This window comes from Sciurus carolinensis, chromosome 4, assembly GCF_902686445.1.
Source record: "Sciurus carolinensis chromosome 4, mSciCar1.2, whole genome shotgun sequence".
Classification (NCBI taxonomy): domain Eukaryota; kingdom Metazoa; phylum Chordata; class Mammalia; order Rodentia; family Sciuridae; genus Sciurus; species Sciurus carolinensis.
Genome location: NC_062216.1, coordinates 145,739,927 through 145,884,105, shown reverse-complemented (window position 1 = coordinate 145,884,105; position 144,179 = coordinate 145,739,927). Strand labels below are relative to the sequence as shown.

Here is a 144,179-nt window from a genome sequence, read left to right as displayed (position 1 = left end):
GAGTCTTTCTATATATTTAGAACATATAGCCACATTTGGAAGATTACTGGTACTTATAAAAGATTACTCACTTGGGAATTAGGGGGCCTGATTGTTAGTTTTGACACTTAGCATTTGAATTAGAATGAATTATATTCCATGTTTTTATAGTTATGTCAAAATGAATCCTATTGTCACGTATAACTAAAAAGAACCACTAAAAGGAGATAGGAAGTGGCATTTATTCTGAAAACAGAAAAATATAAAATAAAGTTCAAGCTCCTAAGTCTCACCCACCTAGAATTCAGTTTGTCAGGTCAAGAGTGGAATCTGGGAATCTGTATTGCTGCTGGGCTCCCACAGAGACTCAGATGCACTTGAACTACACTCGGAGAAATGCAAGTGTACCACACCATCTGGTTGCTAACAAGAACACCAAACTTTACTCACAGTATTTATATACATTTTCATTCTATCCTTTCTTAACTTCTCTCATTTCTCCCTTCATCAACAAGCTCACGATTAAGACTAACTTTTCTACAAGTAGAAAGCATGTTTGAATCCTCAGGTGCATTATAAATTCAATGCAGTATATTGTGGGGACAGAGACATGGATGGGCTGCCTGTCACAGGAGGTGATACTATATCTTTTCAAGTGCTGCTTAATATATGCCTGAATATATGCTCATTGAAAAATTTAAAAAGTGCAAAGAAGATGAATTAAAAATTGAAGATGAACCCTTATCCCTCCCCTAACTCACTCCTCCTTAGAGTTACTCACTGCTAACTGTTGGGTTCATAATCTTCAGATTTTCTGTAAAACAATATACATTGTGTGTGTGTGTGTGTGTGTGTGTGTGTGTGTTGCTGTGTGTGTGATTTTGTTCTTTGTTTTTGAAAAGTTCTGCTTACTAAAGGATTAAGGCATTTTTTTTCCCATCATACAATTGACAGAGGATGCTGTCACCAGCACAGAAGCAATCAAACTTAAATGGAGGACACCTCAGGATGTGTGGCCGCTACCAGTAAATTACAGCATCCTCTCCTGACCTTTTTAGAAATGCCACCTTCCTGGACCTCACTCACCTCCTCAAACACATTTTGGTCAGTAAGTGGTGTTCTTCAGTCACATTAAAAAAAAAGCATCGGTGAGGATGCTGCAGGAAGAGGAAAAGATTGGCAGTCACATCGTGCAAACTCGTGAACTGTTACAGGGTCCTTGCTCAAACACAAGATGCTTAATGAACTCACATCATTGTGAACTCAGCATGATGGAGAAGCTGATCCCATGAGAAAGTCTGGATGGGCTGGGCTGAGGGTACCATGGGGGATGCTGGGAAGCATTCATGTAAAACACACAGCACTCGGCACTCCCCCTGCTCTCTCACCTTGCAAGCCCTGCATTCCAGCTGTCAATCCAGCACCCCTCCAAAATGGCTCTTGTGACAGTCACTCAAGACTCCAATTGCTGAACCCCATTCTCTTGACCTTGGCGGCATTTACAAGTTGTCCATTTCTTCCTTCTACAAAGATTCCTCATCTTTTTCCTATTTTCTGTAGAGAGGGATTATTTATTTTGTTTTTGCCAATTTCTCTTTAATACTCATATCCTAAATGCTTTTGTGCTGGCTCCATATTCTCCATCGATCAGATGGAGCTGAAAAAATTCCAGTCTCAGAAATGACACCCTGCTTCTACAGCCCTATATGACATTGAGCCCAAGGCCCATCTTCTGAATAACCTCTAGCGACTCAAACGTGTTATGTCTAACACCACACCTGCTCTCTCCACCCCATGCATGCATCACCTATACCAGTTAAGTATCGATGTTAGTTCCCTGCGTTAGATATTGTGTTGTCATTCCTCATTCCTTTCTTCACCCTATTCTGTACATCAACCAATCATCAAATCCTATGGTGCCCACCCTGGAAATATTCACCTGTTCTATGGCCTCTTTTGTTCCCATTGCTATTACCCCGGCCTCATCCTCTCCACTTGGATCAGAGTAATGACCCTCTAGCAGTCATCCCTATAATAAATTCAATCCCAAACATTTTGCACCAAAAAGTGCTTGTTTCTCAAACATGCAATGCATTATATCACCTCCAATGAATAACTTCAAGTAAGTATCCATAACCTGTGGTAGAGAAACTTAAAATCATTGATATTTTCCAATTCTGTCCCACCCTACGTTTCCAACCTTAATTCTTGTCACAAATAAAAATTATCCAAGACACAGGGATCTTGCTCCCTTATGCTTTTGACTGTTCCATTTCCTCAGCCTTGGAGTTTCCTCTGCTGTTGATTCCTTCAGAGTCCAAGACAAATGTTTTCTCCTGTCAATCCATGCCTAGCCACAGCTCTCTACAGCCACCTCAAAGGCAGGAGCTTCTCCTTCTGTGTTCCACTGTGCTGCTACCTCTTTCAGAACACTTACCCTTTCATTCGCATATTCCTTAAGCCAATATGTTAGCAAGCACCCATGAATGTATTGTAATAACACACATCATTTCTAATCCCTGCTTACCTCTGTAGACCTACTAAGCTGAGAACTCTGCTAGGGCCTCCCTCATGTAGTGCATAGTGCCCGGTACACAAAAAGTTCTCAACAATTGTTTGCTATTAAATTAATGAAAGTTATAATTCCAATCGACAATAGACCACTGTGGAAATCATCTTTATCTCTTTTCTTATTAAATTCACTTCTACAAAGTCACGGTTTTGAAACCTATTACCAACTCTGAATTCTATATTACTGATTTTATTAATTCATTCTCATATTTATTCAAGTATTCAACAACTATTAAATACCTACTGTGTGCTAGGCATAGCTCTAGGAGTTAGGGACAAGAAAGTGAACAGGACAGACACAAAACTTAATCTCCTAGCTATTTATATTCCAGTGGTAAAAACAGATAATAGAAAAGTAGATAGGGTTAAGGACTCTGGAATGAGAAATAAAATGGACAGTAAGCTTGGTCAGAGTGTCTTAAAATTAATATTTTTATTAAAAGAAAACATATCCTTATATAAGGAAACTAAATCTTATTCCAGGCAGTAATGAGTGTTAGGCAGTAAAATAAAGCAGAAACAGGGATAAAAATATTGGGAGTGTGGTTAATGTTGGTAGTTTCAGTAGTTTCCACATAGAGCAGTCAAAGAATAGTTTAGGGCACCATAATTCTTGTTTTTACTAGGGGCAGATTCCTACAGAATCCAGGGGAAGTAGGGTACTCACTCTACCAAATCTCTTCTTAGGAAAAAAAATATAGGAAGAATAAATGGTTTGTACTAGTTTGGAATCCAGAGTGGTCTGCATCTCTCTACTACTGCTCTGTATTCTTAAAGCGTAAGGATGGAAAGAAATGTTATGGGCCAGGGGATATAGCTATTGATTCACATTTCTCTTGGAAGTGCCTCGGGACTTTATAAGAAAGAAAAACTATAAAGTTCTGGGTTCTTGTGGAAAACAGTTGAGAAGAGGCCCAAGTAAATCATCAGGGTCAGGGGGAGGTCTGAACACACCAGTCAGGCTGAGGAAGCTTGACAGCATGCAAAAGCAGTAGGCGGGACCAAGGTTCTGGAAATGGACAGTAAGTTTCGGCAGGGTGCCTGTAAATTAGTAATTTTATTTTTACTTATTTACCTCCTTTTACTCTTCACAGGAGACACAGGACCCAATTATAAACTGTTCTAATTCCATGAATTCCAATGTTTTACAAAATAAATTTTATAATACACACATTATTTTTAAATTGCACCAATAATTTTATAATGTTAAGATGGAATTGTATCTGTGGAAATCACTATTTCCAGAATTATAGACAAAATGAGATTTAGTTACAGCAAACAATAATCATTTCAGAGGAAAGAGGATATTTTAATAAAGAGCATTTTGTTTCATTCTCTAATAAAATTTGGAGATGTTAAATGTAAAATTTAATTATTTTATTGTCTTCTTGGAGGGCTTCCCTTGGCTTCCCTTACCTAGTAAATAATTGACAGAAATTATTAATAGAAGTACCATTTTTTAAATTACTGAAGCTGTATCCAAAGGCCAGAATTACAAAGGAGTTGGCATCATAAGAACAGCTATTTTGGAAGAATTTATTAACTGATGAAAACTATAATCATCTTGCCATTCTGAAATTCATTTCACTATTATTTAGGACACAAATTTCTTTTGGAAATAAAATGATATAAAATAAGAGACATATGATATATTCAGATTTAAACACTGACCTCCCATACTAGACTGTGAACTAAAGAATATTTTTGTAATAATTGTGAATGATGTCACTTGGAATTAAAGGTTTCTTCATGTAATGGAGGACGTTGATAAGAGAGAGAGAAAGAGATTGAGATTTGTGCAAATTATTCCATTCCCGAAGCCAATTAGAAGCAGGCAATTGACTACCATGCTGGAAGAAGTGCTTTCTATCAGTAACTACTTTTAGCAATACTTGTCAAGTTGTAGGTTTCAGAATACATGCTGATCAAAGAAAGGAGCCAAGCCCCTGCTAATGATCCAGAACCCCAAATTTATACAGGAGAAAGATGACATATAATGCCTCTTAGGCCCCTTGCCTACACTCTGGCTAATATTCCAACTTGCTTCTGCCTCTGATGTTTGTTCTTTCCTTTCCTTCCTTCCTTCCTTCCTTCCTTCCTTCCTTCCTTATTTGTTTTTGCACAGATGCCTCCTGCATGCTAGACAAGTGCTCTGCCACTGAGCTACAGTCTCAGCCTTGCTGACTTTTTCTTGCTGAGTTCTGCTGTTCCCCACGTACTTTGCCTGGACTCAGACAACTTCTCACCCGGTCTCTTTTCTAAATCTCTAATACCCAATTCATTGTCCCTGCCTGTGTGAAGTTCTGTGCCTATACTAATTGCAGGCTAGAGCTGGCTCATCCTGGCCTGCAAGAAGGGTTTCAAAATTTTTCTAAATCTCTAATACTCAATTAGGGTCTTTTGTTTTCAATTTGGTAACTTAAAACTGATCATAGTAGAATACCCACACCAGGGAAACTGACAACATCACAAATCAATTTTTTTTTCTTCTCTCATCCTGCTACTCCCCAAACTTCACCCCCTAAGAAAGTCAGTTAGTTGTTAAACTACAGCACATCAGTGCTCTCTAACCCACTGCCTGGCTCAACTTGGAGACTTTGCATGATGATGATTTATCCAGTTTCCACAGACATGTGCACATACCCCAGAACCCCTTATCTAGAAGGTTTTTGTCCTGTTCTTTTAACTTACCTTTTCCTGCAGACATCCACATCTTAGCATGGGAGTGTCCTTTGCCTAAAACATCTCCATGGGATTACACTTAACTTTCATGTCTAGAGTAGATCTGGGTTTAGAGTATTAATGCTGTCTGCAGAGTGGATGGTACATTCAGTAGCTCTTTAACCACCCCATTTCATTTTTAATAAATTCCTGCTCTTCCTTGGCATCCCTAATAAAGAAAACATGCCATCTGTTTAATGAAGTTTTCTTTTGGCAATGTAGATGACCATTTCAAGGAGGAAAATTCTTTGGAATATATATGTGTGTATATTTATATACACATATATAATTTTTTTGTTTTAAAAAATTAAAAGATACTCAAGTAAGGGACCCAGCTTTAGCCTGAGTTGTATCCCTTGCTAAGATTTAGTTCCATGTGTGCACATTTGCTAGTAGGGTGATACACTAGAAACCTCTTCACAAGAAATCCTACAGAGCCTCCTGGAAGACAACTGGTTTTCAGGGAATAGGGAACTAGGCACTATGGGTTTTCCTTGTACCAAACCTGCCTTACTTTAAAGGAAAGTTAATCCTGGGTTGAATTCAGACAAGAGATCAGACAGAGTCACCTTACTTTATAGGACTTGGACAAGAATGCCTGAGCCCACCCATTTTATAGATTTAACTCTTGCCCCTTTTCAAGCTTTCTGAAAAAAAAAAATAGAATCCATGTTTCTATGATTTCACATGAGATTTTGTGCTGTTGCTCTAATCAAAATAATTCAGATTGGAGGTAACTGTACATCATGTATGTAGTTGTTCTATCCTACATCAAGTTAACCCAATAACCAGTTTCAGTTTGTTTCCTTAACCCCACATTCTAGGAGGGGAATGAGAAGCAACAAAAACAAAACAGAGACAATTTTGTATGTGAGATGCTAGGATTTATGACAGAGGAATCTACTATGATCTGAACATTGTGTCTCCCAAAATTCATATGTTGAAAACCTAATGAGTGATATGTTAAAAACTGATGAGTGAGATGGAATCAGGAGGTAGAGCTCTTGGGAGATGATTAGGTCATGAAGACAGAGGATCAGTTGCCTTATGAAGTGAACCCCAGAGAGCTTCCTTGCCCCTTCCATTACATGAGGACATGGTTGGAAGGTCCACATATGAACCAGAAAGTGAGCCCCCTCCAGACTCCAAATCTGCCAGTACCTTGATCTGGTACGTCCCAACCTCCAGAACTGAGAAACAAACTTTTAATGTTTATAAGTTACCCAGTCTATGGCTGTTTTTAAATAACCCAAACAGGCAAAGACAGAACCTAAGACAATCAAAATTCTTTAAAAAAATTTAGGCATTATCAAAGTAGGACCAAGGTAGTAGAGCTTCCCTTTTATATTTGTTCTCTCCCCCCAACCCCATTTCCTTTCATCTAACAGTTGAAGGATTTGCAGCAGAACTCCACTCAGCCTTAGCACTGAGAGCACCATGCAGCAGGAGGCAGTTGAGTTTAGTGAGAGATCATGGTATCCACAAAGAGACTAAGTGCAGCAGCTCTTCATCACTATGACCAACATACTGGACAAGAAAAACTTAAGGAAAGTTCATTTTGGCTCATGGTTTTAGAGGTTTAGTTATGGTGGGAATAGTCCATTGTTCTGAGCTCAAGATAAGGCAGAACCTCATGGTGGAAAGGCATGGAAGAGTGTTACTCACCTCATGGTGATAGAGAAGGGGGAAGAGGTCACAGTGAAGATGAACCCTCAGGACATGCCCCCAGTGACCCAACTCCTCCAGCCATGCCCCACCTGCCTACAGTTACCACCCAGTCAGTCTAGTCAAAGTACAATGGAATCACAAAGTAGAATGCAGCTCTCAGAATTCAATCTTTTATCTCTGAGTATTCCTGCATTAATAGGAGCTTTTGGGAATTCTTCATGTCCCAATCATAACAGCAAGGTATCACGGTGATCTGGCAGCATCACCAGGAGAACTAGTTCTGTTTCCTGACTAATATTAAAGGAGAAGAAACTGACAGAAGTAGCAGTAGTGCCCAGCACAGGTGACAATACCTAGTAAACACCAGAGATGGTGGGAAGGGAACCTAGAACTAAAGAGCAAAGAAAAAGTAAATGCCCTCAAGAACCAATGAGTAAAGCTGGTACACATGTGAGATGACTTCTGAGTTTCCAGAGTATTCTAAAAAGAGGAATTTGCAGGTTTTTTGTTATTAGTCCATAGGAAGGCATGGAGGGAGAGAGGAACAAAATGTAGGATATGAGTGGAAAATAAACTAGAAAACATTAATCATTATTTTTAACTTCTCAGAGTTAAAATGTTCTAAGCCTGATTTTAACAAACAGTTAAAAATTAATGTTCTTTATGTATTTTAAAGATACTTTCACTAGCAGGACTCAGAATTTGTTAATATGGTACTGATCTTTCCTTTTGTAGATTTTTATATGCTGTATGAAATTTGAAGAAATGCCAAAAGTGAAAAGTAAAACTCTACTTATAAAAATTTTGAATATATAAGTAAAAAAAAATATGAAAATATTAAATTATTTGCAAAGAGCCTTAAGACAAAAAAAAAAAAATCCCCAAATTACCGAACAGGCAAGAACAATAATGTTGAGCCATAAAAATGTTATGTCTGATAATAAGAATGAGAAGAGGAAAGAGACAGCATCCAAGGTTACATTATAGTATCTGTTCTGGCAAGGGGTGAAACCCATATACTACTAAAAAAAGTTTAATGCATGACTGTATTTTATATTGGCCATAATTTTTAGTGACATCAAGTAGAGTTATTACTATAGAACCCCATACAAAGCCCAGTGAATTCCTTATAATCATGTGTTTTGGTGGTTAATTTTATATGTCATGGGACTAGCCATATGGTCCCGAGATTAAGCATGATCTCTAGTTATATCTCTGATGGTCCTGTAGGTGGGGTTAGTATTTGAATTAGTACTCTCAGTAAAACAGTCTGTCCTCTTCAGTGTGAGCAAATGTCATCCAATCCATAGGCAGTTTTGTATTAATCAGGGTTCTCTAGAGGAACAGAACCTACAGGAGGCATGATTATAAAAAGGGGATTTATTAGATTAGCTTACTGAATCAGAAGCTGATAGTCCACAATGACCATCTGAAGACTGGAGAGCTGGAGAAACCAGTAACCGTGCAGTCCAAGAGGCTGAAGCCTCAGAATAAGAGGCATCAACGATGCTATGCTGCAGGTCTGAGACCAAAGACTTCTGAAAACTCCCTGGAGAATCACCGGCAGAGTTGACTTTCAAAGAGTGAAGGAGTAAGAGTCTGATTGCCTCAGGCGATCAAGAACCTGTTCAAGAACAATCAAGCTTGCATCTGCTGCTGCTTCCTTGTTCTTCCAACTTTTATTCCATCCAGGTCTCCAACCTATTGGTCAGTGCTTCCAACACTTGGGGAGGGTCTCCACTTCAGTTCACTATCCCACATGCTGACACACCCAGAAACCTCTTAATCTTCTGCATCTCCTAATCCAATCAAGTTGACAATTCAAATCAACCATTATAAATTTGAAGAGAAGAAAAAGGAAGAGTCTTTCCTTTCTTTCTGCCTGCTTGAGCAGTGCTATCAATCTTCTGCTCTTGTACTGGAATTTATACCACCAGATCCCTTGTTCTCAGTCCTTTCATATTGGACTAGAATTACATCACAGGCTTTTATGAACCTCCAGCTTACAGATGAGAAATCACAGGACTTAGCCTCTACAATCACCTAAGCCAATTCCTCATAATATGTATTTACATATGTATGTATGTATGCATGTATGTATGCCTCTGTCATCTATCCATTTATCTTTCTTTTTAAAAAAATATTTTTCTTTAGTTATAGATGGACACAATACATTTTATTTATTTGTTTTTATGTGATGCTGAGAATCAAACCCAGTGCTTCACACATGCTAGGCAAGTTCTCTACCATTGAGCCACAACCCCAGCCCCCATTTATCAATCTGTCTTTCTATCTGTCTCCTGATGGTCCTTTTTCTCTGGGGAACCCTATCTAATAAATGAGTGCTCCCAAGCTAAGATATAGAGAATAGTTAAGTAAATTAACATACATAAGTAACTTAAACAGAAAAATATTAAGCATCAATTGAGCCAGAGAAGCAAGACTTTTGATCATTGGTCAAGGAGATATTTTAGAACATAGCAAATGACAATTTAATATGGATTCTTCATAACTCATCTATGATTTTGATTGTCTCTGATCCACTCCAAGTAGTTTCAAAATAAACCTAAACAACTACAGAAAATACCTCAATTTAAACTGCATTTAGATAAGGCAGAGAATGCTCCAAGTAATGATGCTCCATCCAATTCATGAAAAAGGAAAAGAATTGCATTGTTAAAAGTAAGTGATATTTTTAAATTTTTTTTATTGTTACAGACTGCATTTTGATTCATTGTACATGAATGGGGTACATATTCATTTCTATGGTTGTGCATGATGTAGATACCATTTGTGTAATCATACATGTACATAGGGTAATGATGTCTGTCTCATTCCACCATTTTTCATACCCCCCTGCCTCCCTCTCATTTCCCTCTATGTAATCTAAAGTTCCTCCATTCTTCTATCACCCCCCACCACCCCACTCCCATTATATATCATCATCCACTTATCAGGGAAAACATTCAGCCTTTGGTTTTGGGGGATTGGCTTATTTCACTTAGCATGATATTCTCCAATTCCATCCATTTCTCTGCAAATGCCAGAATATTATTATTCTTTATGGCTGAATAATATTCCATTGTGTATATGTACCACAGTTTCTTTATCCATTCATCTGTGGAAGGGCATCTAGGTTGGTTCCACAATCTAGCTATTGTGAATTGAGCTGCTATACACATTGATGTGACTTTGTCACTAATATGCTAATTTTAATTTCTTTGGGTATAAACTGAGGAGTGAAATAACCAGGTCAAAGGTGGGTCCATTCCAAGTTTTCTGAGGAATCTCCACACTGCTTTCCAGAGTGGCTGCACCAATTTGCAACTCCACCAGCAATGTGAAAGTGTGACTCTTTCCCCACATCCACACCAACATCTATTATTGTTTGTGTTCTTGATAATAGCCATTCTAATCGGAGTAAGATGAAATCTTATAGTGGTTTTAATTTGCATTTCTCTAATTACTAGAGATGTTGATCACTTTTCCATGTATTTATTAATTGCCTGTGTGTCTTCTTCTGTGAGCATCTTTGATCTTACATTCCATACTTAGTTTCCTAGTTTTGTGCATACTAACTTTAGTATTTTAAAATCATCCTCACTGTTTCAATGCTGCCAAGTCCAGGTCTTCATTATCTCTTATCTGAAACTAGAAGAAAATATTTCTACCTCCCAACTCTCTTTCCTTCAGTTTCTCCCATGCTCTGTTATCAGAATTACTTTCCTGAAATGCAGATCTTATCATGACATAAATATACTTAACACCTTTGATGGTTCCTTATAGTTTGCCAAGTCAGGTCTAACCTCATCAGAACAATGTTTGGATTCTAACCGAATTCCAATTTGCCTCTTTGACTCTGCTCCAGGTACTAGCTCTCACAAAGTAACACTCAAATAACACTAGTCAAATTGCTCTACAGACATCTGGAATTTTTATCCATCTCTGTTTTTGCATACACGATTCCCTTCGTCTGGAATGTTTTTTCTCCACATCATATCCTTCCACTCAAATCCTCCCTTCAAAGTTATCTCAGCCTTTTACCATCAAACTCAGTGGTCTTCCTTCAACACAAGTGATCTGTAGGACTGCAATACATATTCAAAGAAAGTGACAACTTTCTTCGGGCTTTTTAAGGTCATTCTCTGAAGGCATTTAATGATTTCTGTTATAACTACTTTCATTTTAATAACTTCACCTGACTTTAAACTTTCTGATTCTTAGTTATTACTGCACCACCCATAACCCACATCATGGGGTGGGTCAAATGTGAATCTGAATCTGAGCCAGGCAGAGTGTTCCATGCCCATAATCCTAGCAATTCAGGTGATTGAGGCAGGAGGATTACAAGTTTGAGGTCAGTCTTGACAACTTAGCAAGACTTTTTCTCAAGACAAAATGTAAAAAGGGTTGGGGATATAGTCCAGTGATAATGGTTCAATCCTCAGTACCACCAAAATAAAAATTTCTTTGAAAGTTTGAATCTGAGTGACTGGCAGGTTAGAAAAACCACAATTTTTTTTTTTTTTTTTTTTTTTTTGCGGTGCTGAGGATTGAACCCAGGGCCTTAGTGCTTGTGAAGCAGGCACTCTACCAACTGAGCTATATCCCCAGCCCAAAAAAACCACAATTTTTAGCAAGAGAGCAAACTGAATATTTCTGTAGTGGGTAAATTAATATTGGATATCTACCTGGAATTTAAAATTATGTATTATTATTGAATTGCACATTATTATATATTATGAGAATAGATTTATATTTGTTATCCAAATATTTTATCTTTAAACTAATGTGAAATCACTGTAAAAATTATTCAAATATATAATTATAAGTTTGGAAACTGAAATATGAATATGTGTGATTATAACATACAAGCATAAATATTCTGCTCAGAATTTAATAAAAAAGTCACACAGATTATCACATATATGTGTATATATATTTATAAATTTTAATATCCCCTAAATTGAACCCAGGGGTGCTTAACCACTGAGCCACATTCCCATTCCTTTATATTTATTTACTTTTAATTTTGAGACTGGATCTCACTAAGTTGCTAACACTGGCTTTGAACCTGCAATCCTCCTACCTCAGTCTCCTGAGCTGCTTGGAGTCAGATATATATTTTTTTTGAAGTCTTAACAATTTCTTTACAATAGCTTATGCATACTTTTCATTGTTCTTAAAAGTTTTTATGTGATTTTCAAAAAGGTTTTGAGGCAAGATAAGTATCAATACATGCATATACTCATAAACCCTCCAGCCTAATCAAGATGATGAACATTTAATGCACTGAAATTTTCCCATACACTTTTTTATTGTGAACTGTCAATGTTTAATTGTATACATTTATGCAGCACAAAGTGCTGTTGTGATTTGTAAATACAATGTGAATATTAAATCAAGCAAGTGAACATACCTATCACCTCAAATACTTTGCTTATTTTTTATTGTTGTTGTTGTTGTTTTGGTGAAAACATTTCAAATTGTACTCTTCCCAATTTTGAAATGTACAATACTCTATTATTAACTACACCCACTATGCATATACCTTTGTATCCCTTCCTTCCACTCCTCTGTTCCTAGACAACCAGTGATCTGGGTTTTTAACATTATAATTAATATATGCTACTATGAAATTATACAGTGCACACCATTTTTGTCTGACTCTTTTCACTTCATATAATTATTTTTAGATTGATCCATATTTTTGTATGGATCTGGTGTCTGTTGATTAAGTAGAATTACATTGCATGGATATATACAATGACTTATCTGTCTACCTGTTAATTTTGGATTGTTTTCATTATTTAGCTATGATAAATAAAAAGACTGGGGACATTTGAGTACATGCTTTGTATGAACATCTACCTTTATTTCTCTTGGATGAATACTGAGGAATGGAAAGATGGATTCATATAGAAGGTAGGTTTATCTTTCAAATTTTTTTGATGGAACTTTATACAATTGATAAAGATTTTACAATTGCATTTAATTATTGTATCTTCATGAAAAAGAATAATTAGGACTACACAACCATACACAAAGTAATGTAAAACTTATTTGAAATCCAAAAACGCAAAATCTGGAGATCATTCACTCTTTTGAATTATTAACATCTTGTTCTCATTGATGATGAATTATGAAGTAAGCATATTTCTACTTTGTTCAAAATCTTTCTGTATTAAAGAATTACATAATTAGAAATAACTCCAAAACTTCCTTAACCATAGAAATCATATCAGATTCTTGTTGAAAATGAATGAATGAAGTACCTCAGTTCCTCCTCAAACCTACAAATTTAAGATGTCTACAGGAAAGAATTTAATAACCTGTGACAAGTATCTGGGGAATTTTGTGGTCACACTGTTTGGAAAATATAATTTGGTATAACCACTGTTTTTTATTAATAAATGAGGAAATTGGTCTAGGAGTAAAATACAGATGGTTAATAAAACAGACTGAGATTATAAATAAGCTTTTCACTACACAGTATTGTGTTGGTATATGCCACAGTTTAAGACAATAGAACAATTTAAGACTTATAAATATCATCTCCACAATTAAAAAAGATGGCTACTCTTTACAGAATAACAAATAGATATATAAATATATTACATGAGAAATCAATGTTTCTTGCATAAGCCATTTTCAAGACATTAAAATTTTGAACTATGTACAGCAAAAAGATCAAACATGTTTATAGTACATACCTAAAAATAGTCAACTAAGCAAAATAAAAATAACCATAAAATACTTTTTATTTCTACAGGTACATCCTTAAAGTCATGCAATACAATACTGTGATAAGAGTATATGATAAAGTTAATTATTATAACCTTATTATGTTTTAATTCTCAAATAGTTATACTGATTACCTTGCCATTTATCTTGTATTCTACATTGAAAAGCTAAGAAATATACCATATAAAACATCTTTTATTTTCCTCAATTAGACTCCTGATTCAAATTATTTCTATCCACTAAAATCAGCTACCATTCTTAGATTTTAGCCCAACTTCATAACTCTGATTTAGTTGCATGATCTCTTCAGTCCTCTTTTTCAGAATAAATAAATCTACTTCTATCCTAAAATATTTAGAAGGAAAAAAAAACAGTAAGCCTCACCTAAATAGCTGCAGAACCTAATGGTAAACAATAGGTGAGAGAGCAGATTATTTAAGAGAAAGTTGCATTTGAAGATGAAGATCTATGGGAGGTCCCAAAGCAAAACTCAGAAGTGACATCATGGTCCCGCCTGCTTTTGATATTTAAAAGAAATAATGAAAGTAGATGAATTAAGAATTTAGCCTTAAAAGTAAAGATAATGTGAAATCAAGATAAATAAAAAAGAATATACTAAAAACAAAATAAATGTTTGATCATTTTAAATTAGTGACAAATTAAGATTATTTAATTGAGAAATAATTAAACAGACAAACTGTCAGAAAATAAAAGCACAAATAAAATTGAGAATGGGACAAAAAATCAGTAATTGGACATATATATATGAGGAACACTGAAATTTTATAAGCAGCAGGAGAGATGAAATTGGAGGACATTGTGTTAAATGGGATAAACCAGACACAGAAAGACAAATACTACAGTTATCTCTCATATGGAAAAGAGAAAAAGTAAATTTAAATGTAGACTAATGATTATCACAGGCTAGGGAAGATGTGGGGAAGAGGAAAAAGAGTGGTTGGATAACACAGAGAGAAGGAATAAGTCCTGATATTCTGCAGCACAATAGTATGAACTCTGTTCACAATAACCCATGACATCCTTTAAGAAGATTTAGAAGAAGGGAACTCAGAGTCCCCCAACATAAAATAGTGATAAAGAGAGGGAAATGTAAGCATCCTGATTTGATTGGTACATAGTGTTCACATATGTTGAAATACTAAACTATAACTCATTAATATGTATAATTAATAGATGGTAATAAAAACCTAAAAATAAATTATTTTTTAAATGGTTACATAAATAAAATATACAATGGAACACCAATAAACATGTAGATACATTTCAAGTAGTTGATTTTGGTGAAATTAAACTAGAAAAAGGTTTAAAAAAATTTTAGTAACCATTAATTAAGGAAGAAATAGAAAAAATATAAAGAGAATTAAAAAGGTATTTCAGAAAGCAAGCCCAAATAATTTTAATGGGTTAGCTCTTTTGAAGTATAGAAACATTTAAAAAGACACAAAATTTATTTTACAAAACTAGCAAAAACTTTATTGAGGAAACTTGTGAATATTGAACAAGACAAAAACTATAAGTAACCTTATTTCCAAGATGAACTTAAGTAGTTAGGAGCTTGGAATCTGGAATTGCTTGAGCATAATTTCATGCTTTGTTGTACTAGCTATTTGACCTTGGGCAAACCTTTTAACCTCTAAATCTTTTTCATCTACAAAATAGTGATACTAATAGGGGAAACAACATAGGGCTATTGTAAGAATAGAATGAGTTAACACATATGTTTTATATTCATTAAGGCATAATATCCTATAAAATTACCACAAATGCATCTTTTAAAATATAGTTTTAAAATGTGTGGAAACAACCCAAATGCTCATTGGCTTATGAATGAATGGATGAAGAAATTGTCATATATCCATATGATAGATACTACTGTCATAGTCGGTTTGGGCTGTTAATAATTACTTACCATCAACTAGGTGGCTTATAAACCATAGGAATTTATTTCTAATAGTTCCAGACACAAGAGTTTTAAAATCAGAATCATTCATCATGGTCAGATTTCCATGAGGAACCTCCCCCAGGTTGTAGACTGTCTTCTTGGTACATCCTCACATGGTGAAAAGAAAATTCATAAGTTTCCACTCTTATTTCCTTACAATGTTTTTACCTCCTAATACCATCATATTGGGGGTTAGGATTTTAATAAATGCATTTTGGAGAAGCACAAACACTCAATCCTTTGCAACTACTCTACAATAAAAAAAATTTGATTCATGAAACAAACCAATCTTAAAAACATGTGAAATGAAAGAAATGAGATGCAAAGACTATAGAATATAAATCAGTTTAACAAAAATTCTAGATAAGGTAAAGCTATCATGATAGAAAACTGATCTTTATTTGACACGGCCCATGGGTTAAGGGAAGGGATCGACTGCAAAGGGGCACAATGAAATTTTGGGGAGTAAGAAAAAGTTTTAGATAAGGATTGTGGTGGTGGCTAACTTACACATTTTTAAAAATTCATTAAATCATACACTTCAAATTCATAAATTTTTGTATTTAAATTATGCTTCAGTAAAATTGATTGTGTCTATGTGTGTAAGTATAAGGAAAACTGTTAGGAATAGTAGGAATATTGAGCAGTAACACAATTTGGGAGAAAGTTTTAGCATATTACTTTTATAGTCAATAGATTCACAAAATTATTTACTTATTGCATAGATCCTTATTGTACATCTACTATGTACCCCTCTGGGTACTAGAGGTATGGCCCTGGACAAACAAAATTTCTGGGCCTTACATGCTATCAACAGAAAAATAGTACAGTCACACATCACTTACTGACAAGGACACATTCTGAAAGATTCATCAAGAGGTAGTTTCATCATTATGAAAACATCACGGAGCATACTTAACTAAGAGGCATCATGAGGCAACAGAGGACTACCATTGTATATGTGGTCCATCATTGTCAGAAATATTGCTACATGGTATATTACTGTAAATCACTAATACAGTTAAATTAACAATAGTAAGATGTTGAAGAAAAGTGAGAAGGTACAGGAATATAAAAAGGAGTTTTCATTTCTTTAGGATAAACACACAAAAGTGAGATGATATAGTGTTTGCTCAAATAACTGGGTCCTATAGCACAGCCAACTTGATACACAAGGTTAACCATCAGGTTAGTCCCTTTGGAAATGTAACTAAAATGAAACTGGGATCCCATTTGTTATGGTTTGGGTCTTAAATGTTCCTCTAAAGGTCATGTTTTGAAGACTCGGTCCCCAGAAGATGGCTCCATTGGGAGGTGGTGGAAACTTTAGGACAGGGAGCCTCGTTGGAGGAAGTAAGTTATTTATTTCTTTTAATTTTTAATTTTTAATTTTTTTATTTTTATTTTTACAGACTGAATTTTGATTCATTGTACACAAATGGGGTACAAGTTTTCGTTTCTATGGTTGTACCCAATGTAGATTCACACCATTCATGTAATCATGTACATAGGGTAATGATGTCTGTCTCATTCCACCATCTTTTGCATTTTGATTCATTGTACACAAATGGGGTATAAACTTTCATTTCTATGGTTGTACACAATGTAGATTCACACCATGTGTGTAATCATACATGTACATAGGGTAATAATGTCTGTCTCAGTCCACTATCTTTCCTTCCCCCACTCCCTCCCTCCCCATTTCCCTCTACACAATCCAAAGTTCCTCCATTCTTCTCTTACCCACCCTGCCACCTTCCTCCCATTATGTGTCATCATCCACTTACCAGGGAAAACATTCGGTCTTTGTTTTTTGGGATTGGCTTATTTCACTTAGCATGATATTCTCCAACTCCATCCACTTACCTGCAAATGATGTAGTTTTATTCTGAGGTGTGACTTTGAAGGGTATATCTTGTCCTCAGCTCCTCCCTCTCTTTTTCCTCCCTCAGGGCTTTCTGAACACCACAAGGTGAGCATCTTTCATTCACCACACATTCCCTGCCATGATGTTCTGCCTCACTATAGGTCCAAAAGCCACCAGGTCAAGTGAACATGGACTTAAATCTCTAGAACTTTTAAGTTCTTCATCTTTCCTCCTTTAATTTGTTCATCTCAGGGTTTTTGAAACAGTAATGAAAAACTGACTAACACACTTTTTAGAATAGCTAAAAAAAAATATAATATCAACTCTAAGTAAAGATAACTCCCATAAATTACTGGTCAAAATGCATACCTCTTAATAACTCATGTAAGGGGTTGGGTTTGTAGCTCACTTTTACAGTGTTTGTCTAGCATGTGGGAGGCACTGGGTTCGATCCTCAGCACCACATAAAAAATAAATAAAATAAATAAAGGTATTATGTCAAACAGACACACATGTATACACACACACACACACACAAATAACTCATGTACAGAAAAGGAAGTCATAAAGGAAGATAGAAAAAATTTAATTAAATAAATATGGAAACATAGTATATTAAAATACATAGGATATAGTGAAAACATCACTTAGGAAAAATTTGCACCATTGAATGCTCACATTAAAAAAGAAGAACTATCTCAAATTAATTTCTTAAATTTCTACCTTAAGAAATAATTTTTAAAAACTTAAAACAAGCAGAAAGAAATAAATAATGAAGAGCAGAAACTGATGGAAATTACAAGAGAAAATAATAAAATCAATACAATCAAAATCTAGGTTGCTTGAAATGATTAATAAAATTGATTAACTATTAGCCAGAGTCACCAAGAAGAAAAGACACAAATTACAAACATCAGAAATGACAGCAGTGAGATCACTACAGATCCTGCTACTATGTATAGACTAATGAGAGACTATTTGGTGAAAAACTTATTCCATGAATTTTACAACTTAGATGAAGTGGGAAAATTCCTTAAAAAACACAAACTCTCAAGCCTTATTCATAAAGACAAGGATAACCTGAATTGTCCTGTATCTATCAAGAAGATGAATTTGGAGTTAAGAACTTTCCCAGAAGGAAAATTCTAGAAGCAGAGAGTAGACAGATTATATACTATATTTAAGGAAAACCACCATTTATCATGTATAGATGGTTTATGGTCAAGAGTTCAGGAGAAGCTCCATTGGCTGGTTCTGGTTGACCATGTCTCACATGGCTACAGTTGACTGAGGCTGGGTCACCTTATAGTCTTTTTTCATATATCTGGCCCTTGGCCTGAGAAGACAAACAACTAAAAGCTGGGTCAGTGGAGTTCCTTGAGCATCTCTCTCTGTATCACCTCCCTGTGTGGTCTCTATAGTATTGTGGCAACGTGCTAGACAGACTGCCTACATGGTTGCTCAGGGGTCCAGAATGAAGAGGGGATAATAGGGGCAAAATTCATAAGGCCTTCTATGACCTTTTCTTAGAAGTACCATAGGATTAGTTGTGCTACATTCTATTCATTCAGTCATTTACAAAGTCTCCTTAAGTTTTAAATTGATATGTGTGAGAGGAGAGAGATAAAGATTCCACCACCTGGCAGAGAAGTTCCGAGGGTCTGTGGGACTAGAAATATTCTTGTGGCCATTTTTGGAAAATACAATCCACAGCAGTAGGACTCTTGCTGAATATAACTGAGATGACAATTTAAACTCACGGTTCAGCTGCAAATAAGTTAATTTATTTAAATGAATCTAAAAATCATAGTGGAGGTATAAATGAAATCATAAGTTAATTTAGAAGGGAAACATAGTCACATACACTTTAAAAAGAAAATACTTAGCTTGACACAAGGGTGCACACCTGTCATTCTCAGCAATTTAGGAGATTGAGGCAAAAGGATCACAAGTTGCCAGCCTGGGCAACTGAGTGAGACACTGTCTCAAAATAAGTAAAAAGGGCTGAATAGGTAGCACAATGGTGTGCAGTGCCCTTGGGTTCAATCCCCAGTACAAAAACAAAAATAAACAACAACAAAAATATTACAGCTTTTTAACCTGATGGAAATGTTCATTTAGGATTATTTGGCCATATCTAATCAGTCAATAAATGGACATAAGTGAATAAAAGGTAATATGACCACAACTGTCTCATTATCACCCAAGTATATATGTATATGATATGTATGTATGTATATATAAACAAATGTGCATATGTGCATGTTTGTGTGAATATGATATGTATGCATGTGTATTGTCCTGCAAAGTTAATTAAGAAATGTCATTTTTAATAAATAAAGGAAAGCTTTATATTAGTGAATTAGATTGTGATCAATTTACAGAGAGTGAGAATTTTAAGAAGATGCATGACATTCTGGATCTGGAGGAACTCAGTTCATTGCAGGTCAAGTCAGTATTATGAATTGAACTGTGTCCCCCACCCCCAAATTAAAATTCATCTGTTCAAGTCCTAAACCTCAATAGTTCAGAATGTGACTGTTTTTGGAGATGGAACTCTTGTAGAGATAATTAAATTAAATTAGGCCATTGGAGAGATAGCTTTATCCAATCTTACTGGTGTTCTTATGAGGAAATATGCTATATAGAGTTACCAGGGGTTTGTATGGACAGTGTGAGAAGACAACAAGAGGGCAGGTGAAGAAGAGAGGGTTTATAAGAAACTGGCAGCTTTGATCTTGAATGTCATCCTCTAAAACTGTGAGAAAATTTATTTTCTTTAAGTCACCCAGTCTGTGGTATTTATTATGGCAGCCTTAGCAAACTAATGCAGTTACTCAGGCCACTATGTAAGTGGATGAATAGAAGTGTATATTTCTAATATCTTCCAAATATTGTATTAAGAATTTTCTATTCCAAAGGCTAAGTGAATTGATGTGAGGTCTATTCTTTTTAGAGTCTTATTTTTCTGAATCTTCTACCTACATTTGTTCCCCTCATAGTCTCATACCTAAAAGGTTTCTGGCCTTATGTGTATGAGATCCTTTTATGAAATACAGTTCTAAGTATATTCAAAATATTTCATATTACATAAGTGTCCTAAGAAAAGCACAAGTGTGATCTAAGAATAGAGGTTTTATTATGAAGTCTACCTGAAATTTAAATATCATTTTGGTTACAATGCCAAGACCAGCCTGGGCAACTTAAGGAGACCATGTCTCAAAACTGAAAAGCAAAACAAAACAAAAAGGACAGGCTCTGGTGTCAGTTTCAAATCATGTGAGGTTGAGGTAGTAGCCACGAAGATCTTTTGCACTCATGATTGTGAATGCATTGCCCTTTCTGCACAATGGCAATGCTACTGTAACATAATCAATATTTAGATATAAACTGGTAGAAGAAACATTAGCAAACACTTTATTTCAATTAAAGAAGGTAAAGTATATTTATACAATGTTTTTGTGAAAACTTGCAAATATTTGTGTTCAGATGTTGATTTTTGTTGGTATACCAGTTAAGAGAATAGATTAAACCATTTATGAACTGTGTGACCCTGAGTAAATTCCTTAATCTAAGCCACTGTTCCTTCATCTATAAACTGAGCTAATAAAATACTAACTTCAAAGGACTTGAAGGAGGTGATTAAATGAGAAAACATGTGTAAAACTGTTAGCAGAGTAGCAAGAGCTCAATAAAATTTAGCAACTGTAAGCACTTTTTACTATAAAGCTCAGACATTGGATCCTTCCTAGGTAGAGACTCTGGTTATCTCAGGGCCAGGTCACACTTGGCAAGTGTAAGCTCTGAGTGATTGCTCTGGGCTGAATCAAGTAAGACTGAACTAAATCGATTAATGGTATATTACACTTGCTCAGTGCTTTCTATCACTTTCTAAAAGTATTTTAATATTACCAAGAAATTATTTGTAAACAGATATTAAAATATTTAACCAGGAAAAAATAACTATATTAAGGAATCAAAGTCCATTCAAGCTTCCTCTTATATGGTAAATCCAATGCTTTTTAAACAATATGTCATCAATATCCATTTACTCTTCTAAATACACATCTTTCAAAGAAAATTTAATATTATTTTAATTACAACTTACTGTGCTGACCAAAATATTTATTTTTTTTCTTTGACTATTTAGAGTAGATTCATTTGATTGTGATCTTAAAAACTTCTTTTTTTTACTTCTGAGAGATAGCAAAACAATTTTCTAATTTTCAACTCTCAAAGATCTGAAATCATTTTGAAGCTCGAAGCTAATTTGTCATTCAATTTAGCACAACTGTGTTCTCTCTGTTCTTCTCTAAGTGTTGCAGAAAATTTTATCTTTTATGTTTTTACATTTAAAAACATGAAACAAGAAGCCAAGGATATCAGCCCATCATGAATCCATAATGAGAAAGCCCATTCTAATTGCTTATTTTTTGTTCTTATAGGTTCACCAAAAGGATCTCTAGAAAGAGTCACCACAATGATGGAAGAACAGGAATGTTGCACAATGGGGACAGAATTCAGGGATTCAGATTCCACCCTGTCTCCCCTGCTTAAAATCATACTCTCTGGTAAACATCCTAAATTTCTCTGGATCTCAACCTCTTTCTCTGGAAAAATGGAAAGTATGTGGTACATGATGTATGTGTGTCCTTCCTGATGAGAGTCTGATTATGCTTTGAAAAATGGAAAAATTTCAAATATGAGATGTTAGTGCTATATGTTGTGTATACTGTGGCATGTTTTTCTCTATGAAAATAACTGTTAGCAAGTGCTACCAATAAAGTGCTACAGGGATTTAATAATGTAGTTCTAATATTTACTGCATGCCTACTGTTCACCATTTATTGCCTAGCTACAAAGAAATAGAGATCTCAAATACATTACCACTTAATCTTTAAAATGCCGCTACTTACTGGGTGCAGTGGCACCTGCCTGTAATCTGAGTGACTCAGAAGCTGAGACAAGAGAATTACAATGACAAGGCCAGCCTGGGCAACTTAAGGAGACCATGTCTCAAAACTTAAAAGCAAACAAAAAACGTTTCTGAAAAGAGGACTGAAGATGTAGCTCAATGGTTGAGAGCCCCTGTGTTTAACCCCAGTACCACAAATAAAATAAAATAAAATGCTACTAATAGATAAAGATTATTAACCTCATTAAGAGAATAGAAATTACTAAGAGCATCAATCTTGTATGTTTTGTCCCTATGTGCAGTAAAATGTTTTCAGGCTAGAGTCAGGAAACTTTATTATTCCCAATTTACAGATGGTGCTTCTGAGGCTTAGACCTTGAGTTGCCCAAAGTCAAACAGAAGGCTAATAACAGACACAGGCAGATCACACCACCGCCCTGAGGAAGGTACTGGGAGTTCCCTTCAACCTTTGGAGAAACTGAGATTCACAAAGGTTAAAGATGCTGTTCTAAAGTTCCCAGGCAGGAGGTGGTAGAGCCAGGATTTAAACCCAATGTGCCCACTACAAAGCTGATGTTCTTTCTACTACAAGGGTTTAAAAGGATCTAGGTTAGATAAGTGAACCGACCGCACCTCCTCCTTTCATTTAATAAACAGTTGTAAAATAAATCATTTTGTGTTTTACAACTTCCTGGTTCACTTTCTCCTCCCTACCTAGCTAGAAAGCCCTTCCTCTGTTCTTCTATCTAATCCAATTGGTCTCCAAAAGTTAAACCTGTTCTATTTTGTTTCCACAGGGAAGGTGTGTATAGCATTACTTCTTTTTTCTTTTCTTTCCTTTTTTGCTTTTTACGAGCTCTCCTTATGCTGCTGAGTTCAAGGATTATCTTCCTTAACAATGCTAGATCTTTGATGTATTAGATTTAGGAGGACAGCTTTGGCATAAGGATGAACTGACAAAAACTCTTTAGTGTGAAGTTCAAATAGAAAAACTTTGTGCCACTGCAAATAATCAAGTTTTTAGCCAATACTCTTTGTTCGCAATGTCCTAGGGTGCAGGTTCTTCTATAGTGAACCTTCTCCCTAGGAATCCTTCCTTCTTCAAATACTGTCTTTAGGTTCACTGTAGGTGCTTTCATATCTTATTTCTGTTCAATGCAAACTTTTTACTTTCTCTTTTTCTAGTTAGCACCATTGGAAACCAGATGAAGGCAGTTTCTCACTTTGCACTGATAGTTGATCAAGATAAACGGACAAACACAAAGGTTACAGAGATGATATTGTACAACCCATACTAAGGTCAGGTAACCAGAAACCCAATAACAGGGATTAAGGGGAAAAGCAGCTCAGATAATCTTCCGCTTCCAATGTTTGCCCCCAAAAAGCTCAGTGCTAGCCTAACTATTTCCTTTGCTCTACATAAAAGAACCTTGTTCCGCTTTAGGAGCCCTTCATTGTCATGAAATCAGCCATTTGAATCAAAGTCCTTAAGGACATTTTCCACGCTGAGCATACTGCTTTGAAAGGTGTCTAATTATCCTGTAGCCCTGGTAGCTACCCAGCATGCCCTAGCACTTGACAAGTTGCTTTTTTACCATTCAACCACATAAGAAAAACCTGCAATGTAAATACTGTAGTATCAGAAATACTTTACTCGCTTCTTAATCCATGAATGTGTCTATATAAGCACAAAAAAATATTAAAGGATACAGTGAAACATCATGATTTAAAAGGATGGACTTTTAGAGTCACAGTCAAATGTGTCCCAGATCAGTCACACTTAGCTTTGTGACCTGAGTGATCATTAAACTACCCTTTGATTCAGTTTCCTTTTCTGTAAAACAAGGTAATTGCAATCACCTCACAGGTGGATTGGACCATCCTCCTTCTCTTTCTCTAAATAATGACCACATTACACACAAATGACTTGTTAAAAACAAAACAAAGAAAAGCAGGAGTTTTGTGAGTTTTATTGTATAGAACACAGCAAATATTAAATAATACATACTAAGCACTTGGTAAGTGAAACAATTATGAACTGACCTCAAGCTCATTTTATATGCACATTTCTTAGGCTCTGCATGGTTATGTGGCTCTGGATCACGTGGAAAATAAATCACAAATCAAGTTTTGCCACATAGATAGACATTATTAATAATACATTGACATGTACACCCAAATCAGACCATACAAAGTATTCTTTAAAGCTTAAGTTCTGCAATTGGTATGATTAAATGCTACCATTAACTTCTTACATGAAATATTCACTCACGACAAACACATCATTAGAAACCTTCCTGAATCAATATCTGGAACTTATCTACTGGGGTTAAATATTATTTCCACTGCTAAAACCTTTGGGTCTCCTTGAATTCTTATACACTTCTCATGCTTATGTTTCCAAAATAATTTTAACTAATCCATATATCCTGAAGAGATTTAATTTTACCAATGAGACCTCTCTTCTTATGTTGATGATCAATAAGCCACTATTTTTACCACCAACCCCCCATTTTCCCTTATAGTATGCTATTTATGAATAAGACTAACCATTTTATTTCTAATGTAGTTCCAACATTCATAGATAAACTAGATATGGATGATATAGATTTTGAGGATATGAGTGCTTGCATTAGTACCATCTAGAGCATGGGACTTCTAATTAGGATGCTTGCTGGTTACCTTTAGATTGAAATTCTTAAATGCTTACAACACCTGGGAAATAGCCTCATTCAAACAGCACAAGCAAAATACCACACTGCATATATTAAGGGAAACAAAAACTGTGATAATAGAAATAATCAATTCAAATGTGAGGATACATTCTTTATAATTTAAAAAAAACATATATTTAAAAAGCCAATGGTTATGACAACATTACTTTATGACAACTGTCTCACCTTGGGTGTTGTTCTTGGAGTAAGAAAATTGGTATCTGAGATGGCCATCCGAGCCTCCATAACACACAGCGACAGCCTAGGATGGAACCAGAATAAAGAAAAGGAAGATGAGTGAGGATGAGGGGTGTATGTGGCTAATGAGGACAATGTCAGAGGTTTACCAGCCCCTCAAAGTTTGGATCTCTAAATTCCAAAAGCCCTCAAGGCTTCTGGAGAATAGGTTGAAAACTGGTCAAGATCCCCATAACCTCTAAAGATGGGGTCATTGCAAACAGGCAGTTTCTAGCTGAGAGAAAACACAAACAATGAGGTACATTGTTAACAAATGTCTTTTATCCAAACTTGATAAGTGGTCTGATGACGTTGAAGGGAGACATGAAAATTCTGCTACTTGTACGAGCAAGTTGCACATCCACTACAAAAAAAAAAAAAAAAAAGTATCTGCAGTGAATATTTCAACTGCAGAACCCACAATAACAAAACTTATCTGTTTCCTAGCTGCTTTAATGTCAGACCTATTTCATACCCCCAGCATTCCTGTTTATAATTTTTGTAGGAAAAGATAACAAGGGGAGTTGCATTACATCTTGTGACAGAACTTTTCAAAATAGTTCATTTTTCTATACTCGTACACTCTTTATTAACTTTGCCATTTCAAAAGTCATACAGAACAAACGTGTCTAATGGGAAATAAGCCATGCTCTAGAAATTTCTCATTTAAATGATTCATTAGAGGACACACATTTCAAAAGCAGAATATAAAAAAGAACATTACCACAGTTGGAGCCACAAATCTCTTTTAAAAGCAAATAACTGAAAAGGATAACATCACCGCCAAAAACACTGACCTAAATTAATTTATCTAATATACATAAAATTTATGAGACATATATGAAAGTTGAAACCTAAAATTATGCAAAAATGTGCTCTTATATGATATATTTTAAATGGTTATGGAGAAAAGGGACATGTGGTAAAATATATAAAAGTTTTAGTACTATGAGGTATTTCAGCATCTAAAATACATGCATTCAAATCTCCTCCATTCTGAGAATACAGAATATAGAAAAGTAAATTCCCAGCATGTACATATCATTGAGAAAAATCAATTTCATCTTTTCCTCTTCTCTAGAATTTTTTCTCTGAATAATCTTAAAATCATTGTCTCATTAGGAATAAATCACTTGTAACTGAAGGTGATGGTGCACCTTTTTTGTCCCAGACTGATCACTGGAGCAGAGGAGGTTAAAGCCATCCTGGGCAATATAGGGGGACCCCACCTCAAACAAAACAAAATCACTCTTTACCTCCCTCAAGGCTAAAATATTCACTTTTTTGATCTTGCTTCTTTGGCAGTACTGCTTCTAGACTAGCTGGAATATGTTTCATAAGTCAAGTGTGCAAATAGGGATTCTATCCCTTACACTACCATCAACCTGGGACCTCAATATTTTAATCAGCAGAGTAGTTGTGTAACTACATTTTAACTCAAATTTGCTTTCAATTTTAAAAACCACGTTCATAATACTGTCACAATTTCTGGAATAGCTGAGGAATAGGAAAAGACAAAATATAAATTAAATAAAGCAATCACTTCTTTTATCCAAAAATAAATTTTAAGTAAAAAGTAGTTATGTTAATTAATTAATTAATTAATTAATTTTATTTTTGGAGTACTAAGAATTGAACCTGGGACTCACATTCTGAGCACTATCCCCAGCACTATTTTATTTTGAAACAGTGTTGATAGACTGCTTGGCCAGGTCCCAAGTTTGCTATATTCCTGCTTCAGCCTCCTGGGTAACTAGGATTACAGGCATGTACCCCTAGGCCCAGCTTATCCTAAACTTCAATAATAAGAAATAAAATGTAAGTGTAGCTAACTTTTATTAAGTCCTGTCTGCATATTCTTGTTCTTAGAATGTTCTCATCAGATTTCCAGGACACATTTTATTTTTAAACTCAGTGAATTTTGAGCAACATCCTTCTCCCCTTCACTGAAAGGAGGTGTGTGTATTACAAATTAATTTTCCCATTAACAGTAAACCTAATTAAGGTTGTAAGGAATGAGCAACTACTCTGCTTCAAAGAGGAAGTGATATTTGAACCCGGCTTTCAATAATGAAAAGGAGATTTCAGGCAGAAAATAGAAGAAAAGCTATTTCATGCTAAAGGAACAATGTGAGCACAGGAACAAAGGTATCAAAGAGGAAATGTTGAGATGTCCAATACAGCCATTTGGAAGAAGGTGGATAGTAAAATAGATGATCATGGGAGCTATAAATACTGTGCCACAATGATGAGGAGCTTTGATTTTATTCTGTAGGTACCAAGATTAAAAATATATTTATAAGCAGTGAAGTGGTATGACCCGATTTTTCTGTGTGCAACTGTAATTTTGGCAGCAAGGTTGAAGTGAACCAAGACAAGAAGACCACTGGGGAATAGTTTAGGTGAGATTTGTAAAACTGAAGCAGGACACTGGTAACAGGAATGAATGACATGTTTTGGAAGAAATTTTTGAACATGGTGTTAAAATATTGTTTTAGAGGAAATTAGTTATTAACCAATTATGAATAAAAGTTTTTAGAGGAAAAAAGTGTGTTTTAGAGAAAATATTATAATTTTAGAGAAAATCACTAGCACTATCTGGAGGTATTCAAATATTTGTCAAGCAAATGGATTAATGAATAAATAACAGGACTTATTTCTGCAAAGTCCAATTAGTGGTTTTGGAATGTGCCAGGACATTCTGTAAGATACATTGGATTGGCAGCTGACCAGGCTGAGTGGCCTGAGGTCCTACCACTGCTACCATCCACAGCTGTCCTTGTGCTTCTGCCTGTTGGATAGCCACAAGTTTCACCAGAACATATTCATGAACAACAGGAAACAACAGCAGGGGAGCCAGGCCCAGACCCCAGAGAGGTAGACAGGTGTCTGCTGCAAGGGGACATGCTTCCAGTGTTCCTTGCAGCCTGCAAGGGGACATGCAGCTTGAAGGAACGAGTAGTCAACACCAAAAATTAAGATATGAAGGAGTGAGGCCAGAGTTATGGTTCCAAAAGTGTTCACCTACTTTTAGAGGCTCTGTAGCCTGGATATAAATGACATCAACTTTTTAATGAAGGACATTTGTATAGGGTTTGAGAAAGTCCACAGAAAACAGCAGGGCAGTGTTACTTGGGTGGCATGAGAAGGTCTTAGCTGTAAGAGGTTCCATTATAAGAGTTCTTATAGCAAGAAAGACTGTTTAAAAAAACAAAAAATACAAGTCTTACATTACCTTGAGAAGAATTTTGGATGCCCAGGCAGGTGAAGGAGGGGATTGACAACGGACCATCTTCCTAGAAGCTCCCAACTAAGTATTTCAGCACACATATCCACTGAAATGTATTTTATTTTAGAGATAGAGCAAGAAATCGTTTGTTTCCTGAATCCTTTGCAGAATCTGTCTACAAACTAATGCAGAAGTGAACTTTGTCTACAAAGTGGCTGACCAGTGCTGGTCAGGTGTACTCCTGTGCTGCCTGTTTAAAATGGTGGAGGGATGATTTGAGCAGATGGGATCCAGTGGCTACAGTAGAAAGGTGAGCTCATTTTTTTGTTTTGTTTTGTTTTTTAAGTGCAAAAGCCAAGGAAGTTTGTACTGACATCCTGTCTTCCCAAAGAAGATGGCAAAGGCAGACTCTCTTGGGTTCATTACAAAGTGCCTGCTCTATCAGTAAAGCTCTTGGCTTATTAATATATACATTGAGGTGTATTTCCTGTACATGAAAAAGGGGTGAAGAGTGAGATGGTAATGAATCAGAGTTCGGCTGCTCTGGAAACTCGCTGTGGAAGGGGTGGACGTGCAACCTTCTCTAGCCATCCTTAGGGAGGAAGACTGACCTCTTGCCACAGCAGTACAGTGAGCCTTGGCTATCTTGCTGCTGCGTGCTCAGAAAGGCATTTTGGCGAGTAACTGTTTCCTATTCCTTTGATTTATATGCAATTAAATTATTAAATTTAAAGTAGTATAGAACATTTAATAATTAAAAAAAAAAAGATATATGGGGTTTATTTTCCCTCACATTTCTACTAGAATAGATAAGTTCCACAGTGAATTCTGATTGGCCCACCAGGAGTGATTGTCCCATCCTTTAACTAATCAGTAGATTGGATAAATCTGAGTCTAAACCTACCCCAATAGGAAGAGGAGAGGAGAACAGAAAATAGTGGGTGAATGACAGGCTCTCCTGAAAGAGAGAATACAGTGTGAATTCTCAAAATGAAAACAGGGGTGTTCATAATGGAAGAAGAGTGATAGGAAAGTCAGGCAGAGAAAAAATAATCTTAACTAATGCCCATATGTCTGGATTAGATGTTTTTTTTCCAATGAGTTGATTTTGAAGAGGTAGGGAGGGACCCAATCCTAGAGGCTCTAAAGCTTTACTAAGGTGCTTACTTCATCCCAAGAGCAAGAGCAAGCCACAGTGGAGTTATCAGCAAAGGAAGTGACATAATTAAACAGTGATTCTTATCTTTCTTTTCACCCTTCCTTATTCATCCAAAATCAGGAATGGATGCCATCCCTCTAATCTGTCTTGGTCAGACAATACCAGTTTCAGTTTAGGGTGACATTTTTTCAAAGGAAGAATAAGGAAAACAGTTTGTGCCTAAAAGAGGAGAGCCACAGGTAATGAATGAACACAAGATGTTTCACCTGCACAAGACCTAAGAAGATGTATTTACTAAATTAAACATGCTTCTTAACAACAACAAAAACAATAAAGCACAAAGAATGTTTTAAAGTTTTCCAACAATTAATCAAAAAATAAAAAAGCATGAGGGACTAACTAGCATTAAAAGTATGCAAATAAAGACTAGGTTATCACGGTAAGACTTTCTCCCCAAGGTTTTAAATGTTGAACTCCCTGAACTGTATAATAGGACTCTATCACTTTCAGGAAAAAACATCCCCATGCCTCCTGTCTCCTAGGGACATAACCCTGCCTCACATTAACTTTTTAAGTAGCTCCCTGGTATTTTTCTGCTAAGGAACTGAATGTTGGCTTGTGTCTCCTCTCAAAAGCAAGCTTTCAAGTCTGTTCTTTCTGACCCACTTTTAACCTCTGGATGAATTTATCTACAATCTTTGATTTGCATACCAACTCTTTCTAATCCCTTTGATATCTTCTTTAAATTCCTTTGACTTAATTTCAAGTAACCTGATTATGCAACAGAACAGTAAAGCAGCAGTATAAGGGAAACAAAATATCAGAGTTTTTATGGTGTGCGTATGTCCCCTGGAATTCATGTTTGGAAACTTGGTCTTCATTGCAACTATGCTAAAGTGGTACATTTAGGGGGTGATTGGGTCATGAGAGCTTTGCCCTCGAGACTGATGCATTCATTTGTGGATTAATGAGGTATCATGGGAGTGAGTTTATTATCAAAGTGAACTCTCTGTCATGCTTGCTAATGAACCATGTGATACCTTCCACCATGTTATAATGCAGCTAGAAGGCCCTCACTGGATGCCAAGCAGATGACAGGGCCATCCTCTTAACTCTTCTCAAACCTCAGAATGACAAATTAAATAAACCTCTATTCTTCATTAATTACTCAGTATCCATCATTTTGTATAGAAAAAGAAAAGGGACTGAGACAAGAGTTATGGGAGGGAAAGTTAGCAATGATGTTAATATGGCTACAGCCTCAGAGTGCTACAGGTGGAGGGAGAAACAGATAACACAGGTAAATGAAGGGAAGCAGAAAGAAGAGTGAGTGCATTGTATAAGATGAATGGAGCATGAAAGAAATTGAACTGAATTTCTGATAGATCCACTGTCTCTTTTTTTTACCTAGCCCAATTTATTAGGCCATTTCTTCCTATTAGTCTCATAAAATTAGTATGATTTATGCTTCCCAGGCTTCAATAAGTCTCATATCATCTTGATTTTTGTCATATTCATCTTTCTTTCTACTATTTATAATTTACTTAATGTTACACATTAAATTCAGTTTAAATTCACACCAAACCTTTTTTCTACTGGGGAATAGGGATATGTTGTTTAAATGGTACAAAGCTTCAGATGAATAAGTTCTGGAGATTTATGGAATGTATACTTGAAAACTTCTTTAAGAAGTAGATTTTAAGTGTTCTCATTCCCACAAATAAGTATGTCAGAGAATAGATATTATCATTATTTAAAATTTCCCAATGTATAATCAGATATCACACTGTGCATGGCAAAAATATGTATTTTTATTTGTCAAATATATCTTAATAAAACAGGGGAAAATAAAACACTTGATTTCAAAATCAGCTTAATAAAGAAACAGATATTTGCTAAACTTCAGTTATTCAAATTAAATAACCATTTTGAATTTGATATTTTATATATTTATACTAATTTTTTATACAGGCTATATATATAAACAAATTTAAGCTACTATCAACTTTGAATCATGTTTTGTATACTATCTAATACATTTTTAAATAGACATTTTAAAATGTATCCACTTTATAAACAAACAAGTTCATCTTTGTACCACCTAAAATCATCTCAGGAATATTTATATTTATAGATGTTTCACTGCTAAATTTTTGAGACAAGGTCTTACAGACTGTAACAGAATCTGAAATAGAACCAACCTTCCTCAAAACTATTTCCCTTGTCATGAGACATAATAGGGTAAGTTTCAGGAACACAGCTCCTTTGTGCCTGGTAGATAGGCAGATGTTTGTGGAAGACTCTTGTAAAGCAAAATGATACGGAAGGACTGGTTATGTTAAGATTAGTATTACCAGGAAAAAAAAAATCATTCGGTTAATATATTTGCTGTTGTTTTCCACCTTCTTTCCACTCTTGTTCAAAATGGTTTATAGCACCTTTCTGATTGAAAGTAAAAGCAATTACTTACTTTGAAAAAGGCTTTCAACTTTTGTAGTACTTTTCTCAAAAATTTGTTTTTGTAACTATGGAGGAGGAAAAGTCTTCCAGTTGGGTGCACTCACAGGGTGAAGCAATTGATGAGGGATGCACAGTGATGGACTGAACCCATATCCATTTCTGTTCTCCTTGAATTTGTTCCTCCTTGAGTGTAGTAGAGTAATAGTCCCCCCAAAGAGAGCCATGTCATTATTCCTAAAAGCTGTGAATATGTCACATTAAGTGGCAATTCCATGACAAGGGAGACCATGGGTAGAATTAAGTTTGCTAAACAATTGCCCTTAAAATGGGGAGATTATCCTGGATTACCCAAGTAGGCCCAGTGTAATCACAAGAGTCCTTAGAAGTGAAATAGGGAACAGAAAAGAAGGTGAGCGTGGTTCCAGGTAAGGACTCAATTCAGCATTGCTGGCTACGAAAACGAAGGCAGTTTTGAGCTAAGGAATGTGGACAGACTCTAGAAGCTGGGAAAGGCAGGGAAAATAAACTCTCCCATAGTCTTCAGAAAGGAATGCAATCTTGCCAGTAGCTTGGTTTTAGCCCAATGAGAGCCATTTTGGACTTTTGACCTATAACTCTATGGTAAATTTGTGAGCTTTAAGCCATTTCATTTATGGCGATTTTGTACAGCAGCAATAGAAAACTAACATCGTGAACTTCAAAATTTATATAGTTTTTCCTCTCGTGGCTAAAGGTCTGGCATATTTGTTTTTAACAAAGGCAGCTGAACTAATTAAGGCAAATTTAGAACCTTACTGTCTTATGAAAATAACTGATTCCTGAATTCATATGTAATGTTTGCTCCAAAAAATCACTGATGTCAATATTTAACATGTTCGTTATAAAGCTAACAAAATGCTTTTAAATGTTCTCCAGTTATAAGAATAAATATTGAAGCCTTGAATAATCAAGTAGATAATTGCTTTAAGTATTCTTAAAAGGCAGTATAGCCAAGGCTCTAGATTTATTTATTTTTATTGTTTGCTACTGGATTGAAAGGGCTCTAGATTTAAATTAGCACTTTGCCATTTACTAGGTTGTTTAGGAAAATCAACCTAAGGCTGTGTTTCACCATCTGTAAAATGGAAATTTAAAATAAAGGATCAATCTACACAATCGGTGTGTGGGAAAGATTTAATGAGATAATTGATGTAAAGTTCTTAGCCTGTAACACAGGAAATCTTAGCCTTTACTGTTACTGTTGCATTAGCTTTCTGAGTCCCAAAACTTCTCTAACAAAAAGTAGAGCTTTTAAAACCCTTGTTGTGTTGACGATCTGCACGTTTAATAATCTACCGTTCTTCTTTCAATTTTGGTTTCTAAAGACACTGCAGTAAATCATTCTGAAAATAGCATCTCCCTTAGCAATACTTAACCCTGCGTCAGTAACTCCTTTAATATTAAATATTCATTCACTAAAGTAATTGTTTTAAAAAAAAAAAAACCAAGGGGGTAAGACATTGGCCTAACTATGGATACTAATTAAACTTTTTTTTTTTTTATTTCCCTAAGGCGAGGCAGGGTGAAGCGAACTCCTCTCCCGCACTGCCTCGGCGTAAAAGACCTAGCTCCCGGCCCTCTCCATCGGCGAGGTATTTCGTCTGTCCTCCGGCGGTGCCAGGTGAGCACCGACGGAGCCCGGAGGCCAAGCTGGGACTCGCTGCGCCCTGCACGCCGCTGCGCGCAGCGGCCGCAGGTTGCTAAGCTTCTCTCAAAGCGCCCCCGCTCCCTCCCGGTCTCCCGCGGGTGCGCGCCCAGGCCCCCAGTCTGGGGACGCGCTGGGCCTAACCCGCCCAACTTCTGGGGCATTCACCGCACTCTGGCCGCCCTCCCGGGTCTCCGCCTCGCCCTTGCCCGCGTCTCGCCTCCCCGGGGCTCCGGAAGGGAAGGAGGCGTGTCCAGAGCAGGCGGGAGGGATCTATATAAAAGCGCTGGCAGCGCGGTGGCCCGGGCTTCACTCGCTGCCTCGCGCTGGGACCGGGAGCGCTGCGGGAAGCACGGGCCGTAGAGAGGGCGCTGCGCTCGGGCTGCCCAATGCTCGGACTATCTGCCGCCGCTGCTCGTGCAATATGCTGGAGCCCCAGAACAGCTAAACGGAATCGCCACACCGCTGCTTGGGCTGGATCGCAGCGCTGCCTTTCCTTATGAAGAAGACACAAGTGAGTAGGGCACGCCCGGGAGCTCACAGGCTTTCCAAGAAAATCGCGCCCCAAAGCCCCTAGGAGGCCGGCACTCCTTGGGACCAGCAAGCGGCACATGCTGGGTTGCGCCTGCCGGGTGAGCCGAGAGGGTGTGGGGGAGGCAGGCGTGGTGTGCGAGCCCGAGCCACCCAGCCTGGAGGCTCGGAGAAGAGTGGGAGTGATGAGAGGGAGTCGGTGTCAAGTTTGGAGCGGCGGTAGTTAAGTTTGGAGCTGTCAGTCGGAAACCGCATTTCCCCTCAGATGGAAGGGTCGGCTCTTTGGCCTGGGAGTTTCAGTTATCACGGGAAAGCTTGTCTTTGCACGGGAGGCGTTTTCCCGTGGATTCTGGGAGGTTATGAAACAGCTCCCCACGTGCCGTCCTCGCTTGCTAGCACCCAGATTTATTTGTGCAGCCCCAGATGGGCGCGGGCCGAGTCTCGGACGCGGTGCAGCGGCGGGAGTGAACCCAGCACGGAGCTCCAAAGCGGCAGCCCTAGCCGGAGCGGGGATCCTGCCCGGCCGCGTGGGGAAACTTGGCTTTTTGAGGCGTTTGCCTAGTTTGCAGCTCCGGGTGGGCCCTCCAGAGAACTAGAGATGAAGTAACACCTCCACAGTGCGTGCATCTTCTTCCATTACAAAAGAGGAAAAGTTCTCTTTTAAATGGGCACATGTAATGATAGTTATTGAGATAATACCCAGTGTTGCTAAATTGTGCTTTGTGCATAAAACTCTGTGGGTGAAGCACTGCCCCGAGGTACAGTTAGAGTCCTCCCCGCCCGCCTTGAAACAAATATCTGTCAGGACGTTTAGAAAGGGACGCTGCAGTACCCCCATCCACAGTTCTTTGAAACACTGACGGTTCCAACCTCTTCTGCTTCTTCCTTTCGGAATTGTTCTGGTATCTGCTGAGGGTTGGGTAAGGCTGCCCTTTCACCCCCCAGAGGTTCTATCGGAGATTGCATTTCTGAAATGTGTGAACGGATTGAAAGTGGTAGGGGGAAAGGGAAATAATGGGTTTATACAAATCGTTAGTTTAGACTGAAGGCAACAGTGTGCTGAAAATGCGTTATTAAATGACCCGCTTAGCATCATATTTAAATAGATGCCTAGTCTTGGAGATATACACATGAGGACAGAAGTAGGAAGAATAAAGTCCCTTTCACCTGTGTGGAAAAGGGAAGGCGGGAGAGACATTGCCTGGTGAAAAAAGAGGTAGTCACTAGAGCACTCTCCCGAGTCTCTAAAATGAGGAAGAGAAGTGGAGTGCTTGTCTCCTCTTTTGCAAGCCGTTTAGTTTTTAGGCTGTGCACTGGACACCACACCTGGAATACCATAGTGTGCTGTTGAAATGCAAATATTAAGGATTCTTGCAACAGAGAAAAGTTTTATTGTAATCTCTTGATGTGTTCATGTTTTCTGCTTCAGAGAATAAGAAGTAAGGGTGGGGAACCTATTGCTTTTATTGCTTTTTATAGTAACATCTGTTGGCATGAATGGTAGTGGTGAGATCTGGGTGGAGAAGCAGCTAGCTTCTAGTTCAGGAAGAGCCAAACCTTCCTATTTAAACAAGAAAACAGGAGACAGATCAGGTTAATGTCCAACACTCCAAAGCCAGGCGATGCACTATTAAGTCACTTTGAGAGTCCGAAGGATGGATGATCCTTGCACCCTTGCTTTGCAAAACAAATGTGAGCTCTGTAATCTCCTTTCTCGCTTTGATTAAATGGCTTTGTCAATAGGATTACATGGAATAATTCCATTGAAAACTAGAAAGAGGTCAGTCTAGCCTGAACACTATGGCTGTGGCCTTAGTGACTCAATGCTGCCGACCAGAGACATTTGAGACAGCTAAGTATTTTAGAAATGTGACCTGTTCAGACCAAGTTAAAGTGCAGGCCCTTTGGGGGGGCTTGCTGATGTTAAAGGACTTGTAGGCAAAAGAGGGCAGTGCTCTTGTTGAATGAAGGCATTCATTGCTTAGGATCTAATGACCTTCAAGGTTTCCTTTAAGGATACTTCTGGCAATCCTACATTCCTGTCACTGAAAAAGGGGTCAGTGGAGATAGCACAAAATCAATAAAATAATCCATGGCATTAAAGAGTGGATGAGATCCTGCTTCGTGTCAAATTTTCTAATCTGAAAGTTAGAGAGAAATTTTCTGTGTAGTTCTGCATGGATGAAGAGTAGCATAAGGAAACTAGACACTAACATTAATCTAATGTTTATCTTTGTATCTATTAGTATACAATTGTTTAAGTAGTCGCTTATAAACAGGGCAAAGTTCCATTACAGGCCAACTGGTTCTATACCAACAAACAAAAAGACAATTTAGCAATATTTTTTTTGATGTTAATTTGTATTACACAGTTCTCCAAAAATCATGGGGACACCAGGCATTTTGGCCTTTCAGTCAGGCTAAATAAGTGTGAAAATTCCATCAAGGACCACTTGGGGTTTGATGAATGATTCTTTCATTTGCTTAGCACCTGTGGTAGACTTCATATTTGGAAAATAATTACACAGTCAATAATCATGTGTAATAGTGACAATGAATTTAATTGTAAATCTGAAGAAATGTATGTGTTTTTCATTTTTCAGATTTTTGTTTGCTTGTATTTTATCAATACTGTGTGATTTTACAATTCCTAAAGGAAACTGTGGCTCTGGCTAAGAAAGAGCATTTTCTTAAACATTATAGTCTGATATATTAAATAACAATTGGGAAGCCATATTTCACAATGCCAGTGAAATCTAGTTAAAAGTGCTGTCAGTTTAATGTGCTCAGTGCCACATTTATTGATGTTATGCTTACATTTTAGTTTCTTTACAGGTTTTGAGAGTTGTCATGACTGCTGTCAGTTTCAGTAATACTGAGACAGGAAAAATTTATCTTGCAAATGGTGTAGAAAAAGCCATTTTAGGCACACTAAAGCTCACAGGGAAGAGGCAAATATAATGTTAGCTCTCACTAGAAAAAATATCCTTTTTTTCTTTTCTTTCTTTCTTTCTTTTTTATCTATATGAATTTGCCATGAGGGTGACAATGCAAGTTTATTTTACAGAAAAAAAATATGAAAAGAGCATTTTTACATCTTGTCCTTACGATCACTCAATTTGGAATGTGTGCTTTGAATAATCCTAATTTATGTAGTTTTTAATTGACACATTCTGCCAAGAGTTTAAAACTCAAGTGCTAAGTCTATTACATTTAACATAAAACAGGGAAAATAACCATATGGAAATCTGAAGTTTTGTGCCAAACCAATTAAAATTGCTAAATTTTATTTAACTGCTGATTTGACGATAGCAAATTGTGAGACACATTTGTTCTGTAATGATAGATGATAAAACTTGTACCATCACCTTTAATAACATTAAAAAATTCCCTGCCCAGCTATCTGGTCTGAGTTTTGGAGGTTTCTTGCATGGGTTGGGAATCCTACTGCATGAACCCCTTTGCCTTCCTCTGTCTCGGAGAACATAAAATATAGTCTGTGGGAGCATTCTAGCCTTCAGCCACTGAGAACTTGGATTCCAGTTTCTGTTTTACCACTTGTGAGACAGATGACCTTAGGCAAATGGTTAAGCTTCTTGGGATTTCCGTTTTGTAATCTGTGTGATTATAAAATAGTTATAAATATTTTTCTCAGATGGTAGCTGTACAGACTAAAAGAGATTTTTATATATGTCTCTATCAAAGCACAGTGGCTTAACTATAGTTCCAGTCTGAAATTGTGTTTTCTGATAAGAGAAGTTAACCTGCCTGCTAACTTTTACAGGCCAGAAGAAAATCTGGCCATTGCAAGTAGATGATGTTTAACCAACAAAGGAGAGACCAAGTTTTCCTAAGTAAGGATCCTTCAATTTAGTGCCTCCCATTGTAGGCTATTATCTGACTGTGGACTGTAATTAACACATGACAAACCAGGAATGTGTGAAAACGAAGGTGATATATGGGCATGAGTCATGTGAAGTTCTTTAAGGTTTTTCTTTAAAAGTAAATATGAATGAGAGAATCAGAATACAACATAGAAACAGAAATGGAAATATTGTCTCTGATTCAGTTCTCTGTTGTCACACTCTTGCTTTCTAAATTTTCCTTGTGTGATTCTGAGGGTTTATTTTATTTTAGACTAAAGAAACTTGGTCAGCTTCTTATCCCTGGTCTTGCACTTGATCATCTGAGTGAGGCCATGCATTCATTTCTGCAGGGTGTCTTTGTTGTCTTTACCAGGCAACATGCAGTGACATTTTTTTTTTTTCTCTTATTATCCAAGTTTGTGACTCCCCCCATTCTCTTTTCTCCATTACCTTAAAGTTCCCTTTTGTAAATTAGGGTAAGGCATTTGGATATAAATCTCTGAGTAGGGATCTTTTATCTTTCTTTTCTAGTACATGAATCATGAGCAGCTGCAGGAACTCTGTTTTTGGTCTTAGTCACCTGTGTAGTCAGAACAATTTATAAAACAAATTGAGAGAACACCAAGATACTTTTATAATATATGCTGCTTTCAGAGCTGTTTTGTATAGACTTTGTTTCATGGAAACCATTGACTGTAGCCTTACTGATTTATAGATGCAGCAAGATGTTTTTGCCTTTTCACTTAATTATGGGCACACTAAAAACTATTTACTGGACTGGGAGTTTGAGAGAATTATCATTATCCTATGCCTATCTATTTCTGTCTGTCCAGAAAAAAAAGAAGGGGTGGGGGTGATTTTCTTATAATTAGGCCTCATGGTTCTTTTTTTAAAATCATAATGTGTGTCATCTAAAGGAAAGCTGTTCTTTATGTAGCTCTCTTTGTCCTTAGCTACATTTTACTGTTTTTCTAGGCTGCCACATTGGCTTGGGTATTAGGAAGCTGTTCTTTTATTAACCTGGATAGTGAGTTGTGTGACTTTGAGAAATTATTTGAACCTCTCCAAATCTGTTCTCCCAATTGAAAAATGAGAAAGTAGGACTAGGTGATTTCGAAGTGCCTTCCAGTTCTAAAATTCTCTATTTCTAAAATGCTAGTAAAATAAAGGGTTGAACCAGATAGTGTTTAAAATTCCTTTAATTCTAAGGTTTATGTAGCCATTGCTTCAATATAAATACAAATGATTAACCATTGTTTTATGATTATGGATCAGCCCATAGGAAGAAATTAAGGAGATTTAAATTTAGACTGTTCTACTTTTAGCCATTTCACCTACTACTTGAAATTTCTCTATAACAAGAGCAGTATTTATACTTTCCTATTTTAGCGAACTCCATGGTTGAAGAGGACCTTTGCTTTCTCTCTTCTAGTCTTTTAAGTTCTGTGAGTGAGGAAGAATCCTAAGACAAAATCAGATAGTCAAAGAAGATAAGTTAAAAAGGCAATGCTTTTCTGTGTTTGCCTGTCTTTCCTCCCCTGAGGTCTCCAATGTCTGTGTGCATGGAATTGGAATGGAGAGAACAAACCAAAGAGGAATCTGATGATATAATAGAAAAACTTTAGTAGGGAGCATTAGAGGAAATGGCTCTGCACTTGGCTCTGCCTCCAGGTGTATGACCCTGGGCAAGTCGTTGAGTCTTAACATCTCTGAATTATGTCCAGAAGTTAATCCTGAGAAGATAGTGAAGCCGACACTGCAACTGGGGACACAGAGATGGAAAGAGGAGGGGGCCTTGGGAAAGGGGTTCCTGTGGATGATTCTTTGCCAGGTCCTCACTTGCCTTGGCTTTTGCTAGAGTCCATTACCACCCTGAAGCAGCCCAGCATCCACAGCAACTTTTTCTTAGAAGTCAGAAGCCATAGCTGTCCTTTTCTTTTTGTTGACCTGAGACTATTCAAAGACCAGCTGGACCTTCCTCCAGCCAGAAGATCACAGATTCCTTTGAAAATGGGGCTGTGGTGGTGATGATAAGGTTCTGCTTTGAGTGCTGGTGGAGTCCAGCTGGAGTCTAGTGACTTTGTTTTTAAAGTCAATTAAACAAACAAACAAACAACAATAGCAACAAAAGAAAAACAGGTTACCTGAATGCAGGAATTCAGCACTCGACTATTCACGTGTAGCTGTTAGCCATGGCCTTAGGGCATCTGAGGGCAGATTAGATGAGATTGAGCATGGTCATAATGAGAGGGGAGCAATTGGGTTGCCTTTTCTGTATTCCCAGTACACAGACAGCAGATCAAAAGTCCCCTAGTTGTCTTGCAAAGAATGCCTTTGCTCTTGAGGGTGACCAGACAAAAGGGTGTGAAAAGATGATAACAAACCCATCCACCCAATGCCCCTTGATCACCTCTGCAGAAAAGACAACTCCACTGCCTAATTTTTTCCCTGTGCAAACCTGGGAGGAAAGACAGCCTGGAGCGGGGGTGTTGCATTTTGCCTCCTGTACACATTACTGTTTCCTTCCTGGGAACAAAAGCCCCTGGGTGCTTAGAACTTCTGCTGCTTTTTCACCTTGGCATTAAATCCTTGAAGCAAATGACCTTGCCATATCTGGGTCTTCCTTAAACTTCAGGGATGAACTGCATCTCCTTATTGGCTTGTTTCCTCTAAATGTATGTGTTCCAGTGGTCGTAAACTGGGTTGCCTCTAATAATCACCACTGAATAGTGTTTGATTATTGTGAAGAAACCTCTTGGAACTCTACTGTGCTGAGCCAGCATACTGCTGTGTTCTGGGGGTCCTTTTCTCCAAGCCTTCCCAAACAACTGCCTTAGAGCTACAGACACAGTGTGCTTTGTTATAAAGGGCCTTGCCATGCTCCTGGGATGTGCTGTCCATGTGGATGTATGGCCTGTTAAAATTTATATGCAGTGCAGAACGTTAGATGAAAGAGTTGGGGGAAGTGAACATAGAGATGTTTTCATATAAAATAGTTTATAACACGATCTAGAAAACCCAAGGATTACAAAACAAACCACAGTCATCACACGTACAGCCATTATTTATGCTTCTTTCTAAATCCACAATTTAACACTTCCAAAATAGTAAACACATTAGGTCTTTCCATTTCCCATGATGACCAAGTAAGACCTCAGTGATTGCTTAGGCTTGGGTCTCGAGTGGTTTTAGAAAGCTTCTGTACTTTCTGGGCCTACCCAGAGATCTTTGGTGTGTTCTCTTAGACAGAGGAGTGACCCTAACACATAAGTCTTTCTGCTGTTTGTTAGAAAGATAAATTATCACCATACAGGGGAATGGCTGCTACTTTCCAGGTGGTCCACACTGGGAACTGAAATGCAGGGATGATAAAGGGGTTAGGGAACACTTGTGAATAATCAAAGAGGCGGTTAGCACAGTGTTTCAAATATCTGGATGAAATTAATCTTATGTAGAATAGGACAGAACTACAAAATAAGGTATATATACTTCTTCCCTTGTTTTTGTAACAAATTATGTCGTTGTTGTTTTAAAAGAATTTTAACTCCTGCTCAGGAAAAATGTTTTCCAAACTGTAGTACACTTTTGTTTATAACGAAATGCACCAAAGCCATCGTAGTCTATGCCTTAGCAACATTTGGAAAACAGTGGAACTCTTCTATTTGAATATTAGGTATTTCTTTCTTCTTTCTTTCTTTCTTTTACAGTTGAGCATTTATTAAGCTTGGTTGTTTTATTTCATGTATATTTATATTTCGCTGTAGACATAATAGCAATTTTTTTTTATCTAATGCTCACAATGAGGACGTGTTCTAAGACCTTTGCAGTTTTATATTTATTTACTTCTTAAATTTTAAATAGTTAGACTTTTTAAATCCAAAGCTAATTTGACCATTGGTTGTTTACATTTCTGTACAAATGTCACATGTAATTGATTCAGCTTGAAGGAATGAGTTTACTGTTATACATGTGAAGTGTTTGACATTTAAATGTGTAGTTATTTTAAATAATTTCAACCATTGTTTTATAAAATCAAACCATACTGACAGGAGATCATGCCAGAATGGTACTTGGTAGAAAATACTTCTAAGATTAATTTATTCATTGAACTTTTCTTCTGGGAGGCAGGTATTATTTTTTTAAATCCCATTTCACAGATAAGGAAACCAAGATAAGGGCTTGCCCCTCAGAACTCTAGGTATTTGTCACCAAAGTTGTCACCCAAGATATGGGACTGGTACAGCTGCAGTGCGTCAACCTGGCTTATTCAGTACTTCTAAGATACATACTCTGTTTGCAAGAACATTAAATAAAAACCAAATGCAATTCAGATAGTAATAACAGCTGCCTGTATTAGAATTTGCACAACAAAAATTTCCTGATTGCTATTGCCTAGTGGAGTAACTCATCCTAGATGCTCAGTAAATGTGCATGGAATGTTATGGAACAAATGCATACTTGATTCAGGTCTTTAGCCGCTGATACATTTTTTTTTTCCCACAAGCTTAATCTTCCCTTTTTTTGACAGCAAAATTTTAACAACAGTACTAGTATATTATCTAAACAAATGTGTTCAGTTGATTGGAGAGGCTACTTTTTTCACCATTTACATCTTTCATTTTCAGTGAACATGCAATTTATATTTATTACTAAGTGAAACTAGAGACATTGTAGGTAAAGAGAAAGTGTTAGAGTTACTGATGAAAGATAGTGTGGGTTATACCACTTACAAGCTCTCAGTCTCAGTAAGTTTTTCTCTCTGACTTTCATTTTCCCAATCTTTAAAATGGGCACAGAAGTACCTAGTGAGAGTGTTGGTGGTGATGAGATGAGATGTACTGTCTAATATCACAGCAACTGGCACTTGATAGATAATCATTTCCTTCACTGTCAGAATACAAACTCAGAGAACATTTTAATAGCACTTCTATGCTATAAGTAGTCAATTTACTGTTAGCAATTCCTGGCTTTGGCTATAAGGTTTACATGCATAAATGAATTAAATAATCCTAAATTTAATGGATTAAATAATCCTAAATAGTCTAACTCCTCAATTTGTACATCATCTACCTTCTTTAACTCTCCTAAACAATCTTAGTAAATTAAAAAATGTCACCCCCAAATTTATCTCCTTCATCTTTCTCCCCTTTCTGTGAAAGAGAACAATTATATGAAAGTGGCCAAAGAACAAGCTATTTAAAGAAGTAAAAGAGCAGGGGTTGGGGATATAGCTCAGTTGGTAGAGTGCTTGGCTTGCAAGCATAAGGTCCTGGGTTTAATACCCAGCACTGCAAAAAAAGAAAAGAAAGAAAGGCAGCTTATTGAATAAGGAAATAATAAGACTAGTTATTGAGTGTCCATTGATTATTTACCATGAATGGGGAACTATACCACAAACTGCACACCTTGACCTCATTTGATTCTAGCAAAAATGTTATGAAGTACATACTATGAAGACGTGATTTCTCCTTTTTCTTTCTTCCCTCTCTCTTTTAAACAAATAGGAAAACTGAATTTCAGAGATATTAGGAAAATTTGCCCACGATTAAAATGAAAAACATGCAAGCAAGTAGCAGAGCTTGGGTTTGAAGCCTGGCCTGTTTAATTCCAAAGTCTAGATTCCTCTTGATCACTGCAGTACAGTACATCCACATTTAGACACTTGCATACAGATACAACTTGTGCTATAATTGGAATCTGAAATGTCCCCTAAAGACCCAGGAGTTGAGGGCCTGGTCCCCAACCTTTGGTGCCATTGGGAGGTGGTGGAACCTTTAGGAAGTGGAGCTTAGTGGAAAGAAGGTCACTAGGAACATTCTCTCAAACGGAGATATTGGAACCCTGGCCTTTGTCCCTTTTTCCTTTTGCTTCCTGGCTTCTATGAGGTGCAAAAGTGTCACTATCACACTCTAGCCATGATGTACTGTGCACTGCAGGCCTAAAACAATGGACCAAATGACCATGGACTGCAACCTCAGAAACCATGTGCCAAAATAACCTTTTGCTCCTTAGCAGTTGATCATCCCAGGTATTTTGTCACAGTGGTGGAAAACTGAGTAAGACAACCTGTAAGGCTTGAACTCTTAGAACTTCTTCTTTTTTTTTTTTTTTTTTAATTTGTGTTTGGAGTTGATCATGGGTTTTACTCATATACCAGTAAACCTGAAAGCAAGCAAAGGTTAGGCTTCCAGTTGAGTGACAGGTAGCTTCAGATTCCAGCACTTCAGTGCTGCCTGGAAGCATAAGTGGTTGTGGAAGAGCATCACTCCTGCAAGTCAGGGAGCCTGACCTGCATCAGCAGCCCCGCCTAGTCCAGTCTCCTGAGCCTTCAAATAGAAGCTTCATCCCAGATTCATTTGACTCTTGTGAACTGTAAAAATGCCATTTTTCTTGATGGGATTAAGAATTACTGCCAAAACCTTGGTATCTTTCAAATAAAGTGGTACTTTGTTGGCAGAGGACTGATTTTAAATTTTGGGGTTTTTATTTTTTTGCAATTTCGGGGATTGGACCCTGAGTCTCTCACTTGCTTGGAAATTGCTCTGCCACTGAGCTACATTTCCAGCCCTAAATTATTTAAGAATTGTGTTTCAAAAAACTTCTTAGGAAAAGAAATAGGCATCAGAGATTATTTTTATCATTTTTTCTGACCCAGTTTATATGCTGTTTTTTAGAAAACTACTTAATAATGTCTTTGATTATATCTGGGATTTAAATCTACCAGTCATTTATGTCTCAGTCTTTGCTTTATAATTCCTTGTCAGTCCAATTGCATTCATAGTGCAAAATTATCTCCTACATTAAGATTTAGATTTTTTTAAACAAATGACTGCTGGAGCACCCTTAGCAAAAGCATTCCCTTGTAACTGACTCATCAGCAGTTTAGGGCAAGGTGAACAGAGGCTCAGTTAACCAGATACTGCAGTCTGATCTTCTTCTTTGGATGGCTAAGGAGGTAAACATCTGAGCCTCAATTTCCCCATCTGCCAAACAGGGAAGAATTGTACATTTCTCATAGTTGGTTTCCCATATGTGGTTGCTAAATGAAGCAATCCATAAAAAGCACTTAGTCCAGTGCCTGACACAAAGGAAGCACTAAATAAATATTTAAGGTTGTTACTAACATGACACAAATGGGAGTATAATGCTCATCAGTAGTGAGGACTGCTTTTTAAGGGAAATGACATTAAATGCAAAGTTGTCACTGCCAGAGTGAAAGGGAAAGTTGGAGCAATTTATCCAAATAACTCAAAGCTCTGATTAATTTTTGTCTGGAGTACTTTGTCTTATTTCTTTAGTAAAAACTGGAAAAAACCCTAAAGTGTTTAGCATTATAATCTCAAGAGAGTTTACTTAGAGCAAAGTTACTTCTTTCTGTCCTGTGTCCAAGGTCACAGAGTTAATCCATGGTGGTGCTGGCTCATGAACTAGGAAGTCTGCATCTGGAGACTGCATTCCTAAATTCCGTGCCGTGCCTGGAATTGGGGAGACAGGGCATAAGTCCTTCCCATTTTGATTCAGTTAGTGATTCCCTACATATTTCTATCTGGGAGAATCCAAAGAAATACAGCCAATTGTTGGGAAGAAGGGAAAGAACATTACTTTTTGTCAGATGCACCTAGGTTAGGACTGGGATTGGAGTTCAATGGTAGAAAACTTGCCTAGCATGTGTAAGGCCGGGGTTCAATCCCCAGTACTGGGGGTGGAGGGAACACCTAGGTTTTACCTCTGACTCCTGACTCCAGTTTACAGTGGGATCTTAGGCAATTTATTTAACTTTGCTTAACCTTTTCTTAACCTTCTATTAAATGGAGAAATAATACTTTGCAGCTTTTCCCTTTCCTTCCCTTGTTCTATTTAATCCCTTCTTTCCTTTTTTAACCCTAGAAATGATATGTTGTGTGCATAGTTTTTGATAGGCACTCACAGAATTGTGCAATCATAAGAAGTATTTTTCAGATTCAATCCATGTTTCCCTATTATACCATTAACTACTAAGTTATATCTGTGCAGAGTACTTGACTCATTGTCCTCATGTAGATTAGAAGGAACATGGGTGTTGGAATAAGATAAAATGAGGCTTAAATCCTAATGTTGTTGTTCACCAAGATCATAGTTATATTATGTACTTTCTTTTCTCTAGGCCTTAATATTCTCATTTTTGTCAGGGCAATAAGGGTAATAGTACCTAGTTTGGAGAACACAAAGATTAAATGAGATAATATAGTGAAATTGCCTGACCCAGAAGTGATGCTCAGTAAGTGGTATCTCTGATCTTTAGGGAAAGGTTTATGCCAGCAAATAGATCAGCATGCATTAGCCTGTCGATTCGGTGTCAGTTTATTCCACTTGTAGAATGCTATAAGAATTTAAAACATATTGTCACTAAGAAGCAAATCAAGATTATAGGCAGTTTTAGGAAATGGGATTGTATAACTGTGAACTGAGAATGGTGAGGAGTCTGAATGTGTGTAACTAAGGATGCTGACACAAATCTTGGCTAGCTCACAAGTCCTAAGAGTCAAGACAGGCAATAAGGAACAGTGTGACTCCACAGACTGTCCTATTCTGTTCAGAGGCCTAGGGTCATATCATTCTAAACCTATAGTGATGAGAAATTTAAATTTCCAAATGCCTGAAACCTTGATGTTTATTAATGTCTTCCAATATGAACCTCAAACTACTTTTTAATAGTATGATCATTAATAGCTATGAAAACTCAGATCTGGAGGCACATTTTTAAATTGTATGACTTTGAGTCACTTAATTCTTATCCTTGGATTTTCTCCTTTGTAAAAGAAGGCTTATAGTAGGGTCTAACTCCTAAGGTAGTTCTGAGGATTAAATGAGCTAATGCATGAGAATGGTTGGCACCAACAGAGATACCAGAAAACCTGGGTAAATGTTAGTTCCTTTCAGGTAAAATGCATTTTGCATTCAAAGGTTGTGGGTTTTTTTTATATTTTTAATGTTGATTTAATAGGTGCATAGGATTTAACAGTTTGGAAAAGTTTTCAATATGAATTTGTTTTTTTTTGTTGTTGTTGTTCTTGTTTTGTTTTTTTAGTTTTTGTTGCTTGGAATAGAACTGAGGACCTCTTGCACACTAAGCACATGCTCTACCATTGAAACCCCCCTTGTCAGTAATTTTGTTTAGAGTGTAAGAGGTTGATTGTCCAGGTTAATCTTCAAGTTAAGTTTTGTATCAGTCAAGACAGACGCAAGTTACTTTTATCAGTGCATTACTTCAGGTAAACAAGCATTCCATTCTTTGACAGAACATTAAACTGTTATGTTCCTTTGATGGAGTGCTGACTTGTTCAAAGCAGTTGTGAAAGAGAGAAAACAGCTCCTGTTTTCTAACTTCCTATAATCCAAAAGTTGTTTCTAAAGGATTCTTGTCTAAATCTTTGTATATCAATACCTCAGTGATTAATTTCCTAAACCAGAAACGTATGAAGTAAATTTGGGTTCAGTTCAGAGTAACACAAAAATTTCAACCAAGACAAAACAGATGTGAAATGTCTTTTAGACATGAAAAAAGAAAAAAACCTAAGTCCATTCTTTAAAGGTCCAAAGAAGGAGAATGGGGGAAGAAACATTGACATATATTATGTTTGCATATTGCTTAGGAGCAAAGTTAGATTTCAAAAGAGCTTAGTGTTGTAGCTTTCCCTAGAGATTTTTTTCATCCTAGTGTTTGAGGGATAAGGCAGGAAAATCAAAGGAAGAACTTGGTGACAGCACAGGAGATCCATGTCCTAAATTCAGGTATCTGGTGTTGGTCTGTGGTTTTGTACCTGTGAGGATGTCCATTTCATCATCCTACTCTATGACTTTAAAGATTTTTACTAGTGCGCACAATCCAGAGTGAAGCGAAGTCAGGCCTCACTCACATTCTCCACTGACTTTGCATTACCTGTAGGATAAAGTCCAAATTCTCAGCATACCATTCAAGGTACTCTGTGGCTTGGATGTTACTTATCTCCACCACTCCCTGAGTGGTAAATTTTATTTTAGTGTCATGTAACTATGTCCAGAGACATGCCCACCACTCTGCATTTAGTCTCTAAGTCCTTGACACCGGACAGACCCTTGATTTGCCTGGCGCATATGGTTCCTCCTCTAGGAAGCCCTCCCCATTTTCTGTTTGCCCTTCTTCCTCAGCCTCACTCCTGATCTCACCCTCATCTCCTATAACATTAAAAAAAAATTATATTATGTTATATTGGATCATCTTTGTTACTTACCTTGGTAAAGATACTGAGTTTAATGAAGCATACCAGATGTATCTTTGGGGAAAGCATCCACTTATCAACATTTTAGGCATGAATCTGGCATTTAATGGTTTTATGCCTGCTGATCTCAGTTAACACCAAAGAGGTGGGCACCAAGGAGGATGAAGAGGAACTTGAAAACATTACCAAAGTCAGTTGGAGCCACGACTGTGCACATGACGGCACTTTGCTTGAATGTACATACGTGGTTCAAACATAATTCTCTTTAGAGAAAAAATGATAAATGGGTCACTTGGCATGATTGCGGATAGTGGAGAAAGTGAATTAAAAAGAAGAGGGTGAGGCAGTTGCTTGTCATTTTTTAAGAAAATAATACAGTAGCTTACATGGTAAGTACCTATTGGAACTTGCTAATTCAAGATAGGTAGAGGGATCCTGAGCCAGAAAGCATTTTAGGACTGAAATATTCATTTCATGTACCAGATCCTGAACTATGAGCAAAACATATTACTTACTTTATCTCCCCTAACCCTCCCCATCTGTGAGGGTGATAGTGGGATTATTCCACTTTGTGGTAGACAAATGTGGGCTCAGAGAGGGCAAGCAAGTTTCTCAGCATTTCACAAGTGTCAGTCATCAAACCTGATCTGTTTTTAAGTAGATCATCTTCTCTTGCCTAAATAATACAATTTTTTTCTTGATAAGTAATTATTGTCAGTGTAATAAATGGATTCTTCATCCCCAATTTACCATGTTTAAGATGCTTCCTTTTAATATTTTCTTTCCATAGATCGTGCTGGTTAATAGGTAGCCAGTGCAGTAGACAAGCACAGGAGGTTGTGCAGTTTTGGATACAGATGTGTGTAACTTCTGTCTCGAAGGTGGTGAAGGACAGAATTATGACTATGTGATAAGTTTTAGATGGTTCCATTTGAATTACATTTATGGACTGAAGACAAGAAGTTTAGCAAAAATAATATTTCACTACTTAGCAATCAGACACTTATTTAAGTGTGGAGGAAGAAAGTTGGAGAAGGATTAACCAGATGTGATGTTTTCAGATTTCACATATAAGAAGAAGATCCACCTGAATGACTCGAGACAAAAATACCGCTATTTTCTAATATAGTGCTTTAAAGTAACATTGCCCATGTTTTGTGTACTTTAAAAGTTCATTTTGGGGGAATACTCGTTTATTGCCAAGTTTTCAAAATTCTAAAGTGTTAAAATTATGCAACCTTATAATATGGACTCTTTTCTTTTATTTTTTCTTTCTAGTCAGGTAAGCTTCTTTTCAGCAAAGAATTTGAAAGTTAACATTTCTAAAACCAATTAAACTTTTCAAGTTTCATATAATCGTATCACAAAGAACAAAGTGTACCTCCTGCATGAATTCACAAACAAAACCTCCAAAAAAGAACCATAAATGAGAAGAGAAGATAACGTACAAAAATTGAGCAATGAAGGAGATGTGTAAAAAGGTTTGTGCAGATCTGGCAATTTAAACATACAGCAGCTGAAGCATATCTTTCCAATCTCATTTAGTTGGATGCTCTGCTCATGAGCCTCTTCATTTCCTGAGGAAGTAGATCTCTATTCTCTTCCATATGGTGAGACAATCTCTTTGCTTTCCAAACAGTCCTGTTTACATTTATTTCTCCATCCTCTTTTGATTCCTCAGCAAAACAGCTGCTTTGAAAAGAAGACCAAAAGATTATCTTGAGATGGTTACCCATTTACTGTCTCTTCCGCCCAGAAGGCAAAGTTCATTTCTTTCTTCCCCCAGTATTATTTAGAATAGGATTTGAGGCCTTCGAGTACCTTGTCCATATTCCTCTTTTGTTTTTTTGCACTTGGAAGATTACTGGATAATTTTCCCAAAGTCATCATCAGAACAAAAATACATGTACTTAACAAGATTAACTCAAAACCTTTAGAAGAATAACTAATAATACTGGTGCTCCTATCCTGATACATTGTAAAAAATCATCTCCACTTTTTTATTTTTGATGTATATCTTCTTTTTACTAGTGAATTTAGAGTCTCTTAGAGAGTCTTATAGACCTAACTTCATAGATCTCATGTAAAATACAGAACAAAAATCTAGCCACTTAGTTGTGCTTCTTAGAGCATGAAAATGCAATAATGTAGTATGTATGTATATATTATTTGGTGTGGAGGGGTGAAATGTCATTGAGTCTGCACATGCATAATCCCCCCCACACCACACCCAGCTTTCTGTTTCTTGCAAACAAGTCACAGGAGAGGACAGCATCATCACTATGCCAGAGTCACTTTGAAGGAAGGGTAGTTGGTTTTGTTTAGTGGAAGTAGGAGTGGGTCTGTCAGGCTGACATAAAAAGGCTTCAGTTCTCTAAGCCCTTTTTTGCCGGCTTTAGTGGGGATGACAGACAGATAAGGGTCAACCAATGCTTTGGCAAGAGATAAGATTAGCATTTAAAAGCTTACCCTGTGTCATCACTTCTGGATGTGTCTGATCCTAAGTGAAATCTTACTCTACGTGTTCATTTCCAACATGGAATCACCGTGAATAATTTTTATGAATGGCTGATTTAGAAATGTTGATCAATTGCAGTTCCTTTGGGTGATTAGGGTGAAATTTATTATTGCACGGAATTGTAGACTTCTCAGAGATTTGCACACACAGTATCTACAATTCATCCCGGTGAGGTATTTTTAATCTTTTGATGTTTTTATTTTTCTTTCTGTCTTTTTAAATATGCCTCAGTAGGGCCAATAAAAGAAAATAACTCCATTTTATTATACTTATCTAATTCCTTCAGAAAGGGAGCTCTGGGGACTTTACTGCCAGGTCAGCACTTTAACTTATCACACTTTGGCACCATTTACCAGGAGAGGCATTTTCAAGTGGTTGCTTATTCATTAAAAATTATTTAGTATTTATTATAATCAAGGAGGCAGTGTGCTAGAGGCCAGAGATACAATGATAAGCAAAATAGTTACATTGTCCCTGATCTACATGGAGCGTATAGTCTACCCCAGGTTTTAGATCCTAATTTTCCATTTACTCAGACCCAGAGAAGTATTAAAGGTAGCAAGAAAATTAGAAATTCAAACAGAGAACCATTTAGCTAATTGATTAGCTGATGATTAGGATTTGGCTGTTACTGGACCCAAGAGTAAGAAGTTTAGCAATGGTTTATACCCAATTGTTTGAGCAAACCTTTCTGTTTAACTTTCTTCATTCATCCATTGTAAAAATGTTTACAAGGGGCTTCTCCATACCCAGCACTACTCTAACCACTAGGGATGAAACAGAGGAGAACTGAAAGTCTCTGCCTTTATGGTGCTTACACTTAAGTGCAGGAGACAGATAAGCAAAACTAGTTGGAGATGTTGTAATTCCATTGTGTAAATATGGACACCATCTGCTGAGGATTGAATGGTACATTATCCAGACTTCCCCTGTGCCCCATTTTATATACCTGAGTTCATTCTCAAGGCATGAAGAGATGATTAGTAAGTTAGTTGGGTTATCAAGATAGTTTTTGAGAATAAAAATTGCTTTGATGGAAATAAAACTGTGATATGAAAGATTCTTTTATTGTGCCCATGTTATAGATGAGGAAACTGAAGCACCAAAAGATTAAATAACTTCTGAAGGCCATGAGGCTAGTGGGCACAGAATAGAGACAAACTTCCGGCAGTCTAACTCAAGTGAATACTTTCCAGCCCCTTCCCTAGCCCACACTCTGTCTCCCTTCTCTGTGCATGAGCGCGTACACTTGGTTTTCTACAGCTGTCTTGGATGTATTACTGAAGCTCAAGTTGACTTTTGAAACTCTACTATTTAGGTTAACATTCACCTATTGCCCAAACAATTTGGCCTTGCTTTTGCACCAGGTAGAAATGAGCCTCCCTGCTTTGGAAGAGCTGATTTACATCTGAGCACAGGGGGCAATTTCACAACCTCTTTTATGACCTTCCTGTACTGATCTTTAGTCTATGGGAAAGGCAGAGCATAAAGGAAATTGTGACAGTTGTACTGTCAGTACAACTTATAAGATTCCACTACTTATAAGATTAATACTACTAGTAAAACAACAGTTAGCATTAACAATAACATAATGACCTCCTTTATCTGCCAGGCCACTTGTGGGTACTTTCCATAACATCACATTACCACAAGAAGATTGAGACACAGAGAAGTGACATCACTTGTTCAGGGTTAAAGAATGTAGGTGACAGAACCAAGATTTGAATCCAGGTCTTGCTTTGATGATGTTCTTTTGTTATAAGCATCAAATTCAATGAATCTGCAATTGAAGTGTATTAGAGAAATACCAGGCATGTCAGTGAACCTGCAGTTGAGGTGCATTGTTACCAGAAGGCATGTCCAAGGCATGTCAAACATAGTAAATGTTTTGCTCTGGTTTGGTAAAATTGTATTAAAACTTTTATGGATTATCAATCAAAAATTGCTTTTTTGAAAATTTGAAACAACCCTTATTTTTAAGGTTTTAATTGTAAAATGTAAAATTCCTGAGAGCAAACTTTATGAAAAATAAATGCTTAATAACATCGTCCTTTTCTTTCTGTTTTTGGCTCAAATGCAAACAGTACAATTCACACTAGTTAATTTAAAAAAGAAAGAGGTATGTTGGAATGTATTGGATGCCTTATGCAACCCTTGGAAGGATTGCAGGCATGAGCAGAAAGTTGAACTTGCTGAATGCTCCCAGCACTCAGAACCCAATTAAGTCCACTGGGTTGTTAGCCAGTGCAGGAAGCTGTTACTGCTGCTGATTTCAAGTCTTGATGCCCCACTACCACCCAGGCTAGCAAAAAACAGGCCCAGTATCCAGCCTCTCTTCTCGAGCATTTCCCTTGCCATTAGAAACCTTGCAAAGTTTTCCTGACTGGCAGAACTTCACTCACTTCTGCAATCCTAACAAACTAGGACTGAAATGAGAAATAGAGTTTTTAGCTTTTCATTCACTACAATATAGGAATATGTGCTGGAACAGAGATGGAATGGGATTTGAAACAGTAAATTCACAGTGTCCTCCACACCCACTCTACTTAGCTTAGCTTTTATCAAATTACTCAAAATCAGAAGCATCTAATAGATAGCCTTTGAACAAAATGCAACCTTGCATACCTTTTCATTTTTGTTTGTTTTTCTCCTAACCACATAGTTCCCTTGAGCTACTGAAAATAGTATGTCTCAGACTTTAGAGAGAGTACCTAAGAGCTGCATGGAGTGCTTATTAAAAATATGCAATTCTGAGATGCAACCTCAGAAATTTGAATTCCCTGTGGCACATAGGAATCTGCATTTTAAGTAAGCACCCCAAATGATTACACTTCCCTCTAAACACAAGATGGCAGCTTCCCTCATTTCCATTGGGGCACCTTCAGTGAAAGAGGTGAACATTTCAGCATTTATTCAGTTCAGCAAAAAGCAGTTGGTGTGTCCAGTACACATTGCATAATCTGGAAAACTAGCTCCATGACCTTTGCAAATCATGCTTGTCATCTGATGTGATGGAGAAAATGATCAAGATTGTGCATATTCTTTGAGCTCATGCCTTTAACCCCATTGGTTTTGATAGCATTTGTAAGCAGTTACAGCAGAATATGAAGATTTAGTTTATTTTAATCTAGTAAAAATCCAAACCTTGGGGTGGGGGAAACCCACAAATTTGTTGGAGACTGCCTTAGTTGCTTCCTCAGATTATATATATATATATTTTTTTTTAGAAATTGAAAGGCCCTGTGAGACCATACTTGTCAGACTTTCAGTCTGATCTGATAATACATCTGAGCACACTTAATTGCATCCATAGCAGGAAAAAAAAAAAAAAAAAGAGGTTCTAGGAAGTTCAGGCACTCATTTTCAGATTCTGCACTTGGGATCAGATGGCAGACAGGAGCCTGTACTCATTTTTTGTCACTGAATTGTTTGGAGTTCAAAAGATTTTACAGATTTTGAATAATTGCAGGCTTTTGATTTACATGAGATCACACTTTGGGAAATGAGTTGCATATTTGAAAGAGTATAAATTGCACTTTAGCTGTTTTTGGACAGCTACAGTCCTCGGATTTTTGCATATCATGATGCTTCAAATTTAAAACTAACTGGCATGAAAACAATGCCATCCAAAGAAAACCAGTGTCCATGAAGTGCTGGAGAGGGGTATGTAGATTTCAGAATTGTCACGAAGTTTTTACTTTATTTCCATACTCTGGCCACTGTTGGAGGACCTGTTCCTCTACTTCTTTGAAAATACCTATTTATAGCAAAAAGAGTCAACAACAGATATGTAATTCTGTGTTCAAAATTCAAGTTGCATCCATTGGTTTTCTCAACAGCTTCAGTTTGTTACTTATTATTATCATCATAAAATTGATTAGAATTGGCTATTAACTAGCTTCTTCCTAAAATGAAATGGTTTAACTGTGTAGGGGGTGTTCCCTGCTCTGCTTTGGTATATGTTTATGAATAGCTAATGGCCTATGTTTTTGTCATCATTATTAATGAAATAATCTGTACTGATGGCATGAGTGTTTCTTTTAAAAATAACAAGTCCTTTTGAGGGATTTTTCACACAGAGACCTGGTTTCTCATTAATCACAGGTGAGTGATCCCCTATGCCTAGACTGTTTAAGAAAGAGAAATGCTGAGTTTGCCACATTAGCTGGGGCTGCTGCTTCTCTTCCAAGGTGGAAGTGAACTTTCCTCCCTTTCCAGATATTACTCATTCTCTTTGTCCTGTAGGGGTGAGCTATTCTAGCAGCCCTTTGCAGGTCCCTCCCATTGGTTCCCTGCTGTGGTCTGTCCACTGGGGTCTGATTTCAGTTCCATCAATGCAGGCACTCTGTGGACACTGATGTCTTCAAGGCCAACTTCACGAGGTGCTCTGTAGGAACTATGGTGTTGACTTTCAGTACCTAGTGTATTCATCGTACTCTCCATTTAGATCTTTGTTCTCCATTGGCTGCAGTACCCCACAGTCAACTGATTTGCTCCTGATGCATTTGGCTTCCCATTCTCTTATTTCCTGTGGAGCTGGTTCAAGAGGGAAGACCCTTCTTATCTGGTGATAATTCCCTATCTTAAGTTGCATATCTGGCTCACTTTTTACCTACTCAACCTGATTATAACCTGGAAGTCATTTGTGTCTCCTTTCCATCCCACCCACTTTCTGTCAGTCAACAGGTCTTCCCATTCTTTTTCTCACACTTGAACTTGTCCATTTCTCTCCATTCTAACTGGCAGTGCACTAATAGTTGTCTAGCCAACTCTGAATGACATCAGTGACCTCCTAATTGGCTTCCTGCCTCCTGGTTTGTTCCCCACCCCATCGATTGCAGTTTTTTATTCTGATGTTTAATAAATCTTTTTAAAAGTGAATCAGGTCTTGACATTCCCAAGCTTAAATCCTGCAAGGGTACCTTAACCCCTCCAAGATAATCAAAGTCGATGAGCACAATTTGGGGAGCTTCTGCCCTGTCCCACTAGTGTCAACTATCATGGCATATTCCTTGAAACCTACTTTCTAGTGGTGTGATAAACATGGAATTCTTGTTCCTTCACTTTTGTGGACACCTGTTATTCTGCCAGCTCTTTTTGACCTGACTGAGAAGCTTCCTCTTTCAGAAGCTATCTTTGAGCCTCTCACTTGAAATAATTTGTTCACATATTGAACACCGGGTTTAATTGAAAGTCCATTCCCTGTACCTCCTGGGTCTTTCCTCTCTCAGAGTGTTCTCGAGTAGCCAGAGCTTCCTGAGGGTGATCGCCAGACTTCTCTGTCTTTATCTTATGTACTTATCAGGAACTCTACATATGCTTTTTGAGTAAGTGGCTTTAGGATAATGTTATTAGGCCTCCTTTTTATCAAAAGGAACAACTTATCACTTTAATTTGGGGGTTTCTCCCCTCCCTCTAGCTGTGTAATTCTTTTTAAAGCTATGGTTTAGTGTAATTTGATTTACTTCACTAGGTATTTATTTCAACCTTTATGACTTAATATTGTGGTTTCCATTAGAAACTGATTCAGTTTAATGGAACTATATGCCTTCCACAAAATAGACTTTTAAATAAAATTTAGTAATTCCTCAAATGTAAATGAAATCAATTTTAGTACCTTACTGGTTTAGCATTTTTCATTCCAGCATAAGGTAGGTCTTGGTTTAAACCTGACTCAGGGATTCACTAACAGTGGCTATAAGGAAATTACTTCATCTTTCAAAATCCTGTTCTATTCACCTGCAGAATGGGGTGATAATATCTACCTCGTTGATGGGAATGTTATATGAAGTAACACCTCTCAATCACTCATCCTATGGGACCCTTAGGAGTAAATATATGTTGAGTTATTTCCCCTTTAAATAGCATTTACATATATAACAAGAACTGACTACCACAGGGTGATTTTTCTCCCATAGTTCAAATATCTTATAATTTTTAAAATTCCTTATTACATTAAAGACATTTTTCTCCTTTTTTCATTATAAGGAGTACCTTTCTAGGGTGTGTTTTTTGTTATAAGACTTCACCACATATTTTAGTCATCACCCATACTTCAGCATAGTTTTTTTTGTTTTTGTATTTTGTTTGTTTTGTTTGTTTGTTTGTTTGTTTCTTTTGGTGCTGGGGGATTTGATTCCAGGGCTTCATGCATGCCAGGCAAGCACTTTACCTCTGAGCCACATACCCAGCTCAACATATTTTTATTTCACCTCTTTGCAAAAGGATAGAAAGAGGTAGAAGAACTATCTTTACAAGATTTTAGCACATCAATTTGGACTTTAAGCTACTTTGAGTTTCACTTGGTTATCCTGTTAACATCTGCTTTACTGATAGCAGTAAAGTTTAACAAACAAACAGATCGGCTAAATATTTCTTTTGTCCCTTTGAGATTACTAGTCAACAGTTACAGAAGAAATTTGAGTTTCTATAGAATGACTAGGTGCTTTCTTTATAATGCTAAATGTTTAATTTTTCAACAATAAAGTAATCTGAAAAAAGTCATAATTAAATATTCAGTATGCACCAAATTAGAATCCTGTTGCTGGTTTACTTCAAGAATATTTTTAAAGCACTGGGGGTTATGACTCAGTGGTGGAGTGCTTTCCTAGCATGTATGAGGTGCTGAATTCAATCCCTAGCACCACAAAGAATGTATTTATGGTTTTTTGGAGGATATGGTTCATATGACCTCAGAAGACCTGAACTTAAAATGAACAACCTTACCTGCATCTGGGTAACTTACTTTGCTGGCTCCAGGTAGCTAAGCCAGTTGGCTGTCTTCCAAAGCACATTTGGGATACAAGGGAACTGCCTGCTTCCATAGCTGGCATGTGAGATTAAAGAGAAGATGAATGTTGTTTTTGGCAGCAGCTGCTGTTTTGTTCTGAGCAGTTCTAATACCACTTTGTAGGTCTCTGCATAAATAAAATGAGCTGTACTCCACTGCCTTTTTGACTTCGTGTTCATGGACCTTGGTTATGTATATTTTAAAACTACTTCTCACATACATAGAAAAGTGTTTTTGTTTTGTTCTGTTTTTAAGTTTTGAAAATTGGAATGTTCTGGTTTCCTGGATAGCCTGCCTTCCCCTGGTGTTCGTGGACTCCATGGATGCCCATTTCTACTCCAGCAGTGGAGTCTAGAGTGTGACTTCTGTGTTATGAAACATGTTCAGATCAAGTAAATAATTTGCTTTAAGGGAACTTTGCAGCTCCTTCTCCTGTCGTGTGACTTTTCACTGTAAGGAAAGTGTGTGTTCAGGAGGGACTGGTGACTGGGACTATTCCACTGGAGGTTGCTGAGGTTGGTTCTCAACAAAAATGAGAATTAGGTAAGGTCTTTGTCTTCGGGGCCTTGAACCTCGTCTTCTGTAACTTTCCTCACTCTTTTAAGTGCTCTTTAGTACTATCTGCCACTGTTAAAACCTGCTCCTAGCAAAGGACCTTCTATCTGTCACTTTCAATGGAGTATGACTTTTAGACACTTTCACCTCCCTCTACCAGGGCTGTTTCTGTTGCATGATTCAGTCCTAACTAACAGTGCATACAGATTTCTCATCAGTGTTTTTCCTCTCATCATGCAAGTAATTTGAAATCAACTATTAGAAATGTAAGGATTATTGCAGTTTTCTGTTTTGTGGGGAGTATGTGGGGGGCACTTTTGATCCATGCCTCTAAATTAAAAAATGTGGAGAACTGCCATCAATAAGATTAGTTATGTGTCTGCAGTGAAAGGTTATCTTGAAATGAGAGGTTATCACACAACGAGTGTGACCTAGAGAGAACAGTTGTACGATGCTAAAACAAAGTAGCCAAAGAAAAATGTCATCTGTAGACACAGAGAATGTTACAGAAAAAACAGTGAGATGATTACCCTAACAGAAAAGATACAATTTAGAGCAGAAGTCACAAAGAAGGGACATTTTGCTTCAGCACTGTATCTCCACTGGGGTGTGTGCATGCGTCTGTGGGCACACCCACGCAGTTAGGCACCCGCATACCCTTGGTGGAGTTTACAGAAGTTGGAGAAAGAGGAAGAGAGAGAGAAAACAAAGATAAATATTTTGTTGATATATTAGCACACCTCACTTGATTGGCAGTCTATTGTCTATTAACTGCAGCTACACTAAACACAGTTAAAAACTAAGAAATAAATTGACAAAGGCCTCTGAACCCCAAATCAGTGTAAAATATTGATGTGTCTGAGGGTCATGTTTTCCTTCCACAAAGTACATATACTTTAAAACAATATGTTGTACATGGTACATGATAAGTTAATCTGTCAATTTAAAAAAATAAATTAAAAAATAAAGGTCATACATATTCTTTGTATGGAGGATTTACTCTATAAAACCCTTTGTCAGACTGTTTTATTCAAGCATTTCTGAAGTCCTTTTCTCTCTGGTTTCCTAGTGAATCCAAAGCCCATAAACCACACAACGAATCATTGCGTAGCCTCTCTGATTCTAATAGATTTTCATTTGATTCCCACCCGAAGGTCATGAGATGGGTGAAGCAAGAATTTCTTACTCTCTTTTATGGGCTGATAAATGGATACTCAGGGGGATGAACTGATTGTTCGAGGTCACACGGTAAGAGCGCAGAGGCTTTCAAATCCATGTTCTGCCCATGGTTTCCAAAAGCATGTGTGTGGAGTTTTTTTTCCCCCTTGCCCTTGGAAACCTTTGTTCAAACAAAATCTTACTTGGAGGCATGAACAAATAAAACAGAACAAAAGCTGGGCTTCTTTGCTAAAAATAGGGGGTTAGGGGCACAGAATTCTGGGAGAGCAACTCACTTTCTTCACCCGGAATAGCTTGTACATCACTACAATCTGCCCTTCAGTTATTCATTCATTTAGAAAGTATGTTCGTTGAGGTTTCCTTTTTATTCTTCTATTGCTACTGTGACAAATTACTGCAAATTAAATGACTTAAAACAACACACATGTATTATATCACAGTTTTGGAGATCAGAAGTCCACACTGGGGCTTACTAGGCTAAAACCAAGGAGTCAGTGGGACTACATCTCTTTTCAAAGACTCTAGGGGAGAATCCGTCTCCTTCCCTTTTCCAACTTCTAGAAGCCACCTGCATTTCTTGACTCCTGGCAGCTTTCCTCTGTTTTCAGTGCCATCAGTGATGAGTCAAGTTCTCATGTCCTGTTTCCTGACCCTACTATTATACATCTCTGATTATTTACAGCCAGGCAAGTTTCTCCACTTTTAAGTACCCAGGTGAAAAGATTGGGCTCCCATAATCCAGAATAGTGTCCCCATCTCTAGTTCCTTAACATCATCACATCATCAAAGAGCATTTTTTCATGTAAGACAGTATATTCACAAGTTAGCAGAGTCACACCTGGGCATCTCTGGGGCCATTACACTGCCCCCCACCAAAAAAATAAGCACCCATAATGGTTGGACCATGTATTCTTGTCATCAAGAAAGCCTACAGGAGACTAGAAATAGGCATGCCAGCAGTAAGAATATGCTACAAGTAATGACCTGACAGTCTGGGGGAAACAGGAAAACTAAGAAACAAACAAAATCCAAAATAAAATTTTAAAAGCAGTCATTCAAACAAGTACAGTAATTTTGGGACAACTGAACTTGGAGGAGAACAGTCACAATCACACAACTGTGATTCTTTGCCAGTCTGCCCTTTATTTGATGAACTCACAGCATCAAAGGAAAGCAGAGTTTAATATTCCTGCCCACTGTTTTAAGAGATCAGGGATGTGTGTGGGCTATATATTCTAAAGCTTTCTGTATAGGATAATTAATACTGAAACTTCCATATAAAGAAGTAAGCTCTGTGTTTCTGCCCCATGCTGAGGACACCAATGTAAGTTTTACTACTGCTCTGCAGAATCTTCGGTGTCTCTAATTTGATTGCTCTTCTGTCCTAATGTTTAGCTGTGCTAGAATCAATTGTTGAATTTTACAAAAGGAGAATATTCCTTAATGGAATATTCCTTCATGGTGTTCCTTAATGGTAGCAAAATGTATGCAAAATAAAGTTGCAACAGGAGTTTATTTATAATGGCTTTAAAATAGACTCTTTCAACAATTACCAATTTTTCATGGATATTAGGGTATAATGAAATTAGGATAGATTTAAGTTAGGATAGTATGTGCCAATAAAATGACAGCATCTTATCTTTATAGGTGTTTGTATTTCACTGACACCAAAAAAATTGAGGCTGTCCAGGTGAAATTATTTTGCAATAATTATAACAAATCTGTGCTAATATATTTTTAGAAACTATCAAAGGACATATACTAAAAAATATGATCATCTGGATAATGTAGAATATTCATCTGTGCATAGAATATGGAACAAACTTGCCTCCATATGCTTGTTATTTGCAAGATTATTAAAGTTTTAGAGATATGCCATTAATGTCTTCACAAATAATCTAACAAATTTCTGGGAGTGCTGGGACAATCTGGGATCATTAAAAGGACAGGGACTAGAATTGGACAGACCTGAATTTATATCCTGATTTCCCCATGCAGAAGTTGCCAAATCTCTCTGTACTCAATTTCCTCATCTTTAAAATTAGTGTATATGAAAGTTAAATTTTGTTATTAGATGTGCAGGATGCTTGATACATGTTCAAAAATTTTAGCTTTATTCACTCTATTGTTTCAAACAAACAAAAAGTCTAGGATGAGCACTCACATTCCAGTGTCCTGCCAGAGTCCTGATGAACTACACTTGTACTTAAAGCCAGGTGCTCCACTTTGAGAACTTGACCTCATCCCTTATGCACTGAAGGACATGCTCCAGCAATTCCCTCTTCTCTGACCTGCATCACAGTTGCTCCCCTGCTGGATCATCCCCAAAGGCATAGAGACATCTTGTATTTCTACCATCGCACCAATAAAACTCTTCATCCTCACTTCCTTGCCAAATCCGACCCCATTTGCTCTCCCTTAAAGGAAACTTCAAAAGAGCTGTCCATGCTCACTGTTTCTGGTTACTGTTTTCTCATCTTCCTTTTTTTAAAAAATATTTTTTAGATGTTGATGGACCTTTATTTTATTCATTTATTTATTTGTGATGCTGAGATTCGAACCCAGTGCCTCACACATGCTAGGCAAGTGCTCTACCACTGAGCCACAACCCCAGCCCCTCTCATCTTTCTTAAACCCACTTCATACTGGCCTTTTCTCATACTGCTTCAATAAAGATGTTCTTGTTGATGTCACCTGTAACCTCCATCTTGCTAAATCCAATAGCTTCCCTTCCATTCCTATATAGGTTTCAACACTTCTGTCAGACCTCTGAAGGTTGAAGCACTGTGAGATGCTTTGTTATTTTTCTTAGAGTCATTTCCCTAGTGATCTCATCCACTCTTTCACTTAAAAAAACCCATTTATATATCAAATGCAATCATATTTATATTTCCAGTTGAAACCTTCCTGCTAAATCCAGATTGAAATGTCCTGATCTGGTATCATCACTGGAATAACTTAAAGACATTTAGAAACTTACATACTCAAAACTTGTGATCTACTCCACAAACCTTCTCCACCCCAGCCTTCTGCATTTCAGTTGGTGACAACACTGACCTTCCAGCTGTTTGTACCCAGATTCTTTTTTTTTGGTACTGGGGATTAAACTCAGTGGCACTCAACCACTGAGCCACATCCTCAGCCCTATTTTGTATTTTATTTAGAAACAAGGTCTCACCGAGTTGCTTAGCGCCTTACTGTTGCTGAGGCTGGCTATGAACTCATGATCCTCCTGTCTCAGCCTCCCGAGTTGCTAGGATTACTGGCATGCATATCCAAATTATTGAAGTTGTCTCTGACTCTTTCTCTCAAATCAACTCCAGCTGTCAGGAAACCCTCCTGGCTCAGCCTGCAGAAGATGTTGGAATCTCCCCATTTCCACTCAATACATTGCTACAGGTTTTACTTGATTGGATTATAGTGATGACTCTTAACTGGTATCTCTTCTTTTCTACCTGTTTTTATCCTAAAGTATGGCTTTACTGCAACAATAAGAATGGTCTTATTTTATATTTTATTTTGAAGTCTTCATATCCTTTCTCTGCTCAAAATCCTGCAAGGAATGCTGTTTCATTTGTAGTAGAAATTGAAGTCTGATTAATGATCTGCAATACCATCTGACCTCCCCATTCTCCCTCTGACATCATCATCTTCTGCTGCATGGTTTACTCTTGCTGTCTTGAAGATACAGATGATTCCTTAAATAGACTTTATGGACCCTTACACCAGCTTTTCTCTCTGTCTGCAGTACAGTTCCCACAAGTATCTATGTGGATCACCTCTCCTAGCTCCATCCAGTCTTTGGTAAAATACTGCTTCTCATTGAGACCCACCAATCACTCTTAAAAATGTTAGGCTATTTCCATACATACTGTAGTCCCTAGAAGGAAATGGGTAAAGGCTAGCTCTGTGGCCTTCTTTTTAGATTCAGGGACTGCCTGGGGATTTGATCCTTCCTATAATCCTGCTTGTAACAACAAGTCAAGCATTTTATACAGTAAAGCTTTCCTTGCAAGAGAATCCAGCTTAGTAGCAGAGTAGGCACCAAGATATACTGTATTGTTGAGACTGGTACTGGTGGGGAATAGCCACTGTGGAAAATGAAAGGAAGCTCATCACATGCCCTGGAAGGTCTACTTAACTAGCAAGATATAAGCCAAAGAGGTGGTCCTGCGTACCTAAGGATATCGGTCATTGCCGCCCACATCTCCAGCATGTAATGATTAGTGGACACTGGAAACCATGAAACGTCTGTTCTGCTGGTAGTATACATGCTGGTTTTTGCCTGTCTTGAGTGCTTTCTGAGTGCACTCAAGATAGGAGATAGTGTGGGGCATTTCCAGACCCCTGCAATAAACCAAATGTGGCAATAAAGTGAGTCATTTTGCATTTTTTACATTTCCCAGTTCATATAAAAGTTATGTTTTTCTTGTACTTGCTATGGTTGAGATATGAGGTGCTCCCCAAAACCTCATGTTTAAGACAATGCAAGAAAGTTTAGAGGTGAAATGATCGGATCATGAGAGCCTTAACCTAATCAGTGCATTAATCTACTTGAATGGATTAACTGGGTGGTAACTATAGGTGGGTACTGTGTGACTGGAGGAGGTAGTCACTAGGGGTGTGGCTTTAGGGTATATATTTTGTCCCTGGTGAGCGAGACACTCTCTCTGCTTCCTGATTGCCATGTCCCAAGCTGCTTTCCTCCTCCACACCTTTCTGCCCTGATGCTCTGCCTCACTTTGGGCCCAGAACTGTGGAGGCATCTGTCTGTGGACTGAGACCTCTGAAACTGTGAGCCCCAAATAAACTTTTCTTAAAATTGTTCTTGTCAGGTCTTTTGGTCACAGTGGTGAAAAAGCTGACTAAAACAATACTGTGGACTATTAATTGTGCAATACATCATTTTTAAGTAAACAATGTACATACCTTAATTAAAAATACTTTATTGCTAAAAAGTGCTAATGATCATCTGAGCTATTGGAAAAGTCGATACCATTGGACTTGATCAACACAGCATTGCCACAAACCTTCAATTTGTAAAAACCACAATATCTGCAAAGTGTAGTTAAGCAAAACACAAATACTGGGTGCAGTGTTTGGTGTCAGTTTAAACCTGAGTCCACTGCTGCTAGTAGATCAGAGTGGGCATTTTAATCCCAACACCCTTTATCAGGCTCAAAACATTTTTTGACATACCATATAATCTAGATACTTACATTTGTTCATGGTTTTTCTTCCCTCACTAGAATGCCTGGCACACACTAGTTGCTCAATAAATATTTGTTGAATGAATGAGTGAGCAGATTTTTTTTTTTTTTTTTTGGCATCCATTCAATGCCAGGCGTAAGACATGATAAAGATAAGTAACAGAACTTAGCCTTTGTGTTTTCTAAGAAATTAGAATATGGGTATGATTAATAGTGAAATCAGCTAGGTTTCCCAAGTCAGGTCAGGAAAGAGTGCCATGGAGAAATATGTTTCGAGAGGAGTTACATCTTATCAAGGACAAGATGAATGAAAGCTAGAATTTAATAGTAGGACTTTGGTATAGAGGGAAATTTTATGTTAGGATTGCTCCAAAAATCAGATCCTCTAAGCAAATTATTTATACAATTTGATCTTCATTGTGGTCCAAGGGAGATGGTATTGGGAGGAAACGTGGCCCCACCGTGCTCAGTATAACCTTAAAAAAAAAAAAAAAAGTATATTTACTGTAAAAATAGAACACAATGGTAAAAGAATAAAAGGATTTTAATTTTCTTTTCTTTTTTCTTTTTTTACAAGCCATTGTGTACACATAGCATTGTAGCATTGGAAATTTTAGCAAATCATCATCATCTCTTGGTCTAGCATAATGATTAAGTAGTGTGCAGATATTAATTGAAAGTAATTATTCAGCTCCTTTTAACATATGGCTAGCTACATCAATATGAAAGATTTCTAACCACGAGCATCTGGGCTTTTGTGTAATTTTCAAATGCCATAGATGAATGTTAGCTCATAAAAGCAATCACACATATTTTAAAATAACTTCCCATCTCCGTGCCTTTGCTCATGCTATTTTTTTATTTTTCCTGGAATGGTCATTTTTTTCTTTATGCATGTATGCAAATTCCTCCTTGCTCTCCCAAATCCAGGCTTTTCCTGGCATTGTCTTCCTGCTGAGGGTTCTCCCCCTTCAGGTCAATTGATTAATCGCTTTCTTCTCTGTGTTCCCAAAGCATTTATCACAGGGTGTGGGGGTAATTTATTTACCTGCCTCTGAGTTCCAAGAGCATCTTCATCTTTGTTTCTCTCATAACTGGCATAGTCCTTGTCCCTGGTCCCATGATGCATGTTCACTAAATGGTTATTGAATTAGAGGATTAGAATATGGTTACTTCAACCACTGATTCATCCAGCAAATATTTATTAAGGGCTTTTTATATGCAAGACACTTTGTTATTTGTTTTAAAGATACTGAAGAAATAAATAAGAGACCCGAGTTGTTAAAACTGCTTAATATAGTTTAATAAGGAAAAAGTAAATCACTCATACAAGGAACTATATACATGGTAGAAAGTGTTATCTTCATGGGGGTGTGTGTATGATTATCGTGTGTGCTTATCTGATTGCTTCCTATCGGTTTTCAAAAAGATCTTCTAATTGGCTAAGGGAATATTTTTCCTTGTTAAGTGACTTAAAAACCTGAATCCACACAATAATTCTTTTGCTGTCTCAGAAATTTGGTTCACTCTACTGAATCTAAAAATACCCCTCTTCCTCACTTTAGTTTGGTGTGCTCTTGTAGACAGTTGCATCAAAGCCCTGCTCAGGGGTTATGCTTCTACTTGCCAAATACTGTACATTTAAAGTCAAAAGAGAAAGTTCCTTTTGGTGCCTTAAGGTATGAATTTTATGCATTCCCTGGTTTTTAGAAGTCATCCTAAGTGATAAGTCCTTCACACGTTGCTACAAGCTCATTCCTAATTGCCATTAGGAAATTGGCTGTAGAAGGCTTTTGACAAGTTAACAGTAATGTCATTGAAAGAGTAATTCAAACAAGATTTTAACTGGAATGGTTTTTTTGTTTTGTCTTGTTTTTTAGATTGTAGAATAGTTTGAATGCTTAGTATTTAATTTTATTTACACCAAAAGCTTTTTTTAAAAAAAAATAGTGAATTGGCCTTGTCCACATCACGGCATAAGATGTAAATAGTAAATAGTTTGTTAGTAATAGAGTTTTAACTGATATTCACCAAGAAAATTTTCTGTTTTTCTTTAGACTTGGATTATCACTTGCATTTATCTTCAACTGCTCCTGTTTAATCCTCTGGTCAAAACTAAAGGGATTTGTGGGAATCCTGTGACTGATAATGTAAAAGACATCACAAAATTGGTAAGTAAGGCCTACGGTGTGCTTTTCATTATCTGTGACTCCTGCTTGTCAATCAGAGATTGTTTTTCTAGTTCCAAATTTCATATTTTTCTAAGACAAGGAAAGGAATCATTGAGTTATTCTGAAAGCTTTCTAGAGAGAAGACAGGGAAATCTTCAAGGAGCTTTTGGTGATAAAATTGGCCTTTGTACCCCACCGTGGTGACTTTCTTTGCTGGTCTTGTCCCCTCAGTCATGGCAGCAAAGGACACTGGAGAGGTCACTGTGTGCTGAGGTCCAGCCCGTTTGTCCATTGTCTCTTGAGTGGGCTCCTCATTGTCTGTGTCTCCTTCACATGCCTTCATGCCCTTTTCTAACAATAGATCTGAGGTGACCACTCTCCCCTGCTCAGCATGAAGACCCTGTCACAGATGGGTAGTGTTCACTCCCCCATCAGTTGGAGCTGGAGAAACGATTAATTGCTAAATATGGAACAGACTCACTTTCCACATTTGTCACACTGAAACTCTTCCCTCAGCAGAAGCCTTTGTGCACTGGTGCCCCTTGGGCACTGCCAGCCTCCTGCTTTGCTGCTTTTAAGACTCAAGCTACAGAAAGCATAGCACCTCTGAAGTGCTTGCTTTCAACTCTCTAGATTGAGGGCAGACCTTACGTCCCCATTTGGACAACTGTGGTGTATGAGTTAAGATGAACAAGGTTTGAGAAGCGTTTCTGTAAATTCCTGGTTCAAAATAGCCAGTTAGGTGGCAGTCTGCTATTGACTACAGAACAAGGTAATGTAACAATAGGGAAGAAATGAGGATTGTTATCTGGAGGGAAAAAAGTATACATATTTGAGATAACAGTATATGAAGAAGAGAGGCTACTTGTTTATCTTTCCTGCTTTTGATATATATTCCTAGCTTACATGTTTTATTTAGAATTTATTCTAGAACTTCTAAACAGAAGTTCAATCCTGTAGTCGAAGTCTGGCTAGCTTAGCCTTAATTCAGAAGTAGAAAAATAAACACACGCACACACACACACACACACACACACACACAATTCCTAGGATGTTCAGACTTCCCAGGCTTTCTTTGTCTAGCATTCATGGAGCCCTAGGTTCAATCCCCAGCACTGCAAAGATAGATAGATAGATTGATAGATAGATAGATAGATAGATAGATAGATAGATAGATAGATAGATAGACAGACACATGTGTTATTTGATGCAGCAACTGGAGATGTATCCACATGTTTACTTGATGGACTAGTAAGCAAAGCAATGTAACTTTTGCCTACTGTATACCCAGCCAGTTATTAAGCACAGACATGGGAGAAGATTTTTTTTTTTTTTTTTGTTTTGTTTTGTTTGGGGTTCTGTTTGTTTGTTTTGTACTGGAGATTGAACCCAGGGACCCTTTGCCATTGAACTACATCTTCAATTCTTTATATTTATTTTTTATTTTGACATAGGATGTCACTAAATTACCCTGGATGGCCTCAGATTTGTGATTTTCCTGCCTCAGCCTCCCAAGTTACTAAGATTATAGTAGTAGGCCATCATGCCCAGCAAGGCAAAAGCAAGTTTTAAAAACATAGATGATGGTCCTCTTTCTTAAGTTTTATGTTAGTTTATCACCCAAGAAACAATACTAAACAGACAATATGTGTTTATATTCTGTTTTGTGTCTGTGAGAAGGTGATTATTAGACATTTGTCTGGTGAATATGGACATTATGAACACCTTGAGCACCAACAGCATCCGGGTACTTATTAAACTTACAGTCGCCTAGACCCTACTCCAAGGATTCCAGGCATCTACATTTTTTCTGACTTTTTGAAAGTAATTTAAGAAGCATTGCTCTAGATTGTCTATTCTGTCAAAGTTTAGAGAACAAAACATGTCTTGACCCTATTTTAACGTCAGTTCTTATTATGACCAGTTACTCCTGCATTGTATAGATTTGTGAGAATGTCAGGGTACCCCAAAGCTCCAAAGTATGCTTAAAGTAGGTTATTGGGAATTGCAACTCTTGTGGAGCAGCCTGTATAACCATGGAACTGAAAATGAGCTGAGGAGACCTGCACTGGTCCTAAGGAGCAAATTTCAATGAATTTAGGGGCCAGTGAGGCATAGATGGAGATGTGTGATGTATCTGATCCCAGATTGAACATATCCAGGACTAACATGATATTTAAGAAAACTTGCTGGCAGGCATTATTATTTTCAAAGTATTTAAGGAATATGACTTAATAAGCACTACTTCCTGTGAAATGTCAAACTGATATTTTCAGGTGGCATAGGTACGTATTATAAGCATCTTCCAAGATTTTCTATTCTTGTCTTTAACCACCTGCTTATTATCAACCTGTTACCTATCAGCTGATACAATACGAAATGGCAAGAAGCATTCATAAGATGAGAAAGTAGTGCCCAGAAAGGGATCTTAATTAACACTGACAGTAAACTATAATATTCCTCACTCCAAGGGCAAATGTCAAATCAATAAGATTAAAAAAAAAAAAAAAAAAGAAGAAGAAGAAGAAGAAGAATGGGGGTTTCCTCCTAATAGTTGACTCAGGGGTAAACAATTTTAAGAGTTTCTGAAATGAAATTAGTATGTTTTCTTTGGACAATATGTTTTAATAAACCACTTGAAAATAAGTCAAGTTAATAAAAAATAGAGTTCAGAAGAAGACTTTTAATTGAGTAAGTTCCTACGCAGTTCATAGCCCGTATTTTGTAGAGGAGGATATAGAAACATATAAAACAATCCTTGAGCTCAGAGCACTTACAATCTAGTTTGGGAGATAAGCCTTTTAAATAAAAATATGAATGCATGTCATCAACCCCATGATGACAAACATAGTATAACACAGGGCCCAATCTGCAAATAAATTTATAGGTTAAAAGAATGAGTTTGGGGAATCTGGCAGATCTGAGTTCAAATTTCACCTCTTTGACCTTGAATGCATAACTACCTTTCTATACCTCAGTTCCTACTTCCCAATTTTTAAATTTTATTTGTTCTAATTAGTTGCACATAACAGTAGAATGCACTTATTCCCAATTTTATGGTGTAGATTAAGAAAAGGTATTTTTAAAATATGTTTAATATGTTGATCACATTCTCATTGTGCCTCAGTTTCCTTGCCAGTTATAATGGGGAGATTAATAGTAATAATAATAATTAATCTCATAGAGTAATTGTGAGAATTGAGTCAGTAGAACAGTGGCTGGAACATAGTTAAGTGCCCTCCAAATCTTAGCTATTCATAGTGGTAGTAATAATAGTGGTAAAATTTGTAGGATCACAGGATACTGGATCTGGAAGGGAATTTAGAGGTAATCTAAACAAACTTCTTTATAATAAAGAAAGAAAGAAACTGAGACACAAGGGTGGTGAACTCAGCTCCTGGTCCCATTTCCAATGTTGTCTTCAGGAGCAACAGTTTTCAAACTGGCCGCATAAGCCATTCACCTTTTGTTTATATGTCTCAGTTTCTGAATAAGACTTGGCATGAAAAAAGATTCAAGTTGAAGAATGTGTGACAGTCCTTCTTCAGCCAGAGGTGGTAGGATGTCACCTGTGAACCATCCAATCACAGTCTCTTAGGTACTTATTTAAGGTACAGCTGTAAGGGCACTACTGCAGAAATAGAATGTCAACTTGTGACAATGGGCTGTAGGAACCTTGATGCTTCCAATGAACAGCCCACAAGATAGTAATTTGCTCAGAAATTCCAAGACAGCTTGAGCTATGATGCTTAATGCTTATGGTGTTTTTTTTTTTTTTAAAGTTTGAAAAGAAGTGTTTCCATCCTAACTCATTCATTGTACTAATTCAAACAACAACATGCATGACCATTGAGTTATATGGCCCCTATCACAGCATTTCTCTGAAGAATGGAAGGGCAAAGCATCTTGATGACGTCAGGAATACCAGGTTATTTGAATACCAGCTCTACAAGATTACCTGACTGTCAGACCTCAGACAGATAACTGACCCTCCCTGGGATTCGGTTTCCTGATTTTTAAAATTAGAAACATGGATATGATCAATCATTCTTAATCTTGGACTCATAAACTTCGTATGTTTGTACATGGGCCTCTGAATTGAGATTTATGTCCATGTTCAAGGATAAAGTGTGTCCTTTTCATCAAACCTCAGAGAAGTCTATGACCCCAGAGAAGAACAAAACTACCAAATTAGAGAACTTTGTAAGCACTTCTCATCTTTAATTAATTTCATCCTATAATTATATTTCTTCATAATGATGTGCCTCTTGGTGTAGTTCAGTAACGCGTGGACTGAGGGAGATTGTACAAAATAAGAGGAATTTGCTTTGCAGGCATAACCTTGGTACATTTTATTTGAGGAAAAGAAAATGAGCTTCCAGTATGTTTCCACCTTGTGAATTTCTTCAACCGTGCTCATTCCTTTGCATTCTCTACCAGTTCTGCCCTTGAATTAGGTGACAACTTGCACTATGCCCACAAACCTTAAGTTTGTTTGCATGGGGTGATTCTCATGTCACTGAAGCACATGATTTATGGCTTTACATTTTTTTTTTTAATTTCTTCTTGGACACTTTGTACTGCCCCTACAGTCCCCATGGTTTTTATTTGAAATCCTTCTGGCATGTTTACTTAGCATAATAGTTCATCTATTTACAGAACGTTTTACTTTGTTTCTGAAATATGTTGCAAGACTTGTTTTAAATGGCAAACTCAGACCAATCTAAGGAAAGAGTCAAGTATCTGGGAAGAGGATAAATCAAACTTTAAAAACTTGTGTCTACGGATAGTTAGAGTATTACTACTTGTTGATGTTCATGTAAAGAGGAATCCAAATATTGAAATAGTTGAAATTAGTTTTCTGTACTCTTTCTTTCATTTGTGATGTTTTTCTTTCATTTGGAGGGAATTTAATTAAATGTGACTTACTTTTAAAAAATGTTGTCTTTTAATATCTGTTGAATGATGTATTTGTCTTTCTCAAAATGTTCTTAAAAGTAGGTTGCTATCCCATCACTGTATTATAAAGGTGAAGTTGAATTACTGTCTTCAAGGTCAGCCTATAAGTCAGTAGACTGGAATTAGAACAAAAGAGCCCATGGCTTTCCTGGTCTTGTGGTAGGCTCTTATTTTAAGATTATATCAATGCACGACCTTGGAAATTAACATAATGAGAAGTGATAAATATATCCTCAGATAGCAAATTTTAACACTTTGGACTGTTGTGATTAACTCTGATTTTTATTTTTCTTCAAATAGTATGCTTTTTGAAGTGCATTGCCTTAGCATTCAAGTGAAGGATTTCTAGATGATCTTTAAGCTTTTCTTCAAATGACTTATGCAAACCTTCTTTTCAAAAGTGGAGGTCTCACATAACGTTCTTTGGTCTTTGAAGAGCAACATTTTGTTAAATGAATAGTTTTTGAAGTTTATTTTTATTGGATTGTGATATTTAGCATTTCAGTTTCTGCTACTATAGTGGGTAAAGTTTATTTAAAGCTCAATTCAAGGACAGAAATATTAAAAATAATATTTATAAAAAACTGTCTAAATGACTTGCTATCTTATAAACCTTATCATGAGAAAAACATTTTTTTTATTCCTCCATAAGATAAAACACTTAGATGTTAGTTCTTGCTGCTTCATACCTTTTTAAAGTGGTAGTGATGGTGTGAGTATCCAGTTACCAGGCAAAGATCATGTTAATCTCCAAGGTCATGTATTACTATAATATACCATGGATTGTATCCTTTGGTTTTCACAATCCTATCAGGTAATTAATCCTACTCCCAGTTAGAAAACTGAGATCTAGTGATGATTAGTAACCTGACCATCATCGCCTGAGAAACAGAAAGATGAATAGGGGTTTGAACCCATGACTCCCTCTTTGGAGCACAAGAACTCATTTTGTATTATAATACATTCCTAAGTACATTGAGATGAAAGTTTCAACTGTGTTTTATGAACTCTCATGATAATGTGTTGGATTTTATTTCCCGAGTACTAATTACCTTATCTTATTGTGATTAGGAAGCTATCATATTGTAGAAGCTCTGTTAATACTACTTAATTGTAATCATTATCATAAGTTGTACATACGTGTCTTAGTCCATTTCCTCTTGCTAATAACACAATGCCACAGCCTTGGTAAGTTATAAAAAGATTTACTTTGGCTCACAGTTCTAGCACAAGACTGAAGGGCCACATCTGGTGATGCCTTCTCATGGCAGAGTCCCCAGCAACAGTGTGTCACATGGCGAGAGACAGAGCCAGAGCGAGACCTAATCAAACTGGCTTTTATAGCAGACCCATTCTTGAGGTCACCCATTAATTCATTAATTGCAAAAATAGATTATTACATTCCTGAGAGCATAGCTCTAACCACCTTTTGAAGGTCCCACAGATCCCATCTCTTGATATCTCAGAGTGGAGACTGAATTTTAGCAAGAGATTCAGAGGGAATAAACCGTGTTGAAACCATAGCAATATGAACTAGACAAAAAAATCTTTTTAAAGAGTTTTAATCTCCTGTTTGATAAGAAACAAGGTATTTCTCACTGAAGAAAGATGATCTAGAAAAGTTTTCTGAAGTTGTCATCTTAATATTCTTTTAAGTCAGTTACCTTTCAAAAAAGAAAAAATAAATAAAAACCACTCAGACACCCTTTGAAAATTAAAGGTAATTGGCCTAGTAAGTTAGATTTTTTTTTACTCAGTATTAATAGGAAATAATTTCTCAAGAGATACAACCAAAAAAGCATTTTCCTGTGTTATTTCTGAAGGCTAGACCATCAACGTTATAGTTAGCTGTTTTACATAAGTGAACTATGTGTTTAGATAGAAGTGTTGAGTTTTTTCTCCTCTGCAACCATGATTCTTAAACGTTGCTTGCTGTGAGACTGCAAACCATGAACTCATTTCCCATAAAGGTTGAGATACACTGAGCATTTCATAAATAGTGTCAAGAGAATCATGAGTCACTACTACATTTTAATTCCTCCCTTGGGTGACAACTGAGACTAGTAAAGGTCTTGCCACAGATGTCCATGTGGCTGCTGATTTCATGAGACTTAGGGACCTTGATGACATTTCAATCATGAGATCCAAAGATTTTAGATCAGTGACCTCAAGAGGAGAGGGAGTTAAGCCTTCTGACTTTTAAGTTTTTTCTCTTGAGTCCAAATACCTGCAGGGTTTGGTATGCAGCCAGTGCCAATTTGGCTTGCAAAGACTTTTTCTTGGATGAATTTTTAGCATTTCCGAATGCTGCTCTGGTTTGTAGTTTTTTCCCAGTGTCACTGAGTATGGTCTATCCTCAGAACATCAAAGAAGAGAGCAATTGGGGCCTTTCTAGTAAAGTCAGCCCATTCAAGTAACTTGTTTTTACAGTTTTATATATTTTATAGTCTGGCATAATACTGACATCCTTGTGCTCCAAATCAAAGCCCTTTGGAATAATTTTGACCTTTGGTAAAATTTCCCATCAATTAAATCCTTCAATTAAATCACCCCCCCCCCATTTTTAACCCTGAACTTACTTTAATAGAATAGATTTAAATATGTAGCTTTAGTTACTTAGCTATTTAAATCTACCAACAGGGTATCTCCATGGAATGTAAGCCAAGTTCTTGTTTTTCTAGAGACTTCTAGTCTCTGCATTGATATTTAACACATTTCCAGCACTTTACTAGTAGTCTATTAACCTTCCGCCTCTGTTCCCTCTACCTCTAATCCATCCTTCCATACTAATCTTCCTAAATTTTGCTGTCATGTTTCTTCTCTGCCAGCCACATTCAGTGTTGCACTGCTGCTTTTAGCACAAAGTTAAACCAGACTCAACTTTTAGTAATTGTCTAGTTCACTTCCTTTGTTGTACAGAAAGGAGTAGAAGGTTCACAGGGGCAATATGGTGTGCCTAAGGCTGCGGGACTTACTGTAGAGTCTGGTAGTAGGTCTGTTGTGAACCTCACAGCCTGCCATTTGATCCCCTGAGGCAAGCATTCAGTAGGCACCCTTCTATTGTGATTACCAGACATAATTCTTTCTTTTCTTTCTTCATTTATTTTTTTACAGGGGACTGAACCCAGGTGGGTTCTGTCTCTGAGGTACATCCACAGTACCCTTCCCCTTTTTAAGACAGGGTTTTCCTAAGTTGCCAAGGTTGGCCTTGAACTTGTGATCCTCCTATCCTCCTGCCTCAGCTTCCTGAGTTGCTGGGATTATAGGTGTGTACAATCATGCTGGCTGATTTTTTTTTTTTTTTTAACCCCTGAGAATTGAATCCAGAGCCTTGTACCTACTAGTCAAGTACTCAACCACTGAGCTACATCCCCAACCTCCTAGCATATTGCTTACATCTTATCTATATGGTCTCCCAACACATCATGAGCTTTCAATTTTCTGCCTTTGCACATGACTCTTCTCTATTTAGAATGCCCTACATTATTGCATTTAATACTCATTGACGCTTATACCTATTCTTTTCACACAGGTTATTTAATCCTTACAGAACTGTTAGATAGATTCTTTTATAATTTCTATTTCATACATATGGAAATTGAGGCTAACAGAGATGAAAAACTTTCCCAAGACTTCTGAGTTAGCATGTGGCAGCACCAGGATCCAGCATAAGCAATCTGTTTTCAGAACCTGTGCTGTTAGCCCCAACATCAGTGCCTCTAAGGAACATCCTCTGAATGCCAGGCCAAAGTTTCCTTCTACTCTATAAAACTTTCCACAGTGATCAATATGCATCAGAGAAGCTGAATTTATAGCAAGGTTATTTGTGCTTTCTGAATGCTATTTGACATACTATAAGTGCTTAGAAAGTAATATAATAATGTGTGAAATGACCATAAATATCTACAGTTTGACTTTCTTAGTTCGTTTCCAAATATAATTGGAAAGGAACCAATGAAAGCCAGGAAAATCGTTACAGGGAAATTACTCTGTAGCTCAGTGTGCAGGGCACCAGCTCACAAAGCCAAGTTTATATCCTGCCTCTAGTAGTTACTCCTGTTGCCTGTGACCTTGGAGATGCCAGATAACCTCTCCAGCTCTCTGTCCTCATTTGTAATATAAGCTTAGTAAGATATGTCTTGTGGGATTGTAGTAGAGACTGTATATGAAAACTTATCAATTGTAAAGCTCTTTTAAAAAATATTATTTTTTAAGCCGTACTACAAACTAAATGTCAAAAAATCAGCTTCATTCAGAAATATATCCCCCAAATGATAGAGTGTAGAGAGTTCAGCATCGTAGTCAGAAAAGTTCTTGTAAACTGTTTGACTTCTTTGAACCACATTTTGTATATAAATTACTCATCAAATGGAATTAGCCAACATATCCTTTTTATTTTTTCTATCTTCTAGATATACACTCTAAATCTAAGTTTTATTAATACTTAGTCAGTTGATTGCATATTTAGCTTTTATAAATACTGTCAATTATGCTTTGGAAGGGGCTAGATGGTTGCCTGCTTGTGTTCATTCAGCATTCCTGCCACTTCCATGTGGCATGGCTTCTGTTTGCATGGTTAGTCCGTAATGAAGAAGCATGTTGTTGCTCAGTCTCATATTCCAGCTTTCATACCTGCAAAGGCGTCCATTGTGTCTTTGCCACCCGGGCTTATGTCATTTCACTTTTCAAAGGTGGGGATGGAGATTCAGAAGACAAAAAAAAAAAAAAAAAAGCATGACAGGAATCTGACTGATGAAGAGGAAGAAAATTAAGTGCACAGGGCAAGAGAGACAGTTCCTAAAATAAAAATGCTATTTTCTGTAGCTGCCCAGATAGGTTTCTAATCGGTACTAAAGCTTCTACTCTCTTACTAGGAATGACATGAAGGGGGATAATGGTGGAGACTTTACGGTGGCACATACCCAGGGCAGGCATCTAGAGAGGAGATGAAGACATGCAGTGAGGCAAGGGAGGCTCTGTTAATGGGGGACTTGGATTTTAGTCCCGACTTAATGCCTGGTGGCCATGTAACCTTATTCATGTTACTTGACCTCTTTGAACTTCTGTTTCTTCACCTATGATAATGCAGTTTAAACCCTTAATGAGCACAGTGCTTGGCACACAGGAAGTATTCAATAAAAGACACTTTAACTATTTTATCATCAAGTGAGCTGAAGAAAGAGCCACCAACCAGGTGTATCAGTGCAACATTAAAATGAGTGTGAGGTGGTACCACTGGCAATTGGACAGTGGAAGTACAGTGGGACCAGTTACTACTTTGGCTCCCCTATGGCTCCTTATGCCTTTGCCTGGATGGTTTTCTTACCACGTTGTTCTCAGATTCAGTACGCTATTGGCAAGACCAAAATGAAACTTATGGCTTACGTTGTGAAAGACTTGTAGGAGATGACCTAGTCCTGCAAACATGCATATGATCTCAGCTTCCTGTGGGGAAAAAGACATCTTCAATGTCAGGCTGAAGTGGTCAGATGGCTTCGAAATTATTTGCCTATCTAGCTCTCAATAAAGATCATGATTGACTATTTAAAATGCTTTTGGCACATTCACCTATTAAATGATCATTTGACATAGGTAACTGGATCTCTATTGTACAATTGAGAGAAACCAAGGTACAGAGAGTCTAGATTATTTATAAATTCCCTGGTTCCAAATCTGTTGTTTTTTCACTTATTCCAGAATGATTCATATCAAAACTATGTTTGACATTGTTTTAAAACCTTTGAAAATAAGTAGGTAAGCACTTGAAACATCTCAAGTGTTCAGCCCAAGGTCAGTGCATGTATTTATGTTGTAAAATTCATTCTTTTTAAATTATTTACTAGTTCTTCCAACTCGAGTATCCACCAGAATCAATGCAGGACCTGTTTCGGTTCAGTAGTCTGAAATGGCTCCAAATTTGCATTTCTAGCAGCTTTCTGTTGATGGTAACACATCACTTTGAGGTTTTGCTTTGAGAATCACTGACTAAATGAGCATACTTTTTTATTAACTCTATGGAGGAATAAGTTGAAAACTAGTCCTAGAAGAGAATTCTAAGACTACAAGTGGAAGCTGAAGTTCATATCATCTTTCCAAACCTCAGTAGGTCATACTTAATTCCCCATAACTGAATTTGTTTTTTGGAGAGTGTGTTTGACTACAAAGGGAAACGGAGGATAAATAATATGACTAATTGATGTGTTTGAACTTTCTCTCTCTCTTTTGTAGGTGGCAAATCTTCCAAAAGACTATTTGATAACCCTCAACTATGTCACCGGGATGGACGTTTTGGTATGTAAGCTGTACATCTCCAAGTCTCCATTTGGTAACTGAAAGAAGATATGGAATCATTCATACTGATATAGGACATTACCTGCTGTTTAGGGCCTTGCTACTGTGAAGATTCAAAAAAGATATCTTTGAATTTGACTTTCTAAGCTTTTTTTTTTTTTTTCCCTCAAGCAATTGCTAAACTTTATCATTGATCATTTCAGCACATAAGCCTTAGACCTATACACCCAAAGGAAATAAGGTCACCTTCTTTAGATCTAGACATATATTTCTCTTTTTCCCTGATCTTCTCTTAAAAAGGTTTGAGTATAAAATTATGTCAATTTTTTTAACCTGAAATGGTCTTATATAAGTCTCTCTCATTCCTATTTGAGAATACAAAATATTTTCTTTCTGAACATATTAGCAGTACAATAGATTCCTTGAACCTTATGATAAAAATATGTGCTTATGATTATAATATTTTATTACTAAAATTGAGAAGTTTTGTTTTTCTCATCACACAATATCAGAATTCATACATTAAAAAAATTCAAGCAGAACAGCATAATACACATATATCAGAGCTTATCAGACCTTCCCATTGTACAATATTGGCTTCAAATATATTTACTCTTGAGGAAACATTATAACTAACACCTATGTATGCTTCTTCCCTACACCATGACTTCCCACTTTCTCTTAGTGGTAACAATTATTCTGAGCTAGAATTTTTCATTTCAGTACATGTTTTCAGGTGTTGAGCTAAGGACACCATCCCCTGGAGTTGTGTAAAAGTGATAAAGTAACCCTGCCTGTTCTTACACTTTATGCAACATATGCTTGTATACATAAGCTATCGAGCTTTTCGTATATTAAACCAACCCCCAAAAAACAAAGATCAAATGTTTTATCTGATATGTAGATGCTAATCCACAATAAGGTTGGGATAGGGTGGGGGAGAATAGAAGTTCAATGGAGTAGACAAAGTGGAATGAAGGGAAGGGAGAGGGGGTAGGAAAAGGAAAAGGAAAGACAGTGGAATAAATCTGCAATAACTTTCTTATGTACATATATGAATATACCACAGTGAATCTCACCATTGTGTACATCCACAATAAAATTAATTAAAAAAATAATAACTATGGATAAGTGGCAGAAAGATCAAGAGAGGGAAGGGAAAGGTTGTGGGGAGAAGGAAGGGAAAGGAGAGGAAATGGGGTCTGAATTAGAACAAGATATATTCCATGATTTTATAATTATGTCAGAATTGATTCTACTGTCATGTATAACAAAACAAAACAAAGAAAAAAAAGAAAAAAATTTAGTGTAGGGACTGGGGACTATAGCTTAGTGGTAGGGAGCTTGTGGGGCTGTGGTTGCCACTTATATTTTTCATCATACTTTTTACATATTGTTCCATGTTCATTCATTTATATTCTTGGAGAAAATTGAAAACCATCTGGGCTACTTTCTTCTCTGCAACTCTCATTTTTCTGTAATTTACCAAGTACTTATTGTATATTGACTATGTATAAGTTGTTTTACATTTTGATAATTTTGGTGACTCAATCAAAATTATTTACCAATTTAAGCACATCACTGTGTGCTTTAAAATGCCTTTCAGACCCTACAGTGCTTTTATTTCAAGAGACTGTTCATGGCAATATATGTATTTTTTGAACTAGTAAACATTTTAGTATGAACTGCCTGAAGTTCTTTAGAAGTCCTTAGAACATGAATCTGCATGTGGAACCCTGTTTTCTTCAAGCCTAGCTCAAAGTCTATTGAGTCAGAGAGAGTTCTTTGGAAACAGAGGGGTAGAATTATGGCATTCTGAAAGTTTTTTAATCCAGTCCTTTGATCACTCAGACAGTAAGTGTTTGGTTAAAGAAAACTATAGAGCCAGCACTTTGCTGGACACCTTGAGAAACACACATATATCAATTAGGCAATGGCCATATAAACTTGAAAACTCTGGTAATATTGGGGTGGGGGCATTGACCTGGTCTTTTTATAACCCTTTCCATTTGCAAAATGATGTCACATATTTTCTCCCTGGATGATTAGAAAAACCCTGTGAAGTCGGTAGGATACTATTATTATTCCTATAGGAGGTTTGTATTTTTCCTGAGGTTACACAATTAGAAAGTGACAGTCTTGAAAAGAAACCCTGGGCCTTCTGACACTTAACCCAGGGTTGCAGAGAGTGAGAACCTGAACAATTTCATTGCTGAGGAAAGTGCTGGGAGAGAAGGTTCTAGGTCTCAAAGAACCACCCCTGCTCCTGACTACATCAGCCTTTAGGTTGATGATTGCCGAATTTACTCAAACAATCCTGCTGCTCTTTGCAAAATAACTGTTAAACCACAAATAACTAAATAGATTATTTGGTGCTGGTATAGTCGTAGATGGCGCTAAATCATAGATTTTAGTGTTGGCTGATGATAGCAAGAGCCAGAGTTGTAAAACTAAAAGCGATTTATGGCCACATTTTTTGTGCCTGTTTCTGTAATTCAGAAAAGTCCGCTATTATTTGATCTTGGCATGATGTCCTGGAACTACTGCAGAAACATTGTTCTTGGCCACCATAGTTGGCAGGAAAAACAAGCCTATGCGTAGGGCTTTGAGCAGAAACTGGGGGTCTCACCCTTTGTTTTACCTTCATTTAAAATTGTTAATTTCTGCCAAGACCAGAGGAGTTTCCCAGTGGAGAGGCCGCTGATTATTTGTCAGTGGTCAGAGTCCCAGCTGCCATATCTTTTGTCTTGAAACAATAGAGGGTGGAGTGGAAGTGGGTGCCAGAAAGATTCCCTGGGGCCAAAGCAGTAAAATTCTGCCTTTGGCACTAGAAAGAAGAAAAGCTCTGGAATAGAAAACAGTTAACTTTTACTTTTAAAAAATCAGGTAAGTACTCCTGAAAAGGGGAGTCTACTTTCCTAAGGACTTTCTTAGAAAATGACCTAGCAGATTCCCTCTTGCAAATAACAGGTTGTGATCCACCAGTTGGTATTTAAATCCAATGATAATTACCAATTCTATTTTAAAATCTTCAAAACTATAATATTACTAGGTGGTTAGGATTCCCTTTAACTTCCTAACCTTAAAAATACCTAGACATTTCTTAGCCTTTTCATTTACCAGTAATGTTACTGTAGAAAGAACAAAAATTGAGTTGCTGAATTTGTGCCACACATCTGCATTCATTCTGTTGTCTGTAACATCAATAAACTATGAGTCGTTTGTTTGAGTAAAAATTCTTCACCAGTTTTTAATTAAAGTGAATTATATATACACAGTTTTCTTTTACCTTTCTACTTGGAAATAATTTTAGATTTACAGAAAAGTTGCAAGCATATACAAAGGGCATCATATACCTTTTCATTCAAAATCACCTGTTTTTAACATCTACTTTATCGACTGATGTTTTCCTGTGTGTCCACATGTTATTACTTTCCTGAACCCCTTGAATGAGTTGTGTACATCATTGCTATTTACCTCTAAATATACCAGTATAGATTTCCTAAGTAAAGAATGATTCTCTGAACTACAGAAGATTTTCAATAATTATAATACTTTAATCTATCGACTGAAATTTTATAAATTTCTTTTCCTCTGGCCCAAAATTCAATCTGGGATCATTTGCACTTGAAGATCAGGAGAATGATGGCTTACCAAAGATGTCTTCTTCTGTACATTTATCCCCTTACATGGCAAAGGGAGTTTGCAGATACGACTCAAAGTGTTGATAGAGGAATATTATTCTGGATTATCTGGGTGGGCATAGTCTAATTTGCAGGAGGAAGCTTTATAAAGGGTGACTGGTGTGTCAGAACTGAAGAGGGAGTTTTGAAAATGTTACTCTTCTGGCTTTTAAGGAGGAAGGGACCACAAGCCAAGGAACATTGGTAGCCTGCAAAAGCTGGAAAAAGGGCCTTCAGAAGATACCACAACTCCAATGAACACCTCGATTTCAATTTGTTTGTTTGTTTGGTTGGTTTTTGTTTTTTTTGTTACCAGGAATTGAACTCAGGGGCACTTAATCATTGAGCCACATCCCAACCCTTTTTATATTTTATTTTGAGACAAGATCTTGTTAAGTTGCTTAAGGCCTCAATAAGTTGCTGAGGCTGACTTTGAATTTGCCATCCTCCTGCCTCAGCCTCCCAGGCCACAAGGATTACAGGCATGTACCTCTGTGCCTGCTTGATTTCAGCTTTCTAAGATCTATTTTGTATATAAGAACTGTAAAATAGAAATGTGTGTTGTTTTGAGCCATCAAGTTTGTGGTGGTTTGCTATAATAGCAAGAGGAAATTAATATAGATCATGTGGATATGGCATTGAAATTTTTGAATGAGACAGCCCTCCCTTTAGTAAAGTGTCTCATTCAGGCCTTTGACTGATGGAGCTTATGCACTCCAAGTCATGATCCTACTTTTGCTACCTCAGATTATCACATTCAGAGGCACAAAATGTCCACTTCCCCCCCCACAAAGCAGTTGGTTTCTGTCATCTGGGTTAAGGTGTTCAACAGTTTCTGTACAATTAGCTGTCTTTGGGGAAACACTTTAAGACATGTAAACACCCTGTTCCTCATCAGTGTTTCTCCTATAGCTGGGCATGTGGCTCAGTGGTAGAGCTCTTTCCTGGCATGTGCAAGGCCCTGGCTTTGATCTTCAACACCACACAATGAAACGTTTCTCCCATAGATTTAAGATCTATAGATGATTCTTCCCTGAAGCAATCCTAGCTGTCAAGTCTTTTATCAGATTTTAATTAAGAGTTTTTAAAAAATTTTGGTGCTAGTTTTGAAAGGTATGGCTAAATGGGGAGGTTACTGTCCACATACAATACTGCTCCAACAAGAAGCCTCCCAGCCTTCGTCCCTCTGCTGCCTCCTTCCTCCAGTATGTAAGGTTTCACTTCTGGGCTCTTCCACCTTCTTTGGCCTGGTCCTGCTGCCCTTGGTTCTTCCCATCCCCCTTATAATCCAAGGGTTTGACATTTTAACTCTGAGTAGACAGAGTGACTTAAAAATAATAATGATACATTTGATCATCTCACGCCCCTCTCCTTCTTAACACACCTCAAATGACTTCCCATTAGATCTTGGAAATAGGGACAGGACTCTCCTTCAACAAGGCCTCCAAGATGTGCCTCTCGATATCCTTTTCTAGTCCCTGGTCCTCACATGTTCCCTGCTTCCTCCATTTCCTCTTATGTGACTATCTTTGTACCTGGAATTCTGAGTGGTCCTTTGCCTACGTGACTCCTGACACTTTTCCTAATTCAATTTCCCTTGTTTAAGGAGGCTTCCCTCACCTTCTCAAGGACACCAAACCCTCCTACTGAACTCTTTTCAGGGAACTCCTCAGAGCAGCAGTTTCCTCTTTGTTGTGGATTATTTAATTGATAATCTTCCACTAAATTGTAAGATTCATGGGGAGGAGGTATTTTCTTTTTGCTGTGTCTTTTATCGGTGTCTAATGAATGGTAGGCACTTAGTAAATATTTTCTGAAAGGAAGTGAATAAAGGAAGGAAGGGGGACAGTTCCCTGGTGTATAGTCACTCGTAATTTCCTCAAGATGCACATTTGAACTGAATAAAATACAGAACATTATTCCCATGAGATGCCTGTAACCCATCCCATAGTATCTGTGCTTCAACATTATTGTTATCTTCTTTTAGATAAGGGTGATTTAATGGAAGATCTTGGGTGTAAGAGTTGTATTATGCAATTTTGAGGAATCTTGGTTTTCTTGAGCTTTCTGTTCTGCTGTTTTTGTTTATGTATTTAAGAACCATCTCACTATTCCCATTTACCAAAGGCTGAAAGCCAAATTCTTGAACCTGATGTTTTTGACTCTTCATAATCTAGCCTCACCCTAACCATCTCATCTCATTATTGCATTATTCCCCAACACAAACTTGCCATCTGATACAGATGCGTCTCTGCCTCCTAAAATTATCATACATATTCCAATTCCAGGTCTTTGATGGGTGCTGCTCCCCTTTGCCAGGAATGCCCTTTCTTCTTCCATCTGTTTATCCAAATTCTACCCATAAGATCATGGCATATTTTGGAACTGAACACAGGCTAGTGGTTATCTCCTCCAAGGTCATCTTAAAATCTCTTTTTCTCACAAGACCTTTTTCTGTTCTTCTGGAAAACACTTTCTCTCCTCTCCTTTGTATGTATGTATGGCCAGGGAAAACTGGTGTCATACCTTCTTTATACTGAGCATTTTGCTTGATAGTAGAGACAACATGGTCAACAACACTGATACTATACCTGTCATAGGGACCTAACCTTATAGTTAACTTTTATTTTTATAGAGTTTATTCAGAAGCTATTCATTTTGGTGCAAGTTCATACTCCTTAAATCTCAGCTTAATGTTGTATATGCTGTGCATCTGTCTCAAAGTATTGTTCTAAGAAATAAGATATAAAAGACCTGTCATGCATATAGTAATTGCCCAATGGCATTAATATTATTTTGTTATGTTTTACTTTACTTCTTTCTATTTCCTCACTTGTTTTAACAACCCAATGTATATAGTAGCTACTCGAAATCTACTTACCAATATGCATTTTTAACTATTGGCAAAAATATCAGATTTCCAAGTGTTGATGGAGCTCATCTTATTAATTTAGACTTCTGTTGTTCTTGGTAACAATATTGAACTGAAGCTTAACCATGCACATGTACACACATATGCACACACACACAGTCCTATTATTATAGAAGCTAAAGAACAGAATGACACCCAAGTTTAGAATGGGCCAGGACTGGAACCAGCATTAGAATGCTATCAGGTTCTGCTTTTCCCATCTTTGAATCTTTCCAGATTTTTCTTGTATCCTGTGCAAAAGAGTTCTTCATGGTTCAGGTTACCCAGTAGAATATAACTGCCCCAGAACTCCAAAATTCACATAGTTTCCTCTCTGCTCAGAGACTGGTTTCAGTTCCTATCTGAGTATCAGGGACTTTTGGCAGGGATTTTCTGATTGACCTATTGAATCAGGTATCCAGCATCATCCAGTTGGCTATGCATTTTGCACTGTAAGATGCATTCAGAAGGTCCATCCCTATGATGTGAGGTACTTATACTTCCTAGAAAAAGAAGCCCAGTAAACAAATCTGCTTACCTGCCTCCTATGTAATAATAAAGATTTTTTTAAAGAAATAAGTATAAAATCAATAAAATGGGACACTAAATACTATTTTTAATTAGTGCTTTGTATACTGAAACTACAGTACAGAAGTCCATCTTAATAACTGATATAATAAAACACTGTTCAGAACATCCAGGCCATTGTTGTCTGATAGAAACACAAAGGGAGCCACAAACGTAATCTTAAATTCTTTCAGTAGCCACATTTAAAAAGCAAAAAGGAACAAGTGCAATTAAGTGTAATACATTTTAGTTGTCTTAATATACACAAATATAATCACTTAACCTTCTAGTTAGTATAAAAATTTTTAATGGAATATTTTATTTTTTGTATATTATTCAAAGTCAACTGGAGATTTTACAACTGCAACTCATTCCAGTTCAGACACTGAATTTTCATCAGAAATATTTACTCCATATTTAGTTCTTCATAAAATGCACTGTTGAAAAATGCAGGTACGCATACCTAAGTTTTTCCAAATACACTTAAAAAGTTATTGATTTTTAAATATAAAGAAATTAAATAAAGTGATAGGTAAATTAAAATTTTATTTCCTCAGTCTCATTAGACCTTGTTTTTAGTGATAAGTTACAAGTGGGTAGTAACTCCCATACTGATCTGCACAGATTAGATCAACCTCTTTATTTTATAGATGAAGAAACTAAAGCCCTAAATAGCTTTAGTGACCTCCCTAAAATCAGTCAATTAGTGAACTCCCTAAAAGTCAGTTGACAGATTTGAGACTCAAGTCTGAACCTCTGGTCTGTCAATCATTGTTGCCCTCACTCCCATGATGTCCCTTCACTGTGCTCTTTTAGGTCTGGCTCAGGGGCCATTTTTAGGTCTTCCCTGGGTAATAGCATGGATTGTAGTGCTTTGGTTGATTAGCATCTTAATTAGCTTGAGGTTTTTACATCACTTTAGTTCAAACGGGAAAATACAGTTTGCCTACTAAAAAGTGAACACAGAAAGATCCAAATGAATTGTTTAGGGAAGGACTGAAATAAATTGTTAGAAAATCCAGCTCATCCAAAAGTCAAGATTTGGGAAAACCTACACTAGCAATGTGAATGCACAATGTTTTGCCAAGTGCTTTTAGAGGAAGTTTTTAATTTCCCACCCATGTAAAGTTTGAGAGTGGCAGGCCACCAGGTAAACACCAGAAGGACAGTGAAGAAGTCCACTGCTGGCAATTGGCATTTGCTGTTTAGTTATCAATAACTAAATGACATGGAGAATATTGCATTTCCTTGTAGACTGGATTCATTAAACAAAGACAGAAAGAGCTATTTCCATTTCCAGGAGATCTCTTAATTGAATCTTAGAGCTAATGTGTCTGATCCAGATGTGAGAACTGAGGGTGGGGAACCCACCAGGAAATGTGTTCCAATTGTATGTACTGTGACCTTTCTCACCGCTAGAGGAACTAGGTGAGTGGGCGAGAATCCTGGTTTCTGATGTTTCTGATGAAACCCTGGACACGCTTCTTCACTGCTCTAGGAAATGGGTGGGACTGAACCAGATGCTTTTTGGTATTCCTTCTGGATACTCAAATTCTAACGACAAGGCTCTAGATAAGTCTCACTGCTCAGCCTGGAAGTCAATACTGAAAGCATAAAAAAGAAAGGAAGGCTTTATTCTCTGGGCATGTTCCTCTAATTCTGGCAAGAGTGTGATTTAATACATGTTGAAGAAAACAAAAGCCATCAAGCTTTTGAGATAAGAACCTGGGTGAATACTCCATGTGACTATCACGCAAAGGTTACAAGTCAGGACTTTTCTCCCTCGGTTTCGCTGGTTAATATTCCCCCCATCTCCTTCAGAGAGAACTCTCTCTGGTCAATACCAACTTTAGGCCCAGTCGGAAAGCACATAGGAATCTCTGTGAATAGCTGCCAAATGAAAAGTAGTTTGAAGTGCACCAGTAAACAAATGTTACAGATATATTGTCCACTATTAGCTTTTAATTCCATAAATCTTTTAGTGTCTACACTTAGATATTCTCTCTGCATCTAACACTGATGTGGGATGATGTGTGAAATTCTTTCATCTAATGAATAAAGTAGGGAGTGGAGAGGAGAAAGCTCGCCAGACTTGGCCAATCATCAGACGTTTTTAAAGCACATGGTTAATTTTATCCAGGGTCTCAAATTGATCAGTTCTGGGATTACAGAGGTGCTTTATCACACATTTTGTGGAATTCGTTTAACGTATTTTTAGAATTTTGTTTTGGTCTTAGAATGTGCGTGGATATTTATGTTGCTGCTCTTCAGTCACACTCCTAGTTGTGTTTAGGATGTTTTATTATTTTATGTATTTATTTATTTATTATATATTTCATTATTATTATATTTTATTTTCATGGTATCTTTAATCATTTAGAGAAATCATGGATGTGGTGCTTATGATACTTTAAAATTGCTAAGGACATTCATAGTTTTTAACAAATTCATCAGTGGTAGTGGCTTACCAGCAGGTTAGAGGTACTGGTTCAACATCAAGGGGTCCATTAACATTCTAGAATAATATGTGTTATAAATACATAGGAATAAGAAGTTCATGTGTTCTAGTAGTTCTAGACAGGATTGCTCTAATTAACCTGAGAACAGTGGTTAGAAATTACATGGAGTCACGGAAACATCCAGGCAGATTTTTCCATTGAAAGCATAAAATATCAAATTCCATGTGCTTAAGGAATTTGAAAACTCATCTCTACATCGTTTCATTGACACCTCGTGTGACTGTTAATCTTCCTAATCTCTTGCATTCTTCCAGCAAAAGAGAACATTATGCTCTTGTAATAAACATGGTAAGTTAATATTTATTTAAAACTAAAGTTTAAAATCTCTGAAAGATAAGAAATCACCATAATGCCATTTATTAAGGCAAACAAAAATTGCATTTGTGAATTTGACAACATTAAACATCTATTTCATAATCATAATCTTGAAAGAATTGAGAAACAGGCTGCTTGCATCTCACAAATGAAATGTTCACTTTATGGTGTTTTGTTCTTTTCACAAATCATTGACTATATTTAATGAAAAAAAAATGAAACTTCTTGATGTTCTAGTCAGAACTGGTTTCCTCTCTTTGAGGCAAGCAGGTCAAAACAGGCTGACATTTAATATTATTTGTTTACCTTGGTTTTATCTTTAATGCATCCAAGAATCTTAAAAAGCTAATCCATAGCTGGTTAAACAAACTAGATGATGACACAGTCTTTTCCAAGGAAATGATGCTTCAAGCAAGGATAAATAATGAATAAAGGGTTTTAGAAATAAGTTTTTTTGTGCAGTGTAGTTAAAAAGTTTATATCAACTATCAATAAGTTGTCCATATCTTTAAAAGGATAGACCTTAGGATGGGAGAGATTGTAGGATTTCTGTGATCTAACTGTAAGAAATCACAGGATTGAAATTGAATATTTTACTGAAAAAAAATCAATTGTTCAGAATGTTGATTTAAGTACGTGAAAATGGGGGAAGAGGAATTATAGATAAACTGTAAGTAGAACACAAAATATAAACGTAAAGTTCAGTGGAAATAGACACAAATGGAAGTGGCTGTAGGTACTCCAGAAATTCCCAGTTTGAAAATAAGAAACTAACAAAATCTTTTATACTTTAATCATAAAAGAAAGTAGCAAGGGAAAGAGACAGACAGAGAGAGGAGAGAGAGTGAGAAAGAGAGAGAGAGAGAGAGAGAGAGAGAGAGAGAGAGAGAGAGGAAAGATAGTAAAAAGCAACCCATTCATTTAGGCCAATAACTACAGAATCAAAAGGAGAGCCTTAATTCAAAACAAGAGAATCTGATTTGGGCACTTATTCTTCAGAAGATCCAATAGAAAGATAGGCAATAATATTTATAACATGGAACAAAGAAAGTTTTAAGAAATGAATGCATGAAATTTGTTTTAGAAAATTTGCAGTTATTGCTGAACAATATCTGGTGAAGGTATCTGTCCTACCACATGAATACTATCCAAACAGTATTATAGTATTTGCAGCATTTCATCTCCTATCAGCCCGTGCTGGTAGGGAGGACTACCTAGAAGGAACTAACATTACCAGTATGGAGAAACCTGCAGAGCAATTCAGCACCCAAGGGCCAACTGACAGCTTTGAAAGACTTGTTAATGATGCGTGTATGAACTTGCATGTGCTTAAGATAAGTGGTGATTTAACAAAACAAAGGATCTTTTCTGAACATACTTCGGAAACATAGTCTTTGAGAACTTGGTTAGGAGGAGTTGAATCAGCCACTTGTCCTAATTTCCCATTGGTTTGCTTTTATTTTTTTAATCCTTCTTACCTGAAACCAAAGCCAACAATCCTAAAAGTTTTGAATGTTATTTAATTTTTCCAGGACTTGAAGCTTACCTATCAGTAGATAGATCAGTTTCTTTTTTGGTTGTAATATGTAATATGTCTGCTAAATGCATATAAAATACCTCCCTTATGTAACTTAGCACAAGCAAATTACTTGTCTTTCCTTACAGAAATATTCCACTGTTAAGAGAAATAAGGTTTATTGATGTGATTTCATTTTGCATGGCTTGGCACTCTTTTCTAATGATAGAGAATGCTGACTTTGAAACCCAACTGAGCAAAATGTTAACCCAAAACAAAGAATTCCATTTTTCTCATTGGTTGATATATATTGCAAAGATTTTATTATGCAAAAATTATATTCACCCCTTGTTATTATTATGGCAATTTGACTTTTGTAATAAAAAAATCCTATAAATATGCTTTGTCTTATTACAAATGTACCCCAACGTGATATTCTTGATTTTTTTTTTTCTCGTGGCACACAAAAGCTAAAATATTGATACTTTGACTTTACAGAAAGAATACACTGACCCTGAATGTATTTTTTCTCATTCCTTTTTTTTTTTTTTTCACTTATGCTTCCATTCAACAAAGCATTGGGGATACCATAAGGATCGAGGATTCTTTTAAAACTATGCTGCCCTCATGAAACTTATATTCAAACTATCTACATTATCTCCTCACAACTATGCTTCATGGAAGGTTTCATTTCCATTCCATATACAGGAAATGCACAGTTCAGAGAGATTATTATGTAGCTTGCTTGGAGTTTCTCAACCAGAATTGAGCCTGAGTATGCCCGATTCCAAACCTGAGCATCTGCCTAACCAATGGGCACAAGTGGCTTCCTGGGTTGGGCTCCATGCTTGGTTTAATGTTCTACTATCACAATCTTGAAATTCTTAACAGTGTTTGAACAAGATTTTGAATGCAAGCTTTTGAACAATGAATACATTTTCATTTTGTACTGAATCCCAGAAATAATGTAACTAGTCCTGCCACTAGGCAAAAGTACTTCTTCTCAAATCTCAGATCACATTCCTACCAGGGCTATTTTTTTTTACAAACCCACATGAATTTATCTATTTAGAAGCTGTGAAATGTAGCAAGTTCTTTAGAAACATTAGCAATTATTAATCAATTATTTTATATCCCATTCTACATAGGCCAGGTAATTCTTTGAGGGCCTAGATTCTTTCCCATAGCATTTTTTTGTAATTTGTTCCACATCTAACACTCTTTTGAGCACACAATCAGCAAGCCATAAATAATCTTCAGTAGAATTAAGTTCCATTAATATTTGAATTTTTGTCATTGGTAAGGTTTGGCTATCTATTGGCTTAATTCTTTTCCACAGAAGGGCAAAATTGTTACCATCAATGGTTTCCTCTGACTTTTTGCATTTTTCAGTTTTGAAACAGGATACTAGATCTGAGTTGAGCAAAACCCCCAAATTGGCCTGTTGTTCTATAAGGAAATTTATCCCAAGTCTGTAACTGAAGCACTGACCTCTGAGGAGGACTCCCAAGTTCACTGCACTTATTGAAACAGATGCTTTGTCTCTCTCTATGTCTTCCAGCCTAGCCATTGTTGGTTACACGAGATGGTAATACAGTTGTCAGTCAGCCTGACTAATCTTCTGGACAAGTTTTCAAATATTTCTGAAGGCTTGAGTAATTATTCTATCATAGACAAACTTGGGAAAATAGTGGATGACCTTGTGGAGTGCGTGGAAGAAAACTCACCTAAGGTACTTTTGTCTTCATTGGAATTGTTTTTTGTTACTCTTAATGCTTCCTATGCTGATTAATGACTTTGAGGAAAGGGAACATCTTAACTTTGTGTTTATATTTTGAACTTATAAATTTTGTGTTTAAAAAAACATTTTAAGTTGAGCATGGAAAACAAATGTTTGCGGTTGTATTGCAATAAAAAAATGTACATTCACACTGAATATTGTCCCCTAATACTTTATATAAAGATAAGATTTCTTTATACTACAATGTAAATTCCACTCTTCCTTTATTTTTATTTCATATGCAAGTTACAAAATCTTCCTGTTAATTTCCAAAGTTTATTTAAATGGGAAATTTCTGTAATGAATGCTTACACTTGCCCTGTTATCCATAATGTGACCTCCTCACATATCACAACAAAAAGTGCACTTTGGCCCATTAGAGTCATTGGACAACTAGTTGTCACCAACCTCAGGATACAGACATGACATTGCTTAGAAGCATAAGGAATAAGGAGTGTATCCAAGAAGTTAAGAAACTGAAATGTTTCAGGTCTGTCAGTTCACTTTGTGTACACACCTCTTTATTCCTAAAATGGGAACAGCAGCAGAATCCCCCTCCTAAGGGTTGACATTATAGGATCTGTGATAAGAGCTTTAACACCATATCTGGAAAATAAATGTTAATAAATGTTGACATCATTGTTGTTTATAGCACTGTTTCTATGATACACCAGAGCCTGCTTTGGTATAGAGCTCAACTGGTCAAAGTTTAACTTGCCAGGTTTCTAGAAGCTTAAACCCAAAGGATTTTTTGTTATTAGTTTAGTTTTGTTTTGCAGTACTCAGGGTAGAATCCATTTACAAATGAGCCCCTAGCCTTTTTTGATTTTTATTTTGAGATAGGGTCTCACTAAATTGACACAGCTACCCTTGAACTTGTGATCCTGCTGTCTCAGCTTCTCAAGTTGTTGGAATTGCAGGTATAGGCCACCATGCCTACCTAAACTCAAAGTTTTAAACATAAATCTATTCCTTAATACCTAGATGCTCTCTCTACCCTCTCATGCAAATTCCAGCTCCCCTTTAAGACTCAATGTCAGTGAATCTTAATGCTTCCCAGTCTTAAAATATTTATCATACTAAAAACGCTAATCTTTACATTTTATCATTTCCATTGCTTCACTTTCTGAAGCCAGAATGTACCTTACATCTTCTGTCTTAGTACTAGCATCTCTTTTTTATAATGGTGTGCTAATAGCATTCATAAGAAGTGAAGATGACAGAAGTAGAGTATATTCTACAAGATGTCAGAAAACAGCATATGCATTGGGGGTTTAAAGATGAGTTGGGTATTCAATAAATGGAAATACTGGAAAGAGTATTTCAAGTAACAAAGAAAATGAATTTTCTAATCATGACTCTTTGGCTAAACCCAGGAGATTGCAGATAGCATGGAGATAGAATGGCATTTCTCAGTTGTTTTGGAGATTGTGTTCATGTGTATAAAGCACATAGAATAGTAGAGTAAGTGATGTAGAGGTGTTTGTTATTATTACTCATTTTTCTTTACAGACAACCATCCACTTACACATTCCTTAAATACAGGTTTGATTTGCTTTAATGAATAAATTAATCATGTAGTTTTTATTCTTTTATGACTCCCTTTCTTTACTTGGCCTTTATGTCTACAAAGATGTACCAACTTTGATGCATAACACCATAGTTAATATTTTACTGCTCATAGACTATTCCATTGATTCAGTGTACCACAATTTATTAAGCCACTCTTCTGTTGATTGGCATAAAGGTTATAAATGTTGCAGCTAGGAACACTCTTCTATGTCTTATGGTGCATATGTGCAAGTTTCACTGGGGTATTTACCTAGGAGTGGAATTTCTGAATCACACACAGGATGTCTGACTGCATATCTAATGTAATAACTTACTGTATACCATCATCATATAAAAGTTTTTTTCATTCCAATCCTTGCAAATAGTTGGTATTATCAGACTTTTTAATTTTGTGGTGTTGGAGCATGTGTTATAGGGGAGTCTTTTAAAAATCAATACCAGTACTTTTAATGAGCATCTCTACAAAGAGTCTTCAATTTGTTGTCAGGAGTATTTCATTGTTATAATATTGTGTTCATTGTCCCCCGTCCTCTCCCTCCATTATTTTGGTCATGAGTCAAGTCCCAGATGGATCTGATGGTTCACTGTCCTGCATTACCTATTTGAATTATGTATGTTAAAAGAACTGTTTAAAAGTGTTAGCTCTTAGAATTCGAATACTTGAATCTATGAAGGACATATTTTTAATCCATTATCTTGACTTCAGTTAATTCTATGGGCTATTTGAAAAATATATTGTTGGTTTTTATTGTTTTGATTTTTTTTTCTCTAGAATGTAAAAGAATCATCTAAGAGGCCAGAACCCAGGCTCTTTACTCCAGAAGAATTCTTTAGAATTTTTAATAGATCCATTGATGCCTTCAAGGACTTTATGGTGGCATCTGAAACTAGTGATTGTGTGGTTTCTTCAACATTAAGTCCTGAGAAAGGTGAGACACCCGCATTTCCAATCTAAATGTAAATAGCAAGCTCAAACTTTGTATCAGTAAGAATCTACTTGTAAATCAAATATATGTGTAACTAAAGCAAATATTGATGGCACTAAAGAAACTGATTGTAGCTTTGTTGGTTTCTAAAGAAAAACAATATTCAATCACTTAAAGAATTGTATGTGAATAAATAATACATGAGATGGTTGTGCATCTTATTTCTTATCTGCTATTTGCTGATAGAATACAGTTATATTATTCTTCACTTTCAGTTTTCTTAATGTTCCCTTCTCAGATTTTTCCCTTAAGGACCTAACTCTGAGTCATGAATTCTGATCCTCACCTGTTACTCTGAATAGATATTCTTTTTATTCTACCTTGGATCCTTGTAACAAAACGCTAATTTCATTGATTTCCTCTTTTAAATGACAAATTATAACAACTTGTCTTTTATATTTATTATATATGTATGCAATGCAATCAATATTTGTTTTATAATGCCTCTGGCAAATTTCTTAATAAAACAGAATAGGAGGATTCAGTATGAAATAAATAGGATCCAAATAATCTAGATTTGTGAAGTGGACCTGGCACTGGTACCCTGGTATTGTACTTCACCTTTTAGGGACTCTGTAATTCATATAAATCACCATGTAACACTGACACATTATTGCTTTCTATTTAGATTCCAGAGTCAGTGTCACAAAACCATTTATGTTACCCCCTGTTGCAGCCAGCTCCCTTAGGAATGACAGCAGTAGCAGTAATAGTAAGTACACCTATCTGATTTAATGCATGCATGGCTCCAATTAGCCTATATGGGAGTATTGCATGGGCTTTAAAGGAAATTTATAGAATTATTACCATTAATACCTTTCTGTTACTGTTATTCCTCTTATGGTCTTCCTGAGAATTAAATATTTGGTTTGTAGAATTGGGTTTCCCTAGAGCTTGAGAAAATGTTTAGAGAACAGGGCCAATAAATTTTCTGTTAATATTATTTTAAAAAAGGCATGAAGTTAATTTTAGAAATATGATTTAGACATCATTGTAGACTTAAAATATATTTTGTGGAGAGTGGGCCTGACAAAATGGAATTTTAAAATTGAAAGTAGAAATGCTGGTTGTATAGAATTCCAAGGATATTTTCAGCGTTGTGTTATCTGTGCATCAGTATTCATTATTGCGTGTTGGGAAATTTGGTGATTTTGTTATTTTAACATAAAAGTATATGTTGAAATATATACTTCTTTCCCTGAAATTTCTTTCTTCTTTGGACAAGAATCCAGGTTCCTAGGAGACTATGTCCTCTTTTGAAATATAGGCAAAGGTTGTTATAAAATTTATTTATTCGATGTACAAATATGCTATAGCCTCATGGAACCTGCAGAAAGAAAAAAAAAGTCATCCCATGAGACTTACAAATGGGCCACTGTTATTTGTTCAGAGACTAGAAGACCTTTCTAGACAAGAAGGACAAGTGATTTATTACAAATTCACAATAGTGTGTCTACAGTTCAGAATGTTTCCCACCAAAATTTGACCTGAACTGAGCTGAAACTATTTTTAATAACCCCTACCCTTCCAAAAACTTAATATTTATACATTTCATCACAGAAATAGCAACATGCTGTTTCACTGGGGGTAGTCTATAATATATAATATTTGCAGAACAGAGTCTCCTAAAGTCTAAAATTCTGAATTACATATATAACACATTAGATCTGAAAAGTTTCAAAAAAGAACTGGGGATTTGCATGTCTGTGTCAATGTAAGTCTTTTCCACTAACTATGGATTTTATTAATCTTCAAAGAAGCAACTTTTAGCTTCTTAAATTCTGTTTATATTTCATTGATTTTAGTCTTTATTATTTTCTTCCTTCTACTTGGTTCGGGTTTAATTTACTCAACTTGTTCTAGCTCCAGAAAGTGGGAAAAATATGATCATTTTGAAAACATTTTTTCCAATTTCTTGAAGGTATAAATTTTCTTATAAGCACTGCTTTTGCTGTAACCCCCACATTTTTACATGTTGTGTTTTCATTTTAAGTTTTTTCAAAATACTTTTTAACTTTTGTGATTTTTTTCTTTGATTCATGGGTAATATAGAAGTGAGTGATTTTATAAAGTCTAAAATTTTGGTATTTTCCTAGATATCTTATTGTTATTGGTTTCTAAATTAATTCTGGGAGTGTCAGAGAATATATTCTATAATATTTTGAAATTTATTTAGAATTACATGTGTTATTCAACTATTAGGCAGAACATTTTCAAATACAGCCAAAGTGGTTCGATAGCATTGTTCATATCTTGCATTTCTTACTAAATTTTTACTTATTTTTTATCAGTTACTGAGAAAGATGAATTAAATGTCTTTCCTTTTGATTGTAGATTTGTCTGGTTCTCTGGTTCTTAGTTTTTTGCTTCATATATTTTTTGAAGCTATATTATTATGTGCACACACATTTATTATTGCTATATATTCCCTAATTCTTTGACCTTTTAATCTTTTTGAAATATCCCTCAACCCTTCTGGTAGTGTTGTCTTGAGATATATGTGTGTTTCTGTGTGTGTGTGTGTGTGTGTGTGTGTATGTGTGTGTATAAAATCTGATATTAGTAGAGCCAGTCTTTCTTATGCTTAGTAATCTTGTACTGTATCTTTTTCCCCTTTTTATTGCTGAATTTTAATTATATAAAACAGTGAGATTCATTATTGCATAATCATACCTGCACAATTAGCAAATCATTTGTTTCTTTATTTCCAACCTGTTATGTTTATTTTTAATGTATGTCACTAGTAGAAAAAAAAAGAGAGCTTGACCTTTTATTTTATCTAGTGTACTTCTGATTTTTAATTAAAAATTTTCATCAATATATGTAATAATTATTGGCATAGTTGAACTTGAGTCTGCTTTTTGGTTATTTATTTCCTATTTGTCCTGTTTTATTGATTCTGTGTTACTTCTTTCAACATTTTGTTGAATTAATGCTTTTTCTTAGTGCTCCATTGAAATTACTTTTGCTTTCAAGTAACACCTCTTTGCATCATTTTGTAGTTGTTTCAGCAGTTAAAATACACATTTTAACTTGTAATATTCTACTTAGAGTTACTATTGTCTCATTTCAAAAAATATATAAAAACTTTATCCATACCCATTTTTATGTTGCTGACTTGTATCTACATAAGTTCTAAATCCTATAATATAGTCTTAAAATTATTTCACAATTATATGTCTTTTAAAGAAAGCAAGAGAAAAAAAAATTCAATGCCTCTTCTACCCACACTGATTACATTCTGTCCTTTTAATTCCTTCTTGGAAATTCAAGTTTCTATCTAGTGTTAATTTCTTCCAGGCTTCCTTTAGCATTTTTTGAAGTACAGAATGCTAGCAAGAAATTCTCTTTTTTCTTTTCATTGGAAAATGTCTTCCTTTTGTCTTGCATGGTGCAGGTACTTTCTACTAGACATCAAAAGATCTGGGTTAACAATTTTTTTCTCTCAGTTCTTTAAAGATGTCATTACATTGTCTTCCCATGACTATTGTAGTTAAAAAAAAAAAAGCCATCATTTGTATTATATTCCTCTGTGTGCACTGCATCATTTTTATCATTTTTTCCTTCTTCTTTCAAAAGTTTCTCTTTTTAGCATTTAACTGATATATGCCTATGAGAGGTGATGTTCTTCTTATTTATCTTTCTTGAGATTTGTCGAATTTCTTCAATCCATAAGTTTATTTTCCCCCCAAATGGAAAATTTGACCATAATTTTATTTTTGCACAAGTCTTCTGCCCTTTCTCTTGCACTTCTTTTTTCTTTTCTTTTCTTTTTTTTTGGTACCAGGGATTGAACCCATGATGCTCAACCACTGAGTCACATCGCCTGACCTTTTTTTAAAATATATTTTATTTAGAAAGGATCTTGCCGAGTTTCTTAGGGCCTCACTAAGTTGCTGAGACTGGCTTTGAATCCTCCTGCCTCAGCTTCCCAAGCTTCTGGGACAACAGGCATGTACCACCGTGCCTGGCAGTACCTTTTCTTCTGCAGTACTAATCACATACATTTAGGCAGTTTGCACCATACGTTGCAGAAGTTTCATTCATTTTTTTATCTTCTTTTTCTCTGTTGTTCTCAATGAGTAATTTCTACTTGTCTGTTTTCCAGTTCATTGGATTTTTCTTCTGCCATCCATAAATGTACAAATTCTTCTTTGAGTGTATTTTTTTCTTAATTTATAATTTGTGTTCTAGATTTTCCATTTAATTATTCTTGTATTTCTCTGATGATAGTTTCCACCTGAAAGTCTTTTGCCTTTTTCTCCCTTTAAATGATGAGTAATTTTGAATATATGCTGAATATTATGGATACTCTATTGTTAAGCATCTTCCTGATTTTGTAGCATTTCCTTAAAGGCTGTTGTATTTTGTTCTGATAGGAGGTTCATTTACTTGTGGATGAGCTTTATCTTCTCTCCAGGCTTTCTTGGAGAGAAGGAGCAACAAGTAGTCTTATTTCTTATGTTAAGCAGTGGGGGAGGTGGGCTGGGGACTGAACCCAGAGCCTCACACATGCCAGACTAGTGCTCTGCCATTAAGCTGTATCCTCAGTCCTTGTGAGGCAGGGTCTCACTCAGAGAGAGGTTGCTCGGAGTCTTGCTAAATTGTTGAGCTTCATGCCTCACTCTCCCAAGTCACTGGGATTACAGGTGTGTGCCACTGTGCCTATTAGGAGTAGCCTTATTTTTGAGGCCTGGGATCTCTGAGACATTTCCAGACTACTAAGAAAATTTCAACAGTTTTATTTGTCAGAACTCCTTTTTCCCCATTTTTATGTGACTGCCAGGGTCTCTGGTAAGATTATAGCAATTATAACTTCCTAGCAGTTGTGTTTTTGCCCAGTTTTATGATGTCTCTCCCTGTGCATGTACAACTTATCTGACAAATAGCAGAAGGAAACTAGTCTAGAGATCAGTGGTGCTGCTTCTTTGCACAGCTCTCTTTTGCAAATAACCTAGCTCTATGACCATAGCCACATCAACAAACCTGAACTTAACCTGTAACCCCCTATCTCAGTGAACCCATTGAGACTTGGACTCTATCTTCCACATCTCAATTTGAAGGTGCCTCCCAACCAGGAGAGCCAAAATCTAGACACCCAAGGACAATCATGGTCTTACTTTGTATGTTTTTCCTCTCTCAGGAATTACACTTTGGTATTTCATGTCAGCTGATTTCTGAAAATAATTGCCTCATAAAATTTGTCCAGAATTATAATTACTTAGTTTGGGAAGCCTAGCCTACTATCATCGTGGTTGGAAGCAAAAGTCTTTCCTGTTGACTTTCCAAAAGAAACTGAATGTAAAAACCCTATTCAAGTCTGAGTCCTGAGTCTAAAGGTACTTTTTTAATTGCAAGATGAATGGACAACCTTCTGACAGCCTTCTTCTTCTTTTTTTTTTTTTTTATTTTGCTTTTTTTTCCTTTTTCCTTTTGTAAAAAATATGGGTCTTGCATCGTCAACAACTTTTGGCTAGGTGTAATATCACTCATGCCACTTCAACAACAATGTACAAGACAAGCCATTTGTGGTGCTCACATCCTAAAAGGCAGAGATGTAAATGAAATATCTAGAATGGTAAATAACAGTATATTAATCAAATTCTGTAAACTTTTTTACTTGTAGAATAAAGGAGATAGGATTTTTTTTATTTGGTGGGGGAAGGGTCAGGGAAATTTGAAGAAAGCATGATAAAATTTAGGGAGAAGATTTAAAAACTGACCATGACAGAGGGTCAGGGCATATGAAAGGAGAGAGTGTATGTAAGGGAGAGTCACGGAATAACACACAAGCATACTATTTATCCACAAAGAGAATTACATGTACAACCTAATAGTACCATCCTTTATGTCAAGTAAAAATGTGTTTGAGTTGTTTTAAGTTTGAGATCCTTATAAACCGTATAAATTATATAGAAAGAAATCCTGACCTTGATATTACGTTGTACATCTTCTGGAAATAGTTTTGAATCCAACTGCCGGGCACTCACACGCACCTGTAGCTCTTGCTTGCTATATGACCTTAGACAAGTTACTTAAACCCTCTCTTCAGTCAATTGGTGGGTGATGACACCTCCTTCACAGTGTTTCTGTGAGTTGCAAATGAGTTAGTACACGTGTTGGAGGCATGCCTGATGTCTGATGTCTAGTTAAGCGTTTGTCAGTAATTATAAGAATGATTTGAGGCAATAAGACTTCAGGTCAGTAATTATTGTAAACACTTAATTTGGGATCTGAATCAAGGAGGAGTAGCCAGTTGCCTGTTTCTTAAGCACCAAAAGACCCATGTTCACTGGTATAGAGTTCCTAAGCAGGCTCACTCTAAAAAGAAGTTCAACAAGATTGTCACATTGAGCTTCATCCCTAGCCCTTTTTATTTTTATCTTTGAGACAGGGTCTTGCAAAGTTGCACAGTCTTGCCTCCAGCTTGTGATTCTCCTGACTCAGCCTCCCAAGTGACTGGCATCAGAGGTGCACACCAACACACCTGGCCAAAGCACTATTTCATTTTGCATGTTCTGTTTTTCTAGTTTTCAGTTATTATTAATAAAAGTAGGCAAGTCAGTTCCTAAGAAGTTTCAACAGTGTACAGTATCATTAATAATGAGACAATACAGTCATAATCTAGGAATTTTGGATTATTCGAATCTTGCCCAGATGAGCCCTCCCTCCCAAAAAAGTCTCTGCAGCCAATCTTTGGATTAAAGTAAATCTTTGCAACCACCTTGGGCTTTGGACCCAAATCCCTTTCATACATGCCTGGAGGCATGCAATTTTAACCCTATCAGCTCCTGGTGTCAAGTGTAGGAGTCCTCCCCTGAGGGGTAAGCAAGCCCTTTCTGATAAAGTTGTTTTTCTCTCTCTGAAAAAGGAACCTAGTATCCCTGCAGAACTGAAGACCTGGCTTTTAAACCCTAGGCACTCATGACTGTAATAACAAAAGTAAGGGTAACACCTCCATTAGAGGTGCCGCTCAGTAGCTGTCAACTGTTCTTCTCCCTGGTTTTAGGGTCCCTTTCCTTCCCTTCTCCTCAAGGAGGACTTTGGCTGCTATATTAACCCACAGCCTAGGGGTGGAACTGTCAACTGATAGAAGTCACAGCATTACAGAGAGGATGTGCACTTTCCTTAGCAAGGACTCCCTCATTCATGGCTGTTTGAAGCCCCTCCTTTAGCCCTTTCAACGTGCCTGAGAAAGGCTTGAGGTAATGAGTTCTAGTACATCTCACTTTCTGATAATCTCCCTATCCTTTCTAGTGAGTAGTTTTTCTACTGGTCTGAGTGGTGAAATCCAAAACTCTGTTTTGGCCTTTGGATAGAATAGGAAGAACAGGATGTTAGGATGCCTGGATGTCAACATCTGGTTAACCAAGCACAGTCATGGAGCTCTCCTTGACATCATCTGAGCTCACTGGAATTTTCCACTGGTTATGGAACAGAGTTTCAATAACTTCTTTGTTCTTTCTTCTATATTGGTTAGGGCCTCTTCAGAAGGTCACCTAGTCAAATCCGTCATAATTATACACTTAATCCCAGTGGACAGTGGGAACCACAATAGGCTGTTCATCAAGAAGCATCACACACAGAAAAAAAGAGCCAAATTATTTTAGATACTGATATTAAAATTCCTAAAATGGTAGGAAGTGCTTTAACCCCAAATCTATTTTCTCATAGAAAACACTTTTGTAAATGGTACTTACATCCCAGACTATTTTAAGGATGATTACCATATTAATGTGATAATCAGTACTGCTTCAATTATACCAAATCTCATTTTATAACTGAAGCTAATTTTAGTGAGAAAATTTATATTGAGGTCCTATTTGAGGTGCCTGAAACAGCATTCATGGGGCCGTAGGATGTGGGGTGAGCAAAAAGAACTATTAGTTTGGTCTCAAGGAGGTGATTATGTAAATGATGACCCCACTTCCTGTAACTCCCTACCCAGCTCCAGTTACTTTTTACACTGCGTGAACATCCATCACCATCCCCTCCTCTCCAGCACATGCACGTGAGCACACATGCAAACTTCTTATCATCAGAGTCTCTTTGGAAACAGGAGTCACGTGATCAGGAAATTTCCTGCTCCCAGTTCACAGATGCTTGGGGGTAAGGGGAGGAATGGGCAATTCTTGTTCTCACTACAGTAGATGACACCTATTTGTCACCTCTTAGATTAAATCCATGAGTTTTTCTTTTTTCCCTTGTAGATATTGACTAGCACACACAGTGGATTCATTCTTTGCATTGTGTGCTTTGGGTATGCTAGATGTTAATTTGATGTAGTTGTCAGCTGACTCTGTAATCCAAATTCTGGTGAAAAAATAACTAGAGAGAATTACTTTACTTTGAGTTAGTTTACGTTTCGATCATATAATGATTGGGAAATTTATAATTTCTAAAGCATTACATCTTTGAAAGAAAACATCAAATTTAATTCTTATAGACTGACAAATATGTGTCAATGTTTCCAAACAATTTGATCTTTGTAAGCAGACATACAGAAAAGTCCATCAAATTTTTATTTCATTTATGTTTTATTTAATTCATGAATCACTCTGCCTATCATGGAAGAGGGATGCAGATTCATGGAAGGAGTCCCAAGCCAATCCCATCTTCTTGTCACTGAGATACTTATTTAGACATACTTGATATGAGATGACCCTGGTGGCTTCAACTGTTCTCTATATTATATAGTTTCAAGCTTTCCCATGTCAAAAGTGAAAAATCCAACCAGTAGTCCATCCTCAGTAGTTGGCATTCATTAAGCATGTGATGAAGGTATGAATGAGCAGACAACCATGATTCTAAGCATGAGGTACCCAGATTACCATAGCTACAGTACACAGCAAGGAAGACTTAACTGAGTGTGTACAGACCCTGATCCAGCTTCTAAAATGTTATCTTTAAAATCTGGGGGTAAGATGGCAAGAGTGAGAAGGTGAAAAGACATTAGAAGATAGAGACATAGAAGATAGATTTGTTCGATAGAGAACTCCCTCTCCTAGGAGTATGCCAAGCCTGTGTTCCATGTGCATGAACATTAACCAACTTAAATCTCTTTCTCTCTGTGTGGTTTCTTCTTCTTTTTTCTTTTTTTTTTTATGCATTCATCTTATGGAGGTTAATGGACTTACATTGCCTGGCAAAAAATAAAACTCAACAGAAAAAAAATCAGACTTTTGAATACTTTAAGCAGATATAGGTCAAGAGTACATTATGGAAACACGTGGGAACAACCACAGGATAAGAGGAAAACTTCAAGGATGAATCTGCTGTATTCACTACTGTGTTCTTTAAATCACAGGGAAAGCAGCAAATTCCATTGAAGACCCCAGCCTGCAGTGGGCAGCCATGGCTTTGCCAGCATTCTTTTCCCTTGTAATTGGCTTTGCTTTTGGAGCCTTATACTGGAAGGTAAGTTTGCTATTCTTTTTTTCTCTTGATCAATTTTACATATTTATTTGTTCATACTTTATATACGTATCATTAGCAATCTTCCCTTTTCCAAAAAAGGATCCTCTTGAGAAAACAATGAGTCCACCTTAACTTATAGTCTCAACAAAATTTAAATTTTAGAAAAGTTTCCACTATTCCTCATGCTTTGGAGATGATGCCTCTGGCTAAGAATGCACCCATAGTCCATGGCACTGTGCCTAAGGAATGGGATCTGACTTAATGGTTGAACCAGATTTAAAAATGAAGAAAATATGCTGAAAATCATATGATATGCTTAAAAACCAAATAAATGCCATTTGTGTTACTGCTCTTTTGTTCTCTTATTGAAGCCTGCCTGAAATTATAAAATGTGCTAAATCATTATGACTCAGCTTTTAGAAATGTCTTTTGAATTTGATTACTGCTCAAAACTGACAGTTTCTTTTTTCACTCCTTTACCCCAACATCCTAAAAATGTTGAGTTAATAACACATGCATTTTTCATAACTGTGTACTGCAAAAATATTTTGCATGCTAAAAAAACTGTTATGGAGTTATTGACATTAAAGATAAAAGTGAAGACCACCTACCTCTTAAATATTATAGCCGTCATTTTTACAATATATGTCTTTGCTCTTTTCCCAGAAGAAACAACCAAATCTTACAAGGGCAGGAGAAAATATACAGATTAATGAAGAGGATAATGAGATAAGGTATCATGTTTTGCTAAATGTGTTCACAAGCAGGCTTGCCATTGTCATTACTAGGTACTATGCATTCATATGCTCATTACACCTTTTCGAAGTTGTTTATCTCATGATGCAACTCCGTGATGTGTCCCAAATCCTTTTCCATGTCTCTGACCTTTCACTGTCTCTTCAACCTTACATCTTTATTTACCTGTAGAACACCTTCACATAATTGTCTCTTCAGCACCTTTACGTATTCTTTCTTTTCCACACTTTCCCCAAAAAACACACTCCTTAAGTTCTTCCACCACAGTCATCTCCATCTATGTCTGTATTGTTAACTACTAGCTAAGTTGCTGCCACAGAATCTCTAGTCCTTCTAAATTTCATCTTTATTATATTCTTCCTTAAATCCTTACTTGAAATGTCACTTCCTATTCAAAATGTTTTTATTGACTTTCTCTTACTTACTTTATATGTTTTACTTCACTCTGATTTTCAGAGCTCTTAGCTTTTCTCAACATACATTATTATAACTGACCTTGATAATTCTTGTTTCCTACCCCATATCTCCCAGCACTAATATTTCATTTTTATTTACCTGTGGTTATAATTTTCAGAATGGATTTGTGTATGTGTGTGTGGGGGGGGTACAAAGGGTTCAAATCCAAAGCCTTGCACATGTTAGTCAAGTGATCCACCAGCTACACCCCACCCCTTTTTATATCTTATTTTGAGACAGGGTCTCACTAAGTTGTGCAGGCTGGCCTTGAGCTGACATTATAGCAAACATGCCCAGCAATTTCAACATCTTACTTTCTCTCACATAATGCCTCTGTTTCTATATACACACATATTAGTGCATATAAGTATCTTCAGTATGTACATAAAGAGCTTTTCTATCTTCTTGGGAAGACTATTGAGACAGATAATCATCCCTCTTTCCTGTAGTTATAGTTGTGAAGTTAAGTTTCCCCACCCAATTTTGCAGTGTTTTGCTACTTTCTTTACAAATAGCCCAGATCATAGCGTACTTCAGAATCTCTGACCAAAAGCACATAAAGAATTTTTCTTGTTTTTCAGTATGTTGCAAGAAAAAGAGAGAGAGTTTCAAGAAGTGTAATTGTGGCTTGTATCAACACTGTTACCTTCATACATTGGTAAGTTTGTACAATTTGGGCTGAAATCTTTAGTAAAAACTATATAACATCTTAGAGGCCAAAATTTAGAAACAAACTTTATTACTATATCCTCTATGGAGCAGATGTCAGTATCTTAACAGAAGTTGTAACATAATTGAATTGTGTATATCTTGCTCATTGTGTGTTCTTAAGTTTTGTAAGGTAAGCAGGGTTAGTCCTGATTCATCAAATGTCAGTGGACATTTGCTTGGGTTATTTTTGAGGTTAAAAAATAAAACTAGACAAAGGAAGTAGAGGAAATTAGTAATAAAATAAAATATTATTAATAGAGGAAAAATAAACCAATTTCATTTAGGTGTAACCACCATAACATGACAGTGTCCCCATTTATTAGATGCTGAAGAAGAGAAAACCAAAACTTTCTCTGCCACTTTAAGAAAGAGGAGAAAAAGTGAAAATATTTTACAATTAGCAGAGTAAAGCTATCAAAACAAAGTGCCACCTGCCACATGGCTGGTAATAAGTGGCTTATTGTAATCCAGAGAGCAGGACACACTGAGTATACACCAGTGACAGATACCTGCTGTGATTGATTATGTGGTCTGGGGAGGGACTGTGCAGGGGAAGAGAGTAAGACCTGGCCAGAAGGACCTGGAGTTCATCTTCTCCTGAACTATCTACTTTCCCTGCTCCCAAGCTGCAGGTGTAGTTGGGGGACACCCCAGTGGTATTAGCTTGATCCAGTATCAATTCCCACTTTCCCTTCTGCTGCCTGGCTCGTAGGTATGCTCTTGCTCCTGAATCCTGAGCACATCTACCACCGTGGTATAGGAAGGACCTCGATTCCTCCCTGCACTGCCTGGTCTCAGAGGACCTCACACTCTTGCAGCTTGTTCCCCATGCCATCTATGCTGTCTTCCTCTCCTTATAGGCTGCTGTCCTGAAAGCTTTCACTTCTGTCCCAGATTCAGACATTTATCTCCAGATTGAGTCTTCCCCCAGAGAGCTGGGTCAAGGTCTCTTGCTTCCTCTAGGAACTCACTTTTATTATTATAAAAGATCATTTTTCAGCAACCCAACATAATATGATACAATAATTACATAGCCTATTTCTCAAACACTTAATCTCGTTGCTGCACACATTTCTTTATTTTCCTTCAGTCATACCCTCGAGTCCTGGGTCCAAAGCATCCAAAGCATGGATATCATCCTTTCTTTTCTCCTCCCATCCTAGCTTCTCTCTAGGCTCATTTTTTCTGTTCTTCACTTGACCCTTTCTGTTTTCTAAAGCAGCATTCCCCAACCTGAAATCATTGTTTTTCTTGGAAGCCCTTTTCTCTGTCCTTCAACCTCAACACAAGCCTCACTGTTTCTTTCCTGCCCTTTCAGTTCTCTTAAGCTAAGACATCCATAAACCACACATCAAGTGGCTAATTGGTTCATAAAAGCTCAAGTACTGACCTCTGTTGTTTAGATTTGGATGGCATTGTGGGGATCCTGTTTGGGCACACAGATTGTCAATCATGTGATTTCAATTGTGGCATTTGTTCTGTGACATTTGGAGAATGGATTATGATGGGAAACCCAGGCCATCTGTTTAGGAGGGGAAAAGAAGACATTTTAAAACAACCATAGTCAAAAAACTTATGCATAATTGTACTAGTCAGATACCATACAGGAACAGGAGCCTGGTCTGCCTGGCTTTTGCTGTATCCTTAGCAAATATTTGTTGTTTATGCATTGTGGACTCTTGATAAATGTTTGCTGAATGAGATACTGAGTGAATAAATGAGGCCTATATAAAAGTTTAACTGACAGGTAAGGGAGATAGTTTTGAAGTAGGGCTTGTTTTTATCTTGTGTCTCTGCATATATGTGTGTTTACTTTGCTAGTTTTGGTCAGTGGGACAGCAAGAAGTACACAGCAAGGAGCAATGTCATCATATGGGAGTCTACTGTTGATTTATTTTCCTCAAAAGTATGAAATATTACTTGTGTATAAAATGAATCAAATTAGACAAGTAAAAGAAGCCCAAAATTGTTATGAAATAAACCTGTCACACCTACTGAGTAGTTAATATAAAATGAATGGTGGATAGAAGAAGTCAGTGACTGATTCTCTTTAATATAGAGTCCCATATTCCATCTTTGCAAAGCCCTCTCAAGGCCCAGGGCAGATACCTCTATGTTCAAAAATCTGACTCCCCTTTAAAAACGAATCTCTGGTTTTTTGAGATTGGCTTATCTCACTTAGCATGATATTCTCCAATTTCATCCATTTGCCTGAGAAACATGTATCCCATTTGTTTACAATAAAAAAAAAAAAACACGACTCTCTGTTGTAACTCAGATTACATTTCATGTGACTCATGATAGGGCATCACAGTTACAGACATTTTGCGTCTTTTTGAAACCATATGCTCTCAGAGAGCAGTATTTGTTTCTGTACTTAATTTTGGAATTCCACTAAACCATATTACTTATACTTTATATCTACAAGTAATGAATAAATATTTGTTAAATGAATGAAGAGATGAATGAATATCTCAGAGAATGGCAATAATAATGTGAGAATAAAATTTATGGAAATCAAAAGACAGATGAGTATACCTGTGGTTAAATAAGAATTCAAATGCTGGCAGGGAACCAGTTCATCACTGAACCTGCAAACACCAAAGTCAAAATGTGTATATATATCCTCGTAACAACTTATTGACTACCTGAACTTTAAGTCTACTTAGGTAAGTTTGTCATACAAAGAACACTTAAGATAGCAAAATATGATGTGGCAGAACAGGAAATCAACAAAAAAGTAATAATAACCATAGTAAAAAGTACCAAGATAGAAAAATGTGGAATTGTAATTATATACTTTTGAAAATTAGTTGTAATTTGGATTGTAATCGCTCTCTTAATTAATAGGAAAGGGGAAACAAAGTAATGGCTCAGGTTTATGATAAGAATTTCTCCTTGAAATAGAAGTTTCACTAACTAAAAGTAAATCAAGACAAATGATGGAACACTAAAATTTAAATTATATGGAATAGTTAATTCTCCCAAGGAACTAACCTATAATTTGGAAACAAAAAGAAGATAGATGGTTCTAATATTTAAATATAAGGAAAGAAAATAGAAGGAATTAAGTAATGAACTAGAAACCAAAAACATGACTTCTAAAAAATATATACTGAAATTGTATTTATTTGACATCAAACATGAAAACATTTACATGAGAAGTTAAGGATCTACTTTTTCACCTGGCTAATACCAATTATCTATATGTGGCTCTATACAAGAACTCTTCATGCATTTCGTTGTTATGTAGCACAATTTAAAGGAAAGAAAGAAAATCGAAATAAATTCCATTAAAAGCTTCATATACATTAGTATGCTGTGTGAAAGTTTTGCTCTTTATTCTTCCCACAAATGTAATTCTAACAAACTTTCATAAGTGCATTGGTGGACAGAAAATAAGATTTAGTTATGTCAAATTGTATAGCTTCCAAAAGGAAATGAGACATATATATAATAACCAATTCTAAAAGTAAACTATAAGATTGTGAAGTTTAGAAGACAATAAAGGGAACTGACAAAAAAAATACCATCAGAGGTCAAAGTTAGGGCTACTGCCTATGGCTGTACATTATGTGAACTCAACCCCAGATATTGGTGTGGATGGCATCCCTTAGAATTTTGCCATGCACACACAACATGCTCACCTTATTTGAGGGACAGAGAAATCACTAGGAACAGAAGGACTTCATTTTTTCAGTGATGGAGGAGGCATTAGATCTTGGATGATTAGTAAAATTTTATTGGCCCTGGGAAAGGGTTCATGTAGATACTGCAAATGGCATAAAATAAGTCAGGAAGGCCCAAAAGTATAAACTGTGTTTAATGGTCACTTTGTACGTTGAACTCCAATGGAAGTCACACCTAAAAGGTTAAAATGCTGAAAAGAAATGGTGGGCATCACTTTGAAAGACAATTTTAATTTTAGGAGCATAGCTGTGTTCCATTAGATAATATAAAGAGCTGTTTGAGAGGTTAGGAAAGAGATGCTGTCAAAGCAAAAGTTTAGGAAAAGTAATCAGGGATTGGTGTAGCTAGGATGGGAATATTTAACTGGAATGTTGTTTCTGAGCTTTCTTTTATAGCCACTTTATAGAGTATTAGAAAGGGTTAGGCCTGGGTCCAAATCTTGGTTTTGTAAATTAACGAGTTATAAGATCTTAGGTGAGTCAATGTCTTTTAACCCTTGGTTTTTCATGTATTAAAAGTATCATAATCTGAGTCAGGAAGGACCAAAAATACAATCTGTGTTCAAAGGTCACTTTGATGTTTGGTCAACAGTGTACCACATATTTGATGGTGGTCCCATAAGATTATAATAAGCCTAGGTGTGCAACAGGCTATGCCATGTATGTTGGTCCAAGTATGCTCTATGATGTTTGCATAAACCACCTAATGACTCATTTCTCAGAACACATCCCCATCATTAAGCGACACATCACTATATCATGAGGGGATAATAATACTCATCCTGCTTATTATGTGAGGTTGTTATAAAAAAAAATCCAGGATATCATTATAAAAATTGTAGTTTAGTTCTATGGGAAAGCAGTTTTCAGCCTCCAAGTTTATTTTCTTTACTAAGTGACCCAGGGACAAAATCAAAAATAGATTTCCAGTCTTAACTTCTTTACATTTAATGCAGCCTAGAATTTCAAATTATTCATAGATTTAAAAAATAGTCTTTTGTGATTCCCTTTTGCTTTTCTACTATGCTTAATTTTTAAAATCTCTTCTATATTTTGAATTTCTGAAGTTTTGAATCTCTTAATTTTTATTTCTGGACTGAATTCTGCTTTCTTAAATACCAATTCTCTAGTTTCTAGAACTCTCTGGTAAATTGATATGTAATAATACAGTTTTTTAGATGTATGACATCTAAATTTAGATTAAGATATTATAATTATTCTTACTATGAAATTTTGTATATATTCTGTGTAACTATCTCAATATTTTGAAACCAGTGATCTTTGAGTCTAGAATTGCTAAACAAGAACCAAAGTAAGAAAAGAGAGTCCATAGGGAAGAAGAGAAATGCAAAATAGTTTATTTAGCAGATGTGATTGAAGATAAAATGAAGACACTCTATAATTTTTTAAAAAGTAGATAAACTGAAACTAATTGAGGTATACATTAAATATGATTTTTGCATTCTATAAAAAAAGTAGATAAGGATGTACAAACACTTTACTGGAAAATTGAAAAACCTGGAAACTCAGTGGTTTCCCACCACTGAAGAAATAAAACACAGTATGTCTTTTTGTGCTTCACCAAATATAATAGGGTGTAGTGAGGCCAAAATGAAACTCTCCAGGGTCTTTGTCAGTGCGTGATTCCAGGATTTCTTTTTCTGAATGGAAATATTAAATGAGACATTGCTGCTGTTATTTCCTCTGTTGGGAGAAGTGATTTCTAGAGCCTAGCTTGATGGTCAGGATGTTGGAGCTGCTCAGTGGCTATGAAGCTGTTACTTATTGGTGACCTCTGACCTGCTTCTCTACCTGTTTCATGCTACTCCATCTATCTCCACTTCTCCACTCTCCACTCTCCAGACTTCCTACTCCTTTACTGCTTCCCCCTACACCATCTGTCTACTACCTTTTGTAACCTTGCTAGAGAAACTCAGAGCTAACGAGATTGATAACCCTAAGATAAATGGTGGTGGCCCTGAGATAATTGGAGGTAAGAAAGCCAAAGGGAACTCATTTGTCCATTCTATGTTCGACAAATATTTACTAAGTATGAACTAGGTGCCAGGCACTGATATAATAGAAGTTGAGGTAAGACAGTAAAAAAGATAGACAGTTCCCTGCCCTTATGGGGTTTATATTCTCATGGAAGGATATGAACAATAAATAAGATAATTTCAGAAATGTTAAATGTTCCCAGGGAGATCAGAGAAGGTAGGCTCTTCATTACAGGTAAGAAAACAATGTATCCATTTCTTTAAAGTGAAGTGTAACACATTATAAGTCTATTACTCATTCTGGGGTCTTGTATGAGTGCAGCTATTGAAAATGAAAAGCAGACAGAAAGAAAACACAACATAATCTCTCTTTTTTTCCTTTCCCTCTAGGCTGGTAACAGTTCATGTTTGCTTCATTAATGAAGCAGCTTTAAACAAATTCCTATTCTGTCTGAAGTGACAGACCTCATCTTTATCTGTTCTTGCTACCCATGGCTTTATATGGATGATTCAGAAATTGGAACAGAGTGTTTTACTGTGAAACTGGCACTGCATTAATCATCTATAAAGAAGAACTTGCATGGAGCAGGACTCTGTTTTCAGGACCTGGGGGTCTTATAGTCTCATTCAGAACTTGCAAGTGATGACGGGCAAGAAAGCATGTGTCCCAGTTTGCAGGCACCATTTGCATGCCTCCAGGAGTGTCTAAGTGCTGAGAAACCGCACAGCTTTACTCTTCAGTTACCGCCTGAAGCCTATAGTCATTCTGGTCTCTGCAAGTAGATGTCAGCCAAGATAGTTGGGGGAATACATTTTTTTCTAAAAGGGATCTAGAAAACTATTGGGAAAAAAAAAAAAAAAAAGAGAGTGAGAAATCAGTAGCATCAGCTGCTATCAGGTGTGGGAAGCCGTAGGAACAAAGGGATTGGAATGGGCATATCAGTCTTCTAGTTGCTGATTAACAAGAAGGGTCTGGTCCTGATCTCTTTTGACACTGACCATGCACACCCATAGCCCACTAGATACATGGACTCGGTGGCTGGCTAGTTCCATCTCTGCAGGGGAGCCAGTATTGAATTAGAATGGCAATGCCTTGGCATAGGGAAGACTGTCAGCATCGTCACAGGAAAATTCTATGAACACTGCCCAGCAGGAGAATGTTCCCAGGAGGACCTTTGGCACCTCTGGTGAAGTCGGCCTTTTCTCTTGACCATTCTAGAGCATGTAAATCGTGTTTGCAAAATATAGTATGACAGGTTTATATTCTAAAACTATCACAGAGTGTAAATGGACTTAAGAGAAAATGTTGAATGTATGAAGGTCCCATTTTCAACTTCCACCATGGGAGAGAGTAAAACTAAATTATGATATTTAGCATCTAAGGCTAGAAAACCACACCCACATGCTAAATGGGTGTTGAAAAACTAGGTTACTTGGCTTTTACAAGAATGCAAGGAATCAGGAAACTTTGTTTATAATATAATCACCATTATCTGTTTAAAGGAACCATTTATTTAAAATCAGGCACTCTGTATTCATTAAGGTTTATGGATTAAAAATAAATAAAAAGAAAGCTTTATGTAGTTATGCATGTCAGTTTGCTATTTAAAATGTGTGACAGCATTTGTCATATTAAGAGTGAAATTGGCAGGAATTTCCAATATGTAAATTGTACTTTTAAACCAGAATTTGTAAGATATTATGTGAATTCCCCTTGTCAGTTTTTTAATAGTTGAAAGAACTTCTGACTAAAGTCAAAGAATGATTTTTTTCTTAGAGTTTTACTTTGATGAAGGTTCTTCTAGCAAATCATGAACAAATACATAAAGGAATCCAAAGCTTTTCATTCTAAATCCTTGTGATAACACCATTGCCATTTACTATAACCATAAGCTGACCATTTTCAATGTAGTTGTACAAAAGGGCATGAAAAATTAACTGCTAGCTTTCCTTTAATTTCAAAGGTCCAAGAATTTCTAGTGTAGTTGGATCTTAGCTCATACTCACAGCTAATCCACATACAGTTTCAGTACGTGGCCTTTGCTCTTTTTTATACCAAAGAGCTCAGCTGACTTCTAGTGTTCTTTTCTTGTCCAACATGCTGTGCTTCCTCAAGTGCTGGCCATTTCTTCCCAAGTGCATTGGGAAGCTGCATTAACTTGTTCAGGCCCTCAGATACCCCATGGTACAAATGATTAGTAATGAAATTAAAGGTCAGTTTAATTGCTGAAAGGACCCAGCTCAGTGTGTGGCATTGACTGTTTTGAGGAAAATAGACATAAGTTAACATGAGTTTTAGGTGTAAGTGGTATATAAATGGAAAAGATTGATACTTCTCAGTCTAATAGTTTGATTTATTTATCCAGTGGTTTCAGCTTTCTTGGGCATATGAAAATGCTATTTCCTAGCTTGAGAGTTCCTTAAATGTAGTTTTGTTCTCAAAGCTAGTTGTTGGGTTTTAACACTGAAGGACATGGTATTAATCAATAGAGCTAAGTAAACAAATTTAGCAGTTTATGAAATCTGACATGATAAAGGAGGGGAGATGTATCCTGTCTATTAAATGTATTGGTTCATTGAGAGTGACATGGATTGCCAATTTTTAAAACACTAAAGTTTAATAAAATGCATGAATAATAGAAAAATGCTGGACATTATTTTGGATGCTAGCTGCTTGGACATTAACTGTCATATCTGCTTTGAGATTAAAAATTACATATATATATAGATAAATATATCTTTGCTTATTTTATCCCATATGTGTTCAAATATCCTTTATCATAAATTATGAAAAACTCACAACTGAGATGAAAAACCATGAAATCACCTTTTAAATTGGTGCCATGTATCCTAATAATTCTCTCTTATAATGTTTCAAAATTGTCTTTTGATTAAAATGATCTCTTAAGTCTGCAGATTCTCAATTATACTGAAAGCTCTGCACCTCTTTGGTAGAAATCAAGTCTGTAGTAAAACAGGCTCTGTGATTAATGGAGCCTGCCTAGTGCTAGTGAAGTGTTCTTAGATATGGTTTTATAATCTAATGTGCTTACCACACTGCCATTTTTAAAAAGTCAGAGGCAAATTGAGTTTTTATTACAATAGAACAAGTAACCTAGCTCTTAAAAAGAGATTACTTTTGTGAAAAATGAAAATATGAACAAGTATATGCCCATAATGAAATATTTGCTTTTAGTAAGAAATAGACACATTTCACTGAGCATTAAGGTATCTGGAGAAACTTTGTGGCATATTTTGCTACTCTAATTCAATTGGGATTAGAAATGAACAGAAAAATCCATTCTGAAATCATGGATATTTCCCAATGTGCTTCTGCAGCTAGGTTTTGGTTTCAAGATTTAATTCTAATATGGAGCTTCTAGTCATTCCATACTTACTCTTCATTCAGAAATAAATATATTCTTCATAAAGGCAGTTTGGTATAGTGATATGGATGTTGGGAAAGATTTTTAGGAGCTTCCACTCTGCCTTTGTGGCAAATGACCTTCCTTCTTTGAATTTAAGTTTTCTATTCATCTGTATGGTAAACTTAGAGGTTGCTTCTCTTCTCTGAGGGTGAGTCCTTATTGCTATATGACTGACAAAGCAGAATATGGAACAAAAACTCTCCCATGCAAAACATCCAACTCTGATCTCTGAATAAGCATCTTGACCTTATAAAGTCATTGCTGTTTTTGTTTCTAATGTAAATAGGGTCCATTAGTAAAAGTGAAATTCAGTCTCAAGTAGGGTGAATTGGGTAACCATTTACATGAGAGATGGCTTTTATCTTTGCTTAAATAAATATTTTGGATCACCTCTGAGGAATGAAAACAAGTAGTACATCTTAGTAAGAAAGAGATAAAAGAAGGTGCATGTAACATTTGGAAATGCACCAAATTAAGTTTAAGTTCTTATTTTACCGAAAGCTAACAATGGAAGATATAAGATGCTCATAAAGTTTTTACATGGCAAAGGATATTTTTCAACTGATTTATAAAAGGATAATTCATAAATTACATTTTAGGTTTGGATGGTGGGACAAGAATTTTAAAGTAAGCTAGCTTATCTTTGAAATGATATTATTTTGAAATTGGCTTTAAAGTGTAGCCATTCAGATTAAAATTTATTTGTGGATTTTGATCACATAATTCATGGTGTTGCTGCTTTCCATTAACTAATGTTGAAATGCTTTTGTAAAGATAAATAATGGTACTTTCATTTCAAAGCAAGGTGTTTCAGAAATAATCCATATGAAAATGGATACTTATGATCCTAAAATGTTTGCTAAGCATTGTAAATGTACAACTGCCATCTCCAACTACATTTTATAATGTTATTTTTTTAATAAAATTAAGATAATAATTGTTTAAAATAAAAAACCATGGTGTTTTCATTTACTTGATTTCTAAGCTGTAAGACTCACACACGATGTAATTTTCCAATCAAAATAGCCTATCTCCTGTACTCTAAGGATTAATGTGTGATTATAGTGTCCACTTGCCACTGTTTTTTAAATCAATGGACTTGAAAAGTATTCAGATATTTAGATGGATGCACAGATATATCTCTAGTTCAGTCATAGATTGGAGTTTGCATATTGTAATGTAAATGTATGTCAACACTATTCTAAATAGTTTTATTATGACTGAAGTTTAATTAAATAAAAACAGTTGTAAAATGTGATGTGTATGTGTATATACTGTATGTGTACTTTTTAAAAATAGGTATGTGTCCTGACCCTTTTTTATACAGGTTTGACTTTGAAATTACATTATATATACATATACTTTATTGTTCTAAATAAAGAATTTTATGCACTATGGTAAATTTGCCCTGTCATTTAATATCTTAAAGTGATCACACATGTTCATAGCATGGATGTGTATTTAGCTTATATTCAACTTACAAACTGAATTCAATTTTTTCTATATAAACCTTTGTCATTGGTCTGCATTTTGTAGAAACATGGATGCAAGGGAATAAGAAATTGTAATTCAATAAAGGTCATTAAAAGAAACAAAGGTAATCCAGGAAGATAAATGTGAATTAACACTTGCTCTGGAGAGTTTTATAACAATTGGGGTTTTATAACAATATGAAAATCAAGGTAATATAAATAAAGTCATGCTGCAGAGACCACTTATGCAAAACTGAGATCCAGTTCATATGCTAGAGGGCAAAAGAGAAGGAAAAACTGATGCAGAATAGAGGAGACGTGGTGAAGTTGGTGTTGAGGTTCCAACTTCTAAGCATAGGTCTAACTACAAATTTTGATAGAAAATGAAAACTAAGCCTATTCTGAGTAGCATTTTCCAAAGCAAAAACTTGAAAATTTCTCAGCTTATTCTATCAACTCAAAAAGGCCTGTCTTTAGCATATACTGTATAAAGAGATATACAGTGAGATAAGACCCTTGAATGCCAAACAAAGAAATGCAGGTTTTATCTTAGGGTCCACAAGACTATATGTTACTGAGAAAAGAAATGGCAAGACCAAACCCATTATGGCTTCTAAGTTTTAGGCAGTAAAAGCATCCTGCTTAACCCCTGGTTGGTATATGACTCTTAAGATCACATCTCACATCTTTATGACACCATATTTTTTTTCATACTTTATTGAAGTAAAGTTGAAGTACAACAAAATGTACATGTATGAAGTATGCAATTTGATCATGTTTTGAAATCATATAGCCTTCGTTTCCTGCATGATTTATTACATTAAAAATCAATCACCTTCAATAAATGGGATGGATTCAAACTAAAAAGCTTCTCAGCAAAGGAAACAATACGTGCTGAGAGAGCCTACAGAATGGTAGAAAATCTTTACCACATGTACCTCTGATAAAGCATTAATCTTCAGGATATATAAAGAATTCAAAAAAATTATCACCAAAAAACAAATAACCCAATCAATAAATGGGCTAAGAAACTCAACAGACACTTCACAGAAGAAGAAATACAATCAATCAACAAATATATGAAAAAAATGTTTAACATCTCTAGAAAAGCAAATCAAAACTGTTCTAAGATTTCATCTCATTCCAGTCAAAATGGCAATTATCAAAAATAAAAGCAACAATAAATGTTGGTGAGGATATGGGAAAAAAGGCACATTTATACATTGCTGGTGGGACTGCAAATTGGTGTGACCATTATGGAAATCAGTATGGAGTTTCCTCAGAAAACTTGGAATGGAGCCACTGTTCGACCCAGCTATCCCACTCCTCGGCTTATACACAAAGGACTTAAAATCAGTTTATTACAGTAATGCAGCCACATCAATATTTATAGCAGTTCAATTCACACCAGCTAAACTATGGAACCAACATAAGTGCTCTTTAACAGATGAATTGATAAAGAAACTGAGTTATATATACACAATGGAATATCAATCAGCATTAAAGAAGAATGAAATTATGGCATTTGCTGGTAAATGGATAGAGCTGGAGAATATCAAGCTAAGGGAAATAAACCAAACCCAAAAAACCAAGGGCCAAAAGTTTTCTCTGATATGTGACTGCTAACTCACAATAAGGGCAAGGGGGCTAGGGAAGAATAGAGTTAATTTAGATTAGGTAGAGAGTAGTGAAGGAAGGGGAGGGGAACTTGGGGTAGGAATGATAGTAGAATGAATTACACATTACTACCCTATGAACACATATGACTACATGATCGGTGGGATTCTATATCATGTACAACCAGAAAAATGAGAAATCATACTCCATTTATCTATGATGTATCATAGTGCATTCTACTATCGTGTGTAACTAAATTAAAACTAATTTTTAAAAAATGGACATTCAAATGATTAGGTAGACAGACAACCTGAGTTCTGATGACCAGCTTATTGATATCTAATTAGTTACAGTTTTTAAGAAATAATTGCAGAAGTGTCAAAAAAAATCACCTTAAGATAAAAAAACTCCACTGCCACATGTCAACTATCTCAGAATTAAATGTCAACTTATAAATATCTCAGAGATCAAGAGGAAAGCATAAGAAAAGTAAATAAGCAGTGCTTTGAACTGATAATGAAAGCGTAACATATCAGAATCCCTGGAATGAAACAGTGCTCAGACAAACTTTTATAATGTAAAGTACTTGTATCAGAAAGAAGTTAGATTAACAATCAAATTATTTTCAAATTAGGTAGTAGGAAGGAAAAAATAAGAGTAGGATCAGAAATATATGAAATAGAGAAGAAATAATACATCAAAAAGTCGATAAAAATCAAGAAAGTTTAATCAAGAAAAAAGCAAGAACACAAAAATCAATATCAGTGGAGAGGGAGCTATCAAAATAACCTCACAAATGCTAAAAATATATTAAGACAATATTACAATTGCATGCCAACATATGTGATATCTTACATAACATGCTCCATATTAGAGAAGAATTCATGTAATGCTGAGAAGAAAGTGTATTCAGTCATTGACAGATGAAATGTTCTACATGTCTGCAGTCTAAATTATCAACGATTATTTTTTAGTTCTATAGCTTCTTTATTAGTTTTTGTTTGAAAGATCTATCCAGTGGTGACGGAAGCATGTTAAAATTATCCAGTACTATTGTGTTGTGGTCTATTTGATTCTTGAAACTGAGAAGAGTTTGTTTGATATATGTAGATGCTCCATTGTTTGGCACATAAATATTTATGATTGTTACATCTTGATGTATAACTCCCTTAAGCAATATGAAATGTCCTTCTGTCCCTTCTGATTAACTTTATCTTGAAGTCCATTTTATCTGATATTACAAGATCCATGTGAATGATATGTTCCAATCCTTTTGCCTTCAGTCTGTGGATGTCTTTGCTTATGAGGTGAGTTTCTTGAGGACTGTTGGGTCTTGTTTTTTAACCAGATCTGCCAGGCTATGTCTTTTGATTGATGAGTTTAGGCCATTTACATTCAATATTATAATTGAGAAATGATTTTTATTTCTTTTCATTTTTATTTATTTCTGGTTTTAATTTAAACTACTTTCTCCTTTGATTGACTATTCTTCTAGCATAGTTCCTCCCTTTGCTGGTTTTCACTTTTAGTTTCTTCTTCATAAAATATTTTATTGAGAATGTTCTGTAGTGCAGGCTTTTTAGTTGTGAATTCTTTTGGCTTTTGTTTATCATGGAAGGTTTTTATTTCATTATCAAGTCTGAAGTTTAATTTTTATGTGTATAGTATTCTCAGCTGGCATCTATTTTCTTTCAGAGCTTGGTATATATTATTCCAGGACCTAGCTCTGAGGGTCTGGGTTGAGAAATCAGTTGAGATCTCGATTGGTTTTCTTCTAAATATTACCTGCTGTTTCTCTCTGGCAGCCTTGAAAAATTCTATCCTTATTCTATATGTTAGGCATTTTCATAAAATGTGTCTTGGTGTGGGTCTGCTGTAACTTTGTATATTTCATGTCCTGTAAGCCTTCTGTATTTGATTTTCCATTTCATTCTTTATGTTTAGGAAGTTTTCTGATATTACTTCATTGGAAAGATTGTACATTCCTTTGTTTTATATCTCTTAGCCTTCATCTACCCTGATAAATCTTAAATGTAGTTGTTTCAGGTTATCTCATATTTCTTGGAAGTTCTGTTCAAGGTCTCTTAATATCTTTTCTCATGGTCAACTTTGTTTTCAAAATTATACATTTTGTTTTCATTTCCTGAAACTCTCTTCCAAATGGTCTAGTCTGTTGGTGATGCTTTTCATTGAATTCTTAATTTGGTTTATTAATTCCATCATTTCAAGAATTTCAGCTAGATTTTTTTTTCAGAATCTCTATCTCTTTATTGAAGTGATTTTTCACTTTCTATATTTTCTTTCTTATTTCACTCCTTATATCATACTTTATTTCTCAGATCAGTTTGACTATGTACATTCTAAATCCCTTCTCTGACATTTCTTCTGCTGTGGTGTTCTGATTCTGTTATTGAAGTATCTTGGTTTGTTTGGGGTGATTTATTCCCTTTTTTTTTTTAATGTAATTTGTGTGTCTACCCACTTAGCAGTATGGATCTGAGGTAGTAGATCTACCCTGTGGGCTTGTAGTGTTCCTGAAGATTTCCAGTACCTCACTGGAAACAAATAAAAACAACCAATGCAAACAATATACAGTATTAAATAGTTCCTACTATGGTGTCTACAATGTTAAGTATCACAATAAAGAGAAATGATATGATCAGTTATTGCCTATAATAAGAACATCTAGTATGTGAAGGGGTTTACAATTTCAAATGATGGACATGGAGAGAATAGAAGTGACATAGGATGTGATGATTATGAGGGAAGAGGAGAGAAGAAAGAGTGAAACAGAGAACAATAGAGATTGACTGTTAGTGGAAGAAAAGGAAGAGAATCAAGTGAAACAGTAAAGAGAAAAAATATATAAAGTAAAAATTTTTTTAAATGTTAAAAATAAAACAATGCAAATCATACCTAAGATATGCTAATCAAGCATCCTAGTCTGTAAAACACTGATCCATGAAAAATTACTGGCTTCAAAAATGCTAGAAATAATTTTTTTAAAAAGTATGTATGAATATCCATGTACCATTAAGGTCACAAACAGAAAAAAGGAAAAAAAAGAAAAGAAAAAAGAAAAAAAAGAGAAAAAAAATCTAGATGAAAAGTTAAAGAATTCTTTCTATTGGATTTCAAAAGATTCTCAGCTTCTCTTCTCAGCAGTTTTAGGTGGGGTCATCTAGAGCGTGTGCTTTACTCTCTGAATTGCTAGAGTGACAGAGGTAATCTCATAGGTAGAAATCCTGGAGGCAGAATTTAGGCTTAGGTGGGCTCCAGCTCTTTGCTGAATGCCAGTTGGTCTGGAGATTTTAAATCAGTGCACCTCCAGTGCCCAGTAATTTCCAGCCCATGCTGGAAGACTGTAACGCAGGAATCTCCCCTGGCTTCCACTTTTGTGGTAGAGGAGCCAATTCTTAGTCCCCTATGTCACCTATGGCCCCCACATTTCCTGGTTTTGTTTTCAGTCTCCAAACTCAATCTCTCCCAACCCAGTCTTCCAAATTCCTGGCCAGACTTGTCTCTCCAAACGGTCCTGCAAGCAACCAATTTGGAGGAAGAGGGGTAGAACTGAGTGGGTTTCCATGATCAGTTGTCCTCTGTATAAACCTCTCTCCACGTAAAATTTTTCTCCTGGTCATTTAAGCACATTCTGTGGCATGCAGTGCATGTGTACCGGGCCTGTATTTCAGGCCAAACTCAGGTTTGTCAGGAATTAACTTTTTCAGTTCCCAGCCTATTCACCACACCTGCAAAATAGTTCCTTCTTTTGTCCTCTGCATCCCTCCTGGAGAGATGGGTGACTTCTTTCCCACACAAGGATATTGTGCATGTTTAGTCAGCTTTTTTGCTGCTATGACTAAAAGGATCTGACTAGCATAATTGTAGAGAAGAAAAGCCTTATTTGAGGGCTCACAGTTTCAGAGGTCTCAGTCTTAGTCCTTAGAAGATTGGCTCCATTCCTCAAGGCTAGAGGTGAGACTGAACATCACAGCAGGAGAGGGTGGCAGAGGGAAGCAGCTCACATCATGGTAATCAGGAAGCAGAGAAAAATCTCCATTCAACAGATACAAAAATATACCCAAAGCCACTACCCAATTCCGACCTCCTCTAGCCACACACTACCACTTCAGTTACCACTCAGTTATTCCCTATCAGGGGATTACATCACTGATTGGATTAAGACTCTCTCAACACAATCATTTCTCCTCTGAACCTTTTTGCACTGTCTCACATGTGAGCTTTTAGGGGACACCTTACATCCAAACCATAACAGTGAAGCACCTTTTGGTTTAGTCACACAATGTCCTAGATCTCTACACACTCTGACCTCAGACACGCCTCAGGTCTTCTAAAAATGAGGGTTCCTTTAATTCCATTGTCCCTCCACTTTGCTCGTGGAAGATTCACTCTGACTAGAGCTTCTGGCCCTGCTGTAACAGTGGCTATGCCACCAGGGATTTCTCCCTTATTTTATTATGTCAACCTTCTATGTCCCAGGTCTGCTTTGAATGTCCAGTTTTAAATTCCAGTGAAATCCCTCCACTTTTTTTTTTTTTTTAATTCACTCGCCTTGCTCAGAAGCTGCCTGTCTGCTTTCTTGGAGCAGCCAGGAAAGTGACCTCCTCTAGTCTGTCATCTTGAAAACCCTTCATGACACCATACTAATTTATCCACCATTTCTTTTTAGAGTTATTTGCAGATTCTCCTTCTGTCCACACTTAATATTGCAAACTTCCACCAATATAAATCCAGATGACTACTATAATAGCCTCCTACTGACTATACTCCTTTGCCTTAGTTCTTTTTCATCATGTGTGGTGAATAATATAGAGAAATCCAATGATAGTTTTCTCAAGTTAAAACATAATGGCTTTGATTTTTTTCAGTATAAAACACAAACTCCTCAACATGTCTTAAAAAGGTCCTCCTTGATCCATCTCATAATTTTTTGGCTTGTTTTTGGACTGCCATTTGTCTTTTAAGCATAAACATTAAGTCTGTGTTCACAAATACTTATTTAGTGCACATAATTTGTGGAATTGAATCGAACCAAACTGACTAAATAGTTATCACTGATTACACTGCCTAATACATTAAAAGTTATTTCTTAAAACTTTGTTATGGACAATTTGAAATAGAAAGGACTATATTATGAATTCACATGTAAGCCTAATCATGCTTCAACCTTTCTCTGCTCTTGCATAATCTTTTCTTGTATCTAAATTCTGCATCTCTACCTCTTTCCCACTTCCCTTTCATATCATTTTTAGGCAAATATCTAAAATTATTTGATCTAATGCAATGTAAATGCCACTGGAATAGATAAACTGTATTGTCTAAGGAATAATGAAGAGAAAAAAAAGTCCATACATTATCAGTACAAATACAACTTTTTTTCCTAATATTTTGTAATCAATGTTGGTTGAATCCACCAATGTGGAACCTGCTGATAAGGGCTGACAATATTCACATTTTAATTGTTTCATGTTATATATTGCAGCACTGCACTAGAGCTAGTATAAAATACAGGAAAAGTCTCCCTTCAACATTAAATTTAGCTACTGCCATAGGCATTCATCACTGCTAACTGTATCTTGCTATCTTCTAGAATTTTTTTTGCATGTACAAACCACATATACATATATATGTAAAGTCTCCACTTTGTCATTTCCATTTTCTAGAATATGGAACACTTTTGCATTGGCCCAGATAAGCCTTTATCTGTTATACCATAGCAACCAGAAAGTTATAGATGGGCATGAAGGTTGTAATACAATGTGTGCTTTTTGGCATTCCAGTCCATAGTTAGCAAACTCCACCATACTAAGACCTTCGTCATCATCTTCTCAAAATGACTCTGACATATGAACCTCTCAGCCCTCTCATTTGGTGGTGATGATCCTCTCCACATCTATCACTGGGTCTGAAAATGGAGTCTGCACTCCTCATTGCCACTTGGGGGGAATCATCTTTTCTAATCTTTAGACCCTTGTAAATTTGAACCTATTATCAGATTACATATCCAATGCCACTTATTGTTCCTTATGTGTACTAATTTCCAGGTTTTTCCACGTGGTTTCTTGTTGGTTCTGGCTTCTAGATCATGACCTCTTGGTTAATTTGTACTCTGCCTAATTCCTGGTAATAATACACACATAAATGATCCTTTAAAAGTCTTGCCCTTTCAGGTCCTTGAACTTTTCCTTTTCCTTTGCCTTTGCCTCAACCCTACTTTAACCAGTCTGTTATGTGGCCATCCTTTAGACATTACTGCCATAAACTGCAACCCATTCACATATCAATTGTACATATATCATATTTGACCACTACTTGTATCTTTCCAGTTTACCCCCTCATAGACTCCCTATCCCAACCATCCATTGACCTACTGGACTTGTCAATCTATTGATTCTACCATTTCACATTAGTTGTCAACCTTTGATGTCCTCTTTTCTCTCCTTGGAGAGTTGTTAAAAATCCATGACCCAGCACTATAATAACTCCCCTGCATACATCTTCTACTCCCTTGATACCTCTCCTTTCCTAATTTTTGCTTGTTAAACAACCATAGCACTATTCAAATCCAATTTTCCACTATCTTTGCCTATACTTGGAGCACAATACATCATCATCACACCTACCAATTTCTTTATAAGTTATTTCCTGTGAATTTTAAGGGGGCACTATTGCCACTCAGCAACCATATTGTATTTCTCTGGTTCATTTGCTTTTTCTATATTCTCAAAGCTATTTCATACATTACTTCCTTTTCCAAAATATTCACCTCATTCCCCATTCTGACTCTGAGCTGATAATCTCAATGGCTATTTCACATCAAAAATTGGAATAATGAAAGAATTTCCAAAAGCTTCTAGAAATTTTTAAGGTGTGGCAACACTGAGGATTAAACCCAGGGCCTTGTGCCTACTAAGTGCATACTCTGCCAACCCCAAAAGGTCCCAGAACTTTTTCTGATTGCCATGTCCTTTGCGGTGATGGTCTCCCTTATCTAGGGCCCAGAGCAATGGAGTCAGCCATCTATGGCCTGAGACCTCTGAAACCATGAGACTCAAATAAACTTTTCCTCCTTTAATTGTTCTTTTCAAATTTTTTGGTCACAGCAATGAAAAAACTGACTAAAAGAAGGGCCAATTGCATATAATTATAAACAAATTATATATATTTTTCTGTTAATGTTGAAGAAAAAATAAAATTTAATGGAATTGCTTTGTTTGTAGAGCCAGAAATTCTGTATGTGAGCTCATATATTTTATGCTCCTCAATGTCCTAGCTTGGCAAATTCATAATGTAGTTTTCTACCATTATAGCATCATATAGACTTGTTTAATTGCCCTAAAAATCCCTTATTCATGTGTTCAATGATCCTACCTTCCCTAAACTTCTTGAAATCACTGTTTTGTGTGTGTTTCGTTTTGTTTTGGTTTGTTTGTCTTTAGAGCTTTAACTTTTATTGTATAAATTAAATCCTATAATATGTAACCTTTTCAAAGTGACTTCTTTCATTTAATAATATGTATTTAAGATTCATCTGTCTTTCATGACTTGGTAGCTCATTTCTCTTTCAGTGAGTAATAATTCACTATATGCATATATCACACTTTGTTCATACAATCACCTAAATGAAGTCCATTTTCATTGTTTCCAATTTTTGATGAATATTCATAAAACTGCTTTAAGCATTACTGTGCAGGTTTTTGTGTGGACATGTTTCCAAATCAAGCATAATTGCTGAATTACATGGTAAGACTATGTTTAAGTTTGTTAGAGACTGCCAGTCTTCCCCAGTGACTGTGCCATTTTGTAATCCAGCAGCTGTAAACGAGATATCCTGCGGCTCCTCATCTTTGCCAGCAATTGTTATTGTCAATTTTTTGGATTTTAGCCATTCTAATAGGTGGGTAATAGTATATCATTATTGTTTCAATTCCCTAGTGACAAGTGATGTTGAACACCTTTTCATATGCTTATTTGCCATCTGTATATCTTGGTGAGGTTTCTGTTCAAATCTTTTATCCACTTTTAAATTTGGTAGTTTGTTTTCTTATGCTTGAGTTTTAAGAGTTCTTTGTATATTTTGGACACAAGCTCATTGTTAATATGTGTTTTGCACATATTTTATCCCAGTCTGTGGCTTGTCTTTTCATTCTTCTAACAATGTTTTTCACAGAGCAGCTGCAAACATTAAAAAAAAAAATCATGTAAGAACAGAGTATGTCTCTCATCAATTCATTCCTTAATCTTACTGGAGAAAAAGTTTCCACAGTACCTGAACTTGATTATTGTATTTTGCACCTGCCTCATTTTCTTCTGTCTTTTTCTTGTTGGTAGAGTATTTTAAACATTTGCAAAGTTGGATTTCAAGTTTTTGTGTGATGAGATGCTCTGTGTTGTTAAAGTCTTGCAACCTAATGGCATTTTAGATTTCTAAAATATATTTTTAAAGATGCAACACTGAAAGCCAAAACACATGAGAAGTAAAAGTTGGCAAAAGTTGTACACATTTAACTACAATTTGGAAAGCTATTTTGAAACATTTCATAAAAATAATTGAGAAATTACAAAAATTCCTGATTTAAACCTATAAAATGGATATAAAGAATAAATTTCTTTCATCTTTTTATTTACTTATTAAAGAACTGAGATAATATTTATATAAAAAATAAGTATATATGAAAAAATAGTAAAAATGGTTGAGGAAATAAATTTAATTATTCTGGCACTGAGAATCAAACTATAACCAAAAAAATTTATAATGTCAAAAGCTATAATTTGCCAACAGGAAAAGAGAATTTTTCCAATGGGAATTAGAAGTAGACATTTAAATTGATTTACAATCAAATTAATGAAAAAATGCATCATTGGAACACAATGGCAAATGACTTAAATTTTTTGCTGACATGATACAAAATACTACATTGAGGAAAATAACAAATTCATAATACATTCCCACAACAAGAGTATCAGCTCTAAAATGGTTAAGAAGTGTCATCAATTCAATGAATATTTAACATTAATCACAATTAAAGAATAAATGTCCTAAAATCTTACAACTTATACCTGCAAGGAAGAGAAAACTTTACAAAAGTTTCTACCAACTTGACAATTCTCCAAATTTATATAACATTGACAAAATGAAATGTGAAGATAAAACTTTCTACATTAACAATAGTTAAAAAAAAAAGTTCATCAGTCAAAAGTTGATCAGTGCTATGGCAAATGCTAACACATAATACAAGTAGGGAAGAATAGAAGTTCACTGGAATAAACAAAGGGGAATGAAGGGAAGGGAGGAGGATGGGAATAGGAAAGACCATAGAATGACTCAGATATAACTTTCCTATGCTCATAGATGAATATGTCGTGACCAATGTAACTCCACATCATGTACGACCATAAGAGTGGGAAGTTAAACTCCATGTATATATACTGCCAAAATACACTCTTCTGTCATGTATATCTGAAAAGAATCAATGAATTTTTTTTAAAAAGTTGATGGTAGGAAGGCAATGGTAGGAAGATTGAATTATAGTTCTAAATAAGATATGCTATGAAGTAATTTCATATTTTGGCATAACGAAAGAGTATGCAGCCACAAAGAAGGAAATAATTATTATAGAAATGTGTCTGGAAGCAACATTCTTATCCAGAGGGTCAACACAATTTATCTGTTGGAATTTCTACTATTGAAATCCTCCCCAGCTCAAATCCTTTGTTAAATACAATCAGTTTTCACTTCCATTATTCTTCAAACTGCTCATCAAGATCTTCATGTAATTAATTCCAGTGGGCAATTCTGTGTCTTCAGCTGCTGTGCTTTCCCTGATACACTTTTCTACTGTTTTATCTTACTTAGTAGTTGCAGCCGCTTCCTTGTTTCCTTGCTCATCCTCAGTTATCTGTGTTGGAGTGATCGGTAGCTCAGTTTTTGATGCTCTTCAACTCTCAGCATACATGTTTCTTGGTGATATTCAGTCTGTTGTGTTGGAATGAAACAGATATGATAAGTACACCTAATTTATTTATCTTCTAACCCTTCTCTTCTTGAATATGAGTGTGGTCTCAAATTTAGCATCCAAAACAGACTGAACTGGTCTTACTGCCAAAAAAAAAAAAAAAGCAAACCAAGAAAACACAAAACCCCAATTTGACTTGATTAAGAAAAGCTCAATTAATGAGTATTAAGTTATAATTACTTAGGATCAAGAAGTTTTGGTGTACAGCACAGTAGGGTAACTATAAACAATAATGCACTATAAATTTCAAAACTCTAGGAGAAAGGATTTCAAATGTCTTTGCCATAAATGTCTAGAAGAGGTAAGTGTTCAACCTGATTTAAACATTACACAAGATATACATGTATCAAAATATCACATGGTATATTTTCATTACGTGTACAATTTTGATGTTTTTATGTATCAGTTAAAATGCATCTCATATAAACTTTTAAAAAGTATTTAGCAGTAGAATATTTATACAAGTAATCAATATTTGTACTGTGATTTAAGTGTATATATCAGAAAATAGTTATTTTAGTACTTATTTAGCTATAAATATTCTCATTTTTATTCTGAAATACACTCAAGTTACCATGCTTATGTGGAATATTCTATAGAATTCTATAGGAATATTCTATAGAATTTTAATGTCAGGCAAAAGGAAATTATATATGCAATTAACAATATTCATATAATTTTACATAATGTAAAATACTTCTCATGAAAATCTTTTAAAAATATACTCACATAATATTCCTCCTAAATTCTTTTGTAAAATAATGTAAACTTAAAGAGTTCTGCTAAGAATAACTCACTTACTATAATCTTTTAGATATTTGAAGGTGAAAACTACTGTAAAATAAAATTATCTTCCTCTACTCTTTATGCAAAATTGTTTTTTAATTTAAGATTGGGCACTACTATGCTAAACTATAGGAAGTACTTTTTTTGTAGAGAACAAAAAGGTGGCAAATGAAGCATTCATTCGTAGCCTATAATACTCTGAAGGAGCACCTTGTATCCTAAGCAATGAAATCATTAAATGATCCACTTTAAAGGTATAAAGTTAAGTATTCTAAAACATCACGCTCATTTTTCTTAAAAAACATAAATTTTGAGATATATACAGCAGTACTTCAAATTTTATATATTTTTAACTCATCCTGGTATAAAATTTATTGAATTATCAGAATACTAAAATGTCAGTGTTTTTTAACTAAATTAAAATATCCATTCATCTCAGACTTTACATACACTAAAAGGACTATTTTAAAATGTGACAACTGTATTTTTCTTAGACCAAAAGCCAAAGTTCTTTGACAGTCTAACTACCTCCTTCCATTTTCCCTTTTGCTCACGCTACATTTGTCTCCTTGGGTGTTGCAGATGCACTCCCATCTTGGGGCCGACTGCTCTCAGCTCCAAACATTCTCCCTTTAGGTATCTACATGTCTCACTCTCCCACCTCCCCAAAGCTTTATCACCTTCTTAGTGAAGCCCAACCCATATACCCAATTTAAAATAGAAACACACCCCTCCCAGACAAATTTAGTGTGTTCTAGTTTTTTGTTTCTCTTTTCTGGTCATAGCATTCACCTTCCTGCACAGAGGATCCCAAACTTTGTCAAGTCATGCTGCCATTTTTTTCTCAGTAATTTTTTCATATCACCTCTGGTCAAAAGAAATATCTAACTATCCTATTTATTAAATAATTAGGTCTATACAACTTAATAAGCTTTTACGCCCTAACAACTTACTAGTCATTTGAAGAAACAATACACATAGTTGAAAGAGAATAATATTTATATTTCACTCTGAAATAATTATAATTGCTTACTAATAGGAGGTATGTATGGAATAGTTTCTCAATGCTTAGAATCAAAACAGACAATGCCACTCTTCATTTCCTGGTGTACATTAATATTTTGTGTGGTACCTGCTTGTTATCATAAGCACTAAAACATAGGCTTTGAAAAGATTAATGTTGCTGAAGAAATTCAGCATAATCAAATGTTGAAAATATGAGACACTTCAGCTAGTAAGTTGTGTTTGACTGAGAGATAAATATATCAAATATATAACAAATACCAAAAACTGGATAATTTATAAATAACAGAAATTTCTGGCTCACAGTTGTACAGGGTAGGAAATTCAAGGTCAAGGAACTGGCAGATTTGGTATCAGGTGACAGCCCATTTCTCTCAGATGGTGCCTTCTTGCTCTGTCTTCACATTGAAGAAAGAGCAAAAAGGACAAACACTTACTTCACCTTCTTTTATAAGGACACTGACCCTATGTGTGAAGGTGGATTTCTTAAGACTTAATCATTTCCCAAAAGACCCAAAATATGAATTTGGGGATGACACCAACATTCAGACCACTGAACGTTTAAATAATCTGCAGTGTCCTTGTAGTTTTGCTGCAATATATCAGAATGCCTAGGCACACAGTTTGGGAAGCAAGGCTAACATGTACTTACTTACTTATTAGATGAATTATCAGCTATCTTCTCCATCACTATCCCTAGCACAGGGATTTGAGCCTGTTTTGTTCCCTTATATATCTCATACTCCTTGAGAAGTAATGGCAGATGTAGGAATTTAACACTGATTTGTGAAATAAATGATTATTGGTATTGTGATCTGCAGCTAAAAATGTCCTCCAAAGAGCTCATGTGTTTGGCATTGTGACAATGTTCAGAGGTGAAAAGATTGTTTTCTAAAAGATGTAACCTCATCAGTAGTTTAATCCACTTGATGGATTAATAATGTGAATGGACTAATATATGTTAACAGTAGGCAGGTGTGGCATGACTGAAAGAAGTCACTCACGGGGGGTGTGCTCTTGTACTGTATCTGTCTCTGTCCCCTCCCACACTCCTGCCCCACACAGCGCCCCCTCCTGGAGGCCATGAGCTGAGTATCTTTCCTGTGCCATGATCTTCCACCAAGATGTTTTTTGTCTCACTTCAGGTCCGGAACAATGGAGTTGGACAACCATGGACTGAGACCTCTGAAACTGTGAGCCAAAATAAAATTTTCTTCCTCATATGTTTTGGTCACAATGACAAAAAGCTGACCAACACAATTGGCCACTTAAGTTTCTTTTTCTGTTAATTCTTTGTTTAAATTTTTTAATTTTTCTTTCAGATGTTTGTTATCTTTGAGAATGTTTTTTGCTTATCTAGGAAATTAATCCTTTTTGATAATATGTTCAGCAAATATTTTTCCCAGGTTACCTTTCTTCTTTGGATGTTGTTATGGTAATTTGTTGTACAGTCAATTCTGTTGTTTCTTTTTCTTTGTATTTCATAAGTGATAGTGCATGTTTAAACAGACTTTGTCTATTTCATAATAACAAAGAAGAAGAATGTATCCAAGCTTTTTTAGAATTTTAATAGTTTCTTTTATTATTGTTGCTATTATGACAATGGTGATGATTTTGAATATTTTGTCATTACTTTACCAGGAATTTATTTGAGCTCTAAGATATGGATCCAGCTTAATTTGCATCCAAATGGCTAGCCAGCTGTCTCACCATTACCTATTGAATAATTGATCTTTCCCCACTGTTTTGAAATAACAACTTTGTTGCACACCAAATTCCCATGTGTATTTTGAATTTATTTCTGGAGCTGTCAATTCTGTTTTATCTGTCAATTTGTGCCTTCTTAAGTGCCAACCTTATTTGCTCACAAAGGTCCTGAAAATTCATTTTAGGTTAGCTTCACGAACTAAATAAATCTCTAAATTGAGATGTGAGGAGTATAAAATATTACCCTTTGAAACTATCCTTAAAAAGTTAATTCCAACAAACAACTTGGCAAGAATTAGAAATCACAATTCAAAATGGATCTAAACAACAGTTCTCCAGGAGACTTCTTTTTTATCCCTTCAAGTATTTATCATAGATCTGGGCACATTGTGGGCACAGAAAATCTCAATGAATCAAATAACATCTAACATTGGAAACAGGGAGGCATATGAATGAACTTCTTATAACTGAAGTACAGAAAAGACTAGCAATGACTAGTGTTCTGCACATAACCACCCACCTGGTTAGTCATCGTTTTCACATGATTGTTCTACTAATGGCATCATGAATTGCTATGTTCTCAGTGAACAGCCCAAAGCCTTACAATATGCAATTAGAAATACAAAGCAGAATAATAATCTATATTTAATTTATATTGCTAAATGAATATGTACTTTGCTCTTGTTGATATATTTGAGCAGCATAAATTATCACAGTTAAAGAGCATCATTATCCTCTAAGTATAACCTATAAAGACTCAAGAAAAATGTGTGCATCTACAAGAATTCAAAGAATATGCATATACATATACAAATAATTTAAGGTGACTTTTGGCAAGTGGATATATATATATATATATATATATATATTCAGAATTTAATATTGGTTTTAAAAGTTTTCAATAATTTCAGAACCTTATCTACATGTTTTCATGAGAAATTATTTCCTTTTTGCCTGTTGCCCTGCACAAGTCCATGAAGCCAAAAGAATCTAACAATGTGGATTACAAGGTTTTCCTGCTTCTATCTCTACCTTCAGATATATGTGAAACTTGGGCTCTTGGCCAACAACAAATAGAAGGACAATTTTCTTTACCCTTGGCAATGCAATTTGCTTCCTTAAGCTGATGAAAAAATATTCATTGGAAAACAACCACAACAACCCTTCTTATTTAGAACTAGCAGTGCAGATAAAACATACAAAGGACAAATGGACCAATTAAGGTAAAGAGCACTGGAACAGAAAGGTGCTATGTGTAGCTTTTATCGTATTTAAATAGCTATATCCCAAACACCCACTTTTCGGCCCCCAATTTTTGAGGATTCTTGTGCATAATCACTTAGACTCTGTCACGAGGCTAAGACTAACCAGTGGTATTATGTGTATTATTTTATTCCCAAAAGTTGTCTTTGAAATGTCTGGGGCATTCATACCATTGAAAATATAATTCTGTCAGCATAGTCAGGTAGAAGCGTTTCCAACTTCTATAGAAAATGGACAAAGCTGAGATGTTTCCTGTGCCAATTAGTAATTTTGCTGAGCAAGAAGGAAGTGTGTCTAAAGATGCCTGAATAAGAACCCAGGAAGCCCACTATTTGAATGAGAACAACCCAGCAAGCTCTCTTGGGCTTTTGGCTCCCATACAGACCACAATAAAGAGTTCTCAGGAAGGTCATCCAATTCCAATGAACCATACAGATTATGTGGGAGGGAAGCAGTTGTGTGGCTTATTCCCTTCAGCACATGTCCAGGGAAGGACATTTGCCAAAGCCTGGCACCATAGGGCTTATAAATATTTTCCAGCTGAACTTATGAATGCAGCTTTTCAAACACCAGACAATTGGTGCAAAGAATAAGTTCAGTGAAACCTATGAATTGTCTGAAAATTCAATGAAGTTGCAAATTTGTACTTGGAAATAACATACATACTTTAAACACATAATTTGATTTAGATTCAGGGTACAAGTGGGAGGCTTAACTGATGATTTGTTTAAGCTGCTGTTCAATACAACCATTTGAAAAATGGCTCATTTTCCAGAATTTCAACAACATTTAACTTTAAAGAACACAAACTGGAAATTACAGTATACTTGGTATCATTTTACATGTTTAATTGATCCAAAAATTTTGCTAGAATTCTGTGCTTTTTAGGTCCTAACTCATTCTGAACTCTAAGAACACTTTTTGTTGTTGTTGTTTTAATACTTTTTTTTTACTAATATGCAAGTTTATTTAATTTTCTTCTCTTTTCCCCTTCTTACATTATACTTCCATTATCAATTAGTTTTCCTCTTCCATGATGTGAAGCTTAATGTAAAATTCAGATTTTATTTAATACATACACATCTCTTATGCCTGATAGAGAAATGGAAGTTGACAAATGTGCAATTGCTAGCTGACTGTGGTGGATCATACCTGTAATCCTGGATACTTAGAAGCTAAGGCAGATGATAACAAATTTGATGCCAGTGGGAAACTCGGTGGGACCCTGTCTCAAAGTAAAAAATAAAAGGGGCTGAGGATGTAGCTCAGTGGTAGAGCACCCCTGGGTTCAATTCCCAGTATCCAAAAAAAAAAAAAAAAAAAAAAAGTAGTGATTGCTTGGTGAGTCTGCCAAAGACTTGCAAGCCACAAGTACATTAAGATAAATAAAATTCAGGTTTGGTATTTAAAGGGGGAGAGATGATAGAGATATATTAGCAATGATTAATTATACAATGTGAGAACTGTCTTCTCAAAATCTGTTCTCCACCCAGCAATCAGAGTGAAACTTTTAAAATAAAAGTCAGATCTTGTCATTCTCTGTCCAAACTCAGTGGCTTACAAGGTCCTGTATGATCCCATCTCTGGTTTTGATTCTCCTTTCCCTGACATTCCTACCCACTCTCATTCCTGACTCTCATATTATCGGACTTGCTCACTTGCTCTTCAATGACACACTCATACTGAGCATCAAAAATACACTCTTGCCTCACTTCTGCCCAGATACCTGTTTACTTTCTTATATTTTTAAAATATTTGCTCAAAATTCCATCTTCTTAGTGAAATCTTTCCTCATCATTCCACTTTATTTTACAGAGAAAGAGAGAGAGAGAGAGACAGACAGAGACAGAGACAGACAGAAAGACTAATTATAGCAACTAGTTTGCAAGATTATAGAGACCAAGAAATCCCATGCTATACCATTTGGTAGGCTGGGGATCCAGGAATGTTGGTGGTACAATTGTATTTGAGTCTGAAGACCTGAGAACCATGAGCAGCCATGTCCAAAGGCAGGAAAAGATGGACGTTGCAGCTCAGAAAGTGAATGTGCTCTTTCTGTGCATTTTTGCTTGATTTAGTCCTTCAACAAATTAGATAATACTCTGCCACAAATGTGAGGACATATTTTTTTTACTCAGTCTGCCAACTTAAATGCTAATCTCTTCTGGAAACAGCTCCCAGACATCCCCAGAAATAATGTTTTATGAGTCATCTACATATCCCTTAATCCAGTCATTAAAAAAAAATGCTATGAGAGAATGTGAGCTTAAATGAATCTTGATTGTGAAGTAAAGAAGGCTTCATGATGTATGTCACAACTTGATCTGGCTTTAAAGTGAAGTAGATCTATTTGAATTATATAAAGGGGAGGGGGGACATCGTAATCTTGGAGAGCAGTGCATCAGAATGTTCAACAAGCTAGTAGTAGAAAAATTGACTTAAGGTGATTCAGTCAGTGATGAATGCATTGACTCATAGAGCTGGAGACCTGAAGTCAGGGAGACTTCATGGTTGGCATTATTCAGTGGCTCTTGCTCTCTTTCCATATAATACCTCATCTTTGGAGTGGCCTCATCTTTCTTCATTCTGACTCTACTCATTTGAGCAAAACAACTATAATAGTTCCAAGATTCAAACCCTCTCTCAGTGACATTCAGAGGAAAAGAGAAAGCTCTGAGAAGATAGGTACTCTTTTTTTCTTCTCAGGTACCAAGCCTATTCCTAAACCAAACACTTGGGTATGCATATACAATAGATCAATTGGTGTTACTCAGATATATATAAATACCAAGCATTATGAAGTGGAAATGGATTGCTATGTTTGGATTAAAATAATCATGCCCTCTCTTGGATTGGAGGTTAGGGCCATTTCCCTCTCAATCCAAGTTTACTAAACCAATGGGTAAGAGGATTGTTGGGAAAATCATTATAATATCCATAACAATGGATTATGTGTTTCCAGAGGAAGCTTAAAAAAATGAAAAGAATTGGTTGTGGAAAGTGAAACCAGAGTTTGAGATGGAACTTGATTCTCTACTTCTGTTGGTAGGTGGGACCTGTGTAAACTGCAGACCTCTGTAGTGGAGAAAACCCATTTTAGCATTAGCAGCTAATCACAACAGGGGATGCCTACCTGCATCAGGTCCCAGTGTTGCAGTCAGCAAGGCTGGATTCTCCTCACTATAATCCAGTGGCCTGTTGTAGCTTGAGTGTTGCCACTCTAAATGGTGAGCTATGCCCTCCAGTGTTGCAGTAGACCCCAGCAGCTCACCAACCTATTTCCAGGTTCTTATCTTATAAATTTAAAGACCGAGACTCAAGGGAAAACAGAAGGCAAGAGGGAAGGGAGAAGGATTTATTCAAATGTGAAGAACAGAAATGGAACTCTTGCAGGGACAAGAGGGGACCTTGATAGGGTTTGTCATCTAAGTGTGCCAGATTAAGGGTTTATATAGCACTTAGACCAAAGCTATTGATCCAAACTTATGCTAATAAAGGTCTGGAAAAGCTCTAATGGTATTGGCTAACCCTTGAGTCCTAACCTCCACTCAGGTCTGCCCCACTTTTATTTTCTTGTCACTTACCTACAATCCCAGATTCCCAAGAGGTTGAGGTTGAGGATTGTGGAGGCTGAGCTGGGGGGACTTGGACCTATGGAACTGTGTGGAGTGGACATCAGCACAGAGCCCTGGCCCTGACTCGAGGCCTGCTCTAGCCCCCCAACCCGGGACCACCACTCTATAACTCTGGGACAAGGGCATGGCTTCAAAAATGTAAGTTGAGGGCTGGGGTAGTGGCTCAGTGGTAGAGCACTTGCCTAGCATGTGTGAGGCACTGGGTTCGATTCTCAGCACCACATATAAATAAAAGAATAAAATAAAGTTCTATCAACATCTAAAAAATATATTTTAAAAAAAGGTAAGTTGAGGCCAGATTAGATATATATAATATATATAACTGGATAAAAAGATTAGGCTTTATTAAGGGAGCTGCTAAAAAGCCATTTAAGTTATTTTAAGCAAGAAAGCAACATGATAAAATTATTATAATTTTTTTGGCATTTAAACAAGAAATTATGGGACAATACAAAAGCTATATTGGAAAAGTTTGTAGGAAGAAAAATCATCTTGGATTCTTTTTTTTTCATTTTAATTTATTTTTATTGTAAACAAATGGGATACATGTTGTTTCTGTTTGTACATGGAATAACAGCATACCATTTGCGTAATCATACATTTACATAGGGTAATGATGTTTGATTCATTCTATTTTCCTTCCCCCCGACCCCTCCCACCCCTCTTTTCCCTCTATACAGTCCCTCCTTCCTCCATTCTTGCCCCCTCCCATCCCCAGTATGTGTCATCATCTGCTTATCAGCGAGATCATTCGTCCTTTGGTTTTTTGAGATTGGCTTATCTCACTTAGCATGATATTCTCCAATTTCATCCATTTGCCTGCAAATGTCATAATTTTATTATTCTTTATAGCTGAGTAATATTCCATTGTATATATATACCACAGTTTCTTTATCCATTCATCAATTGAAGGACATCTAGGTTGGTTCCAGAGTCTGGCTGTTGTGAATTGAGCAGCTATGAACATTGTTGTGGCTGTATCTCTGTAGTATGCTGATTTTAAGTCCTTTGGGTATAGGCCAAGGAGTGGGATAGCTGGGTCAAATGGTGGGTCTATTCCAAGTTTTCTAAGGAATCTTTCCAGAGTGGCTGCACTAATTTGCAGTCCCACCAGCAATGTATGAGTGTACCTTTCTCCCCACATCCTCTCCAACACCTATTGTTGCTTGTATTCTTGAAAATCGCCATTCTAATTGGGGTGAGATGAAATCTTAGTGTAGTTTTGATTTGCATTTCTCTTATTACTAAAGATGGTGAACATTTTTTCATATGTTTGTTGATTGCTTGTAAATCTTCTTCTGTGAAGTGTCTGTTCATATCCTTAGCCCATTTGTTGATTGGGTTATTTGTATTCTTGGAGTAGAGTTTTTTGAGTTCTTTATAGATTCTGGAAATTAGCGCTCTATCTGAAGTATGAGTGGCAAAGATTTTCTCCCACTCTGTAGGCTTTCTCTTTGCATTGTTGATAGTTTCCTTTGCTGAGAGAAAGCTATTTAGTTTGAATCTATCCCAGTTAATGATTCTTGCTTTTATTTCTTGTGCTATGGGAGTCCTGTTAAGGAAGTCTGATCCTAAGTCAACAAGTGGAAGACTTGGACCTACTTTTTCTTCTATAAGATGCAGGGTCTCTGGACTGATTTCAAGGTCCTTGATCCATTGTGAGTTGAGTTTTGTGCAGGGTGAGAGATAGGGGTTTAGTTTCATTCTGTTGCATATGGATTTCCAGTTTTCCCAGCACCATTTGTTGAAGAGGCTATCTTTTCTCCATTGCATATTTTTGGCCCCTTTGTCTAGTATTAGAAAATTGTATTTATTTGGGTTTGTGTCTGTGTCCTCTATTCTGTACCATTGATCTACCTGTCTATTTTGGTGCCAATACCATGCCGTTTTTGTTACTATTGCTTCGTAGTATAGCTGAAGTTCTGGTATTGTGATACCCCCTGTTTCATTCTTCCTGCTAAGGATTGCTTTAGTTATTCTGGGTTTCTTATTCTTCCAGATGAATTTCATGATTGCTTGCTCTATTTCTGTAAGGTACGTCATTGGGATTTTAATTGGAATTGCATTGAATCTGTATAGCACTTTTAGTAGTATGGCCATTTTGACAATATTAATTCTGCCTATCCAAGAACATGGGAGATCTTTCCATCTTCTAAGGTCTTCCCCAATTTCTTTCTTCAATGTTTTGTAGTTTTCATTGTAGAGATCTTTTACCTCTTTGGTTAGATTGATGCCCAAGTATTTTATTTTTTTTGAGGCTATTGCAAATGGAGTTGTTTTCCTCATTTCCCTTTCAGATGTTTCATCCCTTGCATATAAAAATGCTTTAGATATATGTGTGTTGATTTTATAGCCTGCTATTTTGCTGAATTCATTGATGAGGTCTAAAATTTTCTGGAGGAGTTTTTTGGATCCTCTAAATATAGAATCATGTAATCAGCAAATAGTGACAGCTTAAGTTCCTCTTTTCCTATCTGTATCCCTTTAATTTCTTTAGTCTGCCTAATTGCTCTGGCTAGAGTTTCGAGGACAATGTTGAATAGAAGTGGTGAAAGAGGACATCCCTGTCTTGTTCCCATTTTTAAAGGGAATGATTTTAGTTTTTCTCCATCAAGAATGATGTTGGGCATGGGCTTAGCATAAACAGCCTTTACAATGTTTAGGTATGTTCCTACTATCCCTATTTTTTCTAGTGTTTTGAGCATGAAGGGGTGTTGTATTTTGTTGAACGCTTTTTCTGCGTCAATTGAAATAACCATATGATTCTTATCCTTAAGTCTATTGACATGATGGATTACGTTTATTGATTTGCAGATGTTAAACTATCCTTGCATTCCAGGGATGAACCCCACTTGATCATGGTGCACAATTTTCTTAATATGTTTTTGGATACCGTTTGCCAATATTTTGTTAAGGATCTTTGCATCTATATTCATCAAGGATATTGGTCTAAAATTTTCTTTCCTTGATGTGTCTTTTCCTGGTTTGGGTATGAGGGTGATATTAGCTTCATAGAATGAGTTCGGTAGGGTACCCTCCTTTTCTATTTCCTGGAATACTTTGAGAAATTTTGGAATGAGTTCTTCTTTGAAGTTCTTGTAGAAGTCAGCTGAGAATTCATCTGGTCCTGGGCTTTTCTTGGATGGTAGATTTTTAACAGCTTCTTGTATTTCACTGCTTGACATTGATCTGTTTAATTTGTGCATGTCCTCCTGGTTCAGTTTGGGAGGAGCAAAAATTTGTCAATGTCTTTGGTAGTTTCTATTTTGTTGGAATACAGATTTTCAAAGTAGCTTCTCTTTATGTTCTGTATCTCAGTGGTGTCTGTAGTGATATTTCCTTTTGCCTCATGTATTTTAGTAATTTGAGTCTTCTCTCTCCTCTTTGTTAGTGTGGCTAAGGGTTTGTCTATTTTGTTTACTTTCTCAAAGAACCAACTTTTTGTTTTGTCAATTTTTTGAATAGTTTCTTTTGTTTCAATTTCATTGATTTCAGCTCTGATATTAATTATTTCCTGTCTTCTACTACTTTTGCTGTTATTCTGTTCTTCTTTTTCTAGGGCTTTGAGCTATAATGTTAGGTCATTTAGTTGATGACTTTTCATTCTTTTCTGGAATGCGCTCCATGCAACGAATTTTCCTCTTAGTACTGGTTTCATAGTGTCCCAGAGATTTTGATATGTTGTATCGTCGTTCTCATTGACCTCTAAGAATTTTTTTATCTCCTCCCTGATGTTTTCTGTTATCCATGTTTCATTCAATAGCATATTATTTAGTCTCCAGGTGTTGGAGTAATTTCTGTTGTTTATTTTGTCATTGATTTCTGCTCTCAGTCCATTATGATCTGATAGAACACAAGACAGTATCTCTATTTTTTTGCATTTCCTAAGGGCTGCTTTGTGGCATAACATATGGTCTATTTTTGAGAAGGTTCCATGTGCTGCTGAGAAGAAAGTGAATTCACTCGTTGATGGATGGAATATTCTATATATGTCTATTAAGTCTAGGTTATTGATTGTGTTATTGAGTTCTATGGTTTCTTTGGTTGGATTTTGTTTGGAAGATCTATCTAGTGGTGACAGCAGTGCGTTAAAGTCACCCAGAATTATTGTGCTGTGGTCTATGTGATTCTTGAAATTGAGAAGGATTTGTTTAATGTACAGGGATGCACCATTGTTTGGGGCATAAATATTTACTATCATTATGTCTTCCTGATTAATGGTTCCCTTATGCAGAATTAAATGTCCTTCTTTATCCCTTCTGACTAACTTTGGCTTAAAGTCCACTTTATCTGATATAAGGTTGGAAACCCCCACTTTTTTACTGAGTCCATGTGCATGGTAGATTTTTTTCCCATCCTTTCACTTTTAGTCTGTGGATGTCTTTTTCAATGAGATGAGTCTCTTGCAGGCAGCATATTGTTGGGTCTTTCTTTTTAATCCATTCTGTCAGTCTGTGTCTTTTGATTGATTAGTTTAGGCCATTAACATTCAGGGTTATTATTGAGATATGATTTGTATTCCCAGTCATTTGGCTTATTTTTGGCTTTTAAGTTGGCTTGGTTTCTCCTTTGAGTGGTTTTTCTCTAAGGTAGTTCCTCCCTTTGCTGATCTCCATTGTTTTTCATTTCCTCCTCATGGAATATTTTGTTGAGAACATTCTGAAGTGCAGGCTTTCTATTTGTAAATTCTTTTAACTTTTGTTTATCATGGAAGGATTTTATTTCATCTTCAAATCTGAAGGTTAGTTTTGCTGGGTATAGGATTCTTGTTTGGCAACGATGTTCTTTCAGAGCTGAAATATGTTGTTCCAGGCCTTTCTAGCTTTTAGAATCTGGGTTGAGAAGTCGGCTGCTATCTGTATTGGTCTCCCCCTATATGTAATCTGATGCTTTTCTCTCGCGGCCTTCAAAATCCTATTTTATTTTGAATGTTAGGCATTTTCATTGTAATGTACCTTGGTGTGGATCTGTTGTGATTTTGTGCATTTGGTGTTCTGTAAGTCTCTTGTATTTGATTTTCCATTTCATTCTTCAGGTTTGGGAAATTTTCTGATATTATTTCATTGAATAGGTTGTTCATTCCTTTGGTTTGTATCTCTGTGCCTTCCTCAATCCCAATAATTCTTAAATTTGGCCTTTTCATGATGTCCCATAGTTCTTGGAGATTCTGTTCATGATTTCTTACCATCTTCTCTGTTTGGGCAATTTTATTTTTAAGATTCAATATTTTGTCTTCATTGTCTGAGGTTCTATCTTCCAAGTGGTCTAGTCTTTTGGTGATGCTTTCCACTGAGTTTTTTATTTGGTTTATTGTTTCCTACATTTCAAGGATTTCCATTTGGCTTTTTTTGAGAATCTCTATCTCTTTGTTGAAATGATCTTTTGCTTCCTGCAGGTGCTCTTTCAGCTTATTGGTATGATCATTCATTGCCTGCATTTGCTCTCTAATCTCATCCTTTGCTTCACGAATCATCTTAATCATGTATCATCTGAAGTCCTTTTCTGACATTTCTTCTAACATACTGTCATTGGATTCTATTACTACAGAATCTAGATTTGTTTGGATCATTTTCTTCCCTTGTTTTTTCATGTTGTTCATGTATCTTCCCCTCTAGCAGTGCAGATCTGGAGTATCGCAGATTTCCCCCATAGGCTTATAGTGGCCCTATAGGTTTCCAAAACCTTTTCTTTAAGGGGAGATCAATATTAGCAGTGCCCAATTCAGACACTATGCAATCCTAGACCAAATAGCCCCTATGAGGACAATAACAAAATTGTCATAATAAACAGAATGAGTTCAAATATTATCTTCAGTAAAACAAACAGATTTGCAATAAGGTCTGCAGTTTCTAATGGAGGACAAAGAGGGTGCAGAGGAATGTAGAATGTGGCTGTTAAGGGGATAAGAAAAGATTATACAGAAGTTCTAGATAATAGAAAGGGTTAGAGTGTAATCAAAACAAATTGGATGTTAGCATGCAAAAAAGGGTGAAAGAGACTCTGAGGGAACAGGTAAATAAAAGTAAAAGGGAGCAAGAAAAGTAAGGAAATAAAAACTTAAAATTTTTCAATAAGGAGAAAAAAGAAAATGTACAGTATAACAGTCATATAGTAATGAAACCTCCCAGTCTTCAGTAACCTGATGCATGAGAGGTACATGACAATGAGCTTCAAGCCTCCAGCAGGCATCTCAGGATGGGATTTGTCCCACCTAAAGATCGTTGCAATGGCTTCCAGGTATCCAAGACGGCTGCTCTGGCTTCAGTATGTGTTGGCAAATGGGAAGCTGCAGCTCAGAGTGTGGATGTGGTCAGCTGGAGGTCCTGGAGGCGGGATGTGGTTGGTCAGGCAGGGGTCCTGGAGGTTGGGTATGTTCGGTGTGGTTGTGGGATCCTGGAGGCTGCTTGCAATCAGACGTTCTGGGGTCCTCGTGATAGGGCGCAGTCAGTTGATCTGGGGGTCCTGTGGCCTGGAGCAGTCCATCGATGTGAGGTCCCCAGAGGCAGGGAGTGATCGGTCGGGCTGAGGGATCCTGGAGACGGGGCTCAGTCAGTCTGGCCAGGGGTCCTACGGGGCCTGGCTATTGTCTCAAAATGGCGGCAGCCACATGTAATCAAACCTGCAGGTACTGTAACAGAGAACTTCCAGGCAACAGCAGGCAGCTGGTGCTCCACTGGCGGTCAGCGATCAGTTTGCTGACTATTGTCAGATGATCAGGAGGTGAACCTCGTGCGTTGGGTGATGGATAGGTGTAAGGCAGGGGATGGACAGGTGAGAGGCAGGCAAATGGCAGATGATAGGTGCCTGACAGTGAGCAATCAAGAAACAGATATCCTCTGCTTGAAACCGGAATTACGGAGTGACAAGGAACGCAGCCTCCCTCTAGTCTGCCATCTTGGATTCCCCTGCAAGTCCCATCTTGGATTCTTATTGTAATAGTACAAGACAGCTCAAAGTGGGTAAAGAAAAAGGAGATTAAATGGGCCAATATTTTTCACACAACAGTATCAACAAAAATTTAAAATCAATTAGATAGATTATGATTGATAAATAAAGGAAAAAGACAAAGTGATTTTGAGGAGATACAAAAAAGACCCCAGCAATAGTATTTCCAGTTTTCAACTGGAAAGAGAGAGAACTAAAGAACCTGAGATTTGAAGGAGGAATATATTAGAGAATGTTATGGAAAAAAAGTTCTATGAGAGAATGAGTCAAAAAGACTGTGGGAAAATTGAAAAAGTTTGGGAAAGAGAGCACCAATTCTTTCTCAGACACAGGATGTACGGTGGATTGTTGCTGTGTTTTGATCACGGGACATTAATTTTTCCTTCTTCATGACACCCAGTTACCTCCTGGGGAGTATTGGTTCTCTGTCAGTTACAGTTTGATAGTCAGTCCTTGGAGGTCTTTCTTCTCCTTAGTCAACAAGCAACTTCTATAACCCAAGTCAAATCACTTAGGTGCTCTCTCCTTAGAAACTGAATAGTAGAGAGCGTGACAAGAGACTAGAAATAGATGAATTCACCAAAAAAAGTCAAGATTGGAATGCCAAGCTGTTCTTGCTATCAAATAAGTCGTTTTTTAATTCCCTCTGGGATTTCCTTGGTTCCCATGAAATTTTAAATCTGCATCTCAGGCTTGTTGGTACCATGATCTAACTATATCTTTGTGATAAATTTTATTTTTCCTTGGAAAAGTTTATTTATGTTATGATAGCCAAAATACTTGAGTTGGAGGGGACTAGCGGGAGCAAGAGTGAGAGCAAGAGAGAGTATCTTTGAAAGAGTAACATGTTTGAAAGAGTAAATATTGAAAAGTCTCTTATAAGGTAAACAACTCTAGGGTACATGTAAAATAGGTTCTCACTTTTAGGGATTCAGGGGCTTGAGAAGGGTCTTAGAAAAGCCATTGTTTTCTTTTTTTTTTTTTTTTTCTTTTTCGTCTTTTAACTGCGACTAAAAGAGTGGTTTAGAAACCAATAAGAAAAAAAAAAAAGAAAACAATAAGGATGATGAAAAGAATTAGACATTTCATTGTGTCTGAAAAATTAAAGCTTTCGATGACTCCCAAACAACATAAAACGCAAAATTAATAGTATTTAGAAATCATGAAAAGGT

The 144,179-nt window shown here is 36.4% G+C and overlaps 1 protein-coding gene across 2 annotated transcripts; it reads left to right on the top strand.

Moving 5' to 3' along the window:
- Window positions 1-34,110: 34,110 nt before the first annotated feature.
- On the top strand, window positions 34,111-111,978 carry Kitlg (KIT ligand). 2 transcript variants are annotated; one of them, XM_047551137.1, is made up of 10 exons: window positions 34,114-34,425; window positions 66,856-66,969; window positions 78,157-78,219; window positions 91,292-91,462; window positions 93,855-94,011; window positions 94,697-94,780; window positions 103,376-103,485; window positions 104,152-104,219; window positions 105,279-105,355; window positions 111,485-111,978. In XM_047551137.1, the coding sequence occupies exons 1-9, from the start codon at window positions 34,411-34,413 to the stop codon at window positions 105,316-105,318; spliced, it is 822 nt and encodes a 273-aa protein (XP_047407093.1). In that variant the 5' UTR covers window positions 34,114-34,410; the 3' UTR covers window positions 105,319-105,355; window positions 111,485-111,978. The 2 variants fall into 2 exon arrangements, with proteins under 2 accessions (XP_047407094.1, XP_047407093.1); XM_047551138.1 differs by lacking the exon at window positions 94,697-94,780 and having other exon boundaries at window positions 34,111-34,425.
- The last annotated feature ends 32,201 nt before the right edge of the window (window positions 111,979-144,179 follow it).

What these genes read in the sequence shown, in the direction of transcription:
- Kitlg (XM_047551137.1), top strand. An exon ending in TCACCGGGATGGACGTTTTG is followed by an intron (nt 78,220 to 91,291) that starts GTATGTAAGCTG and finishes TATGTCTTCCAG; the next exon opens with CCTAGCCATTGTTGGTTACA. An exon ending in TGACAGCAGTAGCAGTAATA is followed by an intron (nt 94,781 to 103,375) that starts GTAAGTACACCT and finishes TTTAAATCACAG; the next exon opens with GGAAAGCAGCAAATTCCATT.